Genomic DNA, 139,013 nt, shown 5'->3' on the forward strand with positions numbered 1-139,013 from the left:
GTGGGGATGGGCACCTCTTGGGAGAGGGGGGCAGGGTCCCCCATCCCCTCCCCCATCCGGCGGGAACCTGATCTCTGCGGCCCCGGGAGCCGTGATCTCAAAGCCCACCGTCTCCCCCGCTTCCCCTGCCCCACACTCACCCGAACGATATAGGAGACCCCCGGGCCCAGCACTCTCTCGTCTGGGTGCAGCCAGCCCTGGGCGGGCTTATGGATGAAGCTTCCTTTGCGATTCCACTCGTTCCCGGCCAGTTTCACCCCCTCCACCCGGGAGGCCTTCCTGGCCCCTCCGCTGCCCCTGAACCGGCTCATAACCTGCAAGGAGCATGGGGTGGAGCAGACGGGCTCGCAGGCGCTCAGCACGGCGGCCAAGCCCGACCCCGGGGTCGGGGGAGCCTCCCCCGGGCCCCCCACTTTGGCGGGGGCCAGATCCTTGCTGGCGCTGGACGGGCTGCGGCTGAGGAAGCCCGAGGGGCCCGCGAATTTCCACTGGGGCATCCTGGGGATGAGCATACAGAAGGTGGTGGTCGGCTCCTGCTCGTCCGTCAGGGGCGGGGGGTCGCCCAGGGGGGTCGGCGGGGGAGGGGAGGCCGGGGAGGGGGCGGCGGGGCTGGGGGCCACCTTGCTGCTCATGGCCGGGGCCGTCCCTGAGTCATCCTCCCACTGGCCGGACTTGGGCTCTGTGACCATACCCCGCCGCTCGCCTGGCTCGGTTAAGTGCTTTTAGAGTGCTCGGCTGGGCTCTGGCTGGCTGGCTCCCTCCCTGCCTGCCTCCCCCACCCACCCCCCCTTCCCGCCGCCGCTCCTACCCCCACCCCCTCCCGGGAGGCCCGGTTGACAGGATGATGTCATGGTGCGAGCCACACCGCAGCTCTAGCACGCAACCGCCATCGGGACCGGGAGCTGAAGGGCGGGGGTGGGGGTGAAGGGGGCCGAGGCCTTGGGGCCTGCGTGGAGGGACCTCCTCACACACTCCTCAAAGTTGGGCTGAAGGAGGGAGGAGGCAGAGCCGGATAGGCGACCCCACCCCATCACGCAGTCACTGCCCACCAGACTGCAGACCGCCGCCCTTCCTCCCCAACACACACACACACACACACACACACACACACACACACACGAGGCGCTCCTTAGGGGGGGTCCCCGTACTCCCACGCGGGACCCAACCCCCAGGGCGCTCCGGCCCTCGGGGACCGAGGTCACATGGCAGTGGATGAGTAGCACTCTTCCAAGTGGGGATCACTCCCGCTAAGGGACTAAGGCAATCTCCCTGCCGCCCTTCTCCTGGTTGGGGAGGGGGTAGGGAGTCTGACGGGTCTCCCCAGCCACCCTCCACTGGGGAGGACCAGCTGGGGTACTTCCCTCCCTCCCTCTCCATTCAGGAAGTCTTTCCCCTCCGGGGCCCCTCCCCCACCCAAGATTTGGGCCTTCGAAGGCCCTCCCTCTCCCTTCTCCCCGCCCCAGGGCTCCCGCTCAGGCTAGAAAGCAGGGAGGGAGGCTCTTTGTATAAGGGGCCCTAGGTCCCACTCGGCTGGGGGCGGGGGGTGGAAGCCAGAGGAGAGAGAGAGTAGAGGATGAGAGAGACTGGGATTGCTCTCAGCCAGATCAATAAATCAAGGGAATAAGATCACATTCTCTGCTGCCTGCTGGGATGGCACAGCTCCATACTCAGGCCTGCTTGTGAAATAGCCTGAGAAAGCCTAGGCTGGGGTGGGGAGAGGAAGGAGGTTGGGAGGAAGGGGAGGCAGGAGGAACAGAGGGTTGGATGGCAGCTGAGAAGGGAAGAGGGAGGAGGGGACACTGAACCAAACTGGGAGGACCAGCCCCAGGATTAGGGATCGCCTGGGTTTGGGGCCCAAGGCACCGGTCATGGATCTCTGTGAATCTATGGATTTGGATGGGTAGGTGTCCCCATTTTTCACTCCTGCAGCCCCACCTATAAGCTCCTTCTGGGCAGGGAATGTGTCTGTCTCTTGTTGTACTGTATTCTCCCAAGCTCTTAGTACGGTGCTCCGCACACAGTAAGTGCTCGATAAATTCGATCGACTGACTGACACCTCCGTGTCCCACTTGGAACGCTAAACTCAGTAGGATTCGGATCACCCGAGTTGGGAGCCCTGGAGGTACCCTTGGGGAAACCCGGTCCCGGGGGACTTTCCGATTCTCTGGAGAAGATATTAATGCTAGGAAAAGTCCAAGGAAAACGTGGAAGAGGCAGATCAGCGGCTAGGTGGATAGAAACTATGACAGTGATAACGGAAGAACCGTCAGCAAGGTTACGGATTATGGCAGAAGATAGGACGTTCTGGAGAAAATACATCCATAGAGCCGCTATGAATCGGAAACGACTCGACGGCACTTGATAGCAATAGTGACGGGATCCCACTTCCCTCCCAGCTTTTCCAGAGGGTGCCTGTGCATCTGGAACATTCCCCACCCTGCTCCACCGCAAAAATGCCTGCGTTTCTAGCCACATTACATTTAAGTTCCTTGTGGGCAGGGATCATGACTTACCTTCTGTTTGTCCCCCAAGCACCTAGTATAGTGTTCTGCATGTAGTAGGCGCTTGGTCAAACGTGGTGACGATAATCATGATGGAGGTGGTCGTGGTGGTGGGAGGCTCAGGGCTCATCTTGTGGAAAGGCGACAAGGAGAAAACTGATTTAGCTCTCAGAGGCTCCCTGTGTACTATACTCTAACTCCTGCCTCTCCCCTAGCCTCTACCCACAGTGTCTCTGAGTGGTGCCAGGGCTCCTCCATCTTGAGCACCGAGTAAGCTCCTTGGGGGTGGGGACAGGGTCTACCAACTCTATTGCACCGGGCTCTCCCAGTGCTTAGTACAGTGCTCTGCACACAGTCAGTGCTCAAGAAATACCATCGATCGACAGAGCAGAAACCAGCAGTGCTGGAGAAGGCAAAAGTAGGGTGGTGCGGTGGAAACTACTGCCTCCTCCTCCCATGGGACTGCAGAACATAGGGCTTCTCTGATTCCTTCCATAGCAGCACCAGGGATAGCATCCCTCCCTGCAATACCAAGGGGCCCAGGACCAGATGGTCCAGCCGCACTGCCTGTGGAACTCTCCCAAGCGCTTAGTACAGTGCTCTGCACATAGGAAGCACTCCATAAATACCCTCGATTGACTGATTGGAACTCCCTAAGGAAGCCCCAACAGACCCGTCCCTTCCCTTAAGGAGGCCTCCTGTCCCCCACGTGATCCTCTGATTTTTGATCCTCCACGATCTCAAAGCAGGTTCCAGGCGGAGGCAGAAATCCGACTGGCCTCCCCCGCCCCCACCTTTCCTTACACCCTCCTCCAAGCCAAGAGGCCTAGCCCGCCCCCCCCCCCCCTGGCCCATCGAAGCATCTAGCAGTAGGGGCCACATGGTCTCTCAGGGGTGCACCGGCATGGTGAAACTGTCTCCCTGAACGAAGTCTGAGCCAGCAACAGGCTGAAGAGTCCCTGGTGGAAGCAGGGATGGGAAACACAGATGTCTGAACCCCACTCCCATCCCACTCGACTACTCTGCCCTCTCCCTAAAGCAGCTCTGAGCTGGAGAATAGGGCAGGGGAATTGTTCACGGGGGTTGGTCTGCTTCAGGAGACCCCTAGCCAACAGCCCCTGCCCCATCCTTATCCCTAAGGCGGAGAGTCACAAGTCTCCCTCTCAGTTCCCTGACCCATTTTCCCCACCTCCCCCGCTCTCAACCTCTTGGCCTCTCTCCCCTCTACATTTTCTCCTCCTGCAATCCAGGGTGCAGATTCAAAATCTCCCCAACTCCTCTGGCACAAGCGAGCATAGATGACCTTGGAGTCCTTCGATCGATCGATCCATCGATGGTATTTATTGAGTGCTTACTGTGCGCAGAGCACTGTACTAAAGATGCTTGGGGAGAGGACAGTGCAATAAAGTTGCTAGTCATGTTCGCTGCTCGCCATGAGCTTACAGTCTAGGGGGAGTTCTTACTCCCTGTTGGGCTCTCAGGCACTGTGTCTGACCTAATTACCCTGCATCTACCCCAGCTCTTGGCACATAATGAATGCTGAACAAATACCACAATAATTATGAGAATTCGTTTTGAGTGGGATGAAGAGAAAATTCCTAGTAATCTAGAAATGGAAGGCACTTGAAGAGATCAAGAGATCCAGCCCCTAAATCAGCAAGAATATTATTTACGTGTGGGGGAACGGTGCCTGCTTGAGTGTCCGGTCAGAGTTGGGGATGGGGGTTCCTGTGTTTTCTGAAAGATTCCCAGAGGGGAGACTCCATAAGTTCTCTCCAAAGTCTGATCTAGTGTTGAATCCCTCTGAGAGTGAAGATACTTTCTTTTGCCTCACCCCGCTCTCTTTTGCTGCCAATTGAACAGAGCACAGCAGGAAAAAGAAGAGGGAAGGGCAGAGGCAAGCTGGGGTCTGCTAAGGCAGGATCCCACTTAACTCCCAAGAACAGGGACAAGTACCGCGGGCCCCGGGGCCCCGAGTGGTGACCCCTATGATACCATCCACCCTCCATAATGGGTCTCACCCCAGCCCCTGGTCCTCAAAGGTCACCCAGGCACTCGGGTGGAGTCAGAGATGACCCCAGAACCTACCTGTTCTCAGCCGCTGGCCTCCAGCACTTTGTTCCCCAACTCCCCCCACCCCCCCACCCCCCGGTCCCCTCGTCTGGCTCTGCAGCCTCGTCCTCCTGGGCTCTGCATAATAGCAGCAAGAGAAGCTGTCAGGATACCACTTCCTCTAGGCGCTCAGCTTTCAAACAGCCTCCGCCGAGCTCGTGAGACACAGCTTGGGGTGGGGGGTGAGGGGTGAAGGGGAAGGCGTCTCTTGGGCTGACAGATGGGTGGTGGGAGAATGAGGGGGTAGAAGGGTTGGGGTGGTGGCCGAAGGCAGGAGGAGGGAGACAGCTACCTCCCCCGCGGCAAATAGAGACCCCCGCTCTAACCCTCACCACTGCTGCCTGTGGCCACACACCCACAGAGCTGACTTGTTTTTTTTCATGACATGTGTTAAGCGCTTGCTATGTGCCAGGCACTTTACTAAGCACTGGAGTAAACACAAGCTAATCAGATTGGATGCAGTCCCTGTCCCACATGGGGCTAACGGTCTTAATCGCCATTTTTACAGATGAGGTAACTGAGGCACAGGGAAGTGAAGTGACTTGTCCAAGATCACAGAGCAGACAAGTGGGGGAGCTGATGAACCCAGGTCCTTCTGGCTCCCGGGCCCGGGCTCTATCCACTAGGTTGGGTGTCTAGAGAAGAAGGGGAGTGGTGGAAAGAAGCTCCTGCCAGACACCCCATTCCCATCACCACGCTGGAGAAGAATGGGGACGGGGAACCTGGAAGGTCACATTTCCGCTCATCTCCAACAGAGGGGCAGCAGCCAAAAGAGGGCACATCGTGAGCCAGGGTTGGCCAAAGCCTGCTCGGAAATGTGCTGGAGACATTGGGCGGCGGGAATGCAGGCAGGGTCACTTTTTCTCTGGCCCCCTGGAATGATGGAGAGAGGGCAAAGTCCAGTGTGAAAGGGCATGAGGTAAAGATTAAAGCATTCCATCTCCACCAACACCCTGAGCCCAACCCCTCTCCACCCGCCGCTTCTCAAGGCAGTCACAGATGAGGACAGGTCTGCACAGATCTGCAGGGGTTGAGAAGAAAGCTCAGCCCCAGCACAGGAGCCATCTCTCCTCTCCAGGACTCCATTTTACAGTCTCTACGATGGGCAGTGTGACACCATCTTCATCGAGGGGCTGGCCACTTTTTATTTATTGACCATTATGCTCATTACGATTTGTTTCTTAGTCTCCTCCTCCTTCTTTTTCTTCTTCCTCCTTGGGGCAGTGGGTGTCTGGGGCCCAGGAAGCTGGTCAGGGGGAAGGGTCAGGGGAAAGAAGGAGGGAGCAGGGCAGCCCCCTGCCCCTGGATGGAGGCCAGCCCAGAACTGGGCATCTCTGGCCTGTTCGTTGGTCACCCCCCCAGTTTTTTTTTGGGGGGGGATGGGGAATGGGATCAGCAATGCTGAGACCAAGGCCTTGAGCAGAGGAGGGGAGTGGGTGTACAGGAGGGCGGTCTCAGCCAATGGTGACACGGATGGCTACTGTGGTTTCTCAGAAAGGTCACGGCCCCCCTCACCCCCCCAACCCAGTGGAGGGGAGGCGAGAGCCGAGGGAGGGCTGAAAGAGGAAGGGAAAAAGCTAGCAGATACCTGGGAAGGAATGGAGAACTGGACTTGGAGTTTGAGGGAAGGCCCATGGTTCTAGAGAATGAATCACTCTGGGGAGGGGTGTCAGTGGGAGCTGTTCTTAAATGGGTCATCCTGCCTCTCCCAGGCCACGTGGCTTGCGCCAGGACCCATCTCAGACAGCTGAGAAGTGACGCTACTAATGAGGCAACTTCCTGGGCCCTGACCTGAGTCGGAAGAGTTGGAGGGGCAGGGGGGCGGGGGAATGGGGACGGGACGGGACCGGGGGAGGGGCGGGGGGATGGGGACGGGACCGGGGAGGGGGAAGAGGGAGATGCCAGTGGTGAGGGGCGAAGGAGTAGTGGGTCGGTTGGGGTTGTTTCTAGTGAAATAACAAGCAAGGGAACGGTTGTATACTAATCTGAGCACAGCCAAGCAAAAAGTCCCTGCCCTCCCGCCTGGAATCCTGGGGAAGGACTTGGCCTTTGTCTCTGTGACTCTCTCTTGATCCAGGCTGGGGAGAGAAGGGTGCTAGTTGAGGCTTCAACTTCAAGAAGCAGGAAAGAGCTGACTCTCCCCCTGCCCCGGTCTGCTTGAGAACATCTTCAGGCCATGGGCAGCTACAACTTCCTTTCTCTTCCCCACCCCTTGGAGTGGGTGGGTGGGGGAGGTCGGAGGCAGAGGAGAGGATCTGATTATTCTGTCCATTTCACAGATGGGGAAATTGAGGCACAGCGAGGCAGGGCACAACCTGCCCGAGAGTTCTGCTTCCTAGCCTGGCACGCTCTCTGCCAGCTCCCGCTGCACCTCGCCCTCATCCGATCCCAGTTCTCGAGCGGCAGGGACCACTCTTCCCTCCCCCACCCCACCCCGGCAAGTGCAGAAAGGGGAGAGGCCAGTGGTCCATGGAGAGCCTCTGGCCCACCAGCCCCCAGGATCAGGGAGAGACTTCCACTATGAGGGGGGTGATGAATTCCGAGTGGCGGATGCCCAGGGAGTAGGCAGGAGCCCGGGCTCTGTGAACAGTCACCCGCTCGGGGCTGTGGGCCCCGGGACCGGGGGACTGGAACACCGCCGGGGAGATGCTGCGGCGACCGAGCATGGAGAAGGCTGGCCGACGCCTCAGGTAGGTATTGGGGTCCGTGCTGTTGTACCGGCCCGGGCCGGGAGATCGGGACAGGTCTTCCGAGAAGCTGCCCTTTGGGGTCCGGCCAGAAACGGTGTAGCTGGGGCTGGAGGGTTTGGTGGCCAGCCGGGAGCCCAACAGGGCCGGAAGGGTGTAGCTATTGGGGGCGGGGACGGGGTCCACCTGATGGTAACGGGTCCGGGAGCCCATGGTGAAGGATGGGGGTGTCGGCCAGGTGGCGGGGGCCACTTTCTCAGGGCTGTATGAGCCTGCACCAGGCGTCTGCTCCAGACCTGTGGGGATGCAAGGAGTGGATTTGCTCCCTTTATTCATCCTCCCTCCCAGCCCCACAGCACTTACGTACATATCTGTAATTAACTTATTTATATTAATGTCTGTCTCCCCCCCCCCCACCGCTAGACTGTAAGCTTGTTGTGGGCAGGGAATGTGACTGTTTATCGTTATACTGTACTCTCTCCCAAGTGCTTAGTATAGTGCTTAATACAGTTGACTGACTGGCTGACTGGAAGACACACAAGCTTGGACAGGAGACGGGAGGAGGCCCTGAAGTCAGCCAGCCAGTCACCCCCTCCTGCCACACCCCTGCTCACCAGCTGGCACACTCGGCTCTCCGCTGCAACTGCCAGTCCCCCTCTAGAAAGGCCCTCCTCACTCCTCTTCTCCAAACTCAACCCCTTTTAGACCTTCCAAAGTCCCCTACCAGAATGAGAGCTCCGCGAATGCAGGGACCCGGCCCCTTAGCCACCAGGTACCCCCAGCATCTAGAGGAGTGGTCTGGTCTCTGTGGACACTCGAGACAACCACGATGATGATGAGGAGGAGAAGGAGAAGGACCCAAGGCTGAGAAGAAGTTGGGCACCCCAAGGGGCACCAGCAGCCTACTTACCCCGAGGTTTGGCCCGTGCCAGCATGGAATAGGCTGGACCTCTGCTCCGGCCAAAACGGGTGATTTGCGGTTCCACAAAGTAGCAGGGCCCTGGGCTGGAATCCCACCGGGATGCTGGACACAGAGAGACAGGAGAGGCCCAGTATGCAGAGCCAGGGGTCAGCTCCCAATTGGACCCTGGACTCCCCAGCCCCAGTTTGCCCCAGTTAGAGACTTACGCTGGCTGTAGAACCCCCACCTGCCAAACTACCAGTTTTGGGCCATCACCAGTAGCAAGGGGGTACCCAATCTGGTTCAGCTACCCCTAGGTCCATCTGCAATCAATCACTGGTCTTTAGTGGGTGTTTATTGTGTGAGGAGCACTGCACTTAGCACTTGGGAGAGTAGACAGAGTTGGTAGACATGTTCCCTCCCACTAGGAGCTTACAGTCTTATTCAGTGCCCAGCCCAGCCCAGGGCCGGGGACCTCAGGCAGGTTGGTGGGGGGTGGGGGGGAACAGACATACTAACTTGGGGCAGGATCAGGAAGGAGGAGGAAGAAAGGAAGGAGGCTGGAGGGCTGGGGACCGTGGAGATTCCAGGGAAAGCAGAGAGTGCTGGGAGAGATATTTAGTTGACGTTGCCCCCAGATTCAGACCATCCGATGGTTGTGACCCCACTACAGAGCCAGGCTGTGGGTGGAGTAAGTTGGCACTTAACCTTGGGCACCCGTCTGCTGCAGAGAGGGAGCAGGAGGCTGAGAGAAGTTGAGAGTCGAGACTGGAAGGGGCTCTAATCCTCACCTGTATATATCAGCACCAGCCCCTTCCCCCACCCCCTGCCAAGAAGCCAGCTGGGGCTTCTCCCCACTCACAGAAGAGCCTCTGATTCATCCCTTCACTCTGCTTTGATCACTTTAATGGAAGGGAGAGTCCATCAGAAGTGTCTAAGGAGCAATTACCAACTGAGGAGAGTGACCGAAAGGTTAACCCTCTCCAGCCTCCCTTCAGAGTCCAGCTGGTGAGCCCAGCTGAGCCAGGAGATGGACTGTGGCCTCCCATCCCTTGGGTAAGAATCTGAGCTCCATCTCCACCCACTCGGAGCTGGGCCTGGACATTTCCATGCCCGTGGCCCAATCAATTGTATTTATTGAGCGTTTACTGTGTGCAGAGCAGCGTGGCTTAGTGGGAAGAGCAGGGGCTTGGGAGTCAGAGGTCGTGGGTTCTAATTCCGGCTCCACCACTTGTCAGCTGTGTGACTTCGGGCCAGTCACTTCACTTCTCTGTGCCTCAGTTACCTCATCTGTAAAATGGGGATTAAGACTGTGAGCCCCACGTGGGACATCCCGATTACCTTGTATCTACCCCAGTGCTTAGAACAGTGCTTGGCACACAGTAAGCACTTAACAAATACCGTCATTATTATTATTATCATTACTAAATCCTTGGGAGAGTGCACATTCCCTGCCCACAAGGAGTTTACAGTCTAGAACCCCAACCCTCCCTCCCAGTGCTTTCAGCTCATCCATGACCCCTTTTATATAGTATTTGTTAAGCACTTACTATGTGCCAGGCGCTAGAGTAGATACAAGCCGATCAGGTTGAACACAGTTCATGTCCCACATGAGGGTCACGGTCTTAATCCCCATTTTGCAGTTGAGAGAATCGAGGCACAGAGAAGGTAAGAGACTTGCCCAAGGTCACACAGCAGAAAAATGGTGGTGTTGGGATTAGAACCCAGGTCCCCGGACTTCCAGGCCCGTGTTCTATCCACTAGGCCACGCTGCTTCTCACATGACGGGAACAAAGGCCCAGGGATGGATCAAATGACAGCCCAAGGGTGAGGACTGGGTTCAGTGATGGAGCCAGATTGGGAGTTGGGAGGATATGGAAGCTCCCTGAGGGCAGGGATTGTTTCTACCAACTCTGTTGTATTGGATTCTCCTAAATGCTTATCACAGTGCTCTGCACCCAGTGAACACTCAAAAATTGCCATCAGTCCAGTGATTGATTGCTTGATTAATCAGGGAGATGGAATCTGAGCCTAGTTTCCCCCCACCCTTCGCCCACCCTGCTCCAGAGCTGGCAGACTCACTACCATTGCTAAACCGACGGTGGAAGGAATACGCTGGGCTTGCCCACTTGGTCCAGTCGTGGTTGACGTAGCCGATGGTCGAGGGCAAGTTGTACCGTCCAGGTCCAGGACCTGGAATGTGAACAGGGACGTGAATACTGGGGGGCCAGGGGCAGGTGGTGGGGTGCCTGAGTTCCACCCCAGCTCAGCTGCCTTTCCCCCTTTAGCTGAGAGCATCTTGGGCCTCAGACCTTGGTCTCTCTCTTGGGAAGGGGGAAGAAAAAGAAACAAGGTTGCAGGGGTCTGGAGGTGGGGTGGGGAGAAGTTTCCCCTAGAGGAAAGAGCTCAGTCAGGGATTCTACAGTCTAGAGAGGGCTGGGGCTGGGAGGATCTTGGAACCTCAGGTGGGGAGGGAGCTGAGGCATGGAGAAGTGAAGTGACTTGCTCAAGTTCACACACAGGCAGGCGGGAGAGCCGGGATGAGAACCCAGGTCCTCTGACTCCCAGGCCCGGGCTCTTTCCGCTAGGTCACCACTGCTTCCCTGCAATGTTGCTGCCCCCAAGTTTGAGGAGCTGGTTCCCAAGAGGGTTCGGGCTCAGATGGCTGGTGGATAACTTACCAGTCTGGAGGGCAGCGATCATGGAAGCTTTCCTCTGACCTCTGTCACCCATCCGGAAGATGGTGGTCTGCCTGCTCGGGGAACCCAGGAAGGTGATATCCTGATCCGAAGCTCCTGCCCACCAGGGAAGAGCAGGGGAAGAGCGGGAAGCAAAGGCAACTCAGTCCCTAGGAAGGGAAGCAGTTCCCACTGGCTAGGTGGGAATGGGGAAGGGTCTTAGGAGCTCCGACCCTGTTGGTTGCTCCCTTCAGAGGAGTGGAACCTGGGTTGGGAGCCGGCGTCCAGTCCATCCATCCGCTCCAGGACTCTGCTGCCTCAGGGACACTTGTCTCTGCAGGCAGCTACACTGGAACCGGATACTTCGGGGCAGGCTGGGAAGCGATCCATCCATGACAAGGCTGTAAACTGATCTCCACCACCCTCTCCCCAGGCCCCCACCTCCCATCCTCACCCCCCAGTCACACACGCCCTGCCCCCCCAGGCTGACCGCAGCCATGGAAATGGGCAAGGTGACTCCCTGAGGTGGGCTTGGTGGCTTAGGGACTCTCTCGTGTCCAGAGTCCCCCAGGAGAGGGACTGGATCCCTTCTGTGGAAGAAGAGGGGGTGAGTGGCTCCCAGTGGCTTGGGGACTGGAGGAGTCCTGCTAACCCAGAGGACAGAGCTGGGCAGAAGGGCTTCTGGGAGATCCAGTTACAGCCCATCTGCTAGGCTGCTCTAGGGCAGAATCAGGTGTCCGGGAGGCTTGTTTCGGGGGATGGGCAGAACTGGGCCGGGCCAGACTTTAGACCAAACACAGGGGAAGGTGCAGGGCCTGGCCAAGAGGGGAATCATGGGGCCTGGGGGTGCCTGAAGGAGCAACCCTCTTCCCTAAGGTTTTGGGGATCTGGTGCTAGCCCCTTAACTTTGCACACCCACCCCACCGCTCAATCAATCAACTAACCAATGGAATTGATTGAGTGCCTACTATGTGCAGAGCACTGTACCAAGCACTTGGGAGAGGTCAAGACAAGCAAAACACATATATTCTGCCCTCAAGGAGTTTACAGTCTAATGGGTGAGATGAGACAGAAAGTCAGGCAAAAACCCAGGATGAATAGGTCTGAGTTTTTCAGCTGAGGACGGGCCCAGGGCACTAGATTGGTGGAAAGATGGAAAGAAAAGGCAGAGACAGGGAGCAGAGGGCCCAGGATTAATGTCCCCAGGCAAGAGGTCTGACCCGCCCCATCTTCTAGTAGCTCAGCCGTTACAGGATTCCTCTAAGCAATCTGTTGCCACAGTTCAAGCTTGAAGACTGGGCTGGATGGACCAGACTTAGGTCAAGGCTTTTGGGCACCAGACCTTCTAACGGCTGGCCAGCTCATTTCCCAGCTCTCTCTTCCCCTATATCCAAGGTCAGACCCGATAAAATCCCTTCCCCGGGTCCCTGATGCCAGGCAGGTGACAGAGTCACTTTCCTGTCTATTATCACACCGAGTCCTCAGGGCCCTACCTTCAAGCTTGGTGCAAATGGCCATGTCCTCCTGACATGGTGGCGGAGGAGCTGGAGAGGTCCTTTGGGTAGCGATGGTGGTGGGCGATGAGGGGGCCCGACGATGGGCGGAGGAGGAGAAGGTGGCAGAGAGGGAGAAAGAGGAGATAATAATAATAATAATAATGTTGATATTTGCTAAGCGCTTACCATGTGCAGAGCACTGTTCTAAGCGCTGGGGTAGATACAGGGTAATCGGGTTGTCCCACGTGAGGCTCACAGTCTTAATCCCCATTTTACAGATGAGATAACTGAGGCACAGAGAAGTTAAGTGACTTGCCCACAGTCACACAGCTGACAAGTGGCAGAGGCGGGATTTGAACCCATGACCTCTGACTTCCAAGCCCATGCACTTTCCACTGAGCCACGCTGCTTCTCTTAAATTTCCCCTCCGCGCCACCACGCCCCCCTCCCGGCCCCGCAGCCCTAACTCTTCCCTTGATATCCTTCTCCCCTCTTTCTCATCTCCCCTCCCTCTGCCTTCCACTGGGCCCCTCCCCTTTAATTGTCTTCCCTTCTAAGCCCAGCCACCATCCCACTCTGAGCACTGTCTTCTCCATTAAAGCTCTTTGAGGGCAGAAAATGGGTCTTGAGCTTCTGTTGAATCAATCCTATTTATTGAGTGCTTACTGTGTGTAGAGCACTGTATCAAGTGCTTGGAAGAATACACCGTAACAGAGAGTCTGTAGGCACGTTCCCTGCCCACAAGGAACTCACAGGCTAGAGGGGGAGACAGACCTGAACGTAAATAATTCAATTACGGATATGTCCATATCCCATAAATGACTTCGAAGTGACTACCGGTCGCCTTACGCCGGGACTCACGGCGGGGGCTCCCCTCCCCTCCCCTTTTCCCCTGGCCTTTCTCTCAGTCCCTACCCCTAGCCCAACTTGCCAGGCCCGTGACCTCAGAATCCACCACTTGGCTCATCCCTGTGGGATGGGGGTTGACACTTCTTTGCCCTAGGGCTTTATTATCATTATCTGTTATCTAGTGCTTGCTATCTGTCAACCACTGTGCAAAGTGCTGGGGTATATACGGGATCATCAGGTCCCTATCCACCCTCCCGGGGCTCGCTGGTCTAAGTAGGAAGGAGAGCAGGTATTGAATCTCCATTTTGCAGATGAGGATACTAAGGCACAGAGCCGTTAAGTGGATTACCCCGGGTCACACAGCAGGCAAGCCTCCCGGGTTAGTCAGTCGCAGCACCCCGGGCCCCGCCGTAGACGTTCGCCCGCCTGCCGGGAGTGAGTCGGGGATGACACAACCCAGCGGATGCGATGGTGCTGGGGCTCAGCATAGGTTGCGGGGAACAATCCCACCAAGTGACCCACATCCAACCGAATTCAGGGACCAGGACCTGGTCGCCCATCGCCCAGAGCGGAACAATTGACCAGAATGACTAGGCCGGGCCCGGCCTCTTCCCTCTGAGTGACAGCGCCCCCTGGCGGGGGATCCCCCCTCCCATCCTTAATTCGAAAAGCAGCGTGCTCAGTGGAAAGAGCCCGGGCTTGGGAGTCAGAGGTCATGGGTTCGAATCCCGCCGCCTCCGCCCCTTGTCAGCTGTGTGACTTTGGGCAAGTCACTTCACTTCTCGGTGCCTCAGTGACCTCATCTGGAAAATGGGGATGAAGACTGTGAGCCCCACGCGGGACAACCTGATCACCTCGTATCCCTCCCAGCGCTTAGAACCGTGCTTGGCACGTAGTAAGCGCTTACCAAATGCCAACATTATTATTAATTCAGGGTCGGACGGAGGAAAAGGATCCTCTCCCCTGGAAGCTGGGAAGGGAGCAGCCACTCCCTGCCGTCTTAGGTCGGGCCCTCTTCCTCTTCCCAGCGGGGAAGAGTTGGCTGAATGGGTCCGGCCATAATTCTCCTCGAAGGGCAGGAAAGGGCCCAAACTGACTGGATCCAGGTTCGAGCCAATCTGGTTCCAAGCTCTGACTCGGGGGGAAGGGGAAGTCTGGGTGATGATCATGATAATAATAATAATAATTAATTAATGGTGGTATTTGTTAAGCGCTTACTATGTGCAGAGCACTGTTCTAAGCGCTGTGATATTTGTTCTTCATCGTCGGTATTTACCGAGCACTTACTGTGTACAGAGTGCCGTACTAAGTGCTTGGGAGAGTACTTGGGAGAGTACGATTCAGCGGAGTTGGTAGATACTTACTATGCGCAGAGCCCTGTTCTAAGCGCCGGGGAAGATACGGGATTATCAGGTCAGACAGTCCCTGTTCCACACAGGCTCACAGTCTAAGTAGGAAGGAGAACCGGTAATGAATCCCCATTTTACAGAGGAGGTAACTGAGGCACAGAGAAGTGAAATGACTTGCCCAAGGTCGCACAGCAGGCACGTGGAAGAGCCGGGATTACAACCTAGGTCTTCTGGCTCCCAGGCCCTTGCTCTTGCCTCTAGACCACACTGCTGCTGGATTTGATTTGATTCCCATGGACTGTGTGTGGGGAGGCTGGGGTGATCCGACTCTCCCCATCCTCTGAAGAATTTGAGGTTCTCCTTTCACTTTCATTTATCCATTCATTCATTCATTCATTCAAGCGTATTTATTGAGGGCTTACTGTGTGCAGAGCACTGTACTAAGCGCTTGGGAGAGTTCAATACAACAATGAACAGACACTTTCCCTGCCCACAACGAAATTACGGTCTAGAGGCGAGGGGAGGCAAATATCAATATAAATAAATAAATTATAGATATGTACATAAGTGCTGTGGGGCTGGGAGGGGAGAAGAACAAAGGGAGCAAATCAGGGCAATGCAGAAGGGAGTGGGGGAAGAGGAGAGGGGAGACTTAGGGAAGGCCTCCTGGAGGAGATGTGCCTTCAATACGGCTTTGAAGTGGGAGAGAGTAATTGTCTTTCAGATTTGAGGAGGGAGGGCATTCCAGGCCAGAGGCAGGATGTGGGGCAAGGGGTCAACGGCGAGATAAACGAGATGGAGACACGGATCTAGAGTGGTCTGGGTGCCCTGGACTAAATCAAATTCCCAGGGGGACCTGGGGACCATCCAGGGTCATAGGAACCAATGCCTGTCCGGATGCCCATAGGAACAGAGCCTGCTCCCATACTCTCCCTCTGGGAGGTCAGAACACAGACTCAAAGTAGCCAGGATGGTGGGGCAGGGGGAGCAGGAGGAGAGGGGAAGGGCAGCGAGCCTAGAGGAAAGAGCCTGGCCCTAGGAGTCAGAGGACCTGGGTTCTAAACCCGGCTCTGCCACGCGTCAGCTGTGTGGTCTTGGGCAAGTCACTTAACTTCTCTGTGCCTCAGTTACTTCATTTGTTAAATGGAGATTAAGACTGTGAGCCCCATGTGGGACAGGAACTGTGTCTGACCTGATTACCCTGTGTCTACCCCAGTGCTTAGAACAGTGCTTGGCACATAGTAAACAAATACCACAGTTATTACTGATATTATTATTATTCTCTGTGTCTCAGTTTCCTCAAATGTAAAAAATGGGGATTCAATAGTTAAACTGTGACCAACCTGATTACCTTATATCTTAGTGCTTAGAACAGTGCTAGACACATAATAAGTGCTTAGCAAATACCTTTTTTTTTTTAAAAAAAAAAGGGGGTGGGGCACAGAAGCACCCTTCTGGAGACACATCTCCAGCAACTAAATGAGGATGTCTAAGGTACCGGCCGGAAGAAAGTCAAGGCGGGCATGAATGTTAGGGAGATAAGCTGAGGGGCAAAGGGCACCAGGTTCAGGGGAGGCATGTGGGCACAAAACTGGTTGCCCCTACTGCCTGGTTGGTCATGTGGAAAGCTCCTCTGTGTGCAGAGGTGAATAGGGGGAGTGGGGACTTTGGAATCTCAAACTCCAAAGATCTGTGCTCTTCCTTCCTACACAGAGAATGACCCAACTGACTGTGCTCCCCCCACTCCCCCTGTCACCCAACCCCCAGCTCCACTCTAAAGGTCTCACCATTTTGCGTTCCACCAGAAATTCAGGTAATTTGGTCCTGCAGTGATGGTGAGGATCCTGACATTCGTAGTTAATGAGACACAAGGGGGGGTGGGGAAGAGGAGGGTATCCTTTCCGGCCCGGATGACATGCCGCTTTGCTTTTCGAAAGGTTACGAGCCATTTTATAAAGACATCACCTCTCCAAGGCCCTTCTCCATCCTGTCGGTGAGCCCGGTTTGCACACAACCTTCTCCCTTCCTCCCCCCCCCCCCCGCCCAGAGGATCAGAGCAAGGGAGGGTGGGTTTGGGTTGGGAGTAGAAGTCTCATTCAGCCTTTTCTCCATACATGCTGGAGTCATGCCAGTTGCAGAGCTAAATCGAATTGGGGTACAGATTCCCCCAAAACGAGCACCCTCACTCCATTAATGCCTTTTTCCGTTCCCCTTCCTGAACAAACAGGTTCTTCTTCATGAAGCCCACATGCAAATTCTAAGCAAATGCGATATAAATGATATGCAAATGGGAGTCACCTCTCACCTTTTTTATTTTAGCAGGAATTGCTCCAGTTCCAATGAGGGGCAGAGAGGGTCATGTAGAGTTTTACCTGGGGCTTTTTCTTTTCCCCTGTTGGAAACCCAGAGGAAGGGAGAGAAAGCACTGCAGTAGATGCTCAAACAACATTCCGCTACAGGGAAAGGAGAGAGTAGGAGAGGCAAACCTGTAGGCTAGAAAATGATCAGGACAGAGAGGAGAGTTTTACCAAGCCTCCCCGCCCGTCCCTGTCCTGCCACCACCCCACGGCTGTTCACAACTCCTGGCTCTGTTCTCCATATTTTGGAGAATTTCCATTCCAGTCCCTTTTCCCCAGCTAGACTCACCCCCAGAAGTCAACGGTGACTGACACCTTTTATTAGGGGGAAAAAATAGCCCCGGTTGCCTTTCATATCTGAGGATAATACTCTCTATGGTGACTCATTATCTGTTTGTAAAGGTGTGGCTGAAAAGATACCAACAGTTCCTCCCATTTATAGACTGTCCCCAGCTCACACCTGCGGTCCTTTTCAACTGCTGGTGCCATTTTCAAGTCTGTCTCCCTGATTTGTGGCCAGTCTGCAGTTTTGCTCAATCAGATAACACCTCCCATTTGGAGGCCACTTTCATTCTTCCAAAGGGCCTGCCCACTAATTAGCTCATTTCATTCTCTCAGCATCCTGGGAGGGAGGGAGAGACAGGCCTTATTATTCCCGTTTTATAGATGGAGAAACCAAGGCCCAGAGGGGTTTTTAAAAAATGGTATTTGTAAAGCATTTACTATGTGACAGACACTGTTCTAAGCACTGGAGTAGATACTGGAGTAGAGAAGCAGCATGGCTCAGTGGAAAGAGCCCGGGCTTGGGAGTCAGAGATCATGGGTTCGAATCCTGGATCTGCCACTTGTCAGCTGTGTGACTTTGGGCGAGTCACTTAACTTCTCTGTGCCTCAGTTACCTCATCTGTAAAATGGGGATTAAGACTGTGAGCTCCACGTGGGACAACCTGATTCCCTTGTGTCTACCCCAGCGCTTAGAACAGTGCTCTGCACATAGTAAGTGCTTAACAAATACCAACATTATTATTATTACAAGATAATCAGGTTGGAGACAGTCCATGTCCCACATTTTTCCCCATTTTTCAGATGAGGTAACTGAGGTTCTCAGAAGTTCTTCTGAGGTTCTCAGAAGTTGAGAAGCAGCGTGGCTCAGTGAAAAGAGCACGGGCTTTGGAGTCAGAGGTCATGAGTTCAAATCCCAGCTCTGCCACTTGCCAGCTGTGTGACCGTGGGCAAGTCACTTAACTTCTCTGTGCCTCAGTGACCTCATCTGTAAAATGGGGATTAAGACTGTGAGCCCCACGTGGGACATCCTGATTCCCCTGTGTCTACCCCAGTGCTTAGAACAGTGCTTGGCACATAGTAAGCGCTTAACAAATACCAACATTAAGTTAAATGACATGTCCAAGATAGGTCAGTCAGTCAATTGTATTTATTGAGCGCTTACCATGTGCAGAGCATTATACTAAGCACTTGGGAGAGTACGGTATAACACTATAACAGATACATTGCCTGCCTACAACGAGCTTACAGTCTAGAGGGGGAGACAGACAAATATGAATAAATAAATTACAGATAAGTACATAAACGCTTTGGGGCTGGGAGGGGGGATGAATAAAGGGAGCAAGTCAGGGTGACACAGAAGGGAGTGGAAGAAAAGGAAAAGAAGGCTTAATTAGACTGTGAGCCTGTCACTGGGCAGGGACTGGAGGCCGGGAGGTCAGCAAGGAGGCTGATATAGTAATCAAGGCGGGATAGGATGAGTGATTGCATTAACGTGGTAGCAATTTAGGTGGAGAGGAAAGGGCAGATTTACCCATGTTGTGAAGGTGGAACCGACAGGGTTTAGTGATGGATTGAATATGTGGATTGAATGAGAGGAGTCAAGGATAACGCCAAGGTTACGGGCTTGTAAGACAGGAAGGAAGGAAGGTTGTGCCATCTACAATGAGGGGAAAGTGAGGGGGAGGACAGGGTTTGGGTGGGAAGATAACGAGTTCTGTTTTAGACATGTTAAATTTGAGGTGACAGCAGGACATCCAAGTAGAGATGTCTTGAAGGTAGAAAGAAATGGGAGACTGCAGAGAGGGAGAGAGATCATGGCTGGAGATGTAGATTTGGGTATCATCACACAGGTCACACAGCATCGTCACACAGCGAACAAGTGGCAGAACCAGGATTAGAACCCAGGTCCTTCTGACTCCCAGGCCTTTGCTCTATCCCCTAGGCCACGCTGCTTCTCAAGGGTTAAATGAGTTGCCCGAGGTCACACAGTAGGTCAGATCTCTCCTGCAGTGACCAGACCTGTGCTCCTTCCCCCAAACCAACATGCCTCCTAAGAAACACACCTCCTAAGACGAGCTATATTGACTACCAACCTGACGGGGGGAGGGAGGAGTGCTAGGCTCTCCCAGTGTCCTCCAGGCGGCTCGCTGCTTGACCACACTTCGCTGCCTATCCCGGGTCTTAGAGATAATAATTATGATATTTGTTAAGTGCTTATTATGTGTCAAGCACTGTACAAAGCGCTGAGGTAGATACAAGGTAGTGAGGTTGTCCCACGTGGGGCTCATAGTTTTAATCCCCATTTTACAGATGAGGTAACTGAGGCACAGAGAGTTAAGTGATTTGCCCAAGGTCACCCAGCAGACAAGTGACGGAGACGGAATTAGAACCCACACCCTCTGACTCCAAACCCGTGCCTTTTCCACTAAACCACGCTGCTTCTCTAACCCATGAGCTCAAACTTCTGAATGGTCTTTGAACTGAATGCCTTGACACTCTAGGGGTGCGGTCCCACTCCAGCCCCGGGGAATTTCGGGGGCCGCACTCAGTACGTTCAGTCCAAGACAGCAGTTGCAAGGTGGTTTCAGGGCTCTGAGAGTGCCTGGGTCACCCGGGAGGTCACATGGGAACTGCCTCATCTCTGACCTCAGCCTATCTAGCCTCGGCAGGAGGTTGAGGATGTGGTTTGTCTTCTCAACTCTTCGCTCACTAGGTCTTGAAAAAAAAATGGTGCTGAATTGAATCAAATCAAATTTCATTTGCTCCCCACCACTCTGGACTGCCCCTCTCATTTTCTGTATCCTGCTCTGGTCTCCTCAGGGACCCCAAGGCTTTCTATCTCGTTTGGCCTCCCCTGATCCTGGTTTGCCTTTCGGCAAATTGGGTGCAAAATGTCACGAGCGTTTTGGGTATGGAGAGGTTTCTAAAGTACTGAACAACATCATGATTGGTGCTGCTTCAGACTGAGCTAGCCAGGTCACGAGAGTAATTAACCCTCTGTATAGTCCTCACTGGTGCCACCAAGAAGCCACCATCCCCAAGAAGAGTGGGCAGGGCTATGGCTCAAAGTGAGGTTATATCAGTTTCATTATAATAATAAGAATAATTATGGTATTTGTTAAGCATTTACTATGTGCCAGGCACTGTACTTGAGTTGCTGGGGTGGATACAAGCAAATGGTTTGGACAGAGTCCCTGTCCCATTTGGGGCTCACAGTTTTAATCCCCATTTTACAGATGAAGTAACTGAGTCCCAGAGAAGTGAAGCGACTTGCCCAAGATCACCCAGCAGATAAGTGGCGGAATCGGGATTAGAACCCATGACCTTTTGACTCCCAGGCCCTTGCTCTACCCACTACACCATGCTGCTTGGTGAAACAAGGAGGGCCAAGGGGAAATGGAGCCCTGCATTCATTCATTTATTCATTCAATCGTATTTATTGAGTGCTTACTGTGCAGTCTAAAAGGGGGAGACAGACAGCAAAACAAAACAAGTAGTCAGGCAGACAGCAAAACAAAACAAGTAGTCCTCCTTCTGGCTCCTCAGCCTCTCCCTGTACAAAAGGAAGGTCACAAGCCCTACTTTTTTTAAGAAAAAAAAGACTAGGCATGGCCTAGAGGATAGACCGTGGTCCTCGGAGTGAGGAGGACCTGGGTTCTAATCCCAGCTCTACCACTTGTCTTCTGTGTGACCTTAGACGAGTCACATAACTTCTCTGTGCCCTCAGTTCCCTCATCTGTAAAATGGGGATTAAGACTGTGAGCCTCACATGGGACATGGACTGTGTCGTACCTGATTTATCCTAGTGCTTAGTACAGTGCCTGGCACATAGTAAGTGCTTAACTCATGCCATTTAAAAGAAAATCCCACCAGGGATGTGAAGGTGCTAAATTAGAAGACACAAGCTTTATCCATTCATTCATTCATTCATTCATTCAATCATATTTATTGAGCACTTACTGTGTGCACAGCACTGTACCAATTGCTTGGAATGCACAATTCGGCAACAGATAGAGACAATCCCTGCCCAACAATGGGCTTGGAGTTTGAAAGGGGGAGCCAGACAGCAAAACAAAACAAGTAGTCAGGCATCAATACCATCAAAATCAATAAATAAATAGAATCATAGATTTATACACAACATTAATAAAATAGAGTAATAAATAATATATACAAATATACACAAGTGCTGTGGGGAGGGGAAGGGGGTAGAGCAGAGGGAGGGAGTAGGGGGAATGGGGAGGGGAGGAGGGGCAGAGGGAAAGGGAAATGCACTGAGTTCTCCCTCTGTCCCCCTCCCCCACTTCCCACCGATACACACGTCATCCCAGCTCTGCCACTTGTCAGCTGTGTGACTGTGGGCAAGTCACTTCACTTCTCTGTGCCTCAGTTCCCTCATCTGTAAAATGGGGATGAAGATTGTGAGCCTCACGTGGGACAACCCGATTCCCCTGTATCTACCCCAGCGCTTAGAACAGCACTCTACACATAGTAAGCGCTTAACAAATACCAACATTATTATTATTATTATGGAGAAGCAGCTCAAACTGTCATGGGAGAGGATAGTTAGGACTGTTGGGCGGTCCACCTCCAACCATGAGGATGTGTGTCCAGGAAGGCAGCCATCTCTGGGTTCCTCCAAGCATCCTTGGCCCCTATCAGAGGCAGAACGCAGGGCTGGACGGACCGATGGTCTGACCGAGTAACGGTGTTGCTTAGATTCTCAAGTTCACTCAATTTCTTGGGGGCATATTGCTGGATTTCCTCTAAGACCTGCTGCCTGACTTTTTGGCAGGCTTTTGGGCATAAGGTTTGTTTCAGGGAAATCGATGCCAGGTGTGACCAGATGATGCTCTCTCTCTCTCTCTCTCTATCAGGTTTCCGCTCACAACCCTTCCTTCCTTCCACACCCCCACAGACCATCCCCTCCACCTCCCCAGAGAACATGCTCCTTTTGTCGATTGTCTTGCTGCCGAACCCCTTAGTCAGAATCACGCGCCTTCACGTCTGTTTGCCTCTTTGTGTGGTGGGGACAACAGAGTTGTTGTTTTCTGAAAAGGCCCAGAGCAGGGCAGTGCTCCCAGGGGCTGCTTCCTCTCAGGATCCCCGCCCGTCTGGAGGGCCCTGGGCAGATGCAGCCCAAGCTACCGTGCATTTATTGACTTATCAACCAATCGTCGATCGGTTGGTGGATCAAGTACTGGTCAGCCACTGTAGCACTTACGCACAATTCTTCAGCGATTATGTATAATTGTTTTCCCTCCCACCTAGTCCCCATTCTCTTTATCTTGATGATGTTGTCTTGTTTTGTTTTGTTCTGTTTTGCTCTGCTGTGCGTCTCCCCCGTTTAGACTGCGAGCCCTTCACTGGGCGGGGATTGTCTCTATCCGTTGCCGAACTGTACGTTCCAAGCGCTTAGTACAGTGCTCTGCACATAGTAAGCATTCAATAAATACTATTGAATGAATGACTGTGTCCGACACGGTTAACTCGTATACACCCCAGCACTTAGAACAGTGCTTGACACATAGTGCTCAATAATAATAATACTAATAATAATAATTTAGGAGGCCTGTGACCAGGGTCTTAACCGTCCAGGGGCTAAAGTGGCTGGAGGGGGGTAAGGTGTGCGTGCTGGGGGCATCTGGGGTCCCTGCATTCATTCATTCATTCAAAAGTATTCATCGAGCGCTTACTATGTGCAGAGCACTGTACTAAGCGCTTGGAATGTAATTCTGCAACAGATAGAGACAATCCCTGCCCAGTGACGGGCTTACAGTCTATATATATGGCGGAGTCCCAGCTTTGGGAGCTCAGCCGCCCTGACCGTCCTCATGGCGGAGTTGCCTAGCAACAGGGCCCCATCCCCTACATGACATAGAGCTCACTGGGGCCGCTCTGGTCCTTAATCAATCCCCTGAGCTTTTCTGGTCAGAACCCAGAGGTTGATCGTCAACATGGCGGCCCGCGACCGTTGCCCGCCTCCCCCTCCAACGAGTCACCAGGGGCCCGAACCACGACCGTCGGGTGCAGCACTCTAAAAGCGGCCGTTGCTCCCCCAACCCCCCTTCCCGAAAGCGGTCGACGCCTGGCATGCCGGGAGCTGTAGTTTTCACCGAGACGGAGCCAGCCGCGGGGCACGCCGGGAGTGAGGGGCTCGGAGGCGAGAAAGAGCAGGTGGCGCTCGCGTTGCCTGCTGGGAGTTGTAGGCCGAGAGCAGGCGGAGGGCGGGGGGGGGGAGGCGGAGCGACTGCGCGCGCAACCACGGCGGCCGGAAACGGGGCGGCGAGGAGGCGGCGAGGCGCTTGACGAGCCGCTGACGGGTTTTGCCGCCGTCGCCTGGAGGGCAACGACCGGAGTCGGGAACCCCTCCCCGCCTCCCTTCTCCAGTCGCCCGCTTGTCATCGCCCTCTCTCCTTCCTTCCCTCCCTCAGCCGGCCCCGCTCCCCGGGGCTGCAGGATGAAGGGGCAGAGCCGGGGCGGCCGGGGGCGCCGGTCGGAGCCTGAGGCGCCATGACCGGGGAGAAAAAGAAGAAGAAGCGGCTCAACCGCAGCGTCTTGCTGGCCAAGAAGATCATCACCAAGGATGGAGGCGCCGTGAGTCTCAGCCCCGTCGCCCGTTCCCCGTGCCCCCGCCGCCCTGACTTCGGAGCCCGCTGGCCGACTCCCCTCCCTCGTCCTCCCTCCCGGCCTCAAATCCCACCCTCCCTCCACTAATCGCGCCTTCCCAATTCCGGCACCCCCTCGTCTCGATCTTCTTCTTGGCCACCACCTGTCCTGCCCCACCCCTCCCTTCCACAGCCCTCCCGTCCAGCCTTCCCTCCTTCGGTGTGCGAGGGCGAGAGAGCAGCCGTTTCCAACGATCTCCACTTCGTAGATCCGGGCATCGGGAGGGCAGTCACGGTGTGTGCCGATATTGGCCCCGAAGACATCGAGGACACTGGCACTTGAAAGATACCTTGGACCACTCGGGCCATGGCTCAGCTTCTGGTCCCGGGGACCCGGGCGGTCCCGCGTAGATTCCTTCTAGGCCTCATTGCTAGGCCGACGTCTACATGAGAGGCAGGAGGAGGGATTGGCATCGTGCGAACTCGTTATGGGCAGGGAATGTGTCTGCTAATTCTGCTGTGTTGTTCTCTTCTAGGCACTTACTACAGCACTCTGCGCATAGTAAGTGCTCAAGAAATACCACTGATTAGTGTCGACCAAAATTCCACATCCCTGGCCGGACCCAGTTGGGACTCTCTTTTTTGCCCGCTGTAGTTCAGTCACCTTCTGTGGTCCGGGGTTGTGAATTTCCCGAACCTCCAGAGGAATGTTTGGTTCTTGGAGGCCCTTAAGTGAAGGGGGGTTTCATTTGTTTGGGTCATTTGAATCCACCTCCTTCCCCCTCTGCTCTCAGAATGGGAAATAACATCAGTAACTGGCAAAGGGGAGGGAAGAGCCGCTTATAGAAGCTGAGAGCAGCCGCGGCCCCCCCCCCCCCTCCATTACTATGTGAAAGAAATGAATGTGGTTTGGTTTCTGAGACAAGTGGTGATGTGGAGGTCAGTGGGAGGGTCTGCTCTTTGGCCAGATGGTTGAGAGGCTGGGTGGTTACCAGTGGGACTTCTAAGTGACCCCCACCTGATCTTGAATTGGAGAGAGAGAGCGAGTGGGTGTGTCGCTGCCGGGGTGGGCTTATTTCCAGCATCCGTCGGCATCCCAAGAACATGTCACCGACCCTATCGTCTTGGGTCGCACGCACGTATGCTCCATCCAGACCGTGGCCCCAAGGGATGCTGGGAGGAGCCTTGTGGTGTCAGGATAAGGTGTGAAAATCCCGATCCTGGTTCAGATCAGCGTCTCCGGGAACTACGATGACATTGATGTCCATCCTGAGATCTTTCCGTTCGTGATTCAGAACAGTTTTCTCCACCAAAATCTTCCCAAGGACCCGAGAAAACAATTAGGACCAGGCTTGCCTGTAATGCACATGGGTACCCATAAACTGCAATCTAGCCTCAGGCAATTTTCAAGTTAAAATGTTTCAATTGCAGCTTCTAAGTCCATTCTTTATCGATTTCTCTATTTCTTCCTCATCTCCTCTCTCTTTTTCCGTCCCACAGTTCCCATCTCCAATAGACGGTTCTGATGGAGGGGATCGCACACACAGTCTGGGGAAGGATAGTAAAGGATGACAGAGATCTCTACCGGGCCACCTGTGGTCCCTGCACTACAGCTTAGAAAGCACTGGTCCAGAAGCCCGAAAAAGCCTTTTCATGCATCCTAAGCCTTGTAAACAGCCGCCTGCGTGCTTTACCAGGCAGATAAGTTGTTTTTAGGGTGTTTTTTTTCCTACCTCCATACTTCATATGTGTTTTTCTGGGCTGGCACAAGGCTGCTAAATTCCAAGTGGACATCAGGCTGCTCTGAAGGCAGAGTCCCTTCTGGGGGTGATTTAGGGCATGTGTATCCAGTAGCAAATTTAAAGAAAGACAGGTAGTTTCAGAACGTGTACTCAGATCAAGACCAAAGAAACCTTCCTTGTTTAGGATGAAACCTCTCAGATCCTAAAGAGACAAGGTGCTTGCAGACCAGGGAATTAGGTTCAGTGAAGGCCACTTTATTGGGAGGAGGGGAAATTTCAAAGAGCCCCACCGGTAGTGGCCGATGGTGCCATCATTCTTGTCCCTATCAGAGCAAACATAAGTCACTGTTTGATTAGGGAGAGATTTGAATCCCCGAGGTAAGCCTCAGTGGGAATTGAGCGTTCTACTAAACCAGCCAAATAAAATCCCAGAAACGGGGAGAAAACAGCAGGAGTCCCTGGGACCATTCTGGCAAGGGAGGGTGCTAGAGTGTGTTTGGGCCGGCGTGGTTCAGAACCTGGGTGACCTGGGTCTTTAGAGGTTTTCTCGGCACAAATCCTGCCCCTTGCGTCGGCAGCTTCTAGAGGCCGGCCCAAGAGCGGGGAGGAGGCCATAGAGAAGCTGAAAGAAAAGGTTAATCTCAAGATGGTGGCTGGGAAAGTGGGAGAGTGGATTGGGCATCCTTCTCTTTTAATGAGGTCTGAGAAAAAAGGACCGACCACTTTGTTGGCTTTTTTTTTTTTTTTGGGTAACAATAATAATAATAATAATAATGATGATGATGGTATTTGTTAAGCCCTACTATGTGCCAAGCACTGTTCTAAGCACTGGGTTAGATACAGGGTAATTAGGTTGTCCCACGCGGGGCTCACAGTCTTAATCCCCATTTTACAGATGAGGTAACTGAGGCACAGAGAAGTTAAGTGACTTGCCTAAAGTCACACGGCTAATAAGTGGCAGGGCTGGGATTAGAACCCACGACCTCTGACTCTCAAGCCCGTGCTCTTTCCACTGAGCCACGCTGCTTCTCTGTAATGGTATTTAAGTGCTTACTATGTAGCAAGCACCGTTCTAAACACCGGGGGTGGATATAAGATGATCAGGTTGGACACGGTCCCTGTCCTACATGAGGCGCACAGTCTTATTCCCCATTTTACAGAGAAATAACTGAGGCCCAGAGAATTTAAATGATTTGCCCGAAGTCTCCCAGCAGACAAGTGGCAGAGCCAGGATTAAAGCCCAGGTCTGTGTTCCCGGATCCGTGCTCTTTCCACTAGGCCGTGCTCCTTCTCAGATCAGTGCAAGTGAATGTGCAGAGAACTGAGTTTTCTTGCTAGGTCTCCCCTTCCCTTTGCGCTACCAGTTGTCTGGTTTAGGGAGATGGCATATACAGTCGTGGGGAGATTTTTCCAAAAGCACAGTTGTACATCAGCAGTAAGAGGTGCCTTTTTTTTGTCCAGATCTGAACTGGAATTGGTCATGGTGAGCAAAGCGAGTGTTCAGGTTGAGATTGGAGGGGTCGGGCAAGGGAGAGGGAAAAACCTAACCAGCCTTTCAATCCGAGGTCTCCTCAGGGTCGGGAGCTGCACACTTGAGATCCACAAGGCTGGAAAACTTTGCGCATCCCTGCTGCTTTCCCGGGGTTGGAGAAAACACTGTTGGGTTGATTTTGAAACAGTTGATTATGAGGGTGTTTCCTGTGTTTTAGGGCCTTCGGCTCAGATCTCTGCCTCCTAGAAAGGCTGGGTCCCAGACTTCCTGTCTCGGTTACTTTGGCTCTGTAGAGCGTACTTACCTCTGCTGTTTCTAGACTCTCAGAGGTAGAAGGGACCTTGCGAGGCCATCTGATCCAGCCCTCTGCCTCCAGGCAAGCAAACGCCTAGACCGTCCAAAACAAAACTTTACCTGCACCCTGAGGGTCTAATCGATCAATCAGCAGTATTGATTGAACATCTCAGAGCACTGGACTAAGCGTTTGGGGAGAGTGCAATAGAGCTAGAAGATACACTCCCAACGCTTAAGGAGCTTATCGTCTAGCAGTCAGTCGTATTTATTGAGCGCTTACTGTGTGCAGAGCACTGTCCTAAGCGCTTGGGAGAGTACAGTAGAACAATAAACCGACACATTCCCCGCCCATAACGAGCTTAACAGTCTAGCGGCCCTACTCCAGCCTCTGAATCCCTAAACCGGGACGGTCTTGTGCCATCCCTTCCAGGTCCAGGACCTGAATAATGACCGAGCGGTCCGCTGAGCTCCAGACAGCTGAGGGGGTGGGCTGGCTTCTGGCAGATTTAGGCTGCCCCTTGGGAAAAGTAGCAACCAGTGACTGTGCCCCAGGAAAATCTGGACCTGGAACAGAGAGGTGGCACTCAGGTGGAAGATTACTCTTCATTTTCCAAGCCAACAGAGCCTGTCCATGGGCTTGTGTTTGGGGACAAGTGTTCCCTTGATTTCCCGAGCTCCCATTTCTTCACCTGGGACCAGAGGTACCAGGGAAGTGTGACCGGTTCAGCTAGCTTCTTTCCTGCTCTTCTCTTCGATCCCAGTGGCCCCCACTCCCAAGTCTGTTCTCGTGTCTTTCAGCGCCAAGGCATCGGAGAGCCCAGCGTATATCATGCCGTGGTCGTGATCTTTCTGGAATTCTTTGCCTGGGGCTTGCTCACGACGCCCATGCTGACGGTGAGTAGCCCTGCCCTGCCCAGCACGGGGAGCAGTTGTCTAGGGCTGGGCCCCTCCTCGCTTGGGGATGGGCAAGTTCCTGGCCCCGAGTAGGAGGGAGGAGGGAGACGGTTGGGAGGTCAGGGTAGGGAGGGCCCACGAAGAATGACAGATGCTAAGAACGGTCCCAGGGGGCACCCACAAGATGTTCCTCGAATGTTTCCGCAGCTGGGGACAGTTAGGTAACACTGTCTCCAAAGTTCCCCCCTGGAGCTGGAACCGTCCCTTTTGACCCTGACGACGGAGACGGAGGGAGCCCCGTAAACAACAAGCTGATATGTTCATCCTGATTTTATGGGCCGAGAGAACAATGTTGGCATTTCTTTCCATTTGCTGGGAACACACAGTTTATTACATACTTCAGAATCACTTCACCCTCCCTGACATGCCAAGCCCCCTCAGGGAACAGAACACCACGTCTTACTCCTGCAAGGGATGGGACTGGCTGTAAGAACACCCTCCCCTCTGTGTAACTGCAGGAGGACTGTGAACCAGTGAAGGCCGCAGCAACCCATCGGTGGCACTGGGATCTTCATGTACCCATTTAGGGACCCTTGTCTTTGAGGCTGTTCCGAATTGCTGCCTCCTCTCTTCCCTTCTTTCCTTCTTCCTCTCCACACGCCCCCCCCCCCCCCCCCCCCACCAGACCTTGCTTTGATCTCGCCCCTGCCACCGTTACCAGCCCCTTGGCATCACTGTGCTGAGCAAACCGCACTGAGCAAACCGGACCCTGTTTAGGTCAGATGGGTTCGGCTGTAGAGACGTGTCCGGCGGGAAGGACAAAAGAAATCTTCCGGCCAGATCCAGAACCGAGGGATTGCTTTTATCAAAAGGCTTCAAAATCAGAACTCAGAAGTCTCCCCTCTAATTGGCAGGAAAGTGACCAAAATTTCTGAGCTGGCAGCTCTCGGGAGAGAAACTCGGGTTTTCAAATTTGTTTTCTCGAAACCGGGGGTCAGTTAGCGTTGCAGAGTGTAGTGTACCGAAGCTCCCTTCGCGCTCCCGTCCTGCTTCTAGGAAATTGCCTTTGACAAGTGAGTTTTTGTTATCCACAAAGGCACTTAGAAGCTTGTTTTCTGGGTAAGATGCAGACATGCTAGACTGGTCCAGGGGGCGGTTGAAAAAGAGGGGAGGCGGGGGAAGGGCCACCTTAACTGGGTCAGGGGAAAAGAGAAAGACCCAGGACCGCTGCAGGGACAGAGCAAACACCTCTGTGTCCCGTGGATTCCAGCAATCCCAAGGTGACTGGGGGGCAAATGTGCTGCTGAGCAGTGGGGGAGGGGAAACCTGGACTGTGCACCATATAAATGAAAGGGGGGACACGAAGCTGGGTGGGTGGTACAGAGAGGATCGCTTGGGTGGAGTCCTTCTGACAGTGGGGTGGTGTTGCCTGCAGGTCTTACACCAGACGTTCCCACAACACACATTCCTGATGAATGGCCTGATCCATGGAGTCAAGGTAAACCCGGCTTGGCTTCCTGCCTGCTCGCCTCCCCTGTGTAGCATGGTCAGGGAGCGCCTCCCCCACCCCCCCGCCCCCCGGGCTCTGGTTTCGGCCTAGAGGACAGTCCTGACAGGGTCCCGTGAGAGGCTGCTTCCCACCTCGCTGCTGGGCAGTGGCCTTCGTCCAGGTTCGAGGGAACAGACGTGCATCGCTGAAACAACAGTAGGTCCTTTTGTCGAGTACCCGGGCGGAAAGACCAAGAGCGAGCACCAAGAGCGAGTGGCAGAGGTCTGGAGTGCTATTCGGGTGTGCGTGTGTGTGTATAGGTGTAGCTGTGTGCAGTGTGAGGGGAAAGGGGGTCACTATCTGCATTCCCCTCCGCGCCGCCCCCAGCTTCCCACAACAGAAATGGGGAACTCGGATTTGGGGGGTTTCCTGCCCCAAAGGGTTTAACTGTCAACTAGAATTAGATTTTCAAGCAGCCTCTTCGAGGGGGGTGAATTCTTGATGGGAGTGAAGAGAGCATCCTAGCAACCAGAAGTATTAGGCTTGGGGGGGAATGGGGTGAGGTCCAGTACCGGATGCTGGCCAGGAAGGAGGGTTGGGACTGTAGCTGAAATAGAAGTAGAGCTTCAGTTGGGGGAAGACCAACCTGCCCCCCACCCGCCCCCCCCCGTGCTCCCTGCTCTAATTTTTTGCGGGAAAAGGAGTTGGAAAAAATTCCTGTGAGAGATAAAAGTCTGGGTTGGTCTTGTCTCTTTTAGAGTGTCAGTCCTTTGAAGGTAGGGGTTGGGACTCCTGTGGGTCCCTTACGGTAGTTTACAAAATATTAAAATGTGGATTAAATATGGATTAAAATATGAACCTATAAAATAAATTTTGGCATTTAAGCGCTTACTATGTGCAAAGCATTGTTCTAAGCGCTGGGGGGGATACAAGGTGATCAGGTTGTCCCACGTGGGGCGCACAGTCTTAATCCCCATTTGACAGATGAGGGAACTGCGGCTCAGAGAAGTTAAGTGACTTGCCCAAAGTCACACAGCTGACAAGTGGCGGAGCCGGGATTAGAACCCACGACCTCTGACTCCCAAGACCGGGCTCTTTCCACTGAGCCATGCTGTTTCTCTGGAGGAGGAGGAGATGTGGATGGTGCCTGGCCTGAGTTGGGCATGAAGGAGTTGCAGGGGGTAGAGAAGCCGGGGTCCCCATTTGACCTCCTGCCCAAGAAGTGACCCACATGAGCCCACGAGGTCTGGGTGCCGTAGCAGGTGCAGGACTCCGGAGTCGGGTCAGAGGCCGCAGGGACGAGGGCCTGGAAACTCCAGGAACGGTGTTAGAGAGGAGGAAGATATGTGCCTGTCACTTAGCGGTGCTCTTGGGACCGGTTCTGTTCCCGGCTCAGACCATCCTGTTCCAGTTATGCGGCCCCTGCATACTAGGCTCCATTATTGATTTATTTTGCTTTCCGGGTTGGAAGGGGGTGGCTGCAGACTGCCAGCGTGACGGCACCCCTGTCTCTCTCCCCGCCGCCCCTAGGGTCTGCTGTCTTTTTTAAGCGCCCCTCTGATTGGTGCTCTCTCTGACGTCTGGGGCAGGAAGTCCTTCCTCCTCCTCACTGTGTTCTTCACCTGCGCGCCAATCCCACTCATGAAGATAAGCCCATGGTGAGCTTGGGTCTGGGGAAGGACAGGCAGGAGCATCTAAGCGGGCAGTGCCAGACAGGGCAGGTGGGGGGGGTGGGGGCAGGGAGAGGGAGCCTCAGTGGATAATGGGGAGAGAAGTTGAAGAGGGAGGGAGACGATTGGGTTCTGCCCAGAGCAGCTCTAATTCCGGACCCCCTCTCCTCTCTGCTTTCTCTCAGGTGGTACTTCGCCGTCATCTCCATGTCCGGTGTGTTTGCCGTCACCTTCTCCGTGATCTTTGCCTACGTAGCAGATATCACCCAGGAGCACGAGCGCAGCACGGCCTACGGCCTGGTGAGGGCCCGGGCTGGCGGTTCATTCATTCGTTCATTCAGTTGTATTTATTGAGCACTTACTGAGTCCAGAGCGCTGAACCGAGCGCTTGGGAGGGTACAGTATAACAACAGACAGACGCATTCCTGCCCGCAGTGAGGCTCACAGTCTAGAGGGGGAGACGGACGTTAATATAAATAAACAGATAAATGACATGCACATACGTATGTACTGTGGGGATGGGAGGGAAGATGAATGAAGGAGCAAGTAAGAGCGGTACAGAAGGGAGTGGGAGGAGAGGAGGGTTTAGTAAGGGAAGGCGTCTTGGAGGAGATGTGCCTTAAATAAGGTTTTGAAGCGGGGGAGAGGAATTATCTCTCTGATATGAGGAGGGAGGGCGTTCCAGACCAGAGGTAGGATGTGGGCGAGAGGTCGGCGGCGAGGTAGACAAGATCGAGGTACAGAAGTTTAGCATTAGGGGAACGAAGTGTGTGGGCCGGGTTGTAGTAGGAGGGTAGTGAGGTGAGGTAGGAGAGGGCAAGGTGATGAAGTGCTTTAAAGCCAGTGGTTGAGGCGTTTCTGTTTGATGCAGGGGTGGATGGGCGACCACTGGAGTTTCTTGAGGAGTGGGGACACACCCTCTGAACGGTCTTGAAGGAAAATGATTTGGGCGGCAGAATGGAGTATGGACGGGAGTGGGGAGAGGAGACGGAGGTCGGCAAGGAGGCCGATACAATAATCACGGCGGGATAGGATAAGTGCTTGCGTTAATGTAGCAGTTTGGACGGAGAGGAAGGGGCGGATTTGGGCGGTGTTGTGAAGGTAGAACTGACAGGATTTAGCGATGGCTTGAATAGGCGGGTGGAATGAGAGAAAGGAGGCAAGGATAATGCCAAGGTTACGGACTCGTGAGACAGGAAGGATGGTGGTGCCGTCAACATTGACGACGGCAGTGGTGACGACAGTTCCCTGGGGAAGATGCTCAACCCAACCCTCAGTCGGTCACTGCCGAAAGCGTGTCCCAGGTCCTCTTCCCTGGTTTGCTGAGGCAGCTCCTACAGGCCCGATGTCATTCTCGAGAAGCCGCCCCCGATGCCCTGCCCTGCCCTGGAGGAAGCTCCTGGCGGGGCAGATTCCGAGCCTCTCGCGCCGTTGATCGTGGGGACCGCACCCGTTTCTGCTCGGCAGCCTGTCTTGGGGCCACGGTTCTCTAACAGCATGGCCTAGTGGAGAGAGCATAGGCCTGGGAGTCAGGCCCTGGGTTCTAATGTCGCTCCACCGCTTGTCTGCTGTGTGACCTTGGGCAAGTCACTTCACACACACCCCCCCCCCCCCCCCCAGTTACCTCATCTGCAAAATGGGGATTAGGACTGTGAGCCCTGTGTGGGACACAGGGACCTGATTAGTTTGTGTCTACCCCAGCTCCTAGAACAGTGCTTGACACATAGTAAGCGCTTAACGAATACCATCATCAGCATCATGGTTTTAGCCGGGGAGGGGGCGGCCCAGACCAGCCGGACGCCCATCACTTTCTCAACCTGGCTGGCCCGGGACTGACCACAGGGCCTCAGGATGTGTTCCTGCTCCAGCTGGGACCTCCAGCAATCCCTGGGCTCCAGCGTTTGGTCTGGGAGGCTCCCTCTCCCCGTGGACGCAAGCACACTCCTCAGTTGAGGCCCTCCACTCCCTCTCCTCGCCGCCCCTCCAAACGGGAGCGGAGGCATATATTTCCCAGCCCGGGGGCGCCGCGGCCTGAGAATGAGTTCTGGGAGCCAGCAGGGGACCACCCTCTTCCCGGTGACACCGCCAAGGCTCCCGCTCACCCCCTACTTGCTTGCCTTGCAGGTTTCTGCCACCTTTGCCGCCAGCCTCGTGACCAGCCCGGCCATCGGGGCCTATCTCTCTCGCGCTTACGGCGACACGTTGGTGGTGGTGCTGGCCTCGGGGGTGGCCCTGCTGGACATCGGCTTCATCCTTTTCGCCGTGCCCGAGTCACTGCCCGAGGAGATGCGGCCAGTGTCCTGGGGAGCCCCCATTTCCTGGGAACAGGCCGATCCTTTTGCCGTAAGCAACCCCCTCCCTCGACGGAGGGAGATTTTTCAAGGCTGTAAATGCCGGCTTGATTCGTCGGTTCATTGTCTCCACTATTCGCCCCTTGTTTCCGTGGCCGAGGCGGGGGGCCAGCATCCCCGGGAGGCTAGAAACCCCTTGGCCGAGCAAAGGGGCCAGGTGGATGCCAAGGCCTGGCTGGTGAATTGGACGCACGGGCCAATCCAACTGGCCCCGGGATACCAGCCCCGGATCAAACTCCCCGACCTGCCAGGAAGGTGCAGGCCAACCGGAGGGTGGACTCAGCCTCAGACAGTGGATAGGAAGACTGAGCCCGACTGGCGACTGCTGGAGAGAGACACCCGCCCACACCGTCCCCCCACCGCCCAACCCTAGTCCGAGCAGAGGAGACAGGGGGCCCCTAACCAAGCCCTGCTTTCCCACTCAGGAGCGGCCCAACCCCCAAAAGGTTGCTTTCCTGACCAAGCAGAGTTGTCCAAGTGGGACGGCGCGAAGAAGGAAATCTGTCCTCAACTGCAGTGCTCACAAGGAGGACTCGATCCTTAACGGGACGGGAGTTTTGTCAGATGGGAAGAGCACTGGGTTCTAAGACAGAAGCCCCAGGCTCCAGTCCTGTTACTCCCCTGCCTCACTGGGTGAATTGAAACCAATTGCTTAACTGGTCTGGGCCTCAGTTTCCCCTCCCGATAGATGAAGATAATGCTCAACCCCTCCCTTCCCCTCAGGCATGCTGGCAGTGGGACAGGTACAGTTAGCCGGGGAGAGAGACACTAAAATAACATAAGCTCCTTGAGGGCGGAGACCTCGTGTCTGTAATTTATTTATATTAACGTCTGTCTCCCGCTCTAGGCTGTAAGCTCATTGTGGGCAGGGAACGCGTCAACCAACTCAGTTATACTGTACTCTTCCAAGCACTTTCGTAAAGTGCTCCGCAAACAGAAGCGCTCAATGAATAAGATTGATTGACCGTATCTAATAGGCAGTATCCTACCAAGCACCCGTACTACAGTGCCCTTGCACACAGTAGGTGCTCAATAGTTGCTATTGATTGATTGGGTAGTACTTGTGAAATCGCATTGAGCTCATCGAAGAAAACGGGCTGTAGAATCAGTCAGTGGTATTTACTGACAATCCACCAAGTGCCCAGGCAGTGTATTAAACCCTCTGGGACAGTAGAATACCTAGATATGAGAGCTGTCCTCAAGAAGCTTTCATACTTAAAATAATGACAGCTTAGGAGAAAGACGCGTCCCCAGAGGGTATGTAAAACTCTGCATACACAGGTGCAGTGGGGAGTAGTGAAAGCAGAAGTGCTAAGGTGCAGAAGGGCTGAGATGACGGATTGGGGTGGCGGGAGGAGCGGCGGGGGGAGGAAGATGAACTGGGAAAGCCTGTTGTAGTCGGTGGGATTTCATAAAACCTAGTCAGGGGATTATTCTCCCCCTCCGCCCTCCCATTTTCCAGGAGTTGAAATGTAGGTGGCAGAGCTTTTGTGAGAGGGAGGTATCTTCTTGGCAGTCTGAAAATCTGACCCAATGGGGTCCTTGGCCCAGTGGGCGACAAGTTAGAATTGAGCGGCATCGGGCCTGCGGTGGCCCCTGGTGCCAGGTGGGAAAGGGAAGGCCGGCACGGAGCTGTCCCATTCAGGCTTTGGGAGAGAGAGACGGAGAGCAGCAGCTGCAAGGAGAGCAGCCGACCGGGCCCGCTTCCCGGGAGCTGTCCCGGAACCGGCGGGCCCATCTGTCCGGCGGAGGCATCCCACGGCTGCGGGGACTCCGGGGCCAGTCCTTCAGAAAGGGATGGGGGAACTCTTTTGCCTAGGGCTCCCTCTCAACATCTTCCTTCTCTCCTTCCTCTCTCCCTCTAGTCTCTCCGCAAAGTGGGCCAGGATTCCACAGTGCTTCTCATCTGCATCACTGTTTTTCTTTCCTACCTCCCTGAAGCCGGCCAGTACTCCAGCTTCTTCCTCTACCTACGCCAGGTGAGCCCGTGGGGCCGGAATTCTAAGCAGTGATCCGGCCCTGGTTTGATTACTTGCTTCCGTCGGTCACCCGTGGGCAGGGAGATCTTTTGTCGTGGTAGTGGTCGCCGCATTTACTGAGCGCCCGCTTGGTTTGGTGCACCTTACTAGGTGCTTGGGAAATGCAGAATAACGAAGTGACGCATTCCCTTCCCACACGGAGCTCATATTCTAATAGGAGAGACGGGCGTGAAAATATTTACTGCTCGAGAGGTCGAAAATAAATCAGAACCAACGTGAGTGCTAAAGAGTTGGCTGATGGGATGATACAGCTGAGTGTGCCGGGAAGTTGAATCGGGGAGGCTTATTGGAAGAGGTGGGGTCTTAGGAGGCCTTTGAATGTGGGGAGAGCTGGGGTCTGACATGTTTTGGGCGGCGGGGGAGGGGGTGGGAGGGGTGTTCCAAGGCGAGGGAACAGTGTGAGTGAGGGGTCGAAGATGGGAGAGTTACCGGCGAGGGACAGCTAGGGGTTTGGCTTGGGAAGAGGCGGGACGGTGAGTGGGGGAATAGCGGGAGAAGGGAGTTGATAAGTAAGGTGGGGCCAGATGGGGAGGGCCTCAGAGCTGATTGTGAGGCCTATTTGTTTGACGCAGAGAGGCCCAGGGAGCCAGTGGGGGCTCTTGAGGAGAGAGAGAGATGGGCCGAGTGACGCTTCAGGAAGAAGCGTCTCTAAACTCTCAGCTGCCATGACCTGCCTTCCCCCCCCCCAACCCCCGGCCCGACCTCCCATGCTGCAGAATCTGTAATGTGGTGTGCTTCTGGCTCCGTTGACCTGCTGCCCAGAGAGACCCTCCGTCTGCCCCCTCCCTTGCTCCTCCCTTGGCTTAATCCATCTTTTTTGTGTCATTCCCATCCCCGCTCTCCTCCCCCAGCGTGGATTGTCGAGAGCGGACGGGACCCAAGGGGGCCCAGCGGGGGAATGAGAGCTTACGAGTACTAGGTGTACTTCACCACCTTATTTTGCCCTCAGAGCCCTCTGTCATGCCCGCTCTGCCACCTTCGCCACCTTCACTATTATGCCGCTCCTGACGGCTTTTCGTAGAGGTTTCGGTGCGCCCCGGTGGCAGAGGACAGGACCTTCAAACACTCGGGCCCAGCCCTCCAAGAGGATGAGGTTGAAAGAGACCAGAGAGACGCTGTTCTTTCTTCAGGGTTTTCCTTTGACAACCAGGGAGGGGTAGTTCGGTGACCCAACGGGAGCAGAGTTCTAACCCCGCTGAGTCAGGGCAGGGTTTCCCGGAGGAGCCGATGAGCACGAGTGGAGAGAAAAGTTGTAGCATACAGGTGGCTGCTCGAAAGGAGGTCTGGCTGGCCACTAGAGGAATCCCCTCGGTCTCTGCAGGTGATTGGCTTTTCGTCGGAGACAGTGGCGGCCTTCATCGGTGTGGTGGGGATCCTTTCCATCTTGGCTCAAGTGAGATGACCCCTTCTCCCTTGATCTGGCCCCTGCCCTTCTGTCCCTGGGTCTCCCCACCGCCTCCTTCCCTGGCCCTCTGAGCCAGGCCCTGCCTGGACATTTTCTGCATCTCTGGCAGGAAATGGGCGCTCTCTCTCTGTCTCTCTGTCTGTCTGTCTCTCTCTCTCTGTCTCTCTCTCTCTGTGCCCTGTCCCCTACCCACCCTGCAGGGGCACCCCTCTGCTTTCCCCCTCCATCTCTCAGTAAGGCAGATATAAGCACAGGACCATCAGAGCCCGCAGGGGCTGGGCCTGGGGGCATCGGGGTGGAGTGTTTTTAGCCGGGGGTCCCCCCGGCTCCCCTCTGCCCCAGGGCCGCTTCCCGTCGGTCACGGGTCCCCGTCCCCGTCCCATTGCAGACAGTGGTGCTGGGGATCCTCATGCGCTCCATAGGAAACAAGAACACTATCCTCCTGGGCCTGGGCTTCCAGATCCTGCAGCTCGCCTGGTACGGCTTCGGCTCGCAGCCTTGGTAAGAGCTATCAGGCCCTGCAGACCCTCCCACAGCACTTACCTGCCTGATCCCAGGCGGGCTTCCCTGCCCAGGGCAGCTGGTAGGCCGGAGCAGAGGTGGAGCAGAAACCACCGAAAGGTGGAGCGAGCCGGCGCCTCTCCAGCTCCCCCTGGCAACTAGGAACCTGGGACAGGCAGTCAGGTAGCCACGACCGCTGGCGAGGCAGGGAGCCAGATCTGCGACTCTGCCCTGTGCCGGTTTCCTTTTGCAACCCCCTCCGTTCCCACCTCCCCCCCGCCCCGTCCCCCGCCCCCCCCCCCACTCACCTCTCCTCCCCCAGCGGGGAGGCCCCTGCTGTAGGTTCAGCATCAGGCCACTTGGGGGAACAGTCGATCCTATGGTCCCAGCTGCATTTGCTCACCCCCCTACCCCTATCCCCACCCTCCGCCCGCCCGCGCCCTCTCCCTGCCCCCCAGGCTGGGGCTCTGTGCCATCCCCCAGGTCTGTGTGTCTGTCTCCCGCCCGCAGGATGATGTGGGCCGCTGGAGCGGTGGCGGCCATGTCCAGCATCACCTTCCCCGCCGTCAGTGCCATGGTGTCCCGGAACGCAGACCCTGACCAGCAAGGTAGCTCTTGATGGGTGGGGACTGAGGAGGTGGTAGGTTTGCATTCCGAATGCCCATCGCGACTCGGCAGCCCCGAGGTCGGGCCGGGTCACGGACTCTGGCTTTTTAGCCGTCGGGCTGTCCGCAGGGACCGGCTCGGGAGGCCAGGTTTCTCTGAGGCAGTGGAAAGAGCCATGGCTCAGTGGAAAGAGCCCGGGCTTGGGAGTCAGAGATCGTGGGTTCTAATCCCAGCTCCACCGCTTGCCAGCTGTGTGACTTTGGGCAAGTCACTTCACTTCTCTGTGCCTCAGTTACCTCATCTGTAAAATGGGGATTAAAACTGTGAGCCCCACGTGGGGCAACCTGATCACCTTGTATCCCCCAGCGCTTAGAACAGTGCTTTGCACGTAGTAAGCGCTTAACAAATCCCACCATTTTTTTTTTTACCCGCATCTGCCATTCTGACCATCACTCAGCCGGTTGGGAGCTGACCGCTAGAGGGCGCTGCGGAGGAAGAAAGTTTCCTGACCCCGAAGGGGGTGGGGGGTGGGGGTAGAAATCAGGAACCACCCCAGGCTCCTTTTCCCCCTTTCCCCGGGGTGCCTGGACCAGGACAGGGTGTCCTGGCCCGGAGGGGAATACATGGCACCAGTGTAGTTGGGGCATCCTAAAGCCGTTCCAGGATGTGGGTGGTGCCCCCTTGAGTCCGGCGGTCTCATAAAGGCCACCGGACGGCAGCACCGTCTCGCCGTCGCCCACTCGAAGCAGCGGGTACAGCTTCCGAGAGAGCCTTGCCTGAGCCCTCGGGCTGGCGGTCCCGCGCAGGCGGACTTGCGGCCCGCGGTGTCTTCGTTCGTGGGTCCCTGGCCGGGTCTGAGGGGGCTGCTTGTGTCTCTCCCCTCCCCGTCCCAGGTGTGGTTCAGGGGATGATCACAGGTATCCGGGGTCTGTGCAACGGGCTGGGGCCGGCCCTCTACGGCTTCGTCTTCTACCTGTTCCACGTGGAGCTGAACGAGATGGTGGAGGTGGACACCTTGGACAAGGCCACCAAGCCCAACATGGCCAACCCTTCGGATGAGGTATTCTCTTCCCCCCCGCCCCCCGTCTACACCAACGCACACACATACACCCCCCCCTTCCCCCTTCAAGCCACTCTTCCCACAAATGGGTTCACGGGCCAAATTTTAACCTCCTCTCTTTTCCCCTTCCAGCGGAGCATCATCCCGGGCCCCCCCTTCCTTTTTGGAGCATGCTCGGTCCTGCTGTCCCTCCTAGTGGCCTTGTTCATCCCAGAGCACAACAACCTCATGTTACGACCGGGCAGCCACAAGAAACACAGCAATGGCGCCCAGAGCCATACACATAGCCCCCAAGCAGGTGGCTCGGAAGGGAAGGAGCCCCTCTTGGAGGATAGCAGTGTATGACGGGGAAGGGGTGGGGGAAACGATCCATCCCCACCCCACCACCCCACGGAGCTCCTTGACGCAAAGGAAGGACTGTCCCGGTGGGGGTAGGGTGGGCGGGAAGGGCATCCGTTGACCGTTCCGCTAATAGCATATGGGGGGGGGGAGTGGGGGGGGGGGTGTGAAGTCTCTCCCTCGGGGAGCCAAAAAGAACCACAAACTCCAGTCCTACTGGGACAAAATGGGGATTATTACTATGTGGTGCTGAAGAAGGAGGGAAGAGTTGGACTACACCATGGGAAGGAGAGTTAGTTTTCAAGGCAAAACAACACTCTGCGTAGACTGGACTTCGGGGTGCGTCCAGCCAGATATTCACCTTGCCAAGGAGCAGAGGAAACACTGACTCTCTTCCCTTTTCTCTCCCCAACTCAGCTCTTTTAAAAAAAAAAAAGAAAGAAAAAAAAAGAAAAACCTCAGCTATGACTTGCTGCCCATTAGGGCATCTGTCCCTACCCTCCTGGCTCACCTTAGCTCTTTGGGCTGAATCATTTGAAGCCCAGGGGGTGGGGAAGATGGAACGTGCCATGAAGGTGCTGGGACATACCACTAACCCCAGGGAGGAAGGTGGGGTGGCCAAGCCCCCTCCCCCACCCCCAAGCCCTTCCTCGAAGCTCAACCCCTGAAATAGGGCAATACGCTACGTTTCGGCAGCATCGCGCCGGATGAAATTTTCATCCCTGTTGGGTTGGGGTGCGCCCCAGTAACCTTGAGTTTTCTCTCACCACCCTCCCAACCCCCAGCCATTCTGGCGATTAGAGGGAGAAAAACCTCAACGTGACATCATCTGTTGGGCTGACACGGCCCCAGGGGCATTGATACCATGGTTTGGTGAGGGTGCTGTCTGCCGGGGGTAGGAAGGGGTGTCTGTAAGAAGGGGCAGCTAGAAGAGTTGGAAGGTCAGTGCTGATGCCGTTCGGTGAGGGGAGAGCGGGGTAGAAGCCTGTCGATTCACCAGTGGGTCTTAGGAGCCGGAACCCATCCGCCACTCTCCTGACGGTGCTCTTCCCCCAGCTGCTCGATCCCCGTTTTCCGAGGAGCCGGCGCCGTCGGGTTCGCCTGAGCATCCGAAGACTCGTACGGGCCCCCTGCACCCTCCACGCTCGGGAGTCTCCAGCCCAGGGCCGAGGGCATCCCTGCTCTCGGAGCAGGAGCCCTGGGGAAGGAAGGTGATGAAACTGGGGCCAGTCCTGGTGGATCATCTGGGAAAGAGATCCCAGCTAGACACCGACAGGGGTGGACTAGTCAAGGGGTCAAAAAATCCCTTTAGACCAATCTGCTGAGGGTGGTGAAGGAGGCCGTGAGGGAACCCAGGACAGGCACAGTAAGTGGCGTGATGCCCACGCCGCCGGCGCTGTCTCCAGTGGGGCTTTTGGCCGGGCGCAGAGGTGTTTGTGAATCTTGGTCCCGCTGCTGCCAAGCTCCCGACTCCTTATCTCAGATCTACTTCTGAGTAGATGGTGGAGTTGCGGGGGGCTGTCGCCTTCCCACAGTGCAGCGGCTTCTGGGGTCTGGCTCGAGGTGCCCCTGGATTCTCTGCCCGCTCTCGGCCGGGTTGTCTGGTTGCCTCTCTGACCGCGTCTCAACATCCGCCTTTCCATCAGCTTCCCGGACCCCTTACGCCAGGCTGCCCACTGACCATAAGGGCCCTCTCCAGAGGCTGCCAGTTCAGCTCAGCTCCCCATCCAACGAGGCCCTAGTAGGAAGATCATCAGCCCAGAGTTGAGATCGAAAAGCTCTAGATCCCATCCTCAACTTCTCCAGCTTCCCAAAGTGCCCACCTTCTTGCCACTGGCGCTTGGCCTGACCCAGGAACAAGACCCCATCCCCTTCTCCCAGAGGCACGTGGTTCTGGGTGACTTTCCACCCCCAAACAGTTTTCTTCAAGTTGACAACTCTGGTCAGGGGGGAGGGGAGAAGAGGAGCATCTTCCTGCCCTCTAGCACCTGGACAGATTCAGTTTCCATTTGGAAAAAATAGCCAAGCTGCTCATTCCTCCTTCCCCAAATTCAAACAGTGCCGCCCTGGCTCGCTAGCTAGGCTTGGGTTGCTGGGCCGGGAACACGGTCACCTTTAAGCGCCATCTCGACCCCGTGGGCATCGTGACTTTTTGCACTTTACATGGCCGGGCGGGAAACTACCCCGTCCCCTCCCCCACCCTTCTCACAGCCTCGAGCTCTGAACTCAGAAACCCAGAGTTGGCCCTCCCTTAGGAGGAACTCCAGCTTGGTTTTAGGGGCTCGCATGGGCATCGTTCATGGGACGACCAAGTGCGGCCAAACAGCAGGAAAGCAGCAAAATTGCCAGGGCAGGTCCCTCTCCTCTGTCTTCTCTGTGTCTCTTCTCCCCTCCCGGGAGGAGTAATTCCTCAGCGTGTGGGTCTCCCTTTCCTAAAGGGAGTCAAGGTTGGTCTGCGTGAAGACCCTTGGGATTCCGACGGGCAAGGGATTCTGGCATATGGCCAGAAACTCGGATGCGATTTTCAACCGATTTTGCCAGTTTTAGGTTACAGTTTGTAGAGGGGGGAGCCGCGTTGTTATTTTTAAAGGGCATTAAAAAAGTTTTATTTTTCTCCATTTGAGTTGGTGCTGCCCAAGTGTGTTCCATACCTCTGGATGGCAAGATGGCCCAGCTTCTTGTCTGGGGAGGACCTGAGCCCCCGGGAATCCGAACAGCACCCCCCCACCTTTCGCCCCCTAGGCCATCTCCCCCAGCCCCACACACGGACCCTCGTCTTTGCCAAACAATCCTCCTGCTGGAGACAAAGGCAGAATTTTTTGAGACCCCAGAGGGCCGGTTGCCACACACAAAATTGACATGGGGACATTTGACGCATTTTGGCCGAGCTTCAGTGGGCCGGAGTTGGTTTTCATTTTGTTATCTGGCCCCCAGTGGCTCCCATCCAGGATTCTGTGATTCCTCTCCTCTCTTCCCAGTCCCGGCGGCCTTCCGTGGCCACACACGATTTAATTAAAACTGGACCAGCCCCCGCACTTTGGAAGTGAACGACAGTTCCCGGTCGTGTGTTGATTTCTGTGTTTTTAGCTGATAACTCAGTATGTTTAGTTGATTTCAGATTGTGTTTAGAAATGGATGCTCACTTGCCCTCATGGTTATTTATTAAACAGCTGCTTTCCTCTTGCAGTCAAAAAATGATCAGCCCTTGAGTCTGTCTCTCCGCCGCGCCCGGCACCTTATTATTTCTGAAGACATCAGACGGGCGCTGCATTGTGCTCATCTCACTAATGAGGGACCGTCACGCCGAGGTGATCTTTGGCTCCCGGGGGGCGGGGTGAGGGGGTTGTCTGGAAGTGCTGGGGTGTCAAGTGGGGTGGGGGGGGTTGAGGTGAGCTGGGCTCCCAGGGCCAGGCTGCCCCGCTGCCACTGGGCCAGCCTGCCTGTGGAGTAGAGCCCCTGCCCTGGGCTCCCTCCACCCCGTGGAGGTTCCGGTCGTCTCCAGTCAACCCTCCTCGAAGCTCTTCCCTTCCAGGAAGGCTTCACGCTGCTTATCTCATCAATGAGTTTGGAGAGGTTTCAGTAAAGGAAAATTCATCAGATTTGGCCTCTGCTGGCAGCCGGTGATGAACAGCCTGTCCAGGACCTGGAAACAGGCATCCTCTTTGTGTCGCTGTCTCTGTCTCTCTCTCCCCACCCCCTCCAGGGGACCAGGAAATGGTCAGGTCCGTTCCCCCGGCTTGCTGACATCAGATCCCTGAGGTCCAGGCCCACGTGGGGCAGCCCAGATGTAAGAATCAATCAGTCCATTTATCGATGGTATGGACTGAGCACTGTTCTGGTCACTCGGGAGAGTGAAGAAGCGTGGCTTAGTGGAAGGAGCCCAGGCCGGGGAGTCGGGTCGTGGGTTCTAGTCCCGGCTCCGCCACCTGTCAGCTGTGTGACTTGGGGCGAGTCACTTCACTTCTCTGTGCCTCAGTTACCTCATCTGGAAAATGGGGATTAAGACTGGGAGCGCAATGTGGGACAACCTGATTACCTTATATCTACCTCAGCGCTTAGAACAGTGCTTGGCACACAGTAAGCGCTTAACAAATACCATCGTTATTATTACAATAGAGAAGGCAGACGCGATCTCTGCCCCCAGAGAACCCCGGGTGACAACGTTTGCATTTCTTCTCTCTGGGGGGGTTGGGCCGGTGTCCCGCGGGCAGGTCAGGACCTCCCCGAGGGTTCGAGGAATTCCTAGCGGAGGTCTAGAGGGTCTTCTAGGACCTGATTAAATCCCCGCCCTTCCTGGGAGCCCCGAGTCGGTTCCATGAGTGGAGTGGGGTGGGCCTACTTCTCTCTGGCTTCCAAACCGCCACCACCCCCGGCCCGCCGAGAGCAGGATCCAGCCCTCTGGGGAATGGGTTGGGTGGAGACCAGCACTTCAGACAGAAGCTCTGCTGCCTTGGCTTCTTTCTTAAACACGAGCCTTGGGCCCTCCACCCCCGTGGACCATTCTCTCTACGGCTTGGCCTCTGAGCCGAGCTGGGCTTCGAGCCAGGGAGTGGCAGCCCCAGCCTCGGGAAACTTTGGATCCACTCTCAGCGAGAGGTGTTTGAACGTCGCGAACCCCGTGACCTCTTCCTCCCGGAGCCGTCGGCATCAAAAGGAGCGGAGTAACCGAAGAGGAGGAACCAGATGAATGTGGAAGGCTGCTTGATGACAAGCGCCCGAGATGGGAGGTGGCTGCGAGGGACGGGGGCAGGCAGTCTCTAGCCCTCCAGATCGCTCAGCGTCCGAAACCGCCAGACCCCCGTGGCCAGGAGAGGGGGTCCCCGCTGCTGCCGACGTCCCCGACGGTCTGGGTCGGGTGGGTGGGGATCTGGCTTTTAGCTTCTGCTGGCCGCTCGGCCAGTCCCCCGGGTCTGATAGCTCTTGACGGCTAGGGGGTTGGGCCAGCGGTCCCAGCCCTGCCGCAAAGGGAGTGGAGGGATTGCCAAAGGAGCGGGCCCGGTCTTGTCTTTTTCAGTGTTTATATCTTAAACTGGAGTGACAGCCCCAGTGTCCTCCCTTAGCTCCTGGGCTGTGTTTGGACCCAGCTTGCCCCAAGCTTGCTTGCCTGTGCCACCGGCACTCGGACGCACTTTGCCCACCCTCTGCCCGCTCCCTGCCTCTGCAAGATGGCGCTCGCCCAAGGCGGGAGAGATGGCGTGGTTTTGCCCCTCGAGCGAAGACGGATAGCGGAAGGGAGATCGAGCCATGGAAGCCTTCCTTCACGCCCGGATCCCAGCCCTTCTGAGGGTTTCATGTGTTTTATAGCCCATGGCCCTGCAGGAGGAGAGTAGGCTGGGAAGCTGGGCTGGGGAATTTGATTCTTCCTTGCAAGGCTGCAATGCAGGCCTTCCCACTTGAGTTTCCTGTTTCCGTCCCACTGCTTTGCTGTGGGGGTGGTCTCCCTCTAGCTAGCCCACCCCTCCTTTCCTTGTCGGCTCTAATTCTCCCTCCCCTAGCCCCCTACCCTCCACCCCTCCTTTCTAAAGGGGGAGAAGCAGACCCTTGACTATGGTCATCACTTTCTGTTCTCTTGAGCTACAGTACAGGTTCCCCATTCCCACCCCCTGCCACTCTAAATTTCCAGCGAGGACTTCGGACCCGCCCAGGCGCCCACAGCAGGGTTAGCAGAGGGCAGCCGTTTGAACTTTCGATGTCCCTCCAGCAAGGCGGGGAGCCCCTGGGTCCCATCGCCTCACTCAGTGGGCTCTTGGCATCCTGTCTGTCCATCTGTCTCCCCACCCCACCGCCAGTAGGGATGGAGACAGTGATCAGGCCTGAGCTGGGGAGCGGGCGCCTCCCTAGAGAGCCTGCGGGCTTCCAGCCGCTTCCTGAGCAGGACCGAGAGCAGCAGGTGCCGTTCACCCGCGCCTGGGTGGAAGAGGGGAAGGGAGAGCATCGCGCTGGCCCGCGTCGGGGAGACGCTTGGCTTCGGAAAGCGGTAGAATGGCCAACTGCTGACGCTCACAAAACTGGGGAGGGGAGAGAAGACCCGGGCCAAAGGAAAACGTTTCCTGAGAGGTTGGGCGCAAGAGGCGGCCGGGATCACCCGCACCCACGGCCAGGGAGAACCAAGCCAGCTTCCACCAGTGTGGGTGAGCCCGCTTTAATCGGTCCCTGCCCACCGTCTCCTAGGCCTAGGGTCTCTGCCTGGCTCCGGAGAGATGTCCCACCCCAAGAGAGGCCACGGGGCGGTGTCCGGTCACCCCTGGAATTCCCCTTCGGGGGTCTTAGAGACCTCCCTCTCCATGAGACTTCCTCCTCAGACAACCAGGACAATGTCAGGAAGCAGGAGATGAGATTTGGAGGGTCCAGCCGGCGAACGAGGCAGCACAGCTTCACTGGCATAGGAAGGGCACATCCCTGGAAAGGACGGCCGGCGGAGACTGACCCGGCTGAAATCCGGACAGTCGACATGCTTCCTGGCACCCGGCGTTGGGTCGGCTCCCCCGGGGAGGAAGCGGGGGCCTGGACGGGCTCTGAGGGATCGGCCACCGTGGGTCAGGGAAGTCTGTCCAACTGTCCCGGGGGAAGAGAGGGAGTGTTTCCTAGTGGTCAGAGCTCTGAGCCTGGAGTTCAGGGTTCTCACTTCAGTTCTGCCTTTCCTCCGAACGTGCCGTGTGAACCGGGGTAAGTCATTCAACCTCTCTGGGCCTTGGGTTCCCCATCTTACTCTTTGCCCTCTCCTACTGTCTTGATCTGGGGCAGTCTAAAATGAGGCTACCTACTGTACACGCAAGCCTTCTGGAAATAACAACTGTGACATTTGTTAAGCGCTTTCTAGGTGCCAAGTGGGAGGGGGAGATGATAAGCAAGTCGGACAGTCTCAGGGGCAAGAGAGAACAGGTATTCGTTCATTCAGTAGTATCGATTGAGCGCTTACTGTGTGCAGAGCACTGTACTAAGCGCTTGGAATGTACAATTCGGCAACAGATAGAGACGATCCCTGCCCAACGACGGGCTCGCAGTCTAATCCGAATCCCCGTTTTAACAGATGAGGAAATGATAATAATGGTGGTAACCGTTAAGTGCTCGCCGTGTGCTAGGCACTGTACTAAGCGCTGGGGTGGATACGAGCAAATCGAGTTGGACACCGTTCCTGTCTCATGTGGGGCTCACGGTCTCAGTCCCCATTTTAGAGATGAGGTAACCGAGGCACAAAGAGGTGAAGGCCCAAGGTCACACAGCAGACAAGAGGCAGGGCTGGGATTAGAACCCATGACCTTCCGACTCCCGGGCCCATCCTCTTTCCATGAAATCCAGAGAAGTTGGGAGGGTTGCCCAAGGTCACCCAGCAGACGAGAGGCAGAGCCACCGAGGCAGGATGAGAACCCAGCTCCCCTGACTCCCAGACCGAGGCTCCTTCCACGAGACCCCGCTGCTTCCCTCTTACCAAGGGCCGTGAATGTGACTGCCCTGTCCCCCCAAAAGGCAAATCAGTGGAGGCAACTGGTCAGCACACCCTCGGGCTCGGCGAGGCCAGCGGGGAGACTTCAGGTGGGACTGGGAAGGGCCCAGCCCACCGGGACCTACCCAAAGGAGAGCAGGACCAGGAAGTTGGGCTGCCGAGAGGGAAACAGGCCATTCATCACCCTGATTAGGGCAGTGTGTGCACAAAAGTAAACACGGAGGACGGGGGTTAAGGGCCCAGCTTCCCGACAGTGCCTCTGCCCCGCCCCCTGCCTTCTCCGGCCTTTGTAGGGGGCTAGGGAGAGGGGATGTCTGCTCTGCCGGCAGCCCAGCCCTCAGCCCCGCTGCTTTTCTGTTTGGTTTAAAATGGAACCATGTGGAGGGGCCTGGGGCAGGAAAATGGGGTGGCTGATGAGGAGGCCGGGGGCAGGAAGGAGTAGGGTCAGGGAAATTTCCTTCCCTCCAGCAGCAGAGCGAGGGACCCCAGCTGGACGGGGCAGCCGGGCAGAGGGGAACGAGGGATGGAGGGGTGCCTTGGGGTTGGCGGGAGAGGTTGCTCTGGCAGTGCCCCAGCCTCTGGGCACCTGGCCTGGCACCTCCTGGGTTCTCAAGACCCTGACCCTCCCTCTGATCTTGCCCCTCGTCCTCCCCGACAGGAGGGTGCAGCTCAGGAGGGGAGCTTCGTGCTGGAGCCCTCCCGGTTGGAAGGAGCTGGAGCAAGACAGGTTAGGGAGGAGCTAGAGGCGGAGAGGTTGGGTGGGGGGAAAGGGCTGCTGGGACAGGGAGATCGTCCCCACTAGGCTGTCACCCCCTCGAGGACAGGGATCACACCTACCCCTCCTACGGTACTCGCCCAAGTGCTCAGTACCGTGCCCTGCGCGCATCACACGCTCCGTCCATACGGTAATAGGGGAGGCAGCACGGCCTAGTGGATCCGGCACGGGCCTGGGAGTCAGAGGCACTTGGTTCCCGATCTCGGTTCCGCTACTCGCTCCGCTGTGGGAGCCGGGGCGAGTCGCTTCACTTCTCCGCGTCTCGGTCGCCTCATCTGGAAAATGGGGATCGAGACCCTGAGCCCCCTGTGAGCCAGGGACTGTGCCCGACCTGATAGGCCGGTATCTACCCCAGCACTCAGAACGGTGCTCGACGCACGGTAAGCACTTAACAGACACCGTCGTCATGATCGGAAGAGCGATCCATCGACTGATCGGCAGTTGTGCCGCGGGCAGTTGCGGGGGGCCGCCTCTCTCCCTTTCCACCCAGTCTGGCCAGGCTCCCTGCAGGGGGTGGGCTCGGGAAGGACCCCGCGGGGTCCTCGGGGTGGGGATTTCCTACCCTGAGAAACCTGGGGGAGGGAGACGGGCGCGTCGGCCAAGCGGGGCCCGTTGGGTCTTTCCGATCCCGGATTCCCCACGAGTACCGGTAAATGAAGATAAGAGGGCAACGGTCTGCTTCCCTGCTCCCCCCGACAAGCACTTCACCCCCCTGTTTCCGACCGCTCTCTCCTCCTTCGTTCCATCCCAAGCCGTCCCCCGTGAACAATTGTCGGTGCGTAAGGACGGGGCTCAGCTCTGACCCTCTTCTTCCCAGTGGGTGACTCAGATATCCTGGTAGCTGGAAACCGGGGGTCAGGCCAGAAGTGGGCTTGAGGATTGGGGGGGACGGGAGGGGCAAGTTCCAGAGTCTTAGGGGGGAGCAGGTACTGTATTGGAACGGAGGGAAGAGCTTTGGCTCCCCCGGGTGGCTGCTCCGGTGACCTGGTGTCCCGTAGACGATGCTCCCGGGATGGCAGCGAGCGGCGGGTCGGAAGGCCGGAGGTGTCCCGCTCTTTCCCGCCCAGAGCAGAACCGCCTGGTCACCGCATCCCTGAACCTCAGCTGTGTGACTGTGGGCAGGTCACTTTACTTCTCTGTGCCTCAGTTCCCTCATCTGTAAAATGGGGATGAAGACTGTGAGCCTCATGTGGGACAACCCGATGACCCTGTATCTACCCCAGCGCTTAGAACAGTGCTCTGCACATAGTAAGCGCTTAACAAATACCAACATTATTATTATTATTAAACCGCGCGCAGCCCTTCTCTTCCCAGCCCTAGGCCCGCTGCCCGGAGACTCTTTCTTCCCGGGACAATCAGACACGCACACTCGTACGTGGGTAGACGCTCTAGTGCGCCTCGAGGAACACGAGCACGGGTGATGCGCATACAGCGTGGCTCGGTGGGAAGAGCCCGGGCTGGGGTGTCGGAGGTCATGGGTTCGAACCCCGGCTCTGCCACTCGTCAGCTGTGGGACTGTGGGCAAGTCACTTCACTTCTCCGTGCCTCACTTACCTCATCCGTTAAACGGGGATGAAGACTGTGAGCCTCACGGGGGACAACCTCATTACCCTGTACCTACCCCAGCGCTTAGAACAGTGCTCTGCACATAGTAAGCGCTTAAATACCAATATTATTATTGTTATTATTATAGATGCACACAAAATCTACCCAAATCGCCCTCGCCCCCACCCCCCGCACTCACGCTCATTTCCCTAGACCTACACCTCACACAGACAACACGTTCTAGACTGTGAGCCCGTCGTTGGGTAGAGATGGTCTCTATCTGTTGCCGAATTGTACTTTCCAAGCGCTTAGTCCAGTGCTCTGCACGCAGTAAGCGCTCAATAAATACGATCGAATGAATGAATGAATGAACACACTGGGGGAAGGAGTGCGGTGGAGTGGAAGAAACCCAAGCCTGGGAGGCAGAGGACCTGAGTTCTAATCACGACTCTGCCCCTTGCCCGCTGTGTGACCCTGGGCAAGTCACTAGACTCCTCCGTGCCTCAGTTTCCTCATCTGAAAAATGGAGATTAAACACCTGTCCTCTCTTCGTCACATGCTCCTTTCCTCCCACCCTTACCTACACCTTCCCCTCCCCTACACAAAGACGTATCCAGAGAAGCGGCGTGGCTTAGTTGAAAAAGCCCGAGCCCGGGAATCAGAATGACCTGGGTTGTAATCCCGGCTCCACCGCTTGGCTGCTGTGTGATCTTGGGCGAGTCATTTAACTTCCCTACGCCGCAGTCACCTCGTCTGTAAAATGGAGATTAAGGCTGTGAGCCCCATGTGGGGCAGGGGCTGTGTCGAACCTGCCTTGCTTGTATCCACCCCAGTGCTTAGCACAGGGCCTGGCACATAGTAAGCACTTAACAAATACCGCAAGTATTATCATTATTACAAAAGCAGATAGACATTTCTATGCATACATACATGTATCTATATAAGCACCTATGCGGGCGCACAGTAAGCGCTCAATAAATACGATTGAATAAATGAATACCAGAATGCATCAAAGCATAATGATAATAGTGGCATCTGTTAAGTGTGGTTTATGTACCAAGCACTGTGCTAAGTGCCGGTGTGGATATAAGATAATCAGATCCGTCACTGTCCCTGTCCCACACGGGCATTTCATCCTCATTTTACAGATGAGGTAAGAATAAGGAGGGAGGGTTCGAGGCCCATAAACCTGCACCAGGAGGTGGAGGAACCAGGAGGATGTGGAGGGGAGAAGCTGTAGAGGATTTTCAACTCTGGCAGTTGGGGCAGGAAAGGGGAGTATGTCTGTGGGTGGCCAGGGGTCGGGTACGGATGAAGGTGTGGACGTATGCATGGATGCATTCATGCCTCCCAACACAGGCCTGTGAGTCAGAGGCCCTGGGTCGAAACCCGTCTCTGCTATTTGCCTGCTGTATGATGTTGGGCAAGTCACTGAATTTCTCTGTGCCTCAGTTATCTCACGGGGATTAAGACTGTGAGTTCTAGAGGGAACAGGGACCGTGTCCACCTTGATTATCTTATTTCTATCCTAGCGTTTACAACAGTAAGTGGCACAGAGTAAGTGCTTTACAAATACCATTTAAAAAAAAATGTCGGTGTGCGTGTGGGAATACAGGTAACGTTTTGCGTATATGTCTCTGTACGTGAAAGGAGGGTGGTGCCAGTTTATGGGCCCCAAACCCTAACCCTCCTGCTCACTGCCACCCCAACCTCGACTCAGTCTTCCGTAGCCACCTCCCCGTGCCCTAACAGCTCACTCCAAGCCAGATTTCTCCCATGAATCTCTGCCGGTTCCTGCGGGTGGGAGGAAAAGCGTGTGGGACTCGACACCGGGCCCAGTCCCCTCCGAAAGCCCTAGGTGCTCCGGGTCTTGGCTTCAAGATCCCTCATAAAGACGCCTTCGTTGACCTCCTCCCCACCCAGTCCCCAGGGGCCGAGAGCCCGTGACTTCAGACTGCTTTACCCCAGAGACTGGTTAGGTCTCCTCCACCGGCCCCCAGATGAATGCCTGTCCCATCTTTGACCTCACTGGGGAAGAGGACCCGGTCTCTTACAGCTGGGTGGGACTACTTACGTATATAGCTGTAGTTTTATTTATTTACCCTGATGTCTGTTTATTTGTATCGAAGTCTGTCTCCCCCCGGCCTCTAGACTGTGAGCTCACCGTGGGCAGGGATTATGACTCTTTATCGCTGTACTGTACTTTCCCAAGCGCTTAGTACAGCGCTCCGCACACAGTAAGCCCTTATTAAATACGATCGAATGAATGAACGAATGAGAGAGATCAACTGCCCCTGCCCCCTGCCTCCACCCAGGTGAACCCCTAAACCTCCACTTCCTCTAGCCCTTCCCATTCCCGGCCTTCAGGAGTTAAATCACCTCTGGCCGGAATCCCCCTTGGAAATACCCTGGGGGGGGGGGGGGATGAAGGAGACCCTCCTTTCAGGGACCCTCCCACGAGGGGGCGGCTCCCACTGCTTCTTAAGAGATGCCCGGTGTAGTGGGACTGGAGCAGAGAGGATCAGGTTCCCGTTGAGAGGAAGCTAGGAAGGAAAAGGAAGAGCAGACACGGAAAAAGGACCCGAGCGGGGGAGAAATTTTGCTGCCTCGGGATGAAACATGGAATGCTCCTCCTCCTCCTCCACCTCTGCTGGAGGTGCAGGGGTAAGTCCCCTGGCCCCTGCCATGCTCCCCCCGCCCCGCACACTCTCTCCACCCCTTCCCCCTGGCTCCAAGGACCCTGGGCTCCTGGCCACAGGGTGGTTGGGGAGACACGACGGCAGGCTTGGCCCCTTTGGGACCCTTGTGGGAGGGGGGTCTCTTTCTGAGTGAGACTTATCTCTGCTTCTTGGGCTTGCCTTCCTGGGCCCTGGGGTACTACCCAGGGAACCACCTGAGTCTCATGTCCAGGGGCCTCTGGGGTTGCTGGGGCAGATGGGGAATGGGAGGTTAGTTCACCCTGGAGGGGGGGGGCGGAGGTGCCCAGAAGGTAGCGTTGGCTTCCTGGACGTGGTCCTCGTGTGACCGCCGAGTGCAGAGGGAAGAGAGGGTCTGGAGGCAGGGGATGGGGGGAGGGGGGGAGAAGCTAGAGAGCAGAGGAGAGACCTCATCTGCACCCCAACTCGTAGGGATTTCTGTGACCTGCCCACCCCGTCGTACACGCTGCTCTTCCTCTCCCTCCAGGAGCTCCAGTTCATCAAGGTAACCCCGTGCAAGTGACCCCGGCCCAGCCCATCGTGCCCTTCAATGGCACCATCCAGCTCAACTGTTCCACCACCTGCCCGGGTGCCCAGGTGCAGTGGAAGGGGCTGGACACCAGCCTGGGGAACGTCCTGACCCACCCTGGCCTCAGCATCCTCACCATCAGCTCAGCGACCATCTCGATGGCGGGCCTCAAGTTCTGTAACGTCAACTGCCAGGGAAAGGTCTACCAGGACAAACTGAACCTGTTGGTGTACTGTGAGTCTGGGGTTGGGGGACATCAGCAACCTGGGACAAACCATCGCCCAGCCGACCCTCCCCCTCCTCCTCCTCTTCTTCCTGCCTCTCCTCCCTGAGGCAGTCCCGAGGAGAGATTCCCCCACCATCCACAGACACCCCGCCTCAGATGCAGCACTTCCGGGGAGCTGGATACCCAATGCTGTTAGCCCATATCATAATAATAATAATAATAATAATGGTATCTGTTAAGCGCTTACTATGAGCCAAGCATTGTTCTAAGCGCTGGGGTAGATACCAGGTAGTCAGGTTGGTCCACGTGGGGCTCCCGGTCTTAATCCCCATTTTACAGATGAGGCAACTGAGGCACAGAGAAGTGGCTTGCCTAAGGTCACACAGCAGGCAAGTGGCAGAGCCGGAATTAGAACCCATGTCCTCTGACGCCCTAGCCCGTGCTCTTTCCACTAAGCCACGCTGCTTCTCCTATCCGACTCGGGGCCACGGATGCCGGTGGGAGCATTCCTGCCCCCCCCCCACCGACCCGCCCATATGCTAGTGGGTGGTAGAGTATCACATTGGCATCATCTAGTGGTTCCCTGCCTCCACCCACAGAGGATGGCCAAGGGCAGGGTGAGGAGGGGGAGCTGGCCAGAGGCTCTGCTGGGGGTTGGCGGAGGTGGGGGGGTCGGGGGGCAGGCGGAGGCGGTAACAATGAGTTTGAGGGAATTATCTGTGGATTTTGGTTAGCCACGCTTTCCCTGCCCCTCATTCCCTCAAGTAACTGAGAACTTACTCTACATACGCTATACGCCAAAGGGGAGAGTGAAACGTCGACTCTCCATTAGTTGCAACAGGATTCACTGTGTTGGATTATTCATTCATTCAATAGTATTTATTGAGCGCTTACTATGTGCAGAGCACCGTACTAAGCGCTTGGAATGAACAAGTCGGCAACAGATAGAGACGGTCCCTGCCGTTTGACGGGCTTACGGTCTGATCGGGGGAGACGGACAGACGAGAACGATGGCGATAAATAGAGTCGAGGGGAAGAACGTCTCGTAAAAACAATGGCAACTAAATAGAATCGAGACGATGTACATCTCATTAACAAAATAAATAGGGTAATGAAAATATATACAGTTGAGCGGACGAGTACAGTGCTGAGGGGATGGGAAGGGAGAGGGGGAGGAGCAGAGGGAGATGGGGGGAAAGAGGGTTAAGCTGCGAAGAGGTGAAGGGGGGGTGGTAGAGGGAGTAGAGGGAGAAGAGGAGCTCAGTCTGGGAAGGCCTCTCGGAGGAGGTGAGTTTTAAGTAGGGTTTTGAAGAGGGGAAGAGAATCAGTTTGGCGGAGGTGAGGAGGGAGGGCGTTCCGGGGACCGCGCGGGAGGACCTGGCCCGGGGGTCGACGGCGGGATAGGCGAGACCGAGGGACGGCGAGGAGGTGGGCGGCGGAGGAGCGGAGCGTGCGGGGTGGGCGGTAGAAAGAGAGAAGGGAGGAGAGGTAGGAAGGGGCAAGGTGATGGAGAGCCTTGAAGCCTAGAGTGAGGAGTTTTTGTTTGGAGCGGAGGTTGATAGGCAACCACTGGAGTTGTTTAAGAAGGGGATTATCTGTGGCAGAATCCTGAATGTTCATGTGCTTAGAGACTCCTTTTTCTTAAACCTCTCATTCATTCATTCATTCATGCATTCATGCATTCATGCATTCACTCAATCATATTTATTGAGTGCTTCCTGTGTACAGAGCACTGTACTAAGCGCTTGGAAAGTACAATTCAGCAACAATTCTCCCCACCCCACGCTCCAGGCTCCAGTGACCGGGGCGCTCTCTCCGCTCATCTAGCCCCGCTAGAGCCCAAGTCCTTCCCCCCACCTCCACCTCCCACCATTCTCCATCAGGTATCAGCTGAGTTTTCCCATTGTCCACCCCCCTACCTGCCCCCAGCTGCTCCCCTCTAGTCAGGAAGGATAATGAAGAATTGACTCTGGCTTCCGTAATGACTCACCAGTCCCGATCTGGTTGGGAAACTGTTGCGCGAGGGCAGGGTCGTGTCTTCGCTTCAGAGTGTCACGCTGCGGTCCGGCTTCACACACGAAGACAGTGAGGACAAGGTTGAAGAACCCACTAGAAGAGCCTCCCAGCCTGACCCCGATTCTCCTCCCCACCCTCAGTCCCTGCCTGGGCTGGAGCAGCCCGGATCCCTTCAGCAAACCCTTTCCAGTATCCTCCGCTTTGGACAACTCCCTGTCCAACGGTCTAAGGCGCCCACTCCCCCACATCCAGGCAGATCAACTTGGGGGAGCCTTCCCCTCTACTGACAACAGCCTGGAGTAGTGGCTAGAGCACGGGCCTTGGAGTCAGAAGGTGATGGGTTCTAATCCCAGCTCCGCCACTCGTCTTCTGTGAGATCTGTGTCATCTGTAAAATGGGGATTGAGACTGTGAGCCCCATGTGGGACAAGGATTGTGTCCAACCGACTTGCTTGTACCCACCCCAGTGCTTAGTACGGTGCCTGGCGCGTTTAACAAATGCCATAATTATTATCAACTGGCCTCTCGTCCCTCGAATGAGAGGATTTTGCAGGGTCCTGCAGTTCTCACCCTGACCTCTGTCTCCTCTCCCAGCCTTTCCCGACACCCTTAGGGTCTCCCCGCAGGAGCTGGTGCCTGGACGATCGGCCAGAATGGTCTGCTCCATGAGTAAGGTGTCCCCCATCCCGATCTTCAGCTGGTATCGGGGGGACCAGAAGCTGGAGGACCTGCCCCAGGTGCACCAGAATGAGGAGCAGATAGAGGAAGAGCTGTTTGATGTCGAGTCTTCTTGGGAGGTGGCAGGAGAGAAGGTGACAGAAGGACCCCCGTTTCGTTGCCAGGTGGAGTTGAGAGTGAATGAGGAATTCTCTCTCCAAAAGGTCATTTCCGGTGAGTGTGCCGAGTGGGTCCCGGCACCAGGTGGGATGGCTGTGGGGAGGGACCTTTGGGTTCAGGGTGGGTGGAGCTGGGCCACGCGCTGGCCCGGGCCCTGGGGAAGGGAGGCTGCCCGCCCACCTCACGGCTAGAAGGGGGTACAGGAGGCAAGAGAGGGGACAAGCTCCTGGGGACTGCTCGTCCACCTTTTCTGGCCTGAGGCCAGTTTTCGGGGCTCAGGGGAATGGAAGGGAACTATGAACCTCTTCTAAGCCCCGGGGGGTAGTAGACTGGGTGGGCCAAGGAAGGGATAGCCGGCCAGTGCGGAGGGGTGACTGGGGAGCCGAGGAGACTGCTGGGGTGTTTTGGGGGTTAATAAGGAATGAGACCAATAGACAAGCCTCTCCCTCTCTCTGTTGCCAGTGGGGCTGCGGACAACTCCCCGGAGGCCGAGCAGCCCGGCGCCCACAGGGTCCGAGCCCCCCCCCAACCCTGCCCCCAGATACAGCCAAATCCCCGACTTCAGCACCAGTCTCCAGTCCTGGGTACTCCCGAACCACAGCTCCCCTCAAGTCCCAGGACCCCTCCATGAAGCTGAGCCCCACCCATATGAACCCTTTGCTGGAGCTCCCTTCCTCCCTTTTCCCCTCCTCCCCCTTTCCCCCCTCCCCCCTCCCCTCCTCCACTTCCTTCTCCTCCTCCACCTTCTCCTACTCCTCCACCACCTCCTACTCCTCCACCACTCCCTCCCCCATCCCTCCCTCCACCTCCTCTTCCTGTAAGCCACTGGTCCAGCTAGTGCAAGCCCCGAGGGTCCCTGGTGAACCCCTGGAGCTGATATGCCAGGTGGCCTGCGGCCCAGAGTACGAGGTGACCTGGACCCAGACACCCGTGGACCTTCAGCGCTATGAGCAGTGGAAGGGCGGGGCCCAAGCCAAGCTGCGGGTGCCGCAGGCCCAGCTGGTCCACCAGGGGCTGTACCAGTGTAGCCTGATGACCAACAGCAACCAGGTCACCAACACCACCACGCTCTACTTCTCCATGAATCTACGTGAGTCTCCGCCGGCCATCGGTTCCCTGCTTTCCTCCCCTCGGTCCCTTGACTCGGGACTTGGGTGCTTCTCCTAGGGTTGGGGAAGGGACCGGCTGTTTGTCCTGGAGAAGGGGGTCAGGGGAGAAGAGTCTGGGGTCATGGACTGGAGCTGGGGGTCAGGGACCAGGTCCAGGAGGCCTTGGTGTCGACCCCTTTGCCCGCATATCCGAGGGACCCGGAGACCCGGCTCCCGGAGGTGGACTGGCTGCCCGGCTGGCCGGCTGTCTGTCTGAAGGATGCTGTCTGTTTCTCCCCAGCCCCGGACCCTGATATGGGTGCCCTGCTAACCTTCTGGACGGGGGGTTCCCTGCTGGGCCTGATCCTCGTAGCCTTCATCTCCCACCGCCTCTGGAAGCGCTACCAGGCTCAGGGCTGAAGACGGCCTGCCCTGCGTCCCCGGCCCTTCCCTGCGCCCTCGGCCTCTGACCGCCCGGTGCCTTGGCCGGACCTTGTCCGGTGTGAGCTTCCAGTCCCGGGGGACGGGGAGGATAATAGAGCGTCCCCAGCCCTGGGAACTCTAGGAGACGCCGGCCTGCCTGACCTCCCACTGACCCTCCCCCATCCCCCTCTCATTTCCTCTCCCTGCTCCAGCCTGGAGTTCCAGGCCTAGGGGTCTGGCTGGGTCCAACCCTTCGCTGGGGTTCAGCTGGGATTCCACAAGGGCCTGGCATTCGCGCCCTGGGATTAACTCTCCCAACTCGTGGCGGGGCAGCTGGAAGAAACCAGACCCTGGACCTCCCCGCGGGGGACCCTCCAGAATGGGACTCATCTGCTGGAGCTCACGGACCCCGCCCACCGGGCCCTTGGCGCTCCCCATCTAGCTCCCCCGCTAGATCGCCGACTCCTTGAGGAAAACCCGCATCCAAGTCTGGTCCCAAGCCCTGGCTAATAAAGGCAGGTTCCTTGGTAACTCCTCCCGGGAGTGATTGGAGTCGGCCCGCGGCCCGCACGGGGACCCGTCGGAGCTGGACACCTCCAGCTTCTCACACGAAGGGTCAGAAGTTCCCTCTCCCCACCCCCTACCTCCACGTGTTCTTTTCTGAGCGAGCATTCATTTTGGGAAGGTGGTGAAAACTCAAGTCTGTGATGACACATCTCAGGCTGCAGTTTCAGCTCCTGCCTGAGTAGACCGAGTGGGAAGATCACAAGTTCTCCTGGGCCGGGGGGCGGGATTGGAGGGGGGGGGGGATTGGAGGGAGGTAGGGAGACAGAGGGAGATGACGGGATGGTTCGGGCTGCCTCCTCCAGATTTCTCAGCCAGCCCCTCCCAAGCTCCTGGAAACTTAGTGGAGGCTGGGGTGGAGGGGAGCGAACAAGAAACTCTTGGCCCAGAGGCTTGTCCCCCAGAGCTTTGGGGGCTTGTTGCAGTGAGTGGTAGGCTAATGGGTGGCTTCTCCATTCGGTGTGCTACCTAACAGGAAGTCACTGAATCTATCCTAAGCCCTCCCAGGGCTCAGAGCCCTGTCCCAGGTCCCAGAGGGCCTCTCTCTGTGAGAGAACAGGCCCAGAGCCTGCCCTCGGGGAGCGCCCCATTGGACGGGGAAGACTAGCCGGATCGTGAGATTCCTCCCCCACCCCCCACCCCCCACTAGACTGTCCTCTCCTTGAGGGCAGGGAATGGTGTCTTCCATTATCCTCTCCCAGGCACTTTGTCCCGTGTTCTGCACACGGGAGACTGTTAGCTCCTGAGGGCAGGGATCTTGTCTACCAACTCTATTGTACCCACCCAAGCGTTTAGTCCAGAGTTCTGCACACAGTAAGCGCTCAGTAAATATCACTGTCCGATCGATCGATTGAATGATTGCCCTGTGCCATCAAAAAGAAAGCCTAGACCCAGGAGAATGTGTATACGGCCACTCCTGTCGGACTGCATAGATACCCATAAAGGATTTAAACAACTTGATGCATCTCTTCACATGAAAGAAGGGGTGGGTAGCTTCTTGGGTTGTGGTTGCTGTAAACAGGGTTAGGATCCTGAGTCAGCGTTCACTGGTAAAGAAATATAGGGCGTCGGATCTTTCAGACGAACACATGCCCTACCAGTCGTAACTCTATAGACGTTAACCGAGTGTCTTATAATCTTCTCTTCGTCGGCATCACCAGTTCTGAGCAGTGCACTGTACTAAGCACTTGGGATCAAAACAGAAGAAGGACCTCCTTCCTGTGCCTCGCTCTGGAGTCTCCCACCTCTGACTCACTACTCACACTTTCCCCACTGCCTGTCACCCCCTCAGCCTTCAACATCTGCCAGACCACAGCTCTCCCCCTCTGCAAAACCCTTCTGAGATCCCATCTCCTCCAGGAGGCCTTCCCTGACTCATTTCTTCCCCACCCTCACCCCCAGTATGTCATCCCAACGGCCACCTCATTTCTTCCCCACCCTCACCCCCAGTATGTCATCCCAACAGCCACCCTTGACATTTTGGTACGTACTGTTTTATTTATTCCGTTTAGTGTCATTTATTTACTCGTTTTCCCATACTTTTCGCTGTTACCGGAAGTATCCGTGGTTTTCCTCCCGCTTCTGTAATGCACGTGTACAGTTTGCGTCTTTTATTTTTACTGTACGTTCCCAAGCACCTAGTACAGTCCTCGGCACACGGCATATGCTCAATAAATACTATCGAATGAATGAGTGAATGAAGTCTACGACCACCAGTCCCGCCCTCAAGGGATTTACAGGCTACTGAGGAAAACAAATAAATGGCTGAGATCTCCAATAGTTAAGAGTGTGGAAATTAACAATCAACCAGGGCAGGGAATCGGTCAACAGACCTGTGGATAAGAGAGTTCCGAGGAGGCCGCAGGAATGAAAAGGTTAAGGAAGAGGCGCGGTCCTCTTCGGTCTGGAGAGACCCAGACTGACAGAGGGCAGGATTGGAATTATCACAGCCAGGAAGGGTATGGATGGGGTGAATTGTTGGGCACTAAATCCCACCAGACCAGCACAGAGAGCACCCACTTGACCTTGAAAGTGAGAGGTTCCAAAGAAACAAAAGGGAACGTTTCCTCCTACAGCGGGTGGAATTTGTTCATACAGTGGGAAGTTGTGAGGCAGGGCGGGGGAGGGAGCGGCTGAAGGGAGCCTATCCAGGGATGCTAGAGAGAGGCTGGAGCACTGAGAACCCAGGCAGGAGTTGCTTGTCTGTAATATTGATCGACTGATTGACAGCGTGCCTCAGTGGAAAGAGCCCGGGCTTGGGAATCAGAGGTCATGGGTTCTAATCCCAGCTGTGTGACTTTAGGCAAGTCACTTAACTTCACTGTGCCTCAGTTACCTCATCTGTAAAATGGAGATTAGGACTGTGAGCCCCACGTGGGACCACCTGATTACCTTGTATCCCCCATCAGCGCTTAGAACAGTGCTTGGCACATAGTAAGGGCTTAACAAATACCATTATTATTATTATTATTATCATTATAACAGCTCTTTCCTACCAGCTTTTTTAGGACCTGTTTTCCAACACCCAGTTGGACTCATCTTGCGGTAGCGGGGTGAGAGAGTGAGAAATTAGGGACATGCCTGCTGGAGCTTTGCCAGCAGGGGTGAAAGTTTCCGACCAAAGAACCACCTAGAGCCTTTCACGTGGTGGACAGACTCAGTAGGAATCCTGAAAATAGCCGCCCACCTTGGTCAACGAAGACCATAGCGGCTACCACGAAAACCGCCAAGAAGGTAAAACCTTTATGTGTATTTTGCACTCTGTGTCCCAGCGGGAACCTGACTGGCAGGGGGGAGAAAGTGCAGGTGGTGCTGGACAAATCATTCGCACTAGAATCCATCAGTCGATAGTATTTATTGAGCGCTTACACTGTACTAAGGATTTAGGAGAGTACAGTAGAGGTGGTAGACGCGACCCCTGCCCTCAACGAGCTTACCGTCTACCAGGGTTGACGGGCACCAAATAAATTACTTATCCTATCCCACCTGTATTACTGCATCGGACCCCTTGCTGACCTCCCAGCCTCCTGTCTCTCTCCATTCCAGTCCATACTTCACTCTTCTTCCTGGAGCATTTTTCTACAAAAATGTTCAGGATTTATCACCCCGGTCCTCCAAAACCTACAGTTGTAGCCCCTCCACCTCCACATCAAACAAAAACTCCTCACCATTGGCTTTAAAGCACTCTACCACCTTGCCCCCTCGTACTTCACCTTACTCCTCTCCTACAAGCCAGCCTGCACTCTTTGCTCCTCTAATGCCAACCTTCTCACTGTGCCTCAATCTCGCCTATCTCGCCACCGACCCTAGCCCACGTCCTGCCTCTGGCCTAGAATGCCCTCCCTCCTCAAATCTGACAGCCAGTTACCCTCCTCCCACCCCTGCTTCATGGCCTTATTGAGGGCATATCTCCTCCAGGAAGCCTTCCTAGACTAAGCCCCTCCTTTCCTCTTCTCCTACTCCCTTCTGTGTCACCCTGACTTGCTCCCTCTGTTCTTCCCCCTTCCCAGCCCCACAGCACTTAAGTACATATCCGTAATTCATTTATCTGTAACGATGCCTGTCTCCACCCACATCAGACTGTAAGCTCACTGTGGGCAGAGAATGTGTCTGTTTATTGTTCGTTCATTCATTCAATCGTACTTACTGAGCACTTACTGTGTGCAGATCACTGTTCTAAGCACTTGGAAAGTAAAATTCGGCAACAAATAGACAATCCCTATCCAGCAACGGGGAGACAGGCAACAAAACAAAACAAGTAAACAGGCATCAATAGCGTCAATATAAATAAATAGAATTATAGATATATACACATCATTAATAAAATAAATAGAATAATAAATATGTACATATATACACAAATGCTGTGGGGCGGGGAAGGGGGTAGAGCAGAGGGAAGGAGTAGGGGGAATGGGGAGGGGAGGAGGAGCAGAGGGAAAGGGAGGGCTCAGTCTGGGAAGGCCTCCTGGAGGAGGTGAGCTCTCAGGAAGGCTTTGAAGAGGGGAAGAGAGTTAGTTTGGCCGATGTGAGGAGGGAGGGCATTACAGGTCAGTGGTAGGACACGGGCCAGGAGTCGACGGTGGGACAGGCGAGAAGGAGGCACTGTGAGGTTAGCGGCAGAGGAGCGGAATGTACGGGGTGGGCTGTAGAAGGAGAGAAAGGAGGTGAGGTAGGAGGGGGCCAGGTGATGGAGATCTTTGAAGCCAAGAGTGAGGAGTTTTTGCTTCATGAGAAGGTTGATAGGCAACCACTGGAGGTTTTTGAGGAGGGGAGTGACGTGCCCAGAGCGTTTCTGTCGAAAGATAATCCAGGCAGCGGAGTGAAGTATAGACTGAAGCGGGGAGAGACAGGAGGATGGGAGATCAGAGAGGAGGCCGATGCGATAATCCAGTCGGGATAGGATGAGAGATTGTACCAGCACGGTAGCAGTTTGGATGGAGAGGAAAGGGCGGATCTTGGCAATGCTGAGAAGGTGAGACCGGCAGGTTTGGGTGACGGATTGGATGTGTGGGGTGAGAGAGCGGAGTCAAGGATGACACCAAGGTTGCGGGCTTGTGTGACGGGAAGGACGGTCGTGCCGTCCACAGTGGTGGGAAAGTCAGGGAGAGAGCAGGGTTTGGGAGGGAAGATAAGGAGCTCAGTCTTGGACACGTTGAGTTTGAGGTGGCGGGAGGACATCCAGGTGGAGATGTCCTGAAGGCAGGTGGAGATATGAGCCCGGAGGGAGGGAGAGAGAACGGGGGAGGAGATGTAGATTTGGGTATCATCCGTGCAGAGATGAGAGTTCATTCATTCATTCATTCATTCAATAGTATTTATTGAGCGCTTACTATGTGCAGAGCACTGTACTAAGCGCTTGGAATGAACAAGTCGGCAACAGATAGAGACGGTCCCTGCCGTTTGACGGGCTTACGGTCTGATCGGGGGAGACGGACAGACGAGAACGATGGCGATAAATAGAGTCGAGGGGAAGAACATCTCGTAAAAACGATGGCAACTAAATAGAATCGAGACGATGTACATCTCATTAACAAAATAAATAGGGTAATGAAAATATATACAGTTGAGCGGACGAGTACAGTGCTGAGGGGATGGGAAGGGAGAGGGGGAGGAGCAGAGGGAGATGGGGGGAAAAGAGGGTTAAGCTGCGGAGAGGTGAAGGGGGGTGGTAGAGGGAGTAGAGGGAGAAGAGGAGCTCAGTCTGGGAAGGCCTCTCGGAGGAGGTGAGTTTTAAGTAGGGTTTTGAAGAGGGGAAGAGAATCAGTTTGGCGGAGGTGAGGAGGGAGGGCGTTCCGGGACCGCGGGAGGACGTGGCCCAGGGGTCGACGGTGGGATAGGAAGCCGCGGGAGCGAATGAGTTCACCAAGAGAGTGAGTTTTGTTGTACTGTAATCTCCCAAATGCTTAGAACAGTGCTCTGAGCACAGTAAGCGCTCGATAAATACAATAAGTTACAGGTAGGGGAAAGCAATAGGGTGTAAAGATATGTACTTGAGGGCTACACCCCGGGTGGGGATCGCGGGGGTACTCAAGTGCTTCGCTATTGTGGAGGGGCCGAAGTAGCAGTAATGGGGGAAATAGGATGGGGCGGTGAGAGATTGATCAGAGGAGTCCCCCTAGGGGAGGTGTGATTTCAGAAAGGTCTTGAAGAGCAGTAGTTGCCAGATGTGCGGGGAGAGGGAACTGCGGGCAGGAGGGAGATCGCGAGCGAGAGTTCGGCAGCGAGAGAGACGGGAACAAGGCGCGGCGACTAAATTAGCTTTGAGTGGGGCAAAGAGTGCGAGCTGGGGTGTAGTGGGAGAGGAGCAAGGATAAGTAAGGGGGAGAGAGAGCTGATCGAGTGGCAATTCTTTCGCACAGCTTCCGGGTGCCCAAGTCCCGACGCCCGGAGACTATAGAGAAGCAGCGTGGCTCAGCTGAAAGAGCCCGGGCTTGGGAGTCCGAGGTCATGGGTTCGAATCCCGGCTCTGCCACTTGTCAGCTGGGTGACCGCGGGCGAGTCACTTCACTTCTCTGTGCCTCAGTGACCTCATCTGCAAAATGGGGATGAAGACTGTGAGCCTCACGTGGGACAACCCGATTCCCCTGTATCTCCCCCAGCGCTTAGGACAGTGCTCCGCACCTAGTAAGTGCGGGGGAACAAATACCAACATTATCATTATCTCGCAGCGGAGTGTTAATCAATTTCACGAATTCAAATTTGACGGCTAAGTGGGGGAATGTCATCCTAGCAACAGGATCAGCTAGCTCAATCCACCACCGGGGGGCTGCAATACAAAACTGAACATATTTTCATTACCCTATTTATTCTGTTAATGAGATGTGCATCACCTTGATTCTATTTATTTGCTATTGTTTTAATGAGATGTTCCTCCCCTCGATCCTATTTATTGCTATTGTTCTTGTCTGTCTCCCCCGATCAGACTGTCAGCCCGTCAAAGGGCAGGGACCGTCTCTGTCTGTTACCGATTTGTCCATTCCAAGCGCTTAGTACAGTGCTCTGCACATAGTAAGCGCTCAATAAATACTATTGAATGAATGAATGAATGAAAACTGGCGTCCCTGACGACCAAACAGCCAGCAGCCGTTGCTAAGGGGAAGCGGCGGGGGGGCGGGGGAGGCGGAGCACTCGGCCTACTGGAAAGATGGCCGCCGGGGGCCTCAGGCCAGCATTGGCCTCATTCAGCCGCTAAAGGGAAAGCTTGCCCCCCGTAGCCAAGCTTGGGGGCGGGGGAGGATGACTCCCCAGAGGATAATTACGTCCGTGGCGGGCTCCGGTTGGCCGACGAGGCCCGCCCCCTGCCCACAGACGAGATGGCGCCTCGCCGTTTCGCAGGCCTCCGCCAGGCCGCTCGCCCTTCCGGCTCCGTCGCCCACAGTGAAGATGGCCGCGGTGGAGAAGCGGCGCCCCGCCGCGCCGGTTGCCGGTTATCCGGAGGCGAACCGAGCGGCGCCGGGCCGGGGGCCCGCGGCGGAGAGCGAGGATGAGTTTCTGCGCCACAGCGGGGTGACGGACATGCTGCGGGCGGCGCTGCTGAAGGTGCTGGAGGCACGGCCCGAGGAGCCGCTCCCTTTCTTGGCCCGTTACTTCGAAAACCTGGGCCTGAGCTCGCTGGCCTACGGGGGGGTCGGGGAGCCCGCGGGGCAGCTCCTCGCCCCCCAGCAACGCATCGGCTGGGCCCTGTGGCACCTGCGGCTGGCTCACCACTCCCAGAGGTGCGGACGGGACGGGACGGGAGGAGAGGAGAGGGGCCGGGAGGGGCCGGGCCGCCGGGACTTCGGTTCCCGGCAGGCATCGCGCGGGGCCTCTCGTGTACCGCCGTGAGCGAATCGCCCCGTTGCAGGCTGGGCCGCGTAGTCTTCGCCCGTTGGCCCGTGCTTAGTACAGTGACTGGCACATTGAAGCCATCGGGCCACCTGCGGCGGTCCATCGAGCGCTTGCTGTCTGCAGGGACAGCGGGAAGTGGGAAGAGCACGGGCCTCGGTTCTAATCCTGGCACATTCGTTCGTTCATTCAGTCGTACTTATTGAGCGCTTACTGTGTGCAGAGCACTACTAAGAGCTTGGAAAGTACAGTACAGCAATAAAGAGAGACAGTCCCTGCCCACAACGGGCTCACAGTCTAGAGGGAGGGAGACAGACAACAATACAAGTACAACAGGCATCAATATAAATAAAATTGTACATATATACATAAGTGCTGTGGGACGGGGAGAGAGGGGAAGAGCTAGGGGAGCGAGTCATGGTAACGTGGAAGGGAGTGGGAGCTGAGGAAAAGTGGGGCTTAGTCTGGGAAGGCCTTCTGGAGGTGGTGTGCCTTCGGTGGGGCTTTGAAGGGGGGAAGAGTGATTGTCAGGCAGATTTGAGAAGATGAGGAGCTCAGTCTTGCTCATGTTGAGTTTTAGGTGGCGGGCCGACATCCAGGCGGAGACGTCCCGGAGGCAGGAGGAGATGCGAGCCTGAAGGGAGGGGGAGAGGACAGGGGCGGAGATGTAGATCTGCGTGTCATCTGCGTAGAGATGGTAGTCAAAGCCGTGAGAGCGAATGAGTTCACCGAGGGAGTGAGTGTAAATGGAGAACAGAAGAGGGCCAAGAACTGACCCTTGAGGAACTCCAACAGTTAAAGGATGGGAGGGGGAGGAGGCTCCAGCGTAGGAGACCGAGAATGATCGGCCAGAGAGGTAAGAGGAGAACCAGGAGAGGACAGAGTCCGTGAAGCCAAGGTGAGATAAGGTATGGAGGAGGAGGGGATGGTCGACAGTGTCAAAGGCAGCAGAGAGGTCAAGGAGGATCAGAATCCGGTCCGCTCCCAGACTTCTCCATCACCGTGGATGGCACGACCATCCTTCCCGTCCCGCAGGCCCGCAATCTCGGTGTCATCCTTGACTCGTCCCTCTCGTTCACCCCACACATCCTATCCGTTACCAAGACCTGCCGGTTTCACCTCTACAATATCGCCAAGATCCGCCCTTTCCTCTCCACCCAAACGGCTACCTTACTATTGCGGGTTCTCGTTATATCCCGGCTAGACTACTGTGTCAGCCTTCTCTCTGACCTCCCTTCCTCCTCTCTCGCCCCGCTCCGGTCTATTCTTCACTCCGCTGCCCGGCTCATCTTCCTGCAGAAACGATCTGGGCATGTCACTCCCCTTCTTAAACAACTCCAGTGGTTGCCTATCGACCTCCGCTCCAAACAAAAACTCCTCACTCTAGGCTTCAAGGCTCTCCATCACCTCGCCCCTTCCTACCTCTCCTCCCTTCTCTCTTTCTACCGCCCACCCCGCACGCTCCGCTCCTCTGCCGCCCACCTCCTCACCGTCCCTCGGTCTCGCCTATCCCGCCGTCGACCCCTGGGTCACGTCCTCCCGCGGTCCTGGAACGCCTCCCTCTTCACCTCCGCCAAACTGATTTCTCTTCCCTCTTCAAAACCTTACTTAAAAATCACCTCCTCCAAGAGGCCTTCCCAGACTGAGCTCCTCTTCCCCCTCTACTCCCTCTGCCATCCCCCCTTTACCTCTCCGCAGCTAAAGCCTCATTTTCCCCTTTTCCCTCTGCTCCTCCACCTCTCCCTTCCCATCCCCACGGCACTGTACTCGTCCGCTCAACTGTATATATTTTCGTTACCCTATTTATTTTGTTAATGAATTGTACATCGCCTCGATTCTATTTAGTTGCCATCGGTTTTTACGAGATGTTCTTCCCCTTGACGCTGTTTAGTGCCATTGTTCTTGTCTGTCCGTCTCCCCCGATTAGACTGTAAGCCTGTCAAACGGCAGGGACTGTCTCTATCTGTTGCCGACCTGTTCATCCCAAGCGCTTAGTACAGTGCTCTGCACATAGTAAGCGCTCAATAAATACTATTGAATGAATGAATGAATGAATTTGAGGAGGGAGGGCGTTCCAGGCCAGAGGTGGGACGTGGGCCGGGGGGTCGGCAGGGAGACAGGCAAGATCGAGGCACAGTGAGAAGGTTAGCACCAGAGGAGTGGAGTGTGTGATCTGGGATGTAGAAGGAGGGAGCGAGGTGATAAAGAGCTTTAAAGCCAATAGTGAGGAGTTTTTGTTGGATACGGAGATGGATAGGCAACCTCTGGAGATTTTTGAGGAGGGGCTCGACGTGCCCTGAACGTTTCTGTAGAAAGATAGTCAGGGCAGCGGAGTAAAGTACGGATTAAAGTGGGGAGAGGCAGGAGATTGGACGGTCAGAAAGGAGGCCGATGCAGTAATCTAGGCGGGATGGGCTGAGTGATTGTACTGATGTGGTAGCGGTTTGGATGGAGAGGAAAGGGCGGATCTTGGTGACGTGAAGGTGAGACGTGAAAGGATTTGGTGACGGATTGGCCATGTGGATTGAATGAGAGAGCGGGGTCATGGATGACGCCAAGGTTACGGGATTGTGAGACGGGAAGGACGGTTATGCCATTTTACAGTGAAGGGAAAGTTTGGGAGAGGACAGGTGTTTGGGAGGGAAGATAAGGAGCTCTGTTTTGGACATATTGAGTTTGAGGTGGCGGGAGGACATCCAAGTAGAGATGTCCTTACCTTAAGGCAGGTAAGCGCTTAACAAATACCATTTAAAAAAAACAAACCGACAACAAAAAAACTCCACAGTCCCTGCCCACAAGCATCTTACAGTCCAGAGGGGGAGACAGACATTAAAATCAACTACGGATATGGTCAAAAGTGCTGTGGGGCTGAGGGTGGGGTGACTATCGGTGCCTAAAGGGCACAGATCTAACTGCATAGGTGAAGCAGAAAGGATAGGGAGTAGGGGAAATGAGGTACTTAGTTGGGGAAAGCCTCTTGGAGGAGGTGCAACCATAATAATGTTTGTGGTATTTAAGTGCTTACTATGTGCCAAGCACTGTATTAAGCGCTGGAGCAGATATGAGATGACCAGATCCCACCCGGGGCTCATATTCTAAGTAGGAAGGAGTACAGGTATTGAATCCCCATTTTCCAGATGAGGATAGTATTTGTTAAGCGCTTACTATGTGCCAAACACTGTTCTAAGCGCTGGGGTAGATACAAGGTAATCACATTGTCCCACGTGAGGCTCACAGTCTTAATCCCCATTTGAGGGATGAGGTAACTGAGGCCCGGAGAAGTGAAGCGACTTGCCCAAAGTCACACAGCTGACAAATGGAGGAGCTGGGACTAGAACCCACAACCTCTGACTCCCAAGCCCATGCTCTTTCCTCTAAGCCACTCTGCTTCTAATCCCAGTTCCGCCAACTGCTTGTTGTGTGACCTCGGTCAGGTCGCTTAACTTCTCTGTGCTTCAGTTCTCCTATTCTCTCTCCTACTTAGACTGTGAGCTCCATATGGGACAGGGAGTGTGTGGCCAACCTAATTACCTTGTATCTACCCCGGTGCTTAGAGCGGCGTTTGACACGTAATAGTAAGGGCTTAACAAATTCCATTAATAAAAAAAATAATAAATGTACCCTTGAATATGTTAAGAGCCAAGGGTGGGTGTTGGATTGACATGATTTGCATCGGGAGGGCTTCCTGGAAGGGATGGGATTTAGAGAGGGCTTTGAAAATGGGGAAAGCCCTAGCCTGCCGGATTTGGAGGAAGGAAGGGGTTCCGGGCAGGGGAGTAGGTGTGAGTGAAGGGTTGGAGGCGGGAGAGTCGAGAGCGAAGTCCAGTAAAAAGGCGAGCTGAGGAGTAGCTGATAGGTAAAATGGGGAAAAGCCGGTGGAGAGCTTGAAGCCAATGGTAAGGAGTTTTTGCTTGAGGCTGAAGGAAATGGGGAGCCATTGGAAGTTTTTGAGGGAGGGAAGGGGGAAAGGTGGTGGCTACCAACTCTACAGTACAGAGCTCGGCACACAGTAAGTGCTCTAAAAATGGCCTCGATGGGTTGATTTACTTCTAGCGAAGTGAAAGTCAGTCGACGGTATCTATTGAGTGTTTACTGTGTGCAGAGTGCTGTACGAAGCACTTGGGAAAGTACAGTACGGCAGAATTGATAGACACGATCCCTGACCTCAAAGAGCTACCTTCTTGTGGCACCTCTTCCTCGTCCCCCACTCCCACCTCCCTCCCGCCTCGTCCCAGGTAATAATAATTATGGAATTTGTGAAGCGCTTACGATGTGCCAGGCACTGTACTAATTGCTGGGGGAGGTACAAGCAAATCAGGTTGGACCCAGTCTCTGTCCCACGTGGGCCTCACAGTCTCAATCCCTATTTTACAGATGAGGTAACTGAGGCCCGGAGAAGTGAAGCGACTTGCCCAGAGTCACACAGCAGACAAGTGGCTGAGCTGAGATAAGAACCCATGACCTGACTCCCTGGCCCGTGCTCCATCAGTACGTGGCTTCAGAAAAGCTTCTACAGACCAGTCTCAGCTTTAGACCCAACTGGTCTCCGGAGGCTGTGCCTTAAATCATTCATTCAGTCGTATTTATTGAGTGCTTACCGTGTGCAAAGTACTGTACTAAGCGGTTGGGAGAATACAGTATAACAATAAACAGACACATTCCCTGGCCACAACAAGCTCAGAGTGTTGTGAGTCGGAACCTGTTTCCCGTTAGGAACGATGCCATAAAGGGTGGGGCGGGGATAGGTTCCCGAACCAACAATAATAGTGATAATTGTGATGTTTAAGCACGTAACATGTGCCAAGCACTGTACTAAATGCTGGGGTAGGTCCAATATAAGCAGATGGGTCACAGCTCTTATCCCACATGGGGCTCATAGTCTAATAGGGAGGGAGAGCAGGGGACAGCGTGGCCTAGTGGAAAGAGCACGGGCCTGGGAGTCGGGAGATCTACGTTCTAATCCCAGCTCTGCCACTTGTCTCCTTTGTGACCTTGGGCAAATCACTTCACTTCTGTGGGCCTCGGTTTTCTCACCTGTAAAAATGGGCATTATTCGTTCAGTCGTATTCATTGAGCGCTTACGGTGTGCACAGCACTGTACTAAGGGCTTGGAATGTACAGTTCGGCAACAGAGACAATCCCTGCCCAACAACGGGCTCACAGTCTAAAAGGGGGAGACAGCAAAACAAAACAAGTAGTCAGGCATCAATACCATCAAAATCAATCAATAAATAGAATCATAGATTTATACACAACATTAATAAAATAGAGTAATAATTATACAAATATACACAAGTGCTGTGGGGAGGGGAAGGGGGTAGAGCAGAGGGAGAGAGGAGGAGGAATGGGGAGGGGAGGAGGAGCAGAGGGAAAGGGAGGGCTCAGTCTGGGAAGGCCTCCTGGAGGAGGTGAGCTCTCAGAGGAGCTTTGAAGAGGGGAAGAGCGTTAGTTTGGCGGATGTGAGGAGGGAGGGCATTCCAGGTCAGTGGTAGGACACGGGCCGGGGGTCGACTGCGGGACAGGCGAGAACGAGGCATCGTGAGGAGGTTAGCGGCAGAGGAGCGGAGTGTACTGGGCGGGCTGTAGAAGGAGAGAAGGGAGGTGAGGTGGGAGGGGGCCAGGTGATGGAGAGCTTTGAAGCCAAGAGTGAGGAGTTTTTGCTTCATGGGAAGGTTGACGGGCAACCACTGGAGGTTTTTGAGGAGGGGCTTGACATACCCAGAGCGTTTCTGTAGAAAGATAATCCAGGCAGCGGAGTGAAGTATAGAACGGAGCGGGGAGAGACAGAAGGATGGGAGATCAGAGAGGAGGCCGATGCGGTAATCCAGTCGGGATAGGATGAGAGATTGTACCAGCAAGGTAGCAGTTTGGATGGAGAGGAGAGGACGGATCTTGGTGATTAACTTCTTGTTCTCCCTTCTGCCTAGACTGTGAGCCCCACGTGAGACAAGGACTATATCTGATCTACCCCAGTGCTTAGTACAGTGCTTGCAAGGCAAGTAGTAAGGGCTTAACAACTGTTAGGAAAAGCAGTACGGTTTAGCCGATAGAGCACGGGCCTGGGAGTCAGAAGGTTTTGGGTTCTAATCCCGGCTCCGCCACGTATCTGCTGCATGACTTTGGGCAAGTCACTTAACTTTTCTGTGCCTCAGTTACCTCATCTGTAAAATAGGGATTAAGACTGTGAGCCCCGTGGGGGACAGGGACTGTATTCAACCCAATTTGCCTGTACCTACCCCACTGCTTATTTCGGTGCCTGGCACATAGTAAGCACTTAACAAATACCACACTTAGTAGTAGTAGTAGTATTAATAATAATAAATACTGCAGTTAATTAGCAGGTATCTATCTTGTCCCCACTGTGCAAATGAGGAAACCAAGGGACAGAGAAGTGCAGCGACTTGCCCAAGGTCAACAGGGCGGCCAGGTGGCAAAGCCGGGATTAGAATCCAGGTCTCATCAGTGATATTTATTGAGCTCTCACTATATGCAGAGCGCTGTACTAAGCGTTTGGGAGGGAACAGCACAACAGAGTTGATAGACACGTTCCCCATCCACAAGAAGCTGACAGTCTAGAGGGGGAGACGCACATTAAAAGAAATAAATAAATTACGGCTCGGTACATAAGTGGAGTGGGGCTGAGGGTGGGGCGCCTCTGCTTTTTCCACTAGGCCACACGACGAGGTTAGATGTGCCATTTTCCCCCAGATGACCCAGAATACTGTGCTGAGTCAATTACAGAAGAGCTCAGCAGGTTTGTCATCAGGTCCGAGTACTTTGCCATTTTGCGGGTCTCTGCCTTTTCGCCTATGATTTATTTTAATATCTGCCTCCCCCTCTAGACTGTAATTCATTCATTCAGTGATTCAGTCATATTTATTGAGCACTTACTGTGTGCAGAGCACTGTACTAAGCACTTGGGAGAGCACAAAATAACAAAATGCAGCATGGCTCAGTGGAAAAGAGCACGGGCTTTGGAGTCAGAGGTCATGAGTTCGAATCTCAGCTCTGCCATTTGTCAGCTGTGTGACTGTGGGCAAGTCACTTAACTTCTCTGTGCCTCAGTTACCTCATCTGTAAAATGGGGATTAAGACTGTGAGCCCCACGTGGGACAACCTGATTCCCCGTGTCTACCCCAGCGCTTAGAACAGTGCTCTGCACATAGTAAGCGCTTAACAAATACCAACATTATTATTAAAATAACCGACATTCCCTGCCCACAACGAGCTTACGGTCTAGAAGGGGAGACAGACAATACAAATAAATGACAGGGATGTAAGCACTGTGGGGCTGAATAAAGGAAGCAAGTCTACTTCCTTGTGTGCCTCAGTTAGAGAAGCAGCGTGGCTCAGTGGAAAGAGCACGGGCTTTGGAGTCAGAGATCATGGGTTCGAATCCCGGCTCGGCCACTTGTCAGCTGTGTGACTTTGGGCAAGTCACTTAACTTCTCGGTGCCTCAGTTACCTCATCTGTAAAATGAGGATTAAGACTGTGAGCCCCACGTGGGACACCTGATTCCCCTGTGTCTACCCCAGCGCTTAGAACAGTGCTCGGCACATAGTAAGCGCTTAACAAATACCAACATTATTTATTATTATTAAGTCAGGGCGGCGCAGAAGGGAATGGGGAAGAGGAAAGGATGGCTTAGTCAGGGAAGGCCTCTTGGAGGAGATGTGCCTACAGAACACCCTCGTCTTACTGGTTCACCATCTACAGGGTTCCGAGATTACCCGAGAATTGTGGGGCTTTGCCCATGTCCTGCTGGCGAGCCAGAACTGCTGCGGGAATCACACGCCCCGCTGGCTGGAACAGGCCAAAGAGCACCCCACCGAGCCCAGAGCAGAGATCACCGAGCACTGAGAACGCCACACTCTCCGCCTGTACAAGCGAGGGAGGGACCCGAGTCAGGACTGTAAGCTTCTGGTAGGCAGGGATCCTGTCTACTAACTCTACTGTGTAGTAATAATAATAATAATGAGGAGGATGAACAATTATGATATCTGTTAAGCACTTACTATGCGCCAGGCACCGTACTAAGCGCTGGGATGGATGCAAGCAATTTGGCTTGAACACAGTCCCCTTCCCCACGTGGGGCTCAAAGTCTCGATCCTCATTTTTACAGATGAGGTAACTGAGGCCCAGAGAAGTGAAGTGACTCACCCAAGGTCACGCAGAAGACAGGTGGCAGAGCAGAGATTAGAACCTGTGACCTTCCGACTCCCGGGCTCATGCTCTATCCACTAAGCTGTGTTGTACTTTCCCAAGTGCTTATTCCACTGCTCTGCCCACAGTAATCACTCATTAAGTACCACTGTTAAACATAACTATATTCTCGTACGTCTGTCGGGTTCCAGAGGTTCCAGGGTAGGGTAGCTGACTTGAATTTCTTCAGTAGTAAATCGACCCTTTGATGGAATTTATCGATCGCTTACCAGGTGCAGAGCACTGTACTAGGCACTTGGGAGAGCCGGTAGGCACGATCCCTTCCCCCGTGGCCCTGCCTTCCGCGGCTTTTAAAATTGTTTTTTTCACTTCTCCAGGGCTGCCGGGTGCCTGCACCCCTGGAGCTAGTGCTTTAAAGGAGGCTAGCGGTGTAAAGCCATAACTGATTTGTTGTCAAGCCGCAATGCCGTCCATTTACAAACGTCAATGGGGTTCGTCATCACTTGAAACTACTTAAGGGTTCGGCTTTTCTGGGCTCCTGCATCTGCTCAGGAACTGCGGCCCATTTGGGACCATCCCTCTCCCTTGCTCTCTCCTGACACCCCCCCCCCCCCCAAAAAAACCCGCCTCCATCCCAATCCTGCCTCTCCCCACCCCCACCCCTCGGCCCCAGAAGGGTTCATTCCCATTTCCACGAGCAAAGCCCAAATCTCTCTATGAACATCCACCCCCCTGTTTCCCCCCTCTCCCACCACTTGATCCAAGAGCGGTCGCCGTGGTTACAGATCCGGGCTGCCGAACGTTTCCCCGCTCGGTACATTTCCACACCAGGGCGTCGGCGGAGCGTGCGCCGCCTTAGCTTCAAGTGTGTAGAGAACAAGATGCTCAGGGTGGAGGCCTTTCCCTGTGACTCACTCCCCGCAGCATGCAGGCATTGAGCACTGGGGTCCGTCTGCAACCCCCCTGATGGTGTCGTTGGGTGGGGGGGGGGAGCTGGTGAGGGATCTGGCAGTGAGAACGGAGGAAGGACGGTTTTACACTGGGGCCTGCCCTCCCGGTCTGAGTCCTGGCCACTTCCACCCTCAGCTGGGATGGGGAGAGAGGATCAGAAGTCCGGGCCCTGGGGTGGGATAGAGCAGGGCCAGAAAGAGAGGGAGGGGGAATGGGGCTAGGAGAGAAGGGAAGGGCATGCGCCAGTGCTCTGGCGGCGGAGGACCGGAGCCCCATCCGACCTGGGTTGATGGGAGTTTCCAGCCCGGCTGAAATCCGCCGGCACGGCCATGCCAGAAACGGCCTCTCGTGGCCCATCGCTGGGCGGCCCGGTTGGGTTTGGCAGCCTCCTCCCCGAACTTCCGGGTCACTACCCTCGGCCCCGCGGCCCACACCCGGGGCCAGATGGGCCCACCTACCCTCTCCCAGCCAGGTGGCGAAACGTCTGGGCACTATGAATCAGCGTGCCTTCTCGGGCCAGGCCAGATCCTATGGAGTGGACAAACCATGGCTCTCCCCATTTCACACAGCCCTCCTAAAATGACATCGCCTCCAAGAGGCCTGCTATTGATGCCTGTTTACTTGTCTCGATGTCTGTCTCCCCCCTTCTAGACTGGAAGCCCGTTGTGGGCAGGGATTGTCTCTATTGCTGAATCGTACGCGCCAAGCGCTGAGTACAGTGCTCTGCACACAGTAAGTGCTCAGTAAATACGATCGAATGAATCTCATCTCCCCATACTATTCGACCTCCCTTCTGTGTCACCTGTGCTCTTGGGTCTGTACCCCTGAGCACTTGATATTCCCCTTCTTACTTCCATCTCCACAGCATTTATGTTCATATCCATATACTCTGCTGCTTCCCCTACCTGTAACTTATTTTACTATCTGTCTCCCCCTGTAGACCGTCAGCTCCTTGTGGGCAGGGATTGCGTATTATACGCTCCCAAGTGCTTAACACGGTGCTCGGCACCCAGAGCTCAATCGACCGACCGTATTTATCGATCTGGAATGCCCTCCCTCCTCACATCCGCCAAACTAGCTCTCTTCCCCTCTTCAAAGCCCTACTGAGAGCCCACCTCCTCCAGGAGGCCTTCCCAGACTGAGCCCCCCCTTTTTCCTCTGTTCCTCCTCCCCTCCCCATCGCCCCGACTCCCTCCCTCTGCGCTACCCCCTTCCCCTCCCCACGGCACTTGTGTATATTTGTACATATCACTCTATTTTATTAATGATGTGTATATATCTATAATTCTATTTATTTTGATGGTATAGATGTCCGTCTACTTGTTTTGTTTTGTGTCTGTCTCCCCCTTCTAGACTGTGAGCCCTTTGTTGGGTAGGGATTGTCTCTGTTGCCGAATTGTACTTTCCAAGCGCTTAGTACAGTGCCCTTCACACAGTAAGCACTCAATAAATACGACTGAATGAATTGAGCGCTTACCGTGTGTAGAGCACCGTACTAAGCACTTGGGAGAGTAAACCATAACAGAGGTGGTAGATACTTTCCCTGCCCACGAGCTTACATACGTCCGATTGATTGGAGTTTCAAAGCGGACTCTGACCCTAAGGTTTTTGGAGCAGACGGTACGTCTTGGGGTGGTTTGTAAATAATAATGTTGGTATTTAGATACAGGGTAATCAGGTTGTCCCAAATGAGGCTCACGGTCTTAATCCCCATTTTACAGATGAGGTAACTGAGTCACAGAGAAGTTAAATGACTTGCCCACAGTCACACAGCTGCCAAGTGGCAGAGCCGGGATTCAAACCCACAACCTCTGACGCCCAAACCCATGCTCTTTCCACTGAGCCACGCTGCTTCTCGAGCGTAGAGTCTGGAGCCACCTTCCAGACACGGAAGAGGCCGGGGGGGTGGGGGGGAGGGAGGGACACAGGACCCATCTGTAAAATCACGGGCTCCAGACTTCTGCCTGATTTAAAGGGAACAAAACCGGGAAAAGGAAGCAGCCGACCTCAAGGTCATGAGGGAACCTCGCCTCGTGGATGTCACTGCAGGAGGCTGAGCCGGTGCCGGCCCAGGAAGTGAGTCTGGGGAAGGGAGGGGACAGGGTTCAGTGGAAGGGAGCTAGCAAATTGAGGCAGCGTGGCCGAGTAGAAAGAGCACAGGCCTGGGAGTCAGAAGGACCTGGGCTCTAATCCCAGCTCTGCCACTTGTCTGCTCCGTGACCTTGGGCGAGTCACTTGGCTTCTCTGGGCCTGAGTTACCTCCTTCGCCAGATGGGGATTAAGACTGTGAGCCCCACGTGAAGCAGCGTGGCTCAGTGGTAAGAGCCCGGGCTTGGGAGTCAGAGGTCATGGGTTCAAATCCCGCCTCTGCCACTTGTCAGCTGTGTGACTGTGGACAAGTCACTTCACTTCTCTGTGCCTCAGTTACCTCATCTGTAAAATGGGGATTAACTGTGAGCCTCACGTGGAACAACCTGATTACCCTGTATCTACCCCAGCGCTTAGAACAGTGCTCTGCACATAGTGAGCGCTTAACAAATACCGACATTATTATTATTATTCTCTGTGCCTCAGTTACCTCATCTGTAAAATGGGGATTAACTGTGAGCCTCACGTGGGACAACCTGATTACCCTGTATCTCCCCCAGTGCTTAGAACAGTGCTCTGAACATAGTAAGCGCTTAACAAATACCAACATTATTATTATTATTATTATTATGTGAGACATGGACTGTGTCCAACCTGATTAGCTTGTATCTACCCCAGCACTTCGTAAAGTGCCTGGCACAGACAAAGCACTTTACAAATACCATTAAAAAAAAAAAAGAGAGTTCCAGAGGGGAGAAGCAGCTGAGACACTAGGCAGGAGGTGGTTGGAAGAAGTCACCAATAGGACATGCCGGAGGAGAGAAGATAATTGGGGCAGCAACATGGTCTAGCGGATAGAGCACGGGCCTGGCAGTCAGAAGGCCATGGGTTCTAATCCCAGCCCCGTCACTTTCATTCATTCAATCGTATTTATTGAGCGCTTACTGTGTGCAGAGCACTGCACTAAGCGCTTGGAGAGAACAGTTCAGCAACAGAGACAATCCCTACCCAACAACGGGCTTGCGGTCCAGAAGGGGGGAGACAGACGTTAAAACAAGTAAACAGGCAAGTAAACATGTCCGCTGTGTGACCTTGGGCGAGTCACCTCACTTCTCTGTGCCTCAGTTATCTCATCTGTAAAATGGGGATTAAGACTGTGAGCCCCACATGGGATGTTGGACTGTGTCCAACTCAATTTGCTTGTATCCACCTCAGTGCTTGGTTGAGTACCTGGCACATATTAAACGTTTAACAAATACCACAATTACTGTGATCATTGTAGTCATTTTGGTATTGGTTAAGCGCTTACTATGTGCCAGCACTGTACTGAGCACTGGGGTAGATAAGATCAAATACAGCCCCTATCACACACGGGGCTCGCAGTCTAAGAGGGAAGGGAGAGCGGGCACTTTTATCCCCATTTCACAGATGAGGAAACAGAGACACAGAGAAATGAAGTGACTCGTTCAAGGTCACCCAGCAGCCCACTGGTGGAGCTGGGATTCGAACCCAGGTCTCCTGACTCCCTGGCCCGGGCTCTGTCCACTAGGCTGTGCTGCTTCTCTCTGTTTCGTCGGACTCAAAGCCAGCCCGAGAGAGCTGCACGGTGCCGTTCGTCCAGGGAATAAACGGAGTGACGTGTGTGGGCCGGGTGGGAGTGGAAGATTAGGGAGGTGAGGTGGGAAGGTTCCCACGTCCACCGATGACTCCTCCACCACCACCTCCCGGCCTAAAACCGATACCCGCACCTCGATGTCCCTCTGGGTTCCTCACCGTCGTCCGGCTCACACGTCCAATCAACTTGCAGGTCCTGCCGGTTCTTCCTCAGAAACGTTGTGTGGATCCGCCCACCCGGCTGCCACCCTGGTTCCGGCTCTTGTCATATCATGGGAAGCGGAGTGGCCTGCTGGATAGAGCCCGGTCCTGGGAGTCAGAGGTCCCGGGTTCTCATCCCGCCCCTGCCACTTGTCTGCCGGCTGCAGCAAATCGCTTCACTTCTCTGTGCCTCAGTTCTCTCATCTGCAATACCTGTTCTCCCTCCTATTTAGACCGTCGGCCCCACAGGGGACCTCTGATTATCTTGTATCTACCCCAGGGTTTAGATAGTGCTTGGGACGTAATAAGCGCTTAAATACCGCAATTATTATCGTTATGGCTAGACTGCTCTATCAGCCTGCCCCCTGGCCTCCCTGTCTTGAGACTCTACCCGCTTCAGTCCAGCCTCCACGCTGCCAACCAGATGGTCTTCTGGAAACAGTGTTTGGCACACAATCTCCCCAACCATTTGCCAATCACCCTCCTCATCAAGCACAGCCCCTGGCTGCTTTACGTTTTGACTGTCCTCACCCGCTACTCCACTTGTTCAAGCGCTTCCCCTGGCTTGGAACTCCCTCCCTCCCCACATTCAAACCCCTCCTGAAATCCCACCTCCTCCAACCACCCTTCCGCGACTCATCCCCAACCCCTCCGTGTCCCGTTGGTTCAACAGCCACCTCCCTTACTATCTCAACTGAACGTTTCATCTCTTTGTTATCATTTTGCTGTAAAGCTTTTTCTGCCCGTCTCCCTCGTTGGAGTATAAGCCCGTCGAGGGCAGGCAACATGTTTCGTGCTTCTCTGGCCCCTTCCTGAGTGCTCACTACAGTGTATTTCACTCACTGGGTGCTTAATAGCTACCAATACGACACCACTGGGGGCGGGGGTGACGGGCTCCGATTGGCGTCTTGAGGAGATGGTGAGCAACTGTGCAGAACTGACCCGTGACGGGGGAGTCTGGAAGCAAGGAGGCTGCTGCAGTCAGTAATCCAGCTGGGAGGTGACGAGGGCTTGGACCAGGCTGATGGCACTAAGAAGGGAAGAGGGGGCAGGAAGGGGCAGAACCATGAAATATCAGAGAGGAAGAACTGGTGGGGTTTAGAGACCACCTGAATTGGACGGGTAAATAGCCAAAAGGAGTCAGAGGTGACCCCAAGGCTGCAGGCTGGTGGGATGGGGAAGGGCTGGTGGCGCCGACTGCGATGGGAAAGCTGGGTGGGGGTGGGGGGAGGGAAGGTAGGGGGTCGGGCTGGTGACGGCTCCGTGGACGGTGGCAGCCAGACATCCAGGTGGGGATGGCCCGGAGGCAGGAGGTGATGGGGGCCGGAGAGGGCAGGAGAGAGGGGTCGGGGCTGGGGTCGCCTGCCCAGATGTAGGAGCTGGAGCCACCCAAGAGATCAGCCCCCCGAGAGGGTGGGTGCAGAGCCGGAAGCCTGGGGGACCCCTTCCCTCTCTGGCCCCAGTTAAAGGCGGAGGGGAGGGAGAGGAGGCTAAAAAGGAGCAGATGGAGAGGCAGGAAGCAGACCCAGGAGAGAACTGAGTCAGAGTGCCAGCATGTTCTTTTCAGCCGATACTGATGCTATTTTATTATCTGATGGAAACTCATTAATGCTGATTGCCAATAATGATTTTCCCTCAAGCTCGAACCTGTCTTTAGCTCTAGTAAAGTAATAATGTTGGTATTTGTTAAGCGCTTACTATGTGTACAGCACTGTTCTGAGCGCTGGGGTAGACACAGGGGAATCAGGTTGTCCCACGGGGGGCTCACAGTCTTAATCCCCATTTTACAGATGAGGGAACTGAGGCACCGAGAAGTGAAGTGACTTGCCCACCGTCACACAGCTGACAAGTGGCGGAGCTGGGATTCGAACTCATGACCCCTGACTCCAAAGCCCGTGCTCTTTCCACTGAGCCACGCTGCTTCTCTGTATTAGTACAAAATACTTTTGTACTAAGCGCTTGGGAAAGTATAGTAGAAACGCAAGGTGCACATTGCCTGTGCTCAAGGAGCTTCCACTCTAATGGGGGAGACAGACCCAGACAGATTTACAAATAGAGTAACCAGAATCAATGATTGACTGTACAATTGATGATGCATATTCACACAAGCGCAGGGGGAGAGTATAGGTAAAAATGTATACGTTAGGTTGCTGTTGAATAGAGATGACCTTTGTTTTTTGTTTTGTTTTTTTTTTACCGGTGCCAGACACTGTACTAAGCACTGGGGTAAATACAAGTTAATTAGGTTGGTCACAGCCCCTGTCCTACACAGGGCTCACAGTTTTAATTCCCATTAACTGAGGTACCGAGAAGTAGAGTGACTTGCCTAAGGTCATAGGGCAGACAAGTGGCGGAGGCAGGATTAGAACCCAGGTCTTTCCGACTCACAGGCCAATGCTCTTTCCATTAGGCCGTGCTGCTTCTCAGTTTGGGGTGGTTTACAGTTAATTGGGGAGGGCTTGCTGGAGGAGGTGAGATGTGGAATTTCTTACCTGGACCACACTCACCACGCAGGAGGGTCCTGAAAGCTCCTCAGGAAGTCAGTGATGACAGTAATAGTCATCATTATTATTATTGCGGTATTTAAGTGCTTACTATGAGACAAGCACTGTGCTGAGCACTGAGGGAGATGCAGGTTCATCAGGTCAGACACAGTCCGTCTCCCAGTCCCAATAGGAGGGAGGACAAGTAATGAATCTCCAATTTACAGATGAGGAAACTGAGGCCCAGTAAAGCGACTTCCCCAGAGTCACTCAGCGAGCAAGAAGCGGAGCTGGGATGAGAACCCAGGTCCTCTGACTCCCAGGCTTGGACTCTTTCTACTAGGCCACGCTTCTTCTCTGTTATCTCTGGACGGGATAGCGAACCCCAACTGATTCCAGGGCTGGTCCAGAGAGACCAAGTTCAAGGCACTGGCTGGTGGTGGGGAGGGCCACCACAGGTCAGTCAGTCGTATTTATTGAGCACCTACCGGGTGCAGAGCACTGTAATAAGCGCTTGGGAGAGTATAATATAACAGTAAACAGTACAGTGTTTACTACCGTGTTTAATACGGTGCTCTGCACATAGTAAGCGCTCAGTAAATACTATTGAATGAAGTAAACAGATACATTCCCTGCCCCCAACAAGCTTACGGTCTAGAGGGGCGAGGAGAGACAGACAGTAATATAAAGAAATAAATAGGTCTCTCTGGATGAGAGACACTGCCGCACATGGAGCGGGAAAAGCCGAGGATCCCCGGCTCGCAGACAGCGGGGAGTCCCGGGCGGTCAGGCCGAGCCAGGCCGGGTGCAGGGGCCCGTCGGTGGTTTGGGCCGGCCTGACGTGGGGGCCCAAGCCCAAGCGGCCTCCAGCTGGCTCTTCCCATTGTGGCGATCGCCTCCTCCCTCTCTGGTTGCAGTGGATGGGTGTTTGAGAGCAGCGGGGTCCCCCCTTCCCCACACCGCCTTTGGCCCGTTTCCCCGGGCGGCAACAGACAGGGAGGGTGTGTTGGCTCCCCCCCAACCCCCCTCCCCGAGGACGGAGGGGACCAGCAACACTTCGGTCGTCTGTCTCGATCGATCAGTGGTATTTATTGAGCGCTTACAGTGTGCAGAGCACCGTAGTAAGCACTTGGGAGAGTACGGTACAATAGGGTTAGCGGATACCCGCACCCTACCGAGCGCAGGGTCGGTCCCACTGGACCATCCCAGGCGCTTAGCCCAGGGCTCTACCCGCAGTAGGCGCTCGCTCGATACCATCGGCAATGATACCGGAGCTAGGAGAAGCCAGTCTCACTGCCCTTGAGCTTAGAGTTCATTCATTCATTCATTCATTCAATAGTATTTATTGAGCGCTTACTATGTGCAGAGCACTGTACTGAGCGCTTGGAATGTACAAATCGGTAACAGATAGAGACAGTCCCTGCCCTTTGACGGGCTTACGGTCTGATCGGGGGAGACAGACAGACAAGAACAATAGCGATAAATAGAATCGAGGGGATGAACATCTCATTAAAACAATAGCAAATAAATAGAATCAAGGTGATGTACATCTCATTAACAAAATAAATAGGGTAATGAAAATATATACAGTTGAGCCGACGAGTACAGTGCTGGGGGGAGGGGAAGGGAGGGGGGAGGAGCGGAGGGAAAGGGGGAAAAAGAGGGCTTAGCTGAGGGGAGGTGAAAGGGAGGGTGGGGGGGAGCAGAGGGAGCAGAGGGAAAAGGGGGAGCTCAGTCTGGGAAGGCCTCTTGGGGGAGGTGAGCTCTAAGTAGGGTTTTGAAGAGGGGAAGAGAATTAGTTTGGCGGAGGTGAGGAAGGAGGGCATTCCGGGACTGCGGGAGGACGTGGCCCGGGGGTCGACGGCGGGATAGGCGAGAACGGGGGACGGTGAGGAGGTGGCCTGCAGAGGAACGGAGCGTGCGGGGTGGACGGTAGAAAGAGAGAAGGGAGGAGAGGTAGGAGGGGGCAAGGTGATGGAGAGCCTCGAAGCCTAGAGTGAGAAGTTTTTGTTTCATGTGGAGGTCGATGGGCAACCACTGGAGGTTTTTAAGAAGGGGAGTGACACGCCCAGAGCGTTTCTGCAGGAAGATGAGCCGGGCAGCGGAGTGAAGAATAGACTGGAGCGGGGAGAGACGGGAGGAAGGGAGATCGGAGAGAAGGCTGACACAGTAATCCAGCCGGGATATTACGAGACCCCGTAACAGTAAGATAGCCGTTTGGGTGGAGAGGAAAGGGCGGATCTTGGCGATATTATAAAGGTGAGACCGGCAGGTTTTGGTGACAGATAGGATGTGTGGGGTGAACGAGAGAGCCGAGTCAAAGATGACACCGAGGTTGCGGGCCCGAGAGACGGGAAGGATGGTCGTACCGTCCACGGTGCTAGGGAAGTCAGGAAGAGGACAGGGCTTGGGAGGGTAGATGAGCTCAGTTTTGGCCATGTTGAGTTTTAGCTGGCGGGCAGACATCCAGGTAGAGACGTCTTGGAGGCAGGAGGAGATGCGAGCCTGAAGGGACGGGGAGAGGACAGGGGCAGAGATGTAGATCTGCGTGTCATCTGCATAGAGATGGTAGTCAAAGCCGTGAGAGCGAATGAGTTCACCGAGGGAGTGAGTGTAGATGGAGAACAGAAGAGGGCCAAGAACTGACCCTTGAGGAACCCCAACACTTAGAGGATGGGAGGGGGAGGAGGAGCCTGCGAAGGAGACCGAGAATGACCGGCCAGAGAGATAAGAGGCGAACCGGGAGAGGACGGAGTCCGTGAAGCCAAGGTGAGATAAGGTATGGAGGAGAAGATGATGGTCAGCAGTGTCAAAGGCAGCTGAGAGGTCAAGGAGGATTAGGATAGAATAGGAGCCATTGGATTTGGCAAGAAGGAGGTCATGGATGACCTCAGAGAGAGCAGTCTCGGTAGAGTGGAGGGGACGGAAGCCAGATCGGAGGGGGTCCAGGAGAGAATGGGAGTTAAGGAAGAGTTAGAGTTGATGATTGTCAGACGGTTTGGGGGAGAGGGCTCCAGCTAGCCGATGGCCCCAGGAGCGCGCTAACCCCCTTCTCGCGGCTCCCTGTCCCCGGCAGGACGGCCTTCAACAACAACGTCAGCGTGGCCTACGAGTGCCTGAGCGTGCGCGACTGGAAGAAGAAGCCGGGACTGGACGGGCGCACCTACAGCGAGCTGCTGAAACGGATCTGCCGGGACGGCCAGGCCCCCGACTGCATCGTGGCGCCGTTGCTAGACAAGATCCAGTGCCGGGACCACGAGGCGGTGCCCTTCGCCATCTTCCGATCCGGCATGCTCACCTGCTTCGTCCTCCTGGAGTTCCTGGCCCGGGCCGGAGCCCTCTACGCCGTCCTGGATGACTCGGGCCGGGCAGACCCCCAAGTGTGCCGGGCGGTGCTGGACACGCTGGAGGAGGCACTGGGTACCGGCAGCTTCTCGGTCCCGGTGCACTACCTGGAGGCCAGCTCCAAGCTGGGCCCGGACGCCCTGGCCGGGGCCATGGACAAGGCCCTGCTGGGCCCAAAGCGCCGCTCGGCCATGCCGCGGGACGAGTTCCTGGAGAAGGCCGCTGCCCTGTTCCTCGCCAAGGTCAGGCCCGTCGACTGACTCCGCCCGACTCCCGGACTGCCCAGTCCGGGTCGGGCGCTTGAGGCGGGGATCCGGGGCTCGTTGGGTGCCTGAGCGACGTGTCCCGCCCTACCTCAGCTCGTCAGTTGGCGGAGAGGGGAGGGCCATCAGCCCACTGCTCCCCGGCCCGCCCCCCCCCCCCCCCCCCCCCGGTCCTTACTCTCGGACGCTCCCGACTGGGGCTGACCTTGCAGGCCGTGGGGGGGGGTGGGATGGCTCCTTGGCGGAGCGGCCGGTGAAAGATTCCAGGGCGGCGGGAGTGCCACGGGGCACCCTCCTCATCTGGGTGGGGGCCCCGTCCCAGCCCCCAGTTCTCCCTGGGTTAATCCTGTGGCTACCTTCCTGCACTTGCCTCGGCCCCCAGGGAGAAAGAGAACGGAGGAGCTGGGGTTGGAGTGGGTGACCAGCTGGCTAATGGGCTGAGCTGGGGACGAGGGAGGGCAGGGGCTCTCCTGAGCCCACCTCCAGACAGCCCATCTCCAGCTGGCAGCCCCTCGTATTTCCTCAGTGAACATTCTCCCCTTCGAAGGCTCAGATTAATAAACTCTCCGTAAAACCCGCCCACTGATGTCCATTTTCTGGGTAGCTTCCCCTCCCGGGGCCCCATGGCGTCATCGTTAATCACGCTTCTCCCTTCCCGGGTGACTTTCATCCCGACTGTAATTTACCAAACCCCCACGCCCTGGCCGGGCGAGACCTGCTTACATGTTGGTACGGGGCCCGGGTTAGGGACCTGCGGCCATGAGGGAAGCCCAGAGTCAGTCAATCGATCATTATTTATAGAGCGCTTACTGTGCGCAGAGCACTGGACTGAGCACTTGGGAGAGTACGATATAGCGACAGAACAGACACATTCCCTGCCCAAGAGCTTGCGGCCTGGAGAGGGAGACAGACATTAATATAAGTAAAATCACAGATGTGTACATAAGTACTGTCGGGCTGGGAGAGGGGAGGGATAAAAGGAGCAAGTCAGGGCGATGCAGAAGGGAGTGGGAGAAGAGGAAAGGGAGGCTTAGTCAGGGAAGGCCTTTTGGAGGAGATGTGCTTTCAGTGAAGCATCGAAGCCGGGGGAAAGTAATCGACTGCCGAATACGAAGAGGGAAGGCTTTCCAGGCCAGAGGCAGGATGCGGGCGAGAGGTCGACGGCGAGATAGACGAGATCGAGGTAAAGCGAGTAGTATGGAGCGATGTGTGCGGGCTGGGTTGTGGTAGGAGAGTTGCAAGGTGAGGTGGGAGGGGGCAAGGAGATTGACTGCTTTAAAGCCAATGATGTGGAGTTTCTGTTTGATGCGGAGGTGGATGGGCAACCCCCGGAGGTTCTTGAGGAGTGGGAAAACACGAACTGAACATTTTTGTAGAAAAATGACCCGGGCTGCAGAGTGAAGTATGGACTGGAGTGGGGAGACGCAGGAGATAGGGAAGTCAGCAAGGAGGCTAATAGAGTAATCACAGCATGTTTGCCCGAACTGGAGCAGTGGCAATCTGGAACCTGGACCGGGGCGTCCTGTCTTCCAACTCCCCTTATATTCGGAGCCCTGGCCTTCTGGAAAGCTGACTTTGTAAAGTGCTGCTCTCTCCCCTGCGCACTGGGGAAGGGAAGATTGCCTTATGGGCACCGGTCAGAGCGGTGGAGGGATCTGCCTGGGGTAACCGGTTGAGTCAGGCCCGGGGCTTGGACTAGAGCTTGGAAACTACTGAGCCCAGCCCCGCTGGACTAAGCAGCCGTCGCCAGGGGCCAGGCTTGTTGGGGATGGGACAGGTGGGGCTACCCCCCACCCCCCACCCCCCGGCCACAGGTTTCTGTCCTGAAACTTCCCGGCAGACTCCTCTGCCCCCCGCTTCCAGACCGAAAGCTCGTGGGCAGGGAATGTGCCTGTCATATTGTACTCTCCCCACTGCTTAGTACAGCGCTCTGCACACACCAAAACGTTCAGACCGACTGACTAAGCCGGCTCTCTGGTCTCACCCCCTAGGAGAACCCCCAGAATCTACCCACTACCCCCCAGGATTGTAATCCTGGCTCTGACGTGCCGTGCGACCTTGGCTGAGGCTCCTTCCCTCTCTGTGCTTCCTCGGGAATGCGGCTGTGACCTTGGACAACTTTTTCTCTCACTGGGCTTCACTCCCTCCCTCGGTAAAAGAGTGGATGAACGTCTCTGGTGGAAGTGGTGAAGATGAGTGAGATGGTATCTGTACGGCATATTTTGCTCCTCGGGAGAAATCGGTTATATAAATAGAAGGCATTGTTAACATGACAGTCACAGGAGGGTAGGAGCTTGTTCTGAGTTCTCCAGATGCGCTAGGTAATAGTCAATTGTCCAAACAAAGATAATGGCCCCAATAAATCAAAATCACAAGTAATACACGGGGAGCGGCATGACTTAGTGGAAAAAGCCCAGCCCTGGGAGTTAGAGGACCTGTGCGCTAATCTCAGCTCTGCCACCTGCCTGTTGTGTGACCTCGGGCAAGTCACTTAATTCCTCTGGGCCTCAGTTTCCTCATGTGTAAAATGGGGCTTCGATACCTGTTCTCCTTCCTCCTTAGACTGTGAGTCCCATGTGGGACAGGGACTGTGTCCAACCCGATTCTCTTGTATCCAGCTTAGAACAGCGCTTGACACATAATAAGCCCTTAGTAAATATCACAAAAATAAAAATAATAATGAGGGAAGGGGGTTGGGCAGCTGGGAAGGTGGTTTGGGGAGGCATCTGGGTGATGGCAAGATGGCCGTGGATCACTGGAATCTGTGGCCCCCATGGGTGTCTCAGTGAGGGGCAGCAGAGGGAGGAAAGGCAGGTGTCTCCGAGGGGAAGCAGAAAGGGGAAGGCAGGTGCTTCGGTGAGGGGGAGCAAAAGGGAGGAAGGCAGGTGCCTCAGTGATGGGGAGCAGAGGGAGGGAAGGCAGGTGCCTCAATGGGGGGGAGCAGAGGGAAGGAAGGCAGGTGCCTCGGTGAGGGGGAGCAGAGGGAGGGAAGGCAGGTGCCTCAGAGGGAGCAGATTGGGGGAAGGTAGGTACCTCAGTGAGGAGGAGCAGAAAGAGGGGAGGGAGGTGCCTCAGTGAGGGGGAGCGGAGTGAAGGTAGGCTCACCAATCTGCTGGAAAGAAGCCACAAGGTAGAACGTCCACACCCAGATAATTACCAAGGAAAGCAGCAAAGCACCCTGATTTGTTTCCAGAGCTCCCCCGTTTTCCCGAGAGCTGCGGCAGAGGCATCCACAGTCAAAAAATAGATTTAGCCATTCGTTTCACAAGGACTCGGAGTTACATGGCAATGGGCCTAAAACCTACCTCAGCCCCAACTTTGGGAAGAGAGACGGTATCTGTGGAGGTGTGGGAAGGTCAAGTGCTTCTGGTTCTGGATAACCCGTAACCCTCCCCCGCTCCACTCCTGGCTTGTGGAGCTTGAGAACTCAAAGCTCCTGGTATTTAATTGAGCACGACCTAGTTTCACGACCCGTGGTCTCATGGGAATCGATCTCTCCCCGGCGCTAGAATAATCAATGTGGTCTTTGTTAAGCGCTTACTCCGTGTTGAGGGCCGGGGCAGATCGGACACAAGCAGATCACTTTGTTTCTCTGGGCCTCGGTTTCCTCATCTGTAAGATGGGGGTGAAATCCCTGTTCTCCCTCCTGCATAGACTGTGAACCCTGTGTGGGGCGGGGACCGTGTCCAACCTGACTAGCTTGTATCTACCCCAGCACTTAGTACAGTGCCTGGCAAAAAGACACTGTTGAAAAGATACCACTGTAGTTATCATCACTGTTAGAGCACACATTGCTCCCACTGTTCCTTGATAAATGGGATGCAAGCCACCCAATTGAAGGCAGGCTGCGTGTCCCGAGCCACAGGGGTATAAAAATATTGGGAGTCCCAGTGGGTGATACAGAGGTAAGGCCCCTCTTCAAAGCCCTACTGAGAGCTCACCCCCTCCAGGAGGCCTTCCCAGCCTGAGCCCCCCTTTCCCTCTGCTCTCCCTCCCCTCCCCGCCCCCCCACCCTCTGCTCTTCCCCCTTCCCCTCCGCACTGTGCTCATTTGTATATATTATTTATTACCCTATTGTTAATGAGGTGTAGATCTCCTTGATTCTATTTATCTTGATGATGTCTTGTTTTGTTTTGTTTTGTTGTCTACCCCGTTTAGACTGTGAGCCCGTCATTGGGCAGGGATCGTCTCCGTCTGTTGCCGAATTGTACATTCCAAGTGCTTAGTACTGTGCTCTGCACATATTAAACGCTCAATGAATACTATTGAATGAATGAAAGAAGTAGTAGCATGCCTAGTGGATAAATCACAGGCCTGGGAGCCAGAAGGACCTGGATTCTAACCCCGTCTCTGCTACTTGTCTGCTGTGACCTTGGGCAAATCACTTAACTTCTCTGTGCCTCAGTTATCCCATCTGTAAAATGGGGATTAATAATAATAATAATAATAATGGTATTTGTTAAGCGCTTACCATGTACCAGGCATGTACTAAGCGCTGGGGTGGATACAAACAAATCAGGTTGGACACAGTCCCTGTCCCACGTGGAGCTCACAGTCTCAATCCCCATTTTACAGATGAGGCAACTGAGGCACTGAGAAGTGAAGTGACATACCCAGGGTCACACAGGAGACGAGTGGCGGAGCCGGGATTAGAACCCGTGACCTGACTTCCAGGCCCATGCTCTATCGACTACGTCATGCTGCTTCTCGTGACTGGGAGCCCGATGTGGGACATGGACTGTGTCCAATCTGATTAGCTTGTATCTATTCCAGCACTTAGTATACTGCGTGGCACATAGTAAGCGCTTAACAAATACCATAAAAAAAAAAAGAATAGGAGAAAAGAAGAAGAAAAAGAAGTGAGAGACCCGAGTCTGACTACTGCCCCCTCGCCGTCGCCCAAGGAGGTTCGTGAGACCCTTTTTAAGCTCCTTTGGGGAAATGAGTCAAGATGTTATTCATCTCATAGAGGGGTTCCAAAAATCCTCTATCTGCCTGCAGCACCTTCCCCAGCTCTTCCCACGCAGACAGTCAGTTTCTCTGGAGCTCCCACTGAGCTCAGAGGGCCCCAGGCTCGACACTGGTCCGCCTTCAGAGGGATGATGCGGCTGAGAGAGCCTCAGTAGCGGGAGATAGCATTGTTTTGTCAACATGCTCAACATGCTCGCCCCGCCAGGCTGGTTTCTCTAATGAAAATTGTAGTATTTATTAAGCACAAGTCACTTGGGCAAGTCACTTCACTTCTCTTTGCCCGGAGATAGGGCCCTGAATATGGAGGGAAGGAATCAATCGGTGATAAGTGACCTAGCCTCTGGGAGAGTACAATACCACGGAGTTAGTCGAGGTGTTTCCTGCCCACAACAAGTTTACGGTCTAGAGGAGTCTAGGGAAGGAGGAATGGACATGGCCGCTCAGTTCCCTCATCTGTAAAATGGGAATTAAGACTGTGAGCCCCATGTGGGCTTCAGTTACCTCATCTGTAAAATGGGGATTGAGACAGTGAGCTTCACGTGAGACATGCATTCTGTCCAACCCATTTGCTTGTATCACTCCGGCACATAGTACAGTGCCTGGCAGATAGTAAGCACTTAACAAAATACCGCTATTATTATTAGTATTATGAGAGCCATCATTTCACCTATCCCCTGCTGACAGAGTCATGAAAGGGGCGGAGCTTTCACCATGGGCAGAGATGTTCAAGGAATTTTCTGAATTTACGGGGGTGGAAAAGGAGTCCTGACAGGATATGCCTCAGGCCCTGGGCACACGAACCTTGAGTAAACCTTCCAGGCCAAGAGCCCGACAACAACGATGATGATCTCCTCAGAAAAGAGGCCCGAGTGTGGAGGGCCGGATGGGTGTAACCACTTCAAAGGCTCTCACCCCAGGACAGTGGGTGGGGAGCACTAGAGTCCCAACCCTCAAACCAGCCCGAGGCCAAGGGGGAAACAAGTTTGCCCGGAGATAGGACCCTGAATATGGAGGGAAGAAATCTATGGATGGTATTTATTGAGTGCTTACTGTGTGAGAAGCACTGGATCAAGCACTTGGGAGTGTAGAGTACCACAAAATTAGTAAACACGTTCCCTGCCCACAACAAGCTTAGAGTCTAGAGGAGTCTAGGGAAGGGGGAATGGACATGGCAGCTCGGACAGATGTTGGAGGGGTCCGGGTGGTGGTCTCCAGGTCCCCAGGTCCTCACTGTCCTCCCAGAAAGTATAATGCTGCTCTTTCATTCCTTAATTCAACTAGGCACTTCCCCACCCCACCACCAAGCCTCCTCTACCCTGCTCCTCTGCAGGAGACATTCCTCCTCCAGAAGAAAAGCCTACAAACCCACCCAACCACCTCCTCAAGCCTTCCACCACACAGGGGGTCATATTCTATAGTCAATTATTTACTTTGCTTGTCTCATCCTGATATATTTGGGTTACTAATAATAACAACGGTGGTATTTTTAAGTGCTTACTATGTGTCAAGTGCCGTGTTAAACGCTGGGGTAATAATAATAATGTTGGTATTTGTTAAGCACTTACTATGTGCCGAGCACTGTTCTAAGCACTGGGGTAGACATAGGGGAATCAGGTTGTCCCACGTGGGGCTCACAGTCTTAATCCCCATTTTACAGATGAGGGAACTGAGGCACAGACAAGTTAAGTGACTTGCCCACAGTCACACAGCCGACAAGTGGCAGAGCTGGGATTCGAACTCATGAGCCCTGACTCCAAAGCCCATGCTCTTTCCACTGAGCCACGCTGGGTACGTACAAGGCAAGTCAGATCAGACACGGTCCCTGTCCCATGTGGAGCTCAGTCTTAGAGGGAGGGAGAACAGGTATTGAATCTCCATTTTATAGATGAGGAAATTGAGGTGCAGTAAAGTTAAGTGACTGGTTCAAGGTCACACAGCAGGTAAGCGGCAGAGCCAGGAGCAGAACCCAAGTCTCTCGACTCCCAGGCCTGTCCTCCTTCCACTAGGTCACACTGCCAACCTACTCACTAAACCTTGAGCTTGTCTATCTTGCCGCCAACCCTTTGCTCACATCCTCCCTCAGGCCTAGAACTTCCTCCCCCTTCATATATGACAGTCCGCCCCTCTTCTCATCTTCAAAGCCTTCCTAAAATCATGTCTCCTCTAAGAGGCCTTCTAATCAATAAATCAATCAATGGCATTCATTGCGTGCTTACCAAGTGCACGGCACTGTACTAAGCACAGCAGAGTAGAGTAAAATACAACAGAGTAGGTAGATATGTTCCCTGCCCCTATGGAGCTTACAGTCCAGAAGGAAAGACAGACATTATGCATATATCTAAATTATAATTACTACCTATAAATTGCAGACATGTACACAATCGCTGTGGGGTTGAGGGTGGGGTGAATATCAAATACCCAAAGGATACCGACACAAGCGTATCGGCAACACAGAAGGGAGAGGGAGTCGGGGAAGAGAGCTTAATTGGGGAAGGCCTTTTGGAGATGTGACCTAAATAGAGTTTTGCGGGTAGGGAGAGTGGTGGTCGGGCGTACATGGAGCGGAAGGAAGTTCCAGGCTAGGGGAAGGATGCAGGAAAGGGGTTGGTAATAATTATGGTCTTTGTTGAGTGCTTACTATGTGCGAGGCACTGTACTAAGCGCTGGATTGGCAGCGAGATCCGAGTACAGTGAGCAAGCTGACGCTAGAGGAACGCAGTGTGCAGACTGGGCTTTACTATGAGATCGGTGAGGTAAGGTAGGAGGGGGGGTGCTGATTGAGGGCTTTAAAGCCGATGGTGAGGAGTTTCTGTTTGATGCGGACTAAATTTTCACCTCCCTACCCTATTCTCCCTACCTTCTGCTCTGCCTAGGGTCTGCACGCCCACAGCACTTTTACTCCCTAAATGCTCCCGGCTCCTCTTTCTCTAATTCTGTCTCCTCCTGTAGACTGTAATCCTCTTGTGAGCAGGGTGCACGTCTACCAACTCTGTTGTACTGTACTCTCCCATCGAAGCACAGCGCGCTGCACACAGTAAGCACTTAATAAATGCCATTCATCGATTGAGCGGTAAGACGGCGATAAAATGCCTGTTCTCCTTCCCTCTTTTTTTGTATGGTATTTGTTAAGATACGTGCCAGACCCTGTACTGAGCGCTGGGGTAGATACGAGCTAATCAGTTCGGACACAGTCCGTGTCCCGCTCACAATCTTAATCCCCACTTTACAGATAAGGTAACGGAGACACAGAGAATTTAAGTGTCTTACCCAAGGTCATAGAGCAGACAAGTGGCAGAGCTGGGATTAAAACCCAGGTCCTTCTGACTCCTAGTCCCGCGCTCTATCCACTAGTCTCTTAGACTTCAGGGAAGCAGTGTGGCCCAGTGGAAGGAGCAGGGACCCGAGAGTCAGAGCAGCTGGGTCCCGATCCCGGATCTGCCACGTATCTGCTGCGCGACCTCGGGTGAGTCACGTCGCTTCGCCGCGTCTCGGGTTCCTCGTCCGTAAAAGGGGGATTAAATCCTACTCCCTCAAACTTAGACTCTGAGCCCCAGGTGGGAGAGGCTGTGTCCCCGACCCGGTTAACCACGGGAAGCAGCGTGGCTCAGTGGAAAGAACCCGGGCTTGGGAGTCAGAGCTCATGGGTTCGAATCCCGGATCCGCCACTTGTCGGTTGGGTCACTCTGGGCGAGTCACTTAACTTCTCTGTGCCTCAGTGACCTCCTCTGTAAAATGGGGATGAAGACTGGGAGCCTCACGTGGGGCGACCCGATTCCCCTGCATCCACCCCAGCGCTCAGACCAGTGCTCCGCACATAGTGAGCGCTTAATACCAACATCAATACTGTCACTATTATTCTCGGTGCCTCGGTTCCCTCATCTGTCAAATGGGGATGAAGACTGGGAGCCCCACGTGGGACAACCTGATCCCCTTGCATCCCCCCGGCGCTTGGCACGTAGTAAGCGCCTACCAAATGCCATCGTTATTATTAACTCCCATTAATTGACAACCGCGCCTGACACACAGGAAGGACTTCCCAAGTACCCTAATTATCATTAGACTTGGAGTCCCACGTGGGCCGGTGACTGATCTCATCACCTCCTCCCTCCCCCCGTGTTGGGCACGCGGCAGGCGTCTACTAAACACCATCATCGCTGAGGACGTCGCAGCCACGGCCGCAGGGCCCCCGGTCCTTCGCCCCTATTGATGACGCCGATGGGTGGGGCAAGGTAACCGTCACAACCAGCCCCGCCTCCCCAGAAGCGGCCGTCGCGGAGGAGCCCTCGGCCTCCTTCCTCCCTTTGCCATCGCCGACCTCGACGATGGATGAGGAGAGACCGGGCGAAGAAAGAACCAGGCGGGAGGCCGAGGGGACGGCGGCGGCGGGCGACCTCCAATCCCCAGCCTGCCCCGCGCGGGAGGGAGGGGCGAACGCCAGACTGACTCCAATTCCCGGCGGGCCCCGCGCGGGCGGCCGAGGAGCGGCCGAACTCCAATTCCCGGCGTGCCCCGCGCGGGCCGGTGGCCGACGAACGGCCGAACTCCGATTCCCGGCGGGCCTCGCGCGGGCGGCCACCGAGGGGCGGGGCGAGGCGGAGCGGGGCGGGGCCGGCCGGCCGGGAGAAGAGCGCTGCCCGGCGGGGGAGGCGAGCCAGTAGGAGCGGAGCGCCGGAGAGCGGAGGGCGGCCGTGGTCGTTTCCATCTGGGGCCGGGGCTCGGCGACGGTTCCCTCCGCTCCCCTCTCCCCCGGGCGTACCACGGCCCGTCGCTTAAGATCGGAACCGCCTCGTCCCCCCGTTCGCTCCCCCGTTTCCATCTTCGGCTCCGCTTCGTCGCCATGGCCCGGCCGTTAGTGCCCAGCTCGCAGAAGGCGCTGCTCATGGAACTCAAAGAACTGCAGGAGGAGCCGGTAGAGGGTTTCCGGGTGACTCTGGCCGATGAGGACGATCTGTACAACTGGGAAGTGGCCATCTTCGGACCCCCTAACACCTACTATGAGGGTGGCTACTTTAAGGTGAGGAGAGGGGAGGGGGTCTCCTCTCCCACCGCTTTGGGAGATCCCCCGTTCCCTCTCTCCCTCCCTCCCCCCCTCCCGGGTCACTCTTCCCGCCTCCCCGCACCCCGAATTGGGTCCCCGCATTGTGGCCCAAGAGGCCGATTCCCGGCTTCCCTCTTCCCCCTACCTTCCTGGGGCCCTCCTGCCTGGTTCGGGCCTGGGACGTTTCCCGGCCGACCCCGGCGCCACGGGACCTTTCAGGTCTCCTTCCCTTCCTTGGGGTCCGGACGGATCCTCTCTCTATTTGTGGCTCCCTAGACCGGAGTTTCCGTGACTCCCTTTTTTAATCTCAGAACGCCCCCTCACCTTCCTTCTTCCCCAGGGCCAGGGGAGGCCTGGGCCAACGTGTCCCGTTCCCTCCCCCGTCCCCCTCCCGCCTCCGGCCCCCCTTCCCTTCTCTTCCACCTCGTTCCCAGAGGAGACAAAGGATCGGATGCGGCTCTCCAAACCCTCATGGGGGTCTTAGAGAAATCGGTGGAGTAGTTTATTGTTGGGGGGGGGCACCTCGGGCATAAGTGGGGAGGGAGTAGGGGGTCCTGCCGCTCTCCTGACCCGAGGTATTACAGGGGTGGGCTAAAGGCGCTGGGGTTGGGAGTGGTTGGGATGACAGGCTGTGAGTCCATTTGGCTCAGGGTCAGGGCGGTTAAGAGCTTCCCAACAAAAACTGAGAGAGACAAGCCAGGGAGTGACTCTTAGAGAGCATCAACTCCCTAGGTTGTAAACTCCTTGAGGGCAGAAATCGTGTCTACATAGGCTATTGGTGTCTCCCAAACTAAGTCCGGGGCTCTGCTCACCGTAAGCACTCGACACATACCACAGACCGATTGCTACTTGCTGGGGGCAGGTTAGCATTGATTTCCCTCCTCCTCCTCTTCCATTCTAAGAGGTCCCCCTGGGTCCTCTTTGAAAAGTGGCAGCAGTTCAGGCTCGGGGGTGGGGAGTTGGAAATCCTCAGAACTTAGTACAGTGCTCTGCACACAGTAAGTGCTCAATAAATATGATCGGTTGATGGGTTGGCCATTATCTTATCTGCCCCGCAGGATAGTTGTAGAGTAGCCCCCTCCAGGGAAATCGGATCAAAGCCTTCACTTGGCCTGTGTAGATCTGGTTCCCTGGCAGGAATTGGACAGACCTGTTGCCTCATCACAGGGTTTGAAGACAGACTGCAGGACTGCATTTCTCACAGGCTGGCTCCTATCTCTTCTTCCTTTGCTTTGTCTGGACTTGCTGGCCTTAGTGAGATTGGGGGAGGGGAGGGGGGAGAGAGAGAGAGTGTGTGTGTGTGTGTTTGTGTTGGGGGGCGGGGGGGGGGGGGGGGGGAGTTCCTCCTGACACCCCTGAGCCGACTTCCTTTTCTCCTCCCCCGCTCAGTGAATGAACAGTCTCACCAGACTTGAGCCCAGAGTGCCAGCTTCTTGGGTATAAGGTGACTCCTTCAGCTTCTGATCTCTGGAAATGGAAGGGAAACCCATATGGCAACTCCAAATGGTTGGAATGGGCAGCACCGGTTCCTTTTTCCCCTCCCAAAGGAGACGTATTTTTTTTAATGGTATTTAAGTGCTTTCCATATGCCAGGTACTGTACTAAGCACTGGGATAGATACAAGTCAGTCAGGTTGGTCACAGGCCATGTCCCATATGGGGCTCACAGTCTTAATCCCCATTTTACAAAGGAGGTCACTGAGGAACAGGAGAAGTGAAAGGACTTGTCTGACGTCACACAGCAGACAGGTGCCGGAGCCAGGATTAGAACCCAGGTCCTCTGACTCCCAGGCCCGGGCTCTTTCCACTAGCCCACGCCGCTTCTCTGTGATCCCCGTCCAGAGGACCCCGTAGGCCTCCCCCGCCAAGAACCGGGGAGCTTTTTCCCCGATCGGAGGTTAGCGTGGGGCTCTCTGTAAGGGCGTTTCCCTTTCAGGGTTTGACTTTAAGCTGGGTTTTAGGTTCGTCCCTTTTGGGTCACGGGAGCAAATGGATAAACCAGGGTTGAGGAGGAGAAGGAGGCCTAGAAGCGTAGCGCCTCATCGCCCTCCCCTCTGCAGAAAGGGCTCAGGAGGGCGGCATGGGACGCAAAGGAGCCGGCGGCCCGCCAGGGAAAGCCACTTCAGTTCATTTGGACTCTCTGGAGGTGGTGTGGGGATGGGGGAAGAGGGGGGCGAAGGCTCTGAGCCTGCTGGCTGGGCAGCTGGCTGGCTCTACATTTCTGTGCTTTCATCTCGGAACGGCTGGTCCCCCGTGGGCCTGTGTTGTGGAGGGTGGAATTGCGGGAGCACCAGAAGCACGAGTTGGAGTTACCTTAGTGAATGGTGGTCGTGTCGGGGCTGTTGCTAAATTGGGGAGGCCCTGTGGTTGAAGGGGCTGGGGAGGCTTCTCCTTTTGGATGAGGACCAGCCCGGAAACCCAGGTAAACAGTTCTCTAGGGCTGCTTCCCCCAGACGCTCTTGTCTGCTCGGGAGTAGCCGCCTGCTGGGGTCCTGCATCTGTTCCCAGGGACACCCTGGAATTCCACCTGAGGACTCTTCCCAGGTCCTCCAAGAAGAGGCTTATCGGCATCTCTTTTGGTGGTCTCTCGTCTCTAACATTTTAAGCTCTTTCTCCCTGAGCCCCATGAACAGCAGGAAGGCAAAGCCCTGGGTGGTGGATGGTCATGCTAGAATCAGTCAGTGAGGCTTTGAATCCAACAGCTTGTATCTTTCTCTCTCTATCTGTTTCTCTCCTTCACCCTTCCTCCCTCCTCTCACGCAAGGGGTCGGCATGGTCTCTATCCACAGTTAGGGCTTGGCAGTAACTTGATTCTGGGTCAGCGGAATGGGAACGGCCTGGAGATAACCTGCCACTGTTCCACCTCCACGGTTGCCTTCCTCCATAGAGGTGCTGCCCCTTAAGCACCCTCGGTGCACCATTTCCCCCCCGCAAGGGCCTTGTACCTGGCGGTAGGGGCATCCGTTCTAGGCCCAAGAGCGGCCTGGGTGGAGTGCCGGGAGGCAGGGAGTCCATCGTCCCGACCTGGCCCGGATACCGAGGCCCCGCGTGACCTTCAGCCAGCGGCCGCGCCATCTGGGAGGGGCTCCTCAAATCCCAGAGCCAGAAGGGAGGCCGTTGGAATCATCCCCCCCACCCCACCCCCCGGCCTCCAGACGGGCCCCAGCACTAGGGGAAGCATCGAGGGGGACCAGAGTGATTGTTTCCTCTGGTCATCCTTCCCCTTGGAGGGGGATTGGCTGTCCTGTCCCAACAACGGGATGAGAAGCTGTCTGGGATGGGTTGCAGCCTAGAAATTCCAAGCAGTCAGATTTGGGGTCTGGAATTCCAGGTAGCCAGAATTCAGGGCCTGGAAATTTAGCCGGGATCAGGGCCTAGATAAACAAAAACAACTGGGTTGGGCTTCCTCTGTTTACCTGCGCGGCTGGTACGCAGACCAGGAAGTCAACATAGCCTGGTCACAATGGGGTAGGGGGTGGGGTGGGGAAGGGGAGCAAGTTAGGGCAGAGCCAGCAGAGGAAAGTTCCTCTGAGCTTTCTGAACTCCCTGAGCCCGTTCCCCCCGGAAGCATGCCCTCCGGCAGAAAGTGTAGAGGGTGGGAAGCTCGTGTCCAAACTAAAGGCTCAGCAAGCAGCAGGTGGTCTGCCAGAGGACACCCTTTCCAGGGTCTGTCCCCTCAGGTGGGCTCGCCAAGCGGGATGGGTGGGAGCAGACACCCCGAACACAACCGAGCCCAGGAGGAAAGCATGCCGCTCGCGGCTCCCTCCCTCCCCTTCTTTCTGTCGGCCTCCTCTAGGCCAGACCAGAATTCTCGGCTCTCATTCTGTTCCGGGGAGGCAAACAGGCGAACGCTTGAGACTCCACTGGGTGGCATAAAACCTACTGAGGGGTGAGAGGAAGTGGGTCGAACTCGCTCCAAGAGACTTAATAACGATGATACTTTAGCCACTTACTATGTGCCAACCTCTCGGGTAGATAAAAGATCATCGGGTCGGACCCTGTCCTACGAGGGGGCTCCCAATCTAACTGGGAGGACGACAAGGGATTGAATCCTCATTTTAAAGCTGAGGAAACTAAGGCACAAAGAAGTGAAGTGACACGCCCAGGGGCAGAGCTGGAGGATTAGAATCCAGGTTCTGCGACTCCCAGACCCTTGCTCTTTCCAGGAGGCCACACTCCTTCCCTTAGATTGACACTGGCCCTTCTCAGAGTGTAACTCCGGTAGTAGGAGAGAGGACAAGCCCGGGAGAGGGAGGAGAGAGACACCTGATTCCCTAACTCCTCCCCGCCTGGTTTGTTTCCGTCTGCAGGCCCGCCTCAAGTTTCCTGTCGATTATCCTTACTCCCCTCCGGCCTTCCGCTTCCTGACGAAAATGTGGCACCCTAACATCTACGAGGTATATTCTGGAGGGTCCCCGCTGCTCTTGAGCGGTCTCTGAGATCTCTGGGGGCCTCCCGGTCCCTGAGCGGTGGGAGTCGTGTGGAGAGGCGTTCTGTCTCCCAACCTCGTCCCAGGCTCTGAGGTGAAAACACCCCAGGATTGACCCTAGAAGGCTTTGTGTTGGGATTCATCGAGGCCGGGCTAGCCCCAGGACCGGGCGGTTTGGTTTCAGCCCCGAAGCTGGATCTAGAGCCCCGGGAAGGAGGTGGTGGAATTTGGGACCTTTGCTTCGTTTCCAAACTCCTGCCCGTCGTGGTCCACTCTCTGGCCCCTGGCCCCCTTGCCTCCTGCCGGGTTCCGACTCAGCTCGGTAGCACCGGCCCAGGTGGGCATCCCGGGTTCGTGATTCGGGGCAACCGGGCGGCAGGAAGATCCGGTCCCGGGAGCAGGCCCGGGTGTAGTAAACTCTCCCTCCCTTCTCTCTCTCGCCCCCGTCTTTGTATGTGCTCAGAGTGGAGACGTTTGTATCTCAATCCTCCACCCTCCAGTAGATGATCCCCAGAGCGGGGAGCTCCCCTCCGAGAGATGGAATCCCACCCAGAACGTCAGGTGAGTGGGATCTCGCTGCCTTGGCTCCCTGTCGGAAATAACCCCGAGGGCGTCGGAGGCGCCTCCGACCTCGAGCTGGCCCTTGAGGCCCGGGGGGCCTGTCCCCTCCCCGAGTGGACTGCAGTTGAAGCGTCCGGCGGGCTTTTCGGTTGGGCCGGTGGGGCCTGGGACTCGGCACGCCGAACGCGACCCGCTCAGCGGGTTCCGCCGGGCTGAGCGTCCGTCCTCCGACTAGGCCGCCGTCTCGGCCCAGCTTATTGAATTGCGCTCTCCCGGGCGTTCAGTACAGTAGCTCTGCCCGCTGTTTGTAAGCGCTCCACAAGTGCCGTTGATCGATTCCAAAACCCAAAGCTCATTCCCACCCGATACTCCGTCCTCTACATCTCAAGTCTCCAGTCGGGGGTGAAAGTGTTTCTCCCTCTTCTTCCCCCCCCCACCCCACTTCCCCCGCCACTCCCCCGCGTCTTCGCGACTGGACAGCTTAATGGTCTTCTCATCTCTTGCCTCCCTCTCTGGGCAGGACCATCCTCTTAAGCGTGATCTCTCTACTCAGTGAGCCAAACACATTCTCACCAGCCAATGTGGACGCCTCGGTGATGTACAGGAAGTGGAAGGAAAGTAAAGGGAAAGACCGAGAGTATGTCGACATCATCCGGTGAGAGAGAGAGAGTTGACCGTGTGTAGTGGTGGGGGTTGGAGGGGAAGTGGGAAGCTTCTAGGTGCTCAGTAAATACCTTCAAATGAATGAAAGGAGCAATTTGGGCCTGAGCACGCGGCCCACTTCAAATGGGGGCAAGATGGAGTACGCAGGGCTCAATTGGAACAGGCCTCCCGACTCCCAAAGCGTGAGAGCCCCCAAGGCTGGGGGCCTGAATCCAGTCTTCAACTTGACTCTCCAAGCACCTAGCCCTTCGGGGGCCACTCCGTACAGCCTCGCGGATTGACACCGCCCCCCATTTCCTGACAGTCAATGGGCCTGGGTCTGACCTGTGGACAGGGAACGTGTCTACCAACTCTGTTATATTGTACTCTCCCGTGAGCTTAGTACAGTGCTCTGCCCACCGTGCTCAATAAATATGGTCGATAGATATAATTGGTGATCTTCATTCAGTCGTATTTATTGAGCGCTTACCGTACGCCGAGCACTGTACTAATCGCTTGGAAAGTACAATTCAGCAACAAATAGAGACAATCGCTACCCAACAGTGTGCTCACAGTCTAGAATAATAATGGTATGTGTTAAGCGCTTACTATGTGCCAGGCACTATGCCAAGTGTTAGGGTAGACACGAGGTGTTCGGGTTGTCCCAGGCGGGGCTCACAGTCCTAATCCCCATTTTCCAGATGAGGGAACTGAGGCACAGTGAAGTGAAGTGACTTGCCCAAAGTCACACAACTGACAAGTGGCGGAGGCGGGGTTAGAACCCACGACCTCTGATTCCCAAGCCCGGGCTTTTTCCACTATGCCACGCTGTCGATTAATAATGATAATAATAATGCTATTTGTTAAGCGTTTACTGGGTGCCAAGCGCTGTTCTAAGCGCTGGGATAGGTACAAGGTTATCAGGTTGTCCTATCAGGTGGCCCCACGTGGGGCTCACAGTGCTTGGTTCATAGTAAGCACTTAACAAGGACCGTTGTTCTTATTCCCTTAGACTTTGAGCCCCTCGCGGGACAGCGACTCTTGTATCTTCCCCCGCATCTAGTGCAGTGCTTGACATGTAACGAGCACTTAACACGTACCACCGTATTATGTCGGCCACCACGAAGGAGGTGCTGGTTTCCACTTGATTCGTGGGTCCTTCACCTGTCTCATGGGCCCGAATCACTCCGCTGCCTGAGCAGTGACTCAGATGACTGGAGCCTTCTGAGCCAGTCCGACAGGCAGCCGTGCCCTGAGCCCCATGGGAATGACCATTCTTTCTCAGTGGCTCAAGAGCGGGAGGGGCCCCTATTAATAAAGAAGAGAAATCTTTATTCCCTTTGGGGCTGTAAGTTCTGGTCTCCTTTCCGTTCTTTGGATCTAAAAAAAACCAGGAGATTTACGTGACATAAAAGGGAAACCGAGTTTTCACCTTGGCAGACTGAGGTGAGGCAGACTTCTGCCAGGTGTGAGAAGCAGTATGGCCCTGTGGAAAGAGCATGGGCCTGGTAATCAGAAGACCTGAGTTCTAATTCTGGCTCCACCACTTGTCTGCTGTGTGACCTAGGGCAAGTCACTTCACTCTGTCTCCATTACCTCATCTGAAAAATGGGGAATAAGCCTGTGAGCCCTGTGTGGGGACATGGACTGTGTCCAACCTGATGATTCTGCATCTGCCCCAGCACTTAGTTCAGGGCCTGGTACATAGTAAGTGCTTAACAAATACCATTTAAAATTTTTTTTCTTTTAATTTAAAAAAGTGTGGTAAACTGCTGCCCAATAGCCCTGTTTCCCCAGCAGATAGAAGCTGGAGCTGGGGCTCGTCTCTGAGCGATTAGATGGGGAAAAGGGTCCTGAAAGGTTGAGACAATAACCCACCTCAGGTCACAATAATAATAATAATTGTGGTATTTAAGTGTGTACTGTCAATCACCGGTATTTATGGAGCACTTGGAGTGTGCAGGGCTCTGTACTAAGCATGTGAGAGAGTCCAGTAGAATAGAATCGGTAGATTCCCTGCTCTCTGCCCTCAAGGAGCTTACAATCTAATTGCCAAGCACTGGGTGGGTAGATAAAACGTCATTAGGTCAGGCACAGTCCCTGCTCCATGATGGGGCTCCCAGCCTAAGGGGAAGGGAGAACGGGCTGAAGCGGCATTTACAAGTGAAGAAATTGAGGCTAATAGAGAAGTTCTCCCAAGGTCACATGGCAGGCCAGGGGCGGAGCTGGGCTTAGAACCCAGGTTCCCTGACTCTCCGGCCTGGACTCCTTCCACTAGGCCTCGCCGCTTCGCTGAGCTGGGTTGGCATTAGAGGCGAAGGGTTTGAGGACCAGGTCAGGGCTAAGTGTTCCTGTCGAACCAGTGTTTTCTACGGCTGAGTCACTGAAAGAGACGAATCGATCTTGTCGGTTCCAAGAGCCAGTTTGGAGATGTGTGGGTGAAGCGGCCTGGGAGGTGCGTGGACGGGAAGACTTCCCGCCCCGGCAGTTTGAGAACACTGTCCACTCGAGCAGGTACGCTCTCCCAAGCACCTTGGGTCTAAGATGAGGACATTTCTGCCTGGCTCTATTGCTCTCTGTAAAAGGGACACTGAGTGGAGAACCTACAAGGTTTTTTCTTCCCAGGCCAGTGCGCCAACCTTCCATGCCAGGGATTCAAACCAGGAAGTGTCAGGAGAGGGAAGGGGGGCTTCTTTGACACCCCCGGAGAGGCCTTGCTACCCTAGAGCAGGCAATTAGCCATCAAGTGAAGCCTGCACGTGTTGGGGGGGAGGGATAGTGTGCCAAACGGGAAAAGGCAGTACAGCGGGGCCCAGTGGAAAGAGGATGGGCCTGAGACTCGGAGGACACAGGTTCTAATCCCGGCTCTGTAAAAGCAGCGTGGCTCAATGGAAAGAGCCCGGGCTTGGGAGCCAGAGGTCATGGGTTCGAATCCCGGATCCACCACCTGTAAGCTGTGTGACTGTGGGCAAGTCACTTAACTTCTCTGTGCCTCAGTTACCTCACATGGAAAATGGGCATTAAGACGGTGACCCTCATGTGAGACAACCTGATTACCTTGTATGTACCCCAGCGCTTAGAACAGTGCTCTGCACATAGTAAGCGCTTAACAAATACCAACATTATTATTATTATGACCTTGGGCCTGTCCCTTCGCTTCTTTGGGTCTCAGTTTCCTCATCTGTCAAGTGGGGATTCGATTTCCGTTCTCCCTCCCCCTTAAACCGCGAGCCCACGTGGGGCAGGAACTGTGTCCGACTGTGTGATCTTGTGTCTTCCTCGCGCTTGGTACGGTGCTTGGCGTGTAGTAAGTGCTTAACAGATGACACTATTATTACCACTCTAGGAGTGGGCATCAAGGTCCTGGCCACGCCAGCTAGAATTGGGGGCAAACCAGGGATTGGTGACAGCTGTCCTAGGGAGAGAGCACTTCACTCAGTATTTATTGAGCACCTACTGTAGGCAGAGCGGGTACTTTGTTAATGAATTGTACATCGCCTTGATTCTATTTAGTTGCCATTGTTTTTACGAGATGTTCTTCCCCTTGACGCTGTTTAGTGCCATTGTTCTTGTCTGTCCGTCTCCCCCGATCAGACTGTAAGCCCGTCAAACGGCAGGGACTGTCTCTATCTGTTGCCGACTTGTTCATCCCAAGCGCTTAGTACAGTGCTCTGCACATAGTAAGCGCTCAATAAATACTATTGAATGAATACTAGTTGTGTGGGTGAGTGCAAGAGAAGTAAGACCCAGCTCCTGCCCTCGGCAGGAGGGGGGAGGGGAAGCAAGAAGGTATATTGTATGCATACACGCCCGGAGGCTAAACATTCAGTGGATATCCCAGCAGGAGAAGGGCCCAAATGAATCCAGTAGTTATGCGGAATGTTCCTTGGCATGAGCATTAGCACTGAGGGTCGACCATGGCAACGAGTTGCAGGTGGAATTTCAGAAGTGTTCAGGATGGGAAGGGCAGAGTTGAAGGAGTCTGAACAACCAGGAAGCGTTAGAGAAGGGGGGAGGTGGACGTTGGAGGTCTTTTACCTAACGAAGCCCCTCCATATCGAAGCCGTCCCCGTCCAAGGGGAAGGGGGAGGGAGGGACATGAAGGAAGGCGGGGGTACTGCCTGCCTTGGGGTACAACGTGGACTTGAGAGAGAAAAATAATAATTGTGGCATTTGATTAGGCCCTCATCTCTCCCACTGGCCCTCCCTTCTGCATCGCCTATGCACTTGGTTCCGTCCCCCTCAAGCACTTGATACTTGCCCCACCACAGTGTGCGTGTCCCCGATTCTCTTCCATTTCCCCTGTCAGTCATTTATTTCATTGTCTTCCCTCTCTAGATAGTCAGCTCCGTGTTGTAGGCAGGGATCGTATCTATCAACTGTACTGTATGGTTCTCTCCCAAGCTCGTAGAACGGTGCTTGGCAAACAGTAAGGGCTCAAGTACCGTGGATGGATGGTGAACGCTTACTAGGTGCCAGGCGCTCCTCCGAGCACTGGGGCAGTCACAATTCAATCAGGGTGGACACACTCCCTGCCCCACACATGGGACTCACAACCTAGAGGGGAGGGAGAACGGGGATTGAATCCCCATTTGACAAGATGAGAAAACTGAGGCCCAGGGAGGATGAACAACTCATCTCAGGTGACCCAGCAGGCCGGGGGCGGAGACGGGATGAGAACCCAGGTGTCTGGCCTCTCAGCCCTGTGCTTTTTCCACCGGGCCGTGCTGCTGCTTCTCTAAGCCGCAGTTGTGATTTAGATAGAATTTAGTCATTTCTGAGGAAAGGGCATCCTCTCTCGTTGAAGGCAAGACAGGGCAGCCAGACCGGGACCCCGTCCCAGCTTCCGTCCCCGCTCTCCTAACCTGTCCTTTATCTCTCCGCCACCGCCGCGCCAGGAAGCAAGTCCTGGAAACCAAGGAAGATGCCGACCGTGACGGGGTGAAAGTGCCAACCACCCTGGCGGAGTACTGTGTTAAGACCAAGGTTCCGGGCTCGGACGAAGGCTCCGATCTCTTCTACGATGACTATTACGAGGACGATGCCGTGGAAGAGGAAGCCGGCAGCTGCTTTGGGGAAGACGGCGATGATTCTGGCAACGAGGAGTCTTGACAGCTCTCCCCACCCTCCCCACCGTGGGAGATACTAACTCACAGAATGTTACCTCAGACTAGGAACCTGACATCAGTTTGAAATTTCTGACGATCCATCGGCCTCCCCCACCCCCACCCCTCCACCTCCCACCAATGGGCCCTCTACCTCACGGGAGATTTAGGTTTCTCGTTGTCCTCATTTTTCTGCGCATTGAAGAAAAGCAGCCATGACCTGTCTCGCTACCTTGTTTTCTGACCCGCAGGGGAACGTATCGAGTGCTAGGGGGAGGATGAGACTACCCGGACTTTGGGCCTGGTAGCTTCTGGGACGTTTTTTCCCCCTCCGTGTCTCCGTCTCCTCACCGCCGCCGACCTCCCAAGCGGTCTCGTCACCCTCGGCGAAGGGGAGAGGCGGGCCGTTGGGGTAGGTCTAGGTCGCTTGCGGGAGTGGGGGGCAGGGAGTCGCGGGCGAATCGGGAGCGCTTGGAGGGGGGCTGGGGAGAGGCAGATGGGGGCGCGCACGCTCGCCCGCCTCTGGCCAGGTCGCTGCCACCCGGGAGTGGCCGGCGTGCCCGGGGAGAAGGGGACTCCGGCCGAAACTGCGATCCGACTTCCCTCCTCGCCGGCCCCGCGGCCCCGCGGCCTCGCTTTCTGGCTTTCTCCAGCTCTTTGGTGTGTCTGTGCGGCACCGGGGCTGGCCAGTAGAGGGGACCCGTGCGCCTTGGGGAGGCGGCCCGCCTGTCCCCGCTCGGTTTCCCCGCCGCTGGCCTTGCCCTACGGTATTCTCTGCGCTCAGGGGCGGCAGGCGAGCCTGTCGGGAGGGGGATTTGCGGGGCGGGACATCACAGCTGTGCTGTTGAGCTTGGTGGAGGGGGATTTTAAAAAAATTCTAGTGGGAAGGCGAGGGTGGGCGGGGAGAATTTTGTCATCTCTTTTCTGTTTGTTTGGAGAGATTGAATAAAATTCGACTTTGAGATTGGGGTGTGGCTAGTCATCACCCTCGCCTCTTGGGCGAGAGAGCGCAGGGCCCCGGCGCTGGGGGCGAGCAAGTCGGACCGGCCCGGCCGGCCCCGGGAGGAGTCCGCGGGAGATGAAGCCCCGGCATCCCCTTCGTCGGGCCCGGGCCGTACTCCTCCCCGGGAGATCGATCGGTTTTGTCCCGAGTGCTTACTGCGTGCAGAACGCTGTACCGGGCGTCTGGGAGAGGACGATATAACGGTACAGCGGGCGCGTCCCCGGCACCTGAAGAGCTTACCGTCTAGAGGGGGAGACGGACATTAATATAGATAAAGTCTACGGATATGTACGTAAGTGCCGTGGGGCTGGGGGGCGGGGGGGGGCTGAGTAAAACAGCGTGGCTCGGTGGAAAGAGCACGGGCTTGGGAGTCAGAGGTCAGGGGTTCGAATCCCAGCTCCACCACTTGTCAGCTGTGTGACTGTGGGCAAGTCACTTCACTTCTCTGTGCCTCAGTTCCCTCATCTGTAAAATGGGGATGAAGACTGTGAGCCTCATGTGGGACAATCTGATTACCCTGTGTCCACCCCAGCGCTTAGAACAGTGCTCTGCACACAGTAAGCGCTTAACAAATACCAACATTATTATTATTATCATTAAAGGGAGCAAGGCGGGGTGTCAAGGGAGAGGAAGAAAAGGAAAAGAGGGCTTAGGGAAGGCCTCGTGGAGGAGATGTGCCTCCAATAAGACTTTGAAGGGAGGGAGAGTAATTGTCAGAAAGGAAGAGGGAGGGTGTTCCAGGCCAGAGGGAGGATGTGGACGAGAGCTCGGTGGCGAGATAGACGGGACTGAGGTACGGTGAGTAGGGCGGCGTTAGAGGAGCGAAGTGTGTGGGCTGGGTTGTAGACTAAGCTCGGAGTGGGCGGGGAATGTGTCTGTGGAACTCTCCCCCGGCGCTTAGTTCAGTGCTCTGCCTACAGTAAGCACTCAATAAATACGATCACAAGGAGAGGTAGGAGAGGGCAAGGTGATTGAGCGCTTGAAAGCCGATGCTGAGGAGTTTCCGTTTGATGCGGAGGTGGATGGGCAACCACTGGAGGTTCTTGAGGAGTGGGGAAATATGGACTGAACATTTTTTGTTGAAAAATGATCTGGGCAGCAGAGTGAAGAGTAGACTGGAGTGAGGAGAGACAGGAGGCAGGGAGGTCAGCAAGGAAGCCGATGCGGTAATCAAGGCTGGACGGGTAAGTGCTTGGATTAACGTGGTAGTTTGGATGGAGAGGAGAGGACGGATTTTAGCAATGTTGGGGAGGGTGAATCAACAGGATTTAGTGACAGATTGAATATTTGGGGTGAAAGAGAGAGGAGTCAAGGATAATGCCAAGCCTAGAGAAGCAGCACGGTGTAGCGGATGGAGCACGGGCCTGGGCGTCCGGCTCCACCACGTGTCTGCCGTGTGGCCAAAGGCAAGTCGCTTCACTTCTCTGTGCCTCTGTGACTTCATCTGTAAAATGGGGATTGAGACTGGGAGCCCCATGTGGGACAGGGACTGTGTCCAATCCGATTTGCTTGTATTCACCCCAGCACTTAGTACAGTGTCTGGTACACAGTAAGCACTTAAATACTACAATTATTATTATCATGGGCTTGTGAGACAGGAAGGATGGTGGTGCTGTCTACAGTGATGGGAAAGTCCAGAAGGACAGAGTTTCGATGGGAAGATAAGGAGTTCTGTTTTTGGACATGTTAAATTTGAGCTGTAGGTAGGATATCCAAGTAGAGATGTCTTAAAGGCAGGAGGAAGTGGAAGACTAGAAAGAGGGAGAGCGCTCAGGACTGGAGATGTAGATTTGGGAATCATCCACACAGAGATGGTAGTCGAAGCCATGGGAGCGAATGAATTCTCCAAGGGAGTGGGTGTAGATGGAGAATAGAAGAGGACCCAGAACTGAACCTTGAGGGACACCCACGGTTAGGGGGTGGGAGGCAGAGGAAGAGGCCGCGAAAGGGACGGAGACAGGCGAACCAGCTGAGGACAGTGTCGGTAAAGCCGAGGTTGGATAACGTTTCCTGGAGAAAGAGATGGTCTACAGCATCAAAGGCAGCTGAGAGGTCGAAGAAGATGAGGAGGGAGTAGAGGCTGTTGGATTTGGCAAGAAGGAGATCATTGGTGACCGTTGAGAGGGCGGTTTCTCTGTAGTGAAGGGGATGGAAGTCAGATTGGAGGGGATCAAGGGGGGAATTGAAGGAGAGGAACTTGAGACAGCAGGTGTAGACAACTCTCTCAAGGAGTTTGGAGAGGAACGGTAGGAGGGAGATGGGGGCAATAACTGGAGGAAGCTATAGGGTCAAGGGAGGGGTTTTTTAGGATGGGACGACACGGACACGTTTGAAACCAGAGGGGAAGAAGCCACTGGAGGGTGAATAGTTGGAGATGGCACTTAGGGAGGGAAGAAGAGAGGAGGGGGCAAGTGTTTTGATAAGGTGTGAAGGAATGGGGTTGGATGTGCAGATGGAGAGGGTGGTTTTTGAGAGGAGGCAGGCGATCTCTTGAGATACCACTGGGAAAGATGGGAGAGTTGAAGGAGGGGCGGGGGAGATGAGTCTTCCCTGGTGCCCATTCCATCCAGGGCCCTGAAAACCATGTGGGTCCCAGGAACCTCCACCAAACCCGAAGTGGGTCTGGGTTCCCTTCTAGGGCTGCAGCTGTGCCTTCACCCTTTCCCTCAGCCTGCATTTCCCCAACAGGGATTGCGGGGGTGGTGAGGGGGTGCCACGAGAGGCATCCAAACCCAACTGGACTTGACTTTTTGGTGCCTCGGGCCAGACTCTGCTGACTGAATTGCTAGGTGGGAGGTGAGAGAGAGTCGTGTTTCATGGAAAATGGAGCCACTGGTCGGGCGGGAGCCTTGAAAAGCCAGGTCCCCGCTTGCCTCCGCTTTCTGGAGATGAGTTTCTCCCTCGCTTTCATCTGGCTGGAGCTTTCTCACCTCAAGGAGACATTTCACTTAGGTGGCGGGTAGGTGTTGGGCAGAGGGAGCACTGCAGCGACGTTCTCACAGAAGCAGCGGGACCCAAACCAGCACCCTTCCTAGCCAGGAAGGGCTGTGGGCCCGACAAAGAAGAAGGTGTTATTGTCAAGGCTCGGGGTTTGTGCTGACGTCTCCCACTTGGTCCTCCAGATTTCGGTCATACGCAGCGGCTTGTATCACACCGGGTTGGCGGGGGGGAGGGGAAGAGGGGAGGTGTCAACCCAGCAGGGAGTAGGTTTTCTGCAGAGGGAGATTTATGAAGCGCCCTTGTATGGCGATATTGGCCTGGCTGAGCTCCAGAAGGCCCCTGGGATTTAGGAGGGCCTGGGGCTCCTCGTTCTGTGGAGATGTATTGAATGAGATGATGATGATGGTATTTGTTAAGCGCCTACTATGTGCCAAGCACTGTTCTAAGCACTGGGGTAGATACAAGGTAATCAGGTTGTCCCACGTGGGGCTCACAGTCTTAATCCCCCTTTTCCAGCTGAGGTAACTGAGGCACAGAGAAGTTAAGTGACTTGCCCAAGGTCACCCAGCAGACAAGTGGCGGAGCCGGGATTAGAACCCACGACCTCTGACTCCCAAGCCCGGGCTTTTTCCACCAAGCCACGCTGCTTCTCAAGGGCAGGAGTTGGCGACTTGTCCCAGTTGCCTTTCAGGGACCCCGTGAGGTTTCTGCCGGCTCCGGGAGGCCTGTTTAGAAGACCAGAATCAGTAACACCTGCTCCTCTTTGGGCCCAGTGGGTGTGAATTGCTCATCTTCTAGTAGCATCTGCTTGAGCTCAGAGCCCCTCCCTGGCAGGAAGAGGGGGTGGGAACCCAAGGGTCTGGTAGGAACAGATCAATCTGGGCCCACCAGACCTGAAGATGGCTGTGAGCCTCGTGTTCGTGCCGTTACTGGTCCTGCTGTGCTGGCCGCTGGGTGAGTCGCCATCAATCGATCGATCATTCATGGGTATTTATCGAGCACTTACCGTATGGAGAGCAGAGCACTAGACTAAGCGCTTGGGAGAGTACGATATAATAGAGTGGATTGGCACGATCCCTGCATCCCATCTCTGCCACTTGACAGCTGTGTGACTGTGGGCAAGTCACTTAACTTCTCTGTGCCTCAGTTACCTCATCTGTAAAATGGGGATTGACTGTGAGCCTCATGCGGGACAACCTGATTACCCTGTATCTACCCCAGCGCTTAGAACAGAGCTCTGCACGTAGTAAGCGCTTAACAAATACCAACATTATTATTATTATTATTATTAAGAAGCTTACAGTCTAGTGGAGAAGCTTACAGTCTAGTTGCATCCCCTTCCTATAATAATAATTCATTCAATAGTATTTACTGAGCGCTTACTATGTGCAGAGCACTGTACTAAGCGCTTGGAATGAACAAGTCGACAACAGATAGAGACAGTCCCTGCCGTTTGATGGGCTTACAGTCTAATAATAATGATGGTATTTGTAAGCGCTTACTATGTGTTCAGCGCCGTTCTAAGTGCTGGGGTAGATGCAAGCTAATCATGTTGGACACAGTCCCTGTCCCACGTGGGGTTCCCAGCCTTAATCCCCATTTTACAGATGAGGTAACTGAGGCACAGAGAAGTGACTTACCCAAGGTCATACAGCGGACAAGTGACGGAGCCGAGATAAGAACCCAAGTCCATCCGACTCTCAGACCCGTTCTCTATCCACTAGGCCACGCTGCTTCTCCCTGACCTTGGCCTTTCTGGGGCGACCATTGGACCCGATTACATCCCGGCCGAATGGAGTCGGACTTGGCCAATGGCTGCGGGCAAGTTACGGTGACCCCGTCAGGGGCAGACCCTTGCAGAAGGTCTAGGGTAATAATAATAATAATGATAATTGATGGTATTTGTTAAGCACTTACTAAGGGCTGGGGTTTGATACAAGATCATGGGTTGGACATAGTCCTTAATCCCCATTTTACAGATGAGGGAACTGAGGCACAGAGAAGTGAAGTGACTTGCCCAGGATCACAAAGCAGACAAGCGGCAGAGCTGGGACTAGCACCAAGGTCCTTCTGACTCCCAGGCCCCTGCTCTCTTCACTAGGCCATGCTGCTGCTTTAAAAAAATCACAGGGTGTGAGCTCCTTATGGGTAGGGAATAAATAAGGATCATAATAACAATAAGGATGATATTTGTTAAGCGCTTACTCTGTGTCGACCACCGTACTGAGCTCTGGGATAGATACAACATCATCAGGTCGGACATGATCCCTTTTACCATGGGGTCTTGTGCTTCTTTTAGAGTTCCCAGAAAAGTTAATGGCTCTGCCACTTGCCTCCTATACGACCTTGAGCAAGTCACTTCACCTCTCTGCACTTCAGTTTCATCTGTAAAATGGGGATTCAGTACCTGTTCTCCCTCCTACTTAGATTGGGAGCCCCTTGTGGGACCCGGACTGTCTGAACTGATCCTCTTATATCCACTCCAGCACTTAGCATGGTGCTTGTCACATAGTAAGCGCTTAACAAACACCGCGATTATTATTATGTACATGACTCAATGCTTGAGTAATTGGATATGTTAGACATGTACATAAGTGCTAAAGGGGTTTGTGAGTATTTTAAGTGCTTCAAATGGTGCGGAAGTGTTAAAGTGGGAAGTTGGAGAAATACGAATTGGAGAGGTGATAAATTATTTGGGAAAGCCTCCTGGAGTAGTTGTGATTTCAGAAGGGCTTTGAAGGTAGGGAGAGCTGTAGTCTGCCAGATGTGAAGGAGGAGGGAGGTTCGAGAACTTGCTGTGCTTTGTTAACTGGAAAGAAGTGAAGAGTGTGTACTGGGATGTCTTGGGAAAAGAGCATGCAGGATGAATGTCTTAAGCCAAAAATCAGGAATCTCTGCTTGATGCTTGATGAGGAGAGGAATGAGCAACTGTTGGAAAATTTTGAGGAGCGGGGAGAAGTGCGTTAAACTTTTTTTTTTTTTTTTAATAAAAATGAACCAGGCAGCAAAGTGTGGACTGGAGAGGCGAGAAGCAGGGAGTTGACGAGGTACTTGCGCTTGGACCAGCGGGGTTAGACGTTTTGGATGGAGAAGGTGTGGATCTAGGAAGTGTTGTGACGAGACTTGGGTTAGCCAAAAATAATGATATTTGTTTGTTAAGCACTTACTCTGTGGTAGGCATTGTACTAAGCGCTGGGGTGGATACAAGCAAATCGGGTTGGACACAGTCCCTGTCCCACATGGGGTTCACAGTCTCAATCCCCATTTTACAGATGAGGTAACTGAGGCCCAGAGAAGATTTGCCCGAGGTCACACAGCTGACAAGTGGCAGAGCTGCTTCTCCACTACTCCAAGCTGCTTCTTCAAAAAGAAGAGCGTTCCCCATTGCCGAGAGAATTCAACCTCGGAATAGGTGGCAGAGGGGAGGATTTGAGGTCTTCATCCATCCCCAGAGAGCTTTAGACCCCAAATAAACTGGCCATCCTGGGCGACTTTGTCATTCCCCTGCCTGGAGACAGGCCGGAGATGGCTCACCGTCCCTTTCTGGCTCTGGGAGTCTTGGGTAACATTGGGGTTGTCAATCACTGTGCCCATACTGAGTCCAAAGCCCTGTACTAAGTGCTAGGGAGAGTACGATGCCCATTCTCTGCCCTCAAGGAGCTCAAGGTCTAATGAGGAGAGACAGAGAGATATCATTTACAAAGAAAGGGAGAGACAGGAAAGTTCTCTTTCAGAATGAACTAGCTGAATGAATCATTGACGAGACCCATAAAATATACATATGTACCTAAGTGCTGAGGATAAGACTAAGATACATAAGTGCTAGGGGTGGGTGTTGGATTGATGCAACTGTGGTCTTGTGAATTAATTAGAGGTGAGATTTCAGGAGGGCTTTGAAGATGGGGAAAACATTAGGCTGGTGGTTTTTGAAGGAGGAGGGTGTTTTAGGTTAGGGAGCAGTGTAACCAAGCATTCAGAAGTAGGAGAGAAGAAAGTGAGGTACAGTTGACGGTGAGTTTGTGAGGAGCGAAGAACCCGTCACTGGGCAGGGATTGTCTCTATCTGTTGCCGAATTATATATTCCAAGCGCTTAGTACAGTGCTCTGCACATAGTAATCGCTCAATAAATGCTATTGAATGAATGAGCGTTAGATGCCAGTGAAAAGAGATGATAGGTGGTATGCCAGTTTGGTGTGGAAGGAAGTCAAAGAATGAATGGTGTTGAGCACTGCACTGTGTGCAGAGCACTGTATTAAATGCTTGGGAGAATACAGTACAGCCGAGTTGGTAGACACGTTCCCTACCCACGAGACGTTTACAATCCAGATGGGAAGACAGACAAATTACAACCAAGTAAGTTACAGATAAGTGTATAAGTGCTGTGGAGCTGAGGGTTTGGTGAATATCAAGTGCTTAAAGGGTACAGATCCAAGTTTATAGGTGACACAGAAGGGAGAGGGAGTAGGGGGAATGAGGGCTTAAGTTGGGGAAGGCCTCTTGGAGGAGATGTGATTTTAGGAGGGTTTTGAAGGTGGGGAGCGTGGTAATCTGTCCGATATGGAGGGGGAGGGAGTTCCAGGCCAGAGAGAGGACTAGACAAGGAGTTGGCGGTGAGATAAACAAGATTGAGGTACAGTGAATATATTGGCATTAGAGGAGAGAAGTGTGAGGGCTGGGTTGGAATAGGAGACTGTAAACTTGTTGTGGGCAGGAAATGTGTCTGTTATATTGTACTCTCTCCAGCCCTTAGTACAGTGATCTGCACACAGGAAACGTTCAATAAATACAATTGATTGACTCACTGAGATCAGGTAGGTAATAATAATAATGGTGGTATTTGTTAAGCGCTTACTAGCGTGGCGCAGTGGAAAGAGCACGGGCTTTGGAGTCAGGGCTCATGAGTTCGAATCCCAGCTCTGCCACTTGTCAGCTGTGTGACTGTGGGCAAGTCACTTAACTTCTCTGTGCCTCAGTTCCCTCATCTGTAAAATGGGGATTAAGACTGTGAGCCCCACGTGGGACAACCTGATTCCCCTGTGTTTACCCCAGCGCTTAGAACAGTGCTCTGCACATAGTAAGCGCTTAACAAATACCAACATTATTATTATGTGCAGAGCACTGTTCTAAGCGCTGGGGGGATACAAGGTGATCAGGTTGTCCCACGTGGGGCTCACAGTTTTTAATACCCATTTTACAGATGAGGTAACTGAGGCACAGAGAAGTTAAATAACTTGCCCAAAGTCACACAGCTGGCAAGCGGCGGTGCTGAAATTCGAATCCGTGACCTCTGGCTTCCAAGCCCGGGCTCTTTCCACTGAGCCACAAAGGGGTGAGCTGACTGAGTGCTTTCAAGTCGATGGAAAGGAGTTCCTGTCCGATGCAAAGGGTGACTCCTGATGGAGGAGCAGGGAGATGTGGTCTGAATGGAGATGGGTAGCTCTGGAGGCTTCCAAGGAATGGAGAAATAAGGGCTGAGTGCCATTTCGGGAAGATGATTGAGTCAGTAATGTTTAGTAGACACTCAAGGGGAGAGAGGCGGAGCAACCAGTGAGGAGGGAGATATATCAGCCTAACCGGGATATGACAAGAGCTTGGATCAGGGCGATAGCAGTTTGGATGGAGTGGGAGGGGAGGAGCTGAGAAATGTTGTGACAGGATTTAGCCTTTGTTCGAATGTGAGAGCTGTGTGACCTTGAGCCAGTCACTTAATCTCTCTGCGGCTCAGTTCCCTCATCTGTAAAATGGCAATAAGACACCTGCTCTCCCTCCCTCTTAGACAGTGAGCCCTGTAGGGAACAGAGATTGAGTTTGATCTTGTATCCTTCTCTGGGCATAGTAATTGCTTAATAAATGTCATAAATTATATATTATAAATTCTTTATATCGATGTCTGTCTCCCCCTCTAGACTGTAAACTCGTTGTGGTCAGAAAGCATGTCTATGAACTCGGTTTTATTGCCTCTCCCAAGGTCTTAGTACAGTGCTCCACACACAGTAAGCGCTCGATAAATACCATTGCTGATGATGAATTTATAGAGCCAAGGTTAGACTTCTGGGACAAGGAGGGTGGTGATGTTATTGATAGAGATAGGAAAGTTAGATGGAGGACCAATCTTTGATTCTCCTCCTACCTCTCCGACAGCTCAGTTTCATTCACTGACTCCTCCTCTGCCTGGACCCAAGGCTCCGTTCTGGGCCCGCTTCTATTCTCACTCAACACTCTCTCGCTCTCTCACTCTCTCAGCTCATCCACTCGCATGGCTTCAGCTACCATCACTCTGCAGATGACTCGCAAATCTCTCTCTCTCGCCCGACCTCTCATCTGTCCTGCAAATCCATGTCTCCTCTGGCCTTCACAACACCTCCACCTGGATGTTCCACTGGCACCTCAAACTCAGTGTCTAAACAGAATTCCTCCTTAAACCCCCCGCAACTTTTCCATCTCAGGCAACACCACCACCATCTTCCCCATCCCCCAAGCTTGCCACTTTGGGCGTCATCTTCAACTTTATCTTTGACTCTTTGCTGTCATTGAACTCTTACATTCAGTTTACTGCCAAAAGCTGCCTGTTCTTCCTGCACATCTCCTGGATCCACTCCTTCCTCTCTCTGCAAATCCTGGTATGAGCTCTGGTCATAGCACAGGTTAGAGTATTATGTCAGCCTCTGCCCTGGCCTCCCTGCCTCCAGCCTCTCCCCTCTCCAGGCAGGACTTCACGCTGTTGCCGCTGCTGCTGCTGCTGCTGCACAGATCGTCCTCTTGAAGTGTCGCTCGGCCTGCATCTCTCCTCTCTTCAAAACCCTTGATGGCTTCCTGTTTCTCTTTGCCTCAACCCGACACTTCTCACGATTGGCTCCAAGGCTTCTCACCAACTCACCCCACCTTACCTATCTGTTCTCTTCACCCGCTATTCCCCCACCCTCCCCAAATTCGACAGACCACAATCCTATACACAGTCCTCCCCCACCACGCTTCCCCCGATTAATATCCTAGCATCCTAAGTTGTAGAAACCCATCAGCCACCTAGAGCACTTTTTAACTTATTTTATACCTATTCTTGCACTCCATTATCTCTTCTGACCACTTAAGATGCAAATATTTCTATATTTTTCTCCCCCTTAGACTGTAAACTCCTAACCAATAGAGAATGTGTTGCTTCTTTATTCTCTACTTCCCAAGCATCTTGTACATGGTAGTTCACCAAGTGGGTGCTCATAAATTAGGAGGAAAGAGAAGGGATTAATCGATGATATTTACTGAGCACTTACTGTGTGCAGATCACTGAACTAAGCACTTGGGAGAGTACAGTACAAGTGGATAGGATCCCTGCCCACAAGGAGCTAACAGTATACCGTGGGAGAATGACATAAAAATGAGAAGAATTTTGGCCTGACGGAAAGGCCGTGGGCCTGGCGCCAGAAGACTTGGGTATTAAATCCCAGCTCCGCCACTTGTCTGCTGTGAGACCCAGGGCAAGTCACTTCACTCCTTTGTGCCTCTGTACAGTTCCCTCATCTGCAAAATGGGGATTCAATGCCTGTTTTCTCTCCTATTTACTCTGAGCCCCATATGGGACCTGATTATCCCATATCTACCTCAGGGTTTAATACAGTGCTTGGCATATGGTAAGTGCTTCACAGATATCACAATTATCATTATTATTCATATACCATCATTACTACTAATAGTAATAATAATTTAAAAAATTACAGATCAGGGAAATAAGGAAGATGAGAAGTTCAGTTTTAGACACGTTGAGTTTGTGGTGTAGAGACGTCTTCGAGGGAGGAGGAGATGTGGGACTGTGGGTTAGGAGAGAGGTCGGGACTGGAGAAGTAGACTTGAGAGTCTTTCCCATCTAGGTGGTGGCTGAAGCCAAATGAGTGTAAAATGAGCCTTACTTCCACTATGCCCATAGTTAGGGGATGAGGGATGGAAGAGGAGCCGATTAGACAGCCTGAGAAGGAGTGGCCAGGGAGGTTGGAGGAGAGCCAGAAGAGCATTCATTCATTCATCGAATCATATTTATGGAGGACTTGCTGTGTGCAGAGCACTGTACTAAATGCTTGGGAAAGTACAGTACAGTAATGAAGAGAGACAATCCCTGCCCACAACAAGCTCACAGTCTACAGCCCGGGCTTGGGAGTCAGAGGATGAGGGTTCTAATCCCGGCTCCGCCACTTATCTGCTGTGTAACCCTGGGCAAGCCACTTAACTTCTGTGCCTCAGTTACCTCATCTGTGAAATGGAGATTAAGACTGAAAGACCCATGTGGGACAAACTGTTCACCTTGTATCTATCCCAGCGCTCAGAACAGTGCTTGTCCTGTAGCAAAGCGCTTAACAAATACCATCATCATTATTATTATCAGAGGGGGGGAGACAGACATCAACCCAAATAAACAGACATTAATATCAATAAATAAAATTACAGATATATACATAAGTGCTGTGGGGCGGGGAGAAGGGGAAAGAACAAAGGCAGCAAGTCGGGGTGATGCAGAAGAGAGTGGGAGATGGGGAAAAGCGGGGCTTAGTCTGGGAAGGCCTCTTGGAGGAGATGGGCCTTCAGTAAGGCTTTGAAGGCGGGGAGAGTAATTGTCTGGCGGATTTGAGGAGGGAGGGCATTCCAGGCCAGAGGTAGGACGTGGGCCAGAGGTCGGCGGCCGGACAGACGGGATAGAGGCAGGGTCCCCACGTCCGAAAGCCTTTCAGGGAGGAAATGTCTTGAAGGCTCTGTTCCGGGCTACCGTCTCACCAGGGGGGACGCCTGAACAGTTTGAGACTGACCATCCCCTAGTAAAGCAGCGTGGCTCAGTGGAAATAGCACGGGCTAAGGAGTCGGAGGTCATGGGTTCTAATCCTTGCTCTGCCACCTGTCAGCTGCGTGACCTTGAGCAAGTCACTTAACTTCTCGGTGCCTCAGTGACCTCATCTGTAAAATGGGGATTAGAACTGTGAGCCCCACGTGGGACAACCTGATTCCCCCGTATCTTCCCCCAGCGCTTAGAACAGTGCTCGGCACATAGTAAGCGCTTAACAAATACCTACATTATTGCTGAATGGGTGTGGAGCTGGTTCTAAGGCTCCCCCTTGTGCTGAAATCTGTTCTTTGGTGGCCTTGGAGTTCTGGTTTGAGCCAAGCCCACCCTAAAACCTACAGTTAATAATTATAATAACCGTGGTATTTGTTAAGCTCTTACTATGGTCCAAGCACTGGTGGAGATGCAAGATAATCAGGTCAGATACAGTCCCTGTCCCACATAGGTCTCACAGTCCAGGGAGGAGGGAGGACAAGTATTGAAACCCCATTTTGAAGATGAGGCCCCTAGAAGGGAAGCGACTGGTCCAAATCCCACAGCAGGCAAGAAGCAGCGTGACTTAGTGGAAAGAGCCCGGGCTTGGGAGTCAGAGGTCATGGGTTCGAGTCCCAGCTCTGCCACTTGTCAGCTGTGTGACTGTGGGCAAGTCACTTCTCTGTGCCTCAGTTACCTCATCTGTAAAATGGGAATTAAGACTGTGAGCCTCATGTGGGACAATCTGACTACCCTGTATCTACCCCAGCACTTAGAACAGTGCTCTGCACATAGTAAGCGCTTAACAAATACCAACATTATTATTATTAAAGACAACGGGCCTGGGGGTCAGAGGACCTGGGTTCTAATCCTGCCTCTGCCAACTGCTTATTGTGTGACCGTGGGGAAGTCACCTCTCTGTAACTGTAAAATGGGGATCGAATACCTGTTCTTCCTTTCAATTGTATTTATTGAGTACTTTCTGGGTGCAGAGCACTGTACTAAGCATTCAGGAGAGTACAGTATAACAATAAACGGACACATTCTCCCTCTTACTTAGACTGTGAGCCCCATGTGAGGCAGGGGCTGTGTCCAACCTTACATCTTAACTTACATCTAGCCCAGCGCTTCTGACACTACTTGACACATAGAAAGTGCTTAATAAATTTAATAATAATAATGATAATAAGTGGCAAGGGTGGGATTAGAACCCAGGTCCTGTGACTTCCAGGCCCATGCTCTTTCCACTAGGCTTAGTCCTGCCCTGGGCTCTACAAGATTCTCCAGTCCCAGTGCAGCATGGCAGCCTGGAGCAGGTGCCCTCCCCCTACACCATCCAGGTCCCCCTCTGTGGAGCGGGGCAATTTATGGCATCGGCCCCTGGGTGTGTGTTCAGACGTCTTGACCTAGAGATACCTTCAGGATTCCGCTGGCCCCTCTGGGCTCCTGGCTAAGGCTACTGGGTGTGAGGGGGGAGAGGGAGCAAGTCGACTTCTTCACCCTACGACGCTGCTGATGGGGTGTGGTGTTCTCTTCCCCCACAGGAAGTGTGATTCTGGTTGAGATCATAGGGGGGAAAGAGGCTATCCCTCACTCCCATCCCTACATAGCATCTCTCCAGGTGAACGGAAGACATGTCTGTGGGGCGACTCTGGTTCACCCGCAGTGGGTGCTCACTGCCGCCCACTGCCTGAACCAGGGGTGAGTTGGGGGCCAATCCTGGCTCAGACGGCAATGATCCTTGTCCGTGCTCTGCCAAACCACCGTTTGGGCCTGTGGGGCAGCTTGGAAGGGAGATGGACCGCTCGGGAAGGCAGCGGTCGAAGAAGCAGCCCTCCCCATTCGTGTTCTCACCAGGGTTGGGATGGGCAGATGGGCGGTTCACCGGGATGGGAGCCTGATGGGGTGGTGACCTCAGGGTTGGCTGGACCCCAGGTAAGGATCTCACGTCCTGCCCCGGAACCCCCATCGTGGTTTGCCCTCCCCTCAGCATCCGGGACGTCAGGGTTGTGCTGGGTCTCCACAAACGCAGAGACTCGGGCCGTGATTTTACAGTCAAGAAGTTAGTGTACCACCCTGAGTACAAGAAAAATCCAGAGATGACACATGACCTCCTGTTGCTTCAGGTATGTGGCGGGAGGAGGGGAGAATGGTGGAGCTTCTGGACAGAGAAGAAAGGAGAGGGAAGAACGAGAGTAGAACATACACTAGGACCACCCTGCTTGGGGACTTCGATGGCGAGCGGGTGGAAACCTCCATCTCAACGTCCGGGACTGGGAGGGCCAGGGGTGGAGAGGAAGAGGGAGAGATCTATCTCGGTAATGGCAGTGCCTGTTGGCTTATGGATTTTTGAATCCCCCGAGCCTGCAGTTGGACAAGAAAGTGACCTTCAGTAATAAAGTGGCCTGTGCCAAGTTGCCCAAGAAGAAAGTCCCAGTAGGAGCCCAGTGCAGGCTCGCCGGCTGGGGACTGGTCCAACAGCCAGGCCAGCTGGCCGAGTCCCTGAAAGAGCTCAATGTGAAAGTGATGGACAGCCGCATGTGTAACAACAGCCGGTTCTGGCACGGGGACATTACTCCGGATATGATGTGCGTCGAGAGTGTCAGCAAAGGCACTGCCCCCTGCAAGGTAAGATGGGAAAGCCCCTTTTGGGATTAAGTGTTGGCTTAATCCTTGCCCATTTATTTCCCCAGAAGCCCCATGAGGCTTCTCCAGAGCTGCCGGGGTCCGTTAAGGATTTATGGGCCTGGGTTATCCCTTTTCCTTCCCCCAAGGCAGACCTTCCCCATACACCCCTGCAGCTAGGGCTGACTTTCAGGCAGGCAGTCAATCCATCGATCAGTGGTATTTAGCGAGCACTTACTCTGGCAGAGCATTGGATTAAGGTCTTGCTTGGGAGAGTACAATGCAGTCGGTAGACACGATCCCTGTTCTCGAAGACCTGGGCGGGATTGGAGTCTCAGAAATAACCCTCAAGAGGGGGGCAAGGGAGAGTCCTGTTGTTCCTCTAGTCTGTTAGCTCCTTGTGGGCAGGGAGCGTGTCTACCAACCCTATCGTATTGTACTCTCCGGGTGCTCTGCACACAGGACGCACTCGGGAAATACCGCCGACTGATTGGAAACATCAGGCCAAAATTTAGCGCGTGAGCCCTCCGAGGGGCAGGGACCGTGTCTTGTTTCCACTTGTATGCTCTATCCCAGCACAGTAAGTGCTCAATAAATACCATTACTAGTACGACCTCCTGAAAATCTGCCTCACCCTGGCCAGTCAGCAAGAGGGGGAATGGAGGAGCAGCTCTCTAGGAACTCTAGATCCTCAAAGACTTACAGTCCGTGGGGAGCCCATCCGGCCCAACCCACGCTCGCAAGCTCCTACTTCCTGTTAGTGACTAAGTTCACGGTAGGGGGGAAGGAGAGTGATGGTTGAGATGGAGCACGGCATCTGGAGGGAAGGGATTTAGCTCTTTCGAGGATGGGGTAGGATGATCTTTGAGTATTTGATTGTAGGGAGACTCTGGAGGGCCCCTGGTGTGCGACAATAAGATACTGGCGGGTGTGATGTCCTTCTCCTCGAAGAACTGCGTGGATATATTCAAGCCACCCGTGCTGTCGGCTGTTATTACCTCCATGCAATGGATCAAGAAGACCCTGCGCCAAGGGGGGGGATGGTGGCAGCGGTGTCCTTAACTCTACCACCCCTGAATTTGCCCACAAATGCCAGGAAAAGAGGCCCCCTCCTTTCCCTCTCCCCTCTCCTCTAGTTGGTTCTAGGCTCTTGCCCCGCTTGGTAACTCTGCCTCCCTCTCTCCTCGCTTCTTTTTGGAATAAAGTGTTGATATAATAACTGTGGTATTCGTTGAACATTTACAATGGGGCGAGCTCTGGGGTAAGTGCAAGATACTCAGATCAAGCAAGCCCCCTGGCCCACATGGGCCTCGCGATCTAAGTGGGAGGGGAGAACAGTTGTTGAATCTCTATTTTACAGATGAGGAAACTGAAGCACAAAGAAGTGAAATGACTTGCCCAAGTCCACACAGCAGGCAAGCGGCGGAGCTAGGATTTGGACCCAGGCCTTCTGACTCCCAGTCCTGGGCTCTTTCCATTAGGCTGCATTTCTTCTCAAGACCCGCTAACTCCAGCCCAGTGCACTTTGCCCAGATTACACTGCCGCAGCACTGATTCTCCAACTAGTTGGCTCAAGGTCACGTAGGAACAAGTGGCGGAGCTGGGACTAGCAGGGAGTGTGTCTGTATATTGTTATATTGTACTCTCCCAAGCACTTAGTACAGTGCTCTGCACATAGTAAATGCTCAATAAATAGGAATGAATGAATGAATTAGAATCCAGATGTCTTTCCTCTAGGTCATGGGGGTGGAAGGAGGGGCAGGGTTTGAGCCATCTTTAGAAGGGAAATTTCCAACTCCTGGGCATTTTTGCAGAGCGGGGCGGGGCTTATTTCCCCCCTCTGTGAGAAAGTGGAGTGAGGAGGGAAACTGTGGGAGTTTCAGGGCCCCTTGCTGCCTGGTAAGCAGGTCAAACTCCCTCTCTCTGAGGCCCTAGAGCCGCGCCTCCGCACCAGGGACGTATGGACGTTCAAAGGTTGACTTTCATCGCCGAGGGCAAGGGCGTAGCGATAATGTCAACCCCGCACCCTGGGGTGGAGCAGTTCTGTGAGTCCAAGCCCGCCTCCGCCAGGCGCAGGGGCAGGTCCAGGCTGGTGACCCCCTCCATTCATTCATTCAATCAGTCGCATTTATTGAGTGCTTACTTTGTGCAGAGCACTGTACTAAACGCTTGGGAAAGTACAATGCAACAATAAACAGTGACATTCCCTGCCCACTTACAGTCTGGGGGAGAGACAGACATCAGTACAAATAAATACAATTGCAGATATGTACATAAGTGCTGTGGGGCTGGGAGGGAGGAAGAGCAAAGGGAGCAAGTCAGGGCGATGCAGAAGGGAGTGGGAGATGAAGAAAAGTGGGGCTTAGTCTGGGAAGGCCTCTTGAAGGAGATGTGCCTTCACTAAGACTTTGGAGGTGAGGGAGAGTGTCGGATTTGAGGAGGGAGGGCGTTCCAGGCCAGAAGCAGGACGTGGGCTAGGGTCGGCGGCGGCGAGGCAGGTGAGATCGAGGCACAGTGAGAAGGTTAGCACTAGAGGAGTGAAGTGTGCTGGCTGGGTTGTAGAAGGAGAGAAGTAAGGTGAAGTAGGAGGGGGCAAGGTGGTGAAGTGCTGTAAAGCCAATGGTGAGGAGTTTTTCTTTGATCTGGAGGTGGATGGGCAACCACTGGAGTTTTTTGAGGAGGAGGTGACATGTCCTGAACGTTTTTGTAGAAAAATGATCCAGGCGACAGAATGAAGTATGGACTGGAGTGAGGAGAGACAGGAGACTCTCTTTTTTTTTGTTCCAAACCCCCAGACTAACCCCTCCTTTTCCTCAGCTCCCCCGCAACTCGCTTCCTTTGCTCTACCCACCCTCCCCGCCCCACAGCACTTGTGTATATATGTACATATCTAAAATTATATTTATATCAATGCCTGATTACTTGTTTTGATATGTATATGTATCTATAATTCTATTTACTGTTATTGATGCTATTGATGCCTGTTTACTTGTTTTGATGTCTGTCTCCCACCTCTAGACTGTGAGCCCATTGTGGGCAGGGATCGTCTCTCTTCGTTGCTGAATTGTACCTTCCAAGCGCTTAGTACAGTGCTCTGCACACAGCAAGCGCTCAATAAATACCTCCGAATGAATGAATGCAGTAATCCAGGCGGGATAGGACAAGTGATTGCATTAACATGGTAGTTTGGATGGAGGGGAAAAGGTGGCTTCTAGCGATGTCGTGAAGGTGGGGCCGGCAGGATTTGGTGACCGATTGAATATTCAATCGTATTTATTGAGCGCTTACTATGTGCAGAGCACTGTACTAAGCGCTTGGAATGGACAATTCGGCAGCAGATAGAGACAATCCCTGCCCAGTGACGGGCTCACAGTCTAATCGGGGGAGACAGATGGCCAAAAACAAGACAACATCATCACGATAGATAGAATGAAGAATATGAGGGTTGAACGGCAGAGAGGAGTCAAGCCCTACTGAGAGCTAATCGCCCTACTGAGAGCTCACCTCCTCCAAGAGGCCTTCCCAGACTGAGCTTCCCCTTTTCCCTCTCCTCCCTCTGCTTCACTTCCCCTCAGCTAAGCCCCCTTTCCCCCCTTTCCCTCTGCCCCCTCCTCCCTTCCCCTCCCCTCGGCACTGTGCTCATTTGTATATATTTTTATTACCCTATTTATTTTGTTAATGAGGTGTCCATCCCCTTGATTCTATTTATCGTGATTAAGTTGTCTTGTTTTTGTCCGTCTGCCTCCCCCCATTAGACTGCAAGCCCGTCCATGGGCAGGGATTGTCTCTATCTGTTGCCGAATTGTCCATTCCAAGCGCTTAGTACAGTGCTCTGCATATAGTGAGCGCTCAATAAATACTATTGAATGAACGAATCACCTCTGCCAAACTAATTCTCTTCCCCTCTTCAAAACCCTACTTAAAGCTCACCTCCTCCAAGAGACCTTCCCAGACTGAGCTCCCCTTTTCCCTCTGCTCCCTCTGCTCCCCCTCTACCCCCCCCCCCCTTCACCTGTCCTCAGCTAAGCCCTCTTTTCCCCCCTTTCCCTCTGCTCCTCCCCCTCTCCCTTCCCCTCAGCACTGTACTCGTCCGCTCAACTGTATATATTTTCATTACCCTATTCATTTTGTTAATGAGATGTACATCACCTTCATTCTATTTATTTGCTATTGTTTTAATGAGATGTTCATCCCCTCGATTCTATTTATTGCTATTGTTCTTGTCTGTCCGTCTCCCCCCGAGTAGACCGGAAGCCCATCAAAGGGCAGGGACTGTCTCTATCTGTTACCGATCTATCCATTCCAAGCTCTTAGTACAGTGCTCTGCACATAGTAAGCGCTCAATAAATACTACTGAATGAATGAATGAATGAAAAGGAGAAAGTCAAGATTACTTGACCTTGACACAAGGACTCTTCTCTGCCGTGCAACAGGCTCTGCTGTCCAGCAGGTGGCGGCAGTGCTCCAAGTCCGGCCTTACGGCCCAAACCTTCGGCGAAGCGCTCGCCCCTTCCTCGCCTCTCCCCTCCCCTGGGCTGGTTTTGGGGGGAGACGGGGCAGGTGTGTGCGATCCAAAGGTTACCGGGAGGCCGGGCCGGGACCGCGGGCTGGGCACGGGGAGCCTCAAACGAGAAAAGCAGCTGAAGCTCCCAGAGATCCGCGCCCCCTTCCTCCCCTCCCCTCCTCCGACCCCCCCCCCATAATAATAATAGTATTTGTTAGGCGCTTACTACGTGCCAGACACGATGCAAGCAAATCGGGTTAATAATAATAATAATAATGTTGGTATCTGTTAAGCGCTTCCTATGGGCCGAGCACGGTTCTAAGCGCTGGGGGAGATACAGGGTCATCAGGTTGTCCCACCCTTGAGGCTCACAGTCTTCATCCTCATTTTACAGATGAGGTACACTGAGGCCCCGAGAAGTGAAGCGACTTGCCCAAAGTCACACGGCTGACAGGTGGCGGAGCCGGGATTAGAACCCACGACCTCTGACTCCCAAGCGCGGGCTCTTTCCAAGTCACTTGACTTCTCTGGGCCTCAGTTACCTCATCTGTAAAATGGGGATTAAGACTGTGAGCCTCACGTGGGACAACCTGATTACCCTGTATTTACCCCAGCGCTTAGAACAGTGCTCTGCACGTAGTAAGCGCTTAACAGATACCAGCATTATTATTATTATATTATCATTTCCACTGAGCCACGACACAGTCCCTGCCTCGCGTGGAGCTCACAGTCTCAATCCCCATTTTCTGTAACTGAGGCCCAGAGAAGTGAAGCGACTTGCCCAAGCTCACACGGCAGACCCAAGTGGCAGAGTCGGGGTTAGAACTCCCGAGGCCGTGCTGCAGTCACCACAGCGGGCTCCTTCCCTTCCTCACAGTGCTCTGCACACAGTAAGCGCTCGATTAAATACGATTGAATGAGTCCCCTTCCTCCCCAGCATTCCTCCTCTCAGCGTGGCTCAGTGGAAAGAGCGCGGGCTTGGGAGTCATAGGTCATGGGTTCAAATCCCGGCTCTGCCACTTGTCAGCTGTGTGACCGCGGGCAAGTCACTTAACTTCTCTGTGCCTCAGTTCCCTCATCTGTCAAATGGGGATGAAGACTGTGAGCCTCACGGGGGATAACCTGATTACCCTGTATCTACCCCAGCGCTTAGAACAGTGCTCTGCACATAGTAAGCGCTTAACAAATACCAACATTATTCCTCTGGTCCCCCGGAAAGGGGCGGGGAAGGTGGTGCCCGGCCCTCTGCCCTGCCAGCCTCTCCCGGGGGCCTCCTGCCGCCTGGGCCCCCTTCACCGAGCAGGACCCGAGTCCCAAGGATTCTCATCTGGCCGGGACCTCGGCGACCTGGCGGGGTCGGATAATAATAATAATAATAATGTTGGTATTTGTTAAGCGCTTACTATGTGCCGAGCACTGTTCTAAGCGCTGGGATAGACACAGGGGAATCAGGATGTCCCACGTGGGGCTCACAGTCTTCATCCCCATTTTACAGATGAGGTAACTGAGGCACCGAGAAGTGAAGTGACTTGCCCACAGTCACACAGCTGACAAGTGGCAGAGCTGGGATTCGAACTCATGACCTCTGAATATGTCTGGGCCCCCGCCAGCCAGGTGCATCGCGGAATGCAGGGAGCCAGAGGGGTTTTCTTCTTATCTCACGCGTCTGCACTTTTATCTCCAGCCCCCTGCCAGGACGCCACCCTCTTGCCGGGCTTTATCGCCCCGCAGCCGGTACAGCTGGCAGGGCTGGCGAGGGTTGGGAGGGGTCTGGGGGAGCCAGGTCAGAGGGGAAGAGAGGGAGGTTAGAAGTCGGGGTGTGAGGGGTAGGGTGCGGGGCAGCCCTGCCAATTAGCTGGGTGAGGCAACCACTAGAATAATTTCTCTGACTCCTAGGGAAGGGCGCTGTGGGGGGGATAGGGTAATAGCAGTAAAAGGATTTATTGAGCACTTACTGAGCACCGTGTGCTGTAGTAAGCACTTGGAAAGGTACAACAAACCTTGCCCTCAAGTGGCGGGGGTGGGGAGGCTTTTAAAATAAATGTGGGGGGGGGGTGGTCGGGAGTAGCCGCCTGGCTTAGTGGAAAGAGTACGGGTTTGGGAGTCAGAGGACGTGGATTCTAATCCCGCCCCCGCCACTTGTCTGTTGCGTGACCTTGGGCAAATCACTTAACTTCTCTGTGCCTCATTTTGCCTCATCTGTAAAATGGGGATTAAAAGTGTGGGCCAACCTGATTACCCTGTGTCTACCCCAGCGCTTGGCACACTGTAAGCGCTTAACAGATACCACAGTTATTATGAATAGTAGTATTATAGAAGAAGTCGAGGCTCGGAAATCTCCAGGCGGCGTGGCTTAGTGGATAGAGCATGGGTCTGGGGGTCAGAAGGACCTGGGTTCTAATCCTGCCTCTGCCACGTGTCTGTTGTGTGACTTGGGCAAGTCATTTCACTTCTCTGGGTCTCGGTTACCTCATCTGTAAAATGGGGGTAAGAGTGGGAGCCCCATGTGCGACAAGAACTGTGTCCCACCTGATCAGTTTGTATCTACCTCAGCACTTAGAATTGTGCTTGGCGTAGTAAGTGCTTAACAAGTACCATAATTATCAGTGCTCAGTATAGTGCCTGGCACATAGTAAGTGCTTAACAAATGCTACAATGATCATTATTATTCCAGCCCAGGTGGTATTATAATAATAATGATTATGGTATTTATTAAGCCCTTACTATGTGCCAAGCCCTGTTCTAAACGCCGGGGTAGATGCAAGGTAATCAGGTAACCACATGGGACTCACAGTCTCAATCCCCATTTTCCAGATGAGGTAACTGAGGCACAGAGAAGTTAATTGGCTTTCCCAAGGTCACACAGCAGACAAGTGAGGAAGCTGGGATTAGGACCCACGTCCTGTGACTCCCAAGCCCGTGTTCTTTCCACCGAGCCACGTGGGGGGTTAGCAAAGGGGAGAAAATTACAGTAGCTGTTACAGCGCAGAGACCCTTGCCAGTCCCCAGATCCTTCCCCAAAGTGCGCAGTGGCAAGAGCCAGATTAAGTGGAAGAAACTGAGCCAAAAGACCTAAACCTTTTTGCCGGGGGGGGCGGGGGGGCAGGCGCAACTGAATTTGGGGTGGTGCGGAGGCTCCATGAAAGTTGGGAAGATTTTTTTAGTGCAAAACTGGCCAGCTCTTACAGGGGACGGACGGAAAGAGAGAGGAGTGGAGGAAAGCCACTGAAGAAGAGAAGGGAAAAGAGGGAGGAGGAAAAGAGGAGGGAGGAGGAGGGAGGGGAAGGGGGAACCAGCCCTATCCAACACAACCTCACCTCATTAGCTTAAGACAGGGGGGTGTATGTGTCTTTGTGAGTGTGTGTGACTGTGACTGACACCCTTCCACCCTAACAAGAGCCTGCTCAGAAGATCTTGGGAGTAGAGACCCCAAAGAGGGAGGGAGAATCTGCCCGCATTTGCGAACTGGGCCTGCCCCACCCTCTCCCTTATCTATTTTGGCTGTGCGGCTGCCTGCAATGAGACTTTTATGGGCGGAGGCGCCGCAGCCTTCCTGCGGCTCTGGACTGGAGCCAGACATGGAAAGGTTAAATGGTGAGGGTGTGTGTCTGAATAGGGCAACCAGCCGTCAGGTATGGGGCTCTCGGAGAGGAGGAGGGGCAAAGCCAGTGGAGAAGCCAGGGAGAGGGAGGCCTGGAGATCTGGGGAGCAACAGTGTTTTTCTTCCAAGTCCTCCCCCGGCCTCCCCGCCCCCCGCCCCGCACGCTACAGATTTGTTAGTTCTCATCTTTCCGGGGCTGGTCCCGTATGTTCTCTCCCTCCTCCAGAAGTGAGGCGGCTGCTGCTGCTCAGGGAAGCAGACAAGGAGTCCTCACTGCTGGGGTCCAACGGGGCTCAGAGAGGCTTAGTGACTTGCCTGAGGATACTCAGCAAAGTCAAGATGAGAACCTTGGATTTCCCGAGCCAATGCTTATCTTGTGCCACCAGGGAAGTTGCCTCCCTCTCCGGAGGCCAAAGTGGGGTTGTACCAAGGCACTGGAGCTCAAGGGGAAGAAAAGACTCAGTAGGCAGGTTGGGCTTTGGGCTGGGATTTGGCCATCCAGGGTGAATAAAAACACTAGTCCTGATGAGTTGTTACAACTACAGGCAATGATGTCTTGCTACTCGTGCTAACACGACCGGTTCATGCCCCCGGGCTCTCTGGTGGGGCTGGGGGTGGGGACACGGGGAAGGGGAAGTCTAGGGAGAGTGTGCCTGGAGAGTGGGGGTGAGGGCGTGATGCCTGTACATTGCTGGAGTGGAGAGACTATCTCAAAGAACTGTTAAAAAAAAGGATGCCGCAGCCAATAATTGTGGTATTTGTTAAGCACGATACAATCAGATCAGACACAGTGTAAGGGGGCAGGAGAACAGGTATTTAATGTTCATTTGACAGATGAGGAAACTGAGCCCCAGAGAAGTTAAGTGACTTATCCAAGGTCACACAGCAGGCAAGAGGCAGAGCCAGGAGTAACACCTCCTTGACTCCCAGTCCTGTGCTCTTTCCACTAGGCCCTACTGCTTGTGTGATTAGAAGAGCCGGGGGTGTCTTGGGGGTAAAACGGGTTGTGGGTAGCAATAATGATAGGTAGTTAGTAGGAAATTTTTAACCTCTTAGCAACTGAACCCTCTATGGTTTCAGGGTGGCTCTGAAGGACCTCCGTGCCCCCACCCCATCGCCCCCCGAGGTCCACCCCCTGGCTTCCATGCTGCTGGGGCCATTTCTTGCTGTACTCTTGGTAGAAACGCAAACTGAGGGTTAAGTGTCTGTGGTGTCAGCAGCAAGAGGAGAGTACTTCTTTGGTTCTTGCTGGGCTCTCCAGAGTTTTTGCTGTTGCCAACCATGTGGAATAACAGGGAGGCTAATCAGGATTCTATTTATTCCCTATACAAACCACACTGTGGGACTCTCTCAAGCAGCGTGGTCTAGTGGAGAGAAGGCAGGCCTGAGAGTCAAGAGACCTGGGTTCTATTCCCTGCTCCACCACTGGCCTGCTGTGTGACCTGGGGCCAGTCACCTTACTTTGCTGGGCCTCAGTCTCCTCATCTGTAAAATGGGGCTTCACTACCTAGTCTCCCTCCCCCTTAAATGATGGTTCATGGACTGTATAATAATAAGAATTGATAATAATAATAATATTTGTGGTATTTGTTAAGCACTTATTATATACCAAGCACTGTACTAAGTGCTAGGGTAGATACAAACTAATCAGTTTGTAGACAGTCCTTCCCACATGGGGCTCACAGTCTTAATTCCCATTTTACAGATGAAGTAACTGAGCCACAGAGAAGTCAAGTAACTTATCCACAGTCCCACAGAAGACAAGTGGCGGAGCCGGAATTAGAACCCAGATCCTTCTGACTCCTGGGCCCATGCTCTATTCACGAGGCCCCTGATTGCACTGTATCTCTCCTGGTGTTTAGCACAGCCCTTGGCACCTAGAAAGTGTTTAACAAATACCACGATTATTATTAGCCACCCTTGCACACCCTAATCCGCCCCCAATTACGCTTAACCCCTATTTGCTGGACAAGCGTTACATACGTTGGGCAGCCTCCCCTTCTCTTGCCCCGCTCTGCTTTGCTTTACTGAAAAGACAAGTTGGGACAGCGGCTTTATCGGTAGTAACCAGTTTTGATTTTTATGGAAAGGCAGAGTCACCGAACGGTGATTTTTTCAGTCTCTCCTCCAATAGCAGAGACTTTCTTCTTTGGCCTTTGGCACTCCTGTCTCCACCCAAGCCTATAAACAGCTTCGTTAGCAGTCTGTTCACTGTCTTTTCCTCCTTCCATCCCCCTTCATTCATTCATTCAATAGTATTTATTGAACACTTACTCTATATGCAGAGCACTGTACTAAGCGCTTCCCCGGTACAGTTGGCAGGTGGGTTTGGGAGGAGTCAAGAGTGTGAGCTAGGAAGTATCAGGGGGAGACTCACGGTGGAGTTGGTCAATCAGTTCATTCATTCAATCGTATTTATTGAGCGCTTACTGTGTGCAGAGCACTGTACTAAGCACCTGGAAAATCAATCCATCGTTGGTATTTATTAAGCGCTTCCTGTGGGCCGAGCGCTTGGAAGAGGACAACTGAATTGGTTGACATGATCCTTGCCCTCAAAGAGCTTCCAGTCAAGAGGGTGGTGGAGTCTCCCACTGAGAGCAACTGATGAGCCTCGGTTTTCAGACTTCCCATTCTAACTGCACCTCTACTCTCCCACCTCTAACCCCTCCCTCTACTGGTCCACCTGCCTGAAACTCCCTCCCTCCCCTAATCTGATAGAACACAGGTCTCCTTGTCTTTAAAGCCCTCCTAAAATCCATCTCCTCCAGGAGACTTTCCCTGATCACGTCACGGTACCTCAGTCTCTTGGTTCCAATATCCACCCTTGGCACTTTTGTATTTTGATCCCATGACTCATTGGCATTTATTTTTTATTTTTTAATGGTATTTGTTAAGCATTTTCTACGAGCCAGGCACTGTACGCTGGGGGTAGGAACAAGATAATCAGGTTGGACACAGTCCCTGCCCCACATGGGGCTCACAGTCTCAATCCCCATTTTACAGATGAGGTAACTGAGGCACAGAGACGTTGAGTGACTTGCCCAAGATCACACAGCAGACTAAAATGCTTGCTGTGGGCAGAGCCTTGCCCTAAACACTTGGGAGAGTACAAATCAGTAGCGTTAACTTCAAGCAGTTTACAGTCTACTGGGTAAGGGCTTGGGAGTGGATCCCTGCCCTCGAAGAGCTTCCGGTCTAGCGGGGGGGGGGGGGGAGAGGTGTCTTCCTGGGCATCCATCCTCACGGTTAGGGATAGACTACTAGCCCTCTAGACTGTGATCTCATTATGGGCAGGGATTGTCACTTTCTGTTGCTGTACTGTACTTTCCCAAGGTCTTAGTACAGTGCTGTACACACAGTAAGCACTCAATAAATGCAATTGAATGAATGAATGAATGAACCCCAACCTTTCCTATAATAACTTCTCAGGAACCTCTTGTCTCTGAATCCATTTAACCTTCCTTGAGTTTCTAAGCCCTTCGGTTTTCCCTCTAGTAATCCATTATGGAACTTTCATCCGGAGAGATCTATCTAAACCCCAGCCAAGGTCCAGGGGTCCATAGGCCAGTTCACTGCCTCACTTGTTTTTTTCCACCCGTGGCCCACTATCTAAGAGTGTGGAGAGGTGGAGGATTTAGAGCAGCCGCTACCGTGGTTCAAACCCTCTTCATCTCTTGTGTACTTTTCCGCAGGGAGACAAAGAGAAAGCAAAGCCAGGTGCTTCAAACGTCAAACATAGCAACACAACAAGGGGCCGCCTTTGTGTTTGCACTGTGCGGCTGGGGCTTCGAGTCCCGCGTTGGCCTTTTCGGCCACACACGCATTCGTGGCTGAGCTTCAAGACGTCAGCAGCGTCTTCTCATGCGAGAGGGAACTATAAAAAGAGACTAACGCAGCTGCCTCTTTCTAGTTCTCCCAGCCTCCAGCCTCTCCCGACTTCAGGCTATACTATACAGCCTGGATCATCGTTCAATAAACCCGATTGATTGATTAAAATATCACTGGGCACATATCTCCTCCACAGCAAGCAAACACTCCTCACCGTGGGATTCAAAGCTCTCTTCACCCATTCACGACTCTCCCACTTCAGACATTCACCATCTCCCTGGTTGGAATTTCTCACCCTTCAATGCCAACAGACTCCAGCTCTCCCCATCTTCAAGGTCCTCCTCAAAGTCCATCCCCTCCAGGAAGCCTTTCCCGATTAATTCCCCCCTGTGTAACCCAACAGCCGCCCTTAGCAGTTCGTATATGCCCTCTCATTCCTCACACTAATAGTAATAGTAACTGTGGTATTTCTGAAGTGCTTACTATGTGGTAAGCACTGTAGTAAGCACTGGGGTAGACACACGTTAATCAGATTGGACACAGTTCCTGTCCCATATGGGGCTCAGAACCTAAGTAGGAGGGATTGAATCCCCCTTTTACAGATGAACAAACAGAGGCACAGAAGTTAAGTGGCTTGCCCGAGGTCACATAGCAAAGCAAGAGGCAGAGCAAGTGGTGGAGCCAGAATTAGAACCCGGCTCCTCTGATTTCCAGGCCTGTACTCTTTCTAGGCCACACTTCTTCCCTAAGGGCTCTATCAATTTAAACTGATGGCATGATTTGTATCTCCCCCATCAGACTGCAAACTCCTGGAGGGCAGGGACGTAGTGTGCCTTCTAGACTGTAAGCTCCTTATAAGCAGGAATCGTGTCCACCAACTCTGCGGTACTGTACTCTTCCAAGCACTTAGTACAATGCTCTGCACACAGTGAGTGCTCAATAAATATCACTGGTTGACTGATTCTGCTATTGCATTTCCCCAAACACCTAGTCGAGTGCTCTGCACACAGAAGGCTCTCAACAATTACCACGGCTCCGTCATTTGATTGAGTCGTACTTATGAAATTTTGAAGACACTAGAGTAGAGCTTGAGTGGTATTGGTATCCCTCACTCCTCCGCCCTATGTTTTGTGTCTTTTTCCCTTGTGAAGACTCTCAGAAAAAGGCTTAGACTGCCCCTAGACAGTAAGTGCTCTGCACACACTAAGCGCTCAACAAATGCGATTGAAGGAGTGAATGAATGAATCCTCGGAGACCTGAGCCTGCCTCGGAACTTTGAAACCCCACACCCCTGTGTCCTTAATTAGTCCCTCACACATCTCACTGGGTTATGGGAAATTTGTTCACCCTTCTCCCCCTCTCCCACTCCTCCCTGTCTTCCCCATCCCAAGCCTTCTATTTCCTGTCCTCAGCCACAGATGCCCCTCCCCATTATTTTCAAGAGGCAGCTTTCTCCTGTCTTAGAAAACAAGAGGAAGATCTGGCAGAGGGAATTTCTGGGCAGCCATCTGGCAACGGTGAGGATGGTTTGGCCCCCGTGAGTTGTAAGATTCTTCAGGAACCGATGTAAAGAGGCTGAAGTGAATTGTTATTAGCAGCGGTGGCTAGTGCCCACTGGCTTACATGGCTCAGAGTCTGGCACCAGAGGAAGATTGATAGTGTATAAAGGAGTCACAGTTCCTGCTCTCGGGAAGCCTAATCTGAAGGGTGGCACGAGGCAGGCAAAATAGCCTCTTATAGAGTCTTTTCTTTGTGCATCAGTTACCTCATCTGTAAAATGGGGATTAAGATCGTGAGCCCTATTTGTGAGTCCCGTCTGTATCCAACCGGATTATCCTGCATCTACCCCAGTGCTGAGTACAGGGCCTGGCACACAGTAAGCGTTCAACAAATACCATAAAAAAAAAGAGTTGGTAGACACATTCCCTGACCATAATGAGCTTACTGTCTAGAGGACTTTACACTCACATGAATATGTTTATGTTATCGATTGGAGTGATATAATTTAGTTTTTAGCCTATGTAGCTATATGCTCCTCAGCATTTAGTACCATGCTCTGTACACACCCTCCAAAGGTACCCAATAAACGCTTTTAATATGATATACAGAGCAGTTTTTGCTGAGTCCAGGAAGGTGACATTTTCTTCCTGGCTTTGTGGACAAAGGGCACTGATCTGATCCTCATAAAAGGACTGAAGGTGGTGGGTGCCAGGAAGAGCAAAAGCCTGGGAGTCAGAAGGTCATAGGTTCTAATCCCAGCTCCGCCACTTGTCTGCTGTGTGACCTTGGGCAACTCACTTCACTTCTCTGTGCCTCAGTTACCTCATCTGTAAAATGGAGATTGTGACTGTGAGCTCCACATGAGACAGGGACTGTGTTTAACCTGATTTGCTTGTATCCACCCCAGCGCTTAGAACAGTACCTGGCACATAGTAAGCGCTTAATGAATACCATAATTATTATTTTTCCTTGAAGACTGCCCTCAACTCATGGCACAAAGGTGAAGATTGACCCAAATGACCCCTCTCGCCCTCTACACTTTCCACTGGCATGAAAAATGAATATCTTTCCTCTCTGTATCCTCCAGGGAAAGCCGTGAGGGGGTGGTGTTGGTGGTGATATGGGAGGGGGAGGGGGGGTATGAGGGGTTGGGGGGTACGAGGATGGGGTGGAAGTTGCGGGGATTAGGTGTGGGTTAGGAATGAAGCAGAGGAGTTGGGGCTTGGCGCTTTGGGGAGAGGCTGGGTTTTTCCTCTCCATTCCAGTTCCCAAACTGGAGGGTCTCAGTTGCATCAGCAGCAGCAGCTGCCACCTCTGAATTAAGCTAACCCAGGCAGCCCAAACAGTGACTTGCATTCACACAGAACAGCTCTACCCCACTGTGTAGGGGGGAAAGCAGCTGTCCATCCAGAGGAAGTGGAAACGTGCAAAAGGGAAGGGAGGGAAGAGGATGCCGGGGCGGAAAGCCAGTGTGGGGAGTCCAAAAGCGGAGCTATTTACTCAGAGGCTCTGCCCTCTCCACTTCCTTCCGTAGTAGGAGTGACACTGGTGGGAGAGGAGTAACTTGGGAACCACAGTTTAGACGAAACATGGGAGGCGAGAACTCTTTCAGGATCCAATTTGCTCCATCTGTCAAGGCACTCTGTGGGGGCCGCCATGTTCAGGGTAGTGTGTTTGGAAAGCCCTGACTCTAAAAAAAAAAGCGCTTACTATGTGCCAGGCCTTGTACTAAGCGCTGGGGTAGGTACAAGCAAATCTGGTGGGACACAGTCCCTGTCCCAAGTGGGGCTCACATTCCCCATCCCCATTTTACAGATGAGCTAACTGAGGTGCAGAGAAGTGAAGTGACTTGCCCAAGGTCACACAGCAGTCACGTGGTGGAGCCGGGATTAGAACCGATGACCTTCTGACTCCCAAGGCCTGTGCTCTATCCACTACATGATGTTCCTTCCCCTGAAGCAAGAAAGAGAATACAGAGACCCCCGTAGCTCACGGGTCCAGGTTACTGCCAGATTGGCAGAAGAGTCTGAGCAGGCCTGACTCATCAGTGATCTGGTGGTGGCCTTTGTGTCGATCTGTGTTCGATTGCCACCTTCCAATTTCAAGGACTTTAGCAGCTCTGAAAGATCCACACCCAAAGCAAGAAACTGATCCATGGGAGTGTGACCTAAGGGGCTGACAGCTACCAAGTCTTCCCACCTCAAGTTAAACCACTCTGAAGATCCCAACCTTAAAGGGCTAATCCCCAACCTACCTGGGAACTTCATAAAATTAGACACAGGGAGAATATAGATTTGGGCACTAGAGTCAGGACTGCTCAGACTCTTCCGCCAATATGGCAGTAACCTGGAGTCGTGAGCTACGGGGGTCTCTGTATTCTCTTTCTAGATGAGGGCTTTCCAAGCGCACTACCCTCAACACGGAGCCCCCCACAGAGTGCCTTGACAGATGGAGCATTATGCAGATGAATCAAAAGACTGGCAGCTCCCGTACTGGGAGCTGGGGTACTAAGTGCTTAGTAGAGTGGTCTGCACACAATGAGCGCCCGATAATTACGATTGATTCAGTGGCATTTCATTCAATCGTACTTATTTAGTGGTTGCTGGGTGCAAAGCACTGTACTAAGCGCTTGGGAAAGTACAATACAACAACAAACAGATGCTTTCTCTGCCCACCATGGGTGTAAGTCTAGAGGGGGAGACAGATATTAATAGAAATAAAGAAATAAATAAGTAAATTACAGATATATACATAAGTACTGATTGACTGGGGTAGGGTGTCCCATCTTAGCAGTAACAGTGGTAGAATTAATTAAGCACCTACGGTGTGCAGGGCACTGGTATAAAGCACTGGGAAAAAAATGCACTGGTGAGAATTAGACACACGGTCACTGGCCCTTTAGGAGCTCACAATAAATAAGGTGGGGAAAGATACAGTGACATAGTAGGAAAGATGAAATACTATAAATAGCAAAAAAAAAAATAAACGACACTAGGTCATACAGAGTGCAGTCCCAACCCAAACTTCCCAAGGTTCCAGTGTTTACAGTGGCTTCCAGCAGCCACTGCAGCTTAAATCCCTAGCAGCCTCGCATACCCAGGGTAAGTCTGGAGGCGCTTTTGGAAGGTGGCAGGAGTTCCCGGTGGTTTCATTCAGGGGTTGGATGGAAAGAGGGACTGGGGAGCCCCTTTTCGAAACCAGCTGTGGGCTCTTCACCTGGAAAAGGTTGAAAATGGAAATCTATCAGCGGTATTTATTGAGTGCTTTCTGGGTGCCGACCACCGTAGTTAGTGCTTGGGAAGGGACAACAGAAAGATCGGTCACGTTGTGGGTTGCTGGAATGGAAGAAGGTACGGAAGAGGGTAATGGTCAGGGGATGGAAAAGTTTCCATGGGAGAAATGACCGAAAACATGAAGACCCTTCAGTATGGAAAGATGCAGCCTGAGAGGAGGTGTGGTTGAAGTTCATTAAGTCATGAAGAGGGAGGATAGGGCAAACTCACAATTGCTGAACACCACATTTTTACGTTTGCCTCCCCCATTAGAGGGTAAGCTCCTTGGGTACTCTCCAAACAGTATAGTGCTTTGCACCCAGCAGGTGCTCAATAAATATTACTTCAACTAAGACTCTTTCAACTAAGTCTTCACCCAGAAGGTCGTAAACTTTTGGAATTTGTTCCTACAGAAAATTGTGCATGGCAGAAATATCAGTCCCAGGCATCCACTTGTCCACTTGCAGAGAATGACCCTTTCCTCCGGAGCAGATACTAGGCCTCCGGGGCAAGGGGGAGGGGCCGGAGGGCTCAGCCTCCCCCCCCCCCCCCCCCCCCCCCCCCCCCCCCCCCGGTAATCCTGGGTCCCCATGAGGCCGGTGGAAGAGACCTCCATGACTCCTCTCTCTCCCTACTTCAGTCCAAATTTCACTCTGCTGCCTGGATCATTTTTCTGAAAAAACCCTCAGATCATGTTTCCCTACTCATTCATTCATTCATTCAACCATATTTATTGAGCGCTTACTGTGTGCAGAGCACTGTACTAAGTGCTTGGAACATACAATTCAGCAATAGAGACAATCCCTGCCCAAAATGGGCTTACAGTCTAGAAGAGGGGAGACAGACATCGAAACAAGTAAACAGGCATCAGTAGCATCAATATAAATAAATAGAATTATAGATATATACACATTAAAACAAGTAAACAGGCATTAATTCTCCTCAAGAACCTCCACATCGCTACATCAAACAGAGAAGCAGCATGTCCTAGTGGATAGAGCATGGTCCTGAGAGTCAGAAGAACTGGGTTCTAGTCCTGGCTCTGCCACTTGTCTACTGTGTGACCTTGGGCAAGTCATTTCACTTCTCTGTGCCTCAGTTACTTAATCTGTAAAATGAGGATTAAGACTGTGAACCCCATGTGGGACATGAACTGTGTTCAACCTGATTACCTTGTATCTACCCCAATGCTTAGAACAGTTCCTGACACATAGTAAGCACTTAAATATCTTTTAAAAATAGGCTCAAGAGGGGTTGGGATAAATGAATGGATATAGATGAAAGATCCATATGGGTTACTAGAGGAAAAGTTAGGGGTGTAAAGGGAAAGTGGCGGGGGGGGGGGGGTGTGAATGGTCCCATCCCTAGCAATGAGGGCGATCAACCCCTGGTTCTTCCAAGCTTCTTGGTGCTCTGAAGAGAGAACCCTGGGCTGGATGATTCTGGAATGTACTCCCTCTGTTCTTTTGTAGCAGTCATCAACTCCAGGTAGGGTATTGTAGCTTTATCTAGCCCTTTGCCTTTTAGTTCCCTCATCCCTCCATTTCAAAAACAAGGCCACTTTCCTCCTTCCTGTCCTAGATTGTGACTGCTTACGGATGTGGAAAAAAAAAGAAAAACAACAGCGGATGGGAATGTCCCTTGCCTGTGGATTACCATTTCGGTTTAAACCGGTAGGGATCACTTGGATGAAAAGTCCATAGCAAGGGTGAGGCGGTTCCAGTAAATGAAAAGATTGTCTGGGGTTGTTTTCCCTCAGGCCTGTGTCTCTTGGCCCTGATTTCAGCTGTGGGAATTAAATGCTATTAGCAGCATTAAGAAATTGGGCCGTTTTTCCAAGGGGCAGGGGAACTGGTTAACTGCTTATCCAGGCTCGATAAGAAACAAAACAAAACACAACACAAACTAATTGGAGAACTATT

At 54.0% G+C, this 139,013-nt stretch overlaps 7 protein-coding genes across 8 annotated transcripts in view; 5 read left to right on the forward strand and 2 right to left on the reverse strand.

The window, feature by feature from the left end:
* SHC2 (SHC adaptor protein 2) overlaps positions 1–689 on the reverse strand; it is a 13,759-nt gene extending 13,070 nt beyond the window's left edge. The window contains exons 1-2 of the mRNA XM_007662787.4: positions 621–689; positions 141–533 (exon numbers count right to left, since the gene is read on the reverse strand). Coding sequence (XP_007660977.3) covers positions 141–533; positions 621–689 — 462 coding nt within the window. The remainder of the gene's footprint in view (positions 1–140; positions 534–620) is intronic.
* A 6,425-nt stretch (positions 690–7,114) lies between these two features.
* Positions 7,115–12,397, reverse strand: ODF3L2 (outer dense fiber of sperm tails 3 like 2). The gene is made up of 5 exons (XM_001512177.3): positions 12,373–12,397; positions 10,883–10,996; positions 10,287–10,394; positions 8,211–8,324; positions 7,115–7,596 (listed from the first exon to the last, which is right to left on the reverse strand). Exons 1-5 carry the CDS (start codon positions 12,395–12,397, stop codon positions 7,115–7,117), a joined length of 843 nt encoding a protein of 280 aa, XP_001512227.3.
* Positions 12,398–23,484: 11,087 nt separating this feature from the next.
* Positions 23,485–39,825, forward strand: LOC100091920 (hippocampus abundant transcript 1 protein-like). 2 transcript variants are annotated; one of them, XM_029052022.2, is made up of 12 exons: positions 23,485–23,812; positions 28,150–28,245; positions 29,681–29,743; positions 31,265–31,392; positions 31,590–31,704; positions 33,529–33,747; positions 35,621–35,734; positions 37,116–37,187; positions 37,588–37,700; positions 38,211–38,308; positions 39,200–39,366; positions 39,499–39,825. In XM_029052022.2, the coding sequence occupies exons 1-12, from the start codon at positions 23,729–23,731 to the stop codon at positions 39,709–39,711; spliced, it is 1,482 nt and encodes a 493-aa protein (XP_028907855.1). In that variant the 5' UTR covers positions 23,485–23,728; the 3' UTR covers positions 39,712–39,825. The 2 variants fall into 2 exon arrangements, with proteins under 2 accessions (XP_028907855.1, XP_028907856.1); XM_029052023.2 differs by lacking the exon at positions 37,116–37,187.
* Positions 39,826–52,618: 12,793 nt separating this feature from the next.
* MADCAM1 (mucosal vascular addressin cell adhesion molecule 1) lies at positions 52,619–57,280 on the forward strand (the record flags this gene model as incomplete). The annotated part of the gene is made up of 5 exons (XM_039910293.1): positions 52,619–52,928; positions 55,530–55,826; positions 56,235–56,460; positions 56,624–56,862; positions 57,162–57,280. Coding segments are annotated over 5 exons (1,191 nt in total), but the record flags the coding sequence as incomplete, so codon positions are not given.
* Positions 57,281–64,472: 7,192 nt separating this feature from the next.
* On the forward strand, positions 64,473–84,428 carry TPGS1 (tubulin polyglutamylase complex subunit 1). Its single transcript, XM_029050580.1, has 2 exons — positions 64,473–65,061; positions 83,748–84,428. Exons 1-2 carry the CDS (start codon positions 64,583–64,585, stop codon positions 84,274–84,276), a joined length of 1,008 nt encoding a protein of 335 aa, XP_028906413.1. The 5' UTR covers positions 64,473–64,582; the 3' UTR covers positions 84,277–84,428.
* Positions 84,429–93,861: 9,433 nt separating this feature from the next.
* On the forward strand, positions 93,862–105,243 carry CDC34 (cell division cycle 34, ubiqiutin conjugating enzyme). The gene is made up of 5 exons (XM_007657706.4): positions 93,862–94,264; positions 98,598–98,684; positions 99,180–99,277; positions 99,798–99,932; positions 104,818–105,243. The coding sequence occupies exons 1-5, from the start codon at positions 94,088–94,090 to the stop codon at positions 105,029–105,031; spliced, it is 711 nt and encodes a 236-aa protein (XP_007655896.1). The 5' UTR covers positions 93,862–94,087; the 3' UTR covers positions 105,032–105,243.
* A 4,584-nt stretch (positions 105,244–109,827) lies between these two features.
* GZMM (granzyme M) lies at positions 109,828–121,602 on the forward strand. The gene is made up of 5 exons (XM_029049874.2): positions 109,828–109,921; positions 119,306–119,462; positions 119,752–119,887; positions 120,132–120,389; positions 121,269–121,602. Exons 1-5 carry the CDS (start codon positions 109,867–109,869, stop codon positions 121,446–121,448), a joined length of 786 nt encoding a protein of 261 aa, XP_028905707.1. The 5' UTR covers positions 109,828–109,866; the 3' UTR covers positions 121,449–121,602.
* The last annotated feature ends 17,411 nt before the right edge of the window (positions 121,603–139,013 follow it).

Source organism: Ornithorhynchus anatinus, chromosome X1 (assembly GCF_004115215.2).
Source record: "Ornithorhynchus anatinus isolate Pmale09 chromosome X1, mOrnAna1.pri.v4, whole genome shotgun sequence".
In the NCBI taxonomy this organism is placed as follows: domain Eukaryota; kingdom Metazoa; phylum Chordata; class Mammalia; order Monotremata; family Ornithorhynchidae; genus Ornithorhynchus; species Ornithorhynchus anatinus.

What these genes read in the sequence shown, in the direction of transcription:
- LOC100091920 (XM_029052022.2), top strand. Translation starts at nt 23,729, where the DNA reads ATGACCGGGGAGAAAAAGAAGAAGAAGCGGCTCAACCGCAGCGTCTTG. An exon ending in TCACGACGCCCATGCTGACG is followed by an intron (nt 28,246 to 29,680) that starts GTGAGTAGCCCT and finishes TGTTGCCTGCAG; the next exon opens with GTCTTACACCAGACGTTCCC. An exon ending in GCAGCACGGCCTACGGCCTG is followed by an intron (nt 31,705 to 33,528) that starts GTGAGGGCCCGG and finishes CTTGCCTTGCAG; the next exon opens with GTTTCTGCCACCTTTGCCGC.
- GZMM (XM_029049874.2), top strand. Translation starts at nt 109,867, where the DNA reads ATGGCTGTGAGCCTCGTGTTCGTGCCGTTACTGGTCCTGCTGTGCTGG. An exon ending in CCTGCTGTGCTGGCCGCTGG is followed by an intron (nt 109,922 to 119,305) that starts GTGAGTCGCCAT and finishes CTTCCCCCACAG; the next exon opens with GAAGTGTGATTCTGGTTGAG. An exon ending in AAGGCACTGCCCCCTGCAAG is followed by an intron (nt 120,390 to 121,268) that starts GTAAGATGGGAA and finishes ATTTGATTGTAG; the next exon opens with GGAGACTCTGGAGGGCCCCT.
- TPGS1 (XM_029050580.1), top strand. Translation starts at nt 64,583, where the DNA reads ATGACTCCCCAGAGGATAATTACGTCCGTGGCGGGCTCCGGTTGGCCG. An exon ending in CTGGCTCACCACTCCCAGAG is followed by an intron (nt 65,062 to 83,747) that starts GTGCGGACGGGA and finishes TGTCCCCGGCAG; the next exon opens with GACGGCCTTCAACAACAACG.
- CDC34 (XM_007657706.4), top strand. Translation starts at nt 94,088, where the DNA reads ATGGCCCGGCCGTTAGTGCCCAGCTCGCAGAAGGCGCTGCTCATGGAA. An exon ending in ATGAGGGTGGCTACTTTAAG is followed by an intron (nt 94,265 to 98,597) that starts GTGAGGAGAGGG and finishes TTCCGTCTGCAG; the next exon opens with GCCCGCCTCAAGTTTCCTGT. An exon ending in GAGTATGTCGACATCATCCG is followed by an intron (nt 99,933 to 104,817) that starts GTGAGAGAGAGA and finishes CCGCCGCGCCAG; the next exon opens with GAAGCAAGTCCTGGAAACCA.
- ODF3L2 (XM_001512177.3), bottom strand. Translation starts at nt 12,397, where the DNA reads ATGGCCATTTGCACCAAGCTTGAAG. An exon ending in CCACCGTCGGTTTAGCAATG is followed by an intron (nt 8,325 to 10,286) that starts GTAGTGAGTCTG and finishes CTCTGTGTCCAG; the next exon opens with CATCCCGGTGGGATTCCAGC. An exon ending in GGCACGGGCCAAACCTCGGG is followed by an intron (nt 7,597 to 8,210) that starts GTAAGTAGGCTG and finishes GCATCCCCACAG; the next exon opens with GTCTGGAGCAGACGCCTGGT.